We start from the raw sequence: 122706 nt of genomic DNA on the forward strand, positions 1-122706 counted from the left end.
TAGTAGTTAATATTTTATAGACACTTGTACGATATTAAGATAATAATTTATGTTAATTAATTATAAAAACATTTGTAATTTATTTATGTCGTAAACCATAACCGGCCAAAGACAATCATCAATGCATTAAACGAACGCGTCCATTCGGTTATTAAAAAATCGATTTTCAATAAACGTTGCCGATATTTATTTATTTTAAATTTTAATAGGCAATAAGAGCAAAGCCATCCGTTTTTATTACAAACTTTTTTAATGCACTGCGTACAGGTCGTATTAAATGTCTCTTTATATATTTTTTTCATTTGGATTGATTTGAATTCAAAACCAGTTATTTTAGTAACTGTATTTTTATTTGTAGACATTTATTACAGCAGTCATACCAAACTGTTAGCTTCTATTGTAAGTTATTGTTGTTCTTAGACTATTCATGCACAAGTACCTTAAGTTTGTGAGCCACTGTTAGGACGGTTTTCCACTCCCAAAATACAAGTACAAAAACATATTGTCGTCTCATACATTATCTATGAAAAAAAACAGAGATAGCTTGATATGGTTACTCTAGATCAACAAAACATATCGAGACACAAAAGTAATATCTCATCGTATTTTTTCCAAAGGCAATTTGTTATAGCAAATATAGAGCTATTGTGTGGCTTAAACGGAGGTCAGAGTCTCTCTCTTTCCTAACCCATAACTCGGATTTATATCCGACATTATTCATATCCCGTCCGCTTGTTTTCCCCTTATTAGAATCCATTCAGGCGTACCCCATTAAAACTCATCTAAATTAAAATTCGAATAACTTACTAACTAGATATATAAATCAAAAACGTACTGAAAGACAATAAAATATATTGTCCAGTCCGACAATCGGACGGGCTCCAATAATTAATACAACAATACGCTCACCGAATAATTAAAATAAACTAATTTCTAAATGCGAGCGAGCCGGCTTTATGAATGGATTGTCTGTTGTCTTTTTTTCGAGACTGGCAACATTTTTCATTCGCTGTCTCACGTACTGACAGTTCAGCGGATGATAGTTATAGGGTTGTCTAATGTTTATCGATATACTAATGGCTAGTGCACTTGAAAGTTTAAGACATTCTCGATATTTAAGAAAAATTAAGTCTTTATTCGTATATCAATCTCACCGAAGGTACTACGTACTAGGTATACTACGGTAGGTACAAGATCCAAGTGTCAAAGTTCAACTCATATCGTTGTACCTTTAAGTGTCGTAATGTCTCGACGTTTTAACAATTTCTACTTACTAATTTTTAATTTAGTCAGTCATCCTGATTACTTGTAGAGTAAGTTAATTTGAACTATCTTTTCCTTGGGAGAACATTAAATATTTCAATGTTTAGTTGACATAATTTCTTTTAAATTCACTTATAAATAAAACGTCTTAACAAACTGGTAGTAAGGTAAAGTATTACGAGTATTAAATGCATCGTTACAAAAAATTGGATGACATTTTAAGAATATTTAGTTTTATCTACGATCTAAAAGTTATTATTACTAATTTACAATTTTATCGCATTTTATTACCAAGTTATACAAATTATCGACATCAAATTAAAGATAATTTTAAACTGGCAACACTAATTTTTCGAAGTATTTTTCGAAGTGCGACCTCTCAGCGGGTCGCCGGCCGGCGGCGCATCCGTTGCGCGTTACTGCGTTAAAATATCTATCCTTTTTCATTTTTCACAGTCACTTTGATAATATAATAGTAATTCACTTTAATTATTTTATTACCTTAGTATTTCCAATACAAGATTGTGCAGAAAAAGTTTGTCACCATTCTTTAACTTCTTTGAAACTGTAGATTATCAAAATTTCTTGAAAGAAAATTGAAACTTATAGATTTTCAATTGTTTTTAGTTGTTCGCCGAATTGAAATTACGCGCAATTTCAATTCGTGTTACCCTCTTTTAGTTTTGTATAAAAATTAATGTTTTAAAAGTTAGAATGGATTATAATGCCTAGTTTACATTATTCCAGAGTAAAGTTGCATATTCCCAGTTCTAATCCAGCGGTATATTCGATCACTGAACTGGATAAATGTAAACTGGTGTGGTAGTGTGGCAGTGTTCTTTCTTTAATACATTTGATTATGGAGTAATATACCTAGGTGAGTAATTTTCTATTAATTGTATTAGAACATCGCAATTTAAAAATTATGTCAAATCTTGTTATGAAACGGTAAACACCATAATTTGTAACAATTTCTCACTCCGCGTACATCGTTGAGGAATTTAGAAATAGTCCTCTTCCCCGAAACTCCTCAATCTTTTCTCACGTGAAGAGGACGGATTCCGTCTCCCACGAATTATCTCCCGGCTAAAGGGTTTTTATTTGTGCAACATGGAATCGGACTGAGCAAATCGGCAACATAATAACAACCCTCTGGTTGTATTTGTGCGAGATTTGGACGACCGCCTCGTGCACGGTAGCGGCAACGTGCAATTTAAATGTTTCGAATTTCGAACTACCATTTTCGTTATTCTTTTGTTTTATTGTTTCTTTTTTTTTACGATTTGAATTGCGTGCACGAATGCTGCCAGTGTTATCTTGGTTGACAATGTCTTGGGAGTGAGCAATTTGTTGTAATTATTTTTACATACATAATTAAAATATTGAATACAGATACGTTCTCTGGCATCTTTTTACACGTTGTATTGAAGTAATAATCTTACTAATATTATAATTGCGACTGTTTAGAATTTAGATGGATGTATGGATGTTTGTTTGAAAGTATCTCCGGAACGGCTCAACGGATCTTGATGAAATTTGGCATAAATGTAGAGCATAGTCTGGAAGAACACATAGGCTACTAATTAAGATTTTATAAATCCGCGCAAACGGAGTCACGGATAACAGCTGGTATTTTATAATTATAAAACTTTGTCTGTACACAAAACAATCTCAGTATATCAGAACTCACTCCCTTCTTACGCATTATACCGGCCGCTTAAATTAATTATTTTTCACATAGTTTTACAAAAAGATTTTCTAACATTACGGCCTACATTGACCGTATCGTTAAAAAAATAATTACTTGAAACCCAAACTGGGCCGGGGCGGTTACCGCGTTACCGACGCGTAACGTAACCCAGTGGTCGGCTCGTGTCTGACCAAGTCACGACTGTAACCTGCGTACACCCGCTATGTTTACATCAACCAATTAAACAACACTCTATATTACATCTTAATATGGTTTGAATGATAAACAATTTATGAATATTTTGTGAGAAAAAAAAACAATTGTGAGAAATTAATTATAAACAAAATCCGACTGACTTAATTTTTGACGGTCAAAGAATATGAATGTACTCGTAAAAATCACGGAATCTTAATGTTATTTCTTAGGCCTATGTCTCCTTATCTTACTTCTTACTTATAATGTTATAAATGCGAATGTTTATATGAATGGATGGATTGTAGAACATAGTCTGGAAGAACACACATACTACTTATTTTGTTATTTTTAAATTCCGTGCGGACGGAGTCACAGGCGACAGCTAGTACAACATAATTCAGCAATCATGGGCGCTCGAAAATGTTAATAACGCAACCCTCTAAAATAATGAAACTGTAATTTGATGAACATATCGTTAGTTAATTAGCGAATGTTTAGAAAGTTAGGCCAACATTGATTTGATTAATTAAGTGTTACAATTAATAAAATATACTTTGCTATAATATGAAGGTAGATTTAAAATTCACTGTACATTTTGAATTCACAGTTTAGGATAATATTATTATGATATTTTTTAGAATAAAATACGCATCTCTAACAGAATCGTTTATCAGCAAGCGCCATCTAGGGACAAGTAGGATGATTACGTTTTGATGGGTTTCGCGGATGGAAAATACAATTTATACATTTACGGTTTTAAGGATAAATATTCTCATCCAAGCTCCCTTCATTAACAGCCAGTTAAAATCGTATTTATTTTCTAACGTTTTCCTTGCGCAAATGGATTGTACCTGCTTGGAAAAAAAATACAAACTTAACAATTAACCCTTTACACCTTACGACCTTGAGGTTAAAGTATATTTTAGCACGTCGCGTTAGCATTTATAAATTGGTGATTGTTTAATAGGGAGTCAAGCGTGGAATGACTGTACGACATTCAATCTTGCGCTCGCGTCGGCATCCATCATCCGACCACGCCCTCTAGCGGCGTGTTTCGACAACACAACTTGACCGTGCTCTTCGACCATTTCAAAGATGATTAAAATCTTGAAAACTATCTAAAACGCCTCAACAACATGCAACACCTTATAAACACTTATCTAGTTTTAAGGATATCTATAGCACGATTCAATCGTTAATTAATTGCTTACAAAAGTTATTTAGTAATTTGTAAACTTGCTTGGGGCCAAGACTTTACTAATATTGTATTTAAAATTGTGGCATTTTTGTTAACGTCTTTTTTCTAAGAAGTTCAATAGCTACACAAAAAATAATAGTATGTAATATGAAGTATGAAAGTAAAACATTTATAGGATTTTTCTTTTCGACACAATAAAGCAACTAAAGTTAATTTAAATAATATTAAAAGACTATTTTACATTTATATAAATAATTTTAATTTGAAGTCTGTCCATTAAACGAAATGTATGTTAAGACAGCCAGTACACTTTTAAATTTATTTCCTTTAATTTTGGGTTAATGATTAACGCCCATAATAACTAAAACTACTGGCACATAACAATGAAAAAATAAAAACAAATCGTAAGCAATTTAATACCGGCCGAAATTTAAAAAGAGAACAGGCGGGCTCCGAACAAGCTCGGAATGTTTTAACGGGCTACCAATTTCGGATACGCGTACCATAACTATACTTCGAATTTAAACATTATTTGTACGTTAACATAAAATACAATTTACATTGTTAGTGAAAATATCCGAACGCATTCTTTGTAATAAATAAAACAAGAAAATGACTTCCGTTTTTACATAAATTTAAAAAGATCACTAATTTAAAAACTCATCAAATGGTATGTTGGGTGAATTAATGTTGCTTTGATTTTTTCTTTTAGTAATTAACTTGTCTTTTTTTAACTCTTAACTTCTGTAAATGAAAAAGGATATGTGTATTAAAAATATTTGTTGTGGAAACATATAGTTTTTAAACAGAAAACTTTCAGTAAATGTATTAATTTTATTTTTAAAGGTATGCTAAAAATTACTTTCTTACATACCACTTCAAAATTATTAGAACGATTAACCGTGAGTTTCTGAGACCTAAATCTTCGTCTAAAACATATTGTCATCTCTGTTTTGTCAAAGAAAATGACAGGGATGACGATATGTTTTATGCAGAGATTCTGGTCTCAGAAACCCTCAGGTAATGACATTATTATGGTTTAATGAAATAATTTAAATGTTTCGAAAAATGGCGGGCAATCATTACATCGCTGTAACGCCCGCATTACAATGAGGCATAAAACTTGATGTCTGTGCCTAAACAATATTAAAAAGAAAAAAAAACAAAACCGAACAAAATGTTAAGTTGCAAACGACTCTATACCATTGAAGTAAAATTGATAATCCTTTAACATGTTTTTTTTTCGGTCAATAAAAACACTGGCCACGCAGAGATCGCCTCGGGCTTGGCACGGGCCGAGCTTTCTGCCTCTATAATGGAATGCCTAGAAATCTTTCTTGTAAAATGTATGCTTGCAAATTTTTTTATTGTTATCACTTGTAAATTATACGCATGTTTATTGGAAATTCTATGTAGTTTTAATGCACGTGTAAATATTTCAGTGTTATTTTAGGTTAGATTAGCCATTAAAAATTAAAAACAAAGGAAATATACCAATTCTATTCATAATGAAGTCAATAATGGAGTATAATTACATCTGTCCGTTGGTTTCTGAGACAAAAAAATCTGTACATATTGTCATTACGGTCATTATTTTTGAAAAAAACAGAAATAACAATATGTTTTAAACGGAGATTTTGTTCTCAGAAACCGTATTTAATTTCTTATAATCTTTTATGTACGATCTTAATATCATAAAGCCTTTACGATTTCTCTGTTCGAACGACATTAGTCGGAGAGAAATTTACCATCTCAGTATTGTCTGATCTAAAGATAAACAATCTTAAAACTCTAGAAAGCATTACGCTAAGTACTCATTCCCTGAATGACGGCAATCATCGTCATCAATTAGCCCGTCACTAGTAGGTCTATTAATCAATGCGTGTTACCGCGGCTCGAGGGTTAAGATGCGTTCACTACGGGGACTATATAATTATCGTCAATGCTCACGTATCGTTGACAACCGCACACTTATGATGATGGTATATTAATGTGTCCATTTTATATGTTATATCTCGGTTAAATACATTTTAGTAGTCATATAAAATGAACTTTTGCTCGACCATGAACGGACTCAGCTGAGAGTTTAAACAAATTGCATAAAATCGAATGGCAGCGCCATCTATCGAATTAAATTGTATGTGTCAAAAGAAGTAAAAATAAACAGCCATTGTAAAACCGCATTGTGGAATTTAAAAACAAAATATCAAAAATAAGATACATGTTTAAATAATATCTAAAAAGATCTTTATATATTAAAGAACACATTTTTCGAATTAATTTCAAGTTATAATTACTGTAATCTAATTTATTTTCTGTCATCTTTAACACAATTAGAAATTTATTATAATGTTTAAGATAAAAAAATTGTAGACCGAGGATGACATCAGATTAAATAAAAAACATTCATGTTGTCTATAAAAAGGGATTGGCGAAGATCCGGCATATTTCCGGTACTCATTGACCATGAGAACATTGACCTCTTTTGAATAGTTTTTATTTTGTATTACTTTATCTATACACCCACGCATAAATTAAGTATGGAGACTAATGCTACTTATAACTAAATAAATTAAAGTTAATATAGCGAACTTTTCCCAAAAAATATTGTTTTAAATTTTTTGGCTAATGTTTTTAGGGATTCTTTGCGAGTCAGTGCTATTTGTTATTTATTTTTATAAAACTGCAATTGAAGACTCCGATCACTAAGTATGTGTTTTGTTTTGTTCTAGGTAAGCTGTGAGAAGAAATTAAATGTTACAATTGTGTTAATAATTAACAATTTTATTAGTAAAAATGACATTTCGTTGTGTCCCAACATTTCAAACGGTCTCCAACGATAGCAACGCCGCCTGGGTGAGTTTTGCAAACATTTTTGCTACTGGATAACAGATGGCGCTGGAAAGCGTTTAACTTGTAGTTTTAAACATTTTTTATTTAGATTTAAATATAATTAAGGAAAGAATAATTCCGCATAAAATGACTGAAATAAACGGATTCAATATATTCATTTTTCTGAAAAGCGCCATCTACGAGAAAAGGCTACCATTATTTTTTAAGGTTGATTTTGTTTGTTCTATAACTCAACGCTAGATGGAGTAACTGCAGAGCTTTACTGCTTGAACTTTCAAAAAAAAAAAAACTAGGTTTCCTTAATGGCGAGGGTAGTATTTATCAGATATACCTTATATAATCAACTTACGTATTATTAAGACCGCATTCCTAAGTTAATACTTTCCCAAATCCTTGAAAATTTAATAAGAGTACTAAGTTACTCTTGCTATTGTTAACTCGCATATAAACCTTCTAGTTTGAGATAATTAAATTTGACTAAGTGATTTAATTTAAAGCTATAATATTACATTATATTAATTTAATATATAATATTAAAGTCGTAGGTGGTAAGTATCATATACAAAAGCACTCGTATTTAAGTCAATAGTTCATGTTCAGCCACTCGACATGTCAACGAAGTGACACTAACGCCCACTGGTGTCAATACAAAAAACTATTCGATGTCCGGGTTTTGGTTGTGTCATTACCTTATTCTATTCGTTGAACTTAAATTTTAGTTACTTAGTCATCGTTACTATCATAGAGATTTGTGTGAAAAAAGGTACCAAAAAGCATCATCAGGGCCTAATACGAAAATTTGCGAGAAAGTATTTGTAACGTTATTGTATAAATTAGTATTTATACTTGTAAAGCGGACATAAAGCTCAACAAAAAATGTTATACAAATTTCGGCCTATTTTGTCGATGACGTTAAGAAAACGCATATCGTATTAGACTTTAGGTATTAGTAGAGTAGGTTAATAAGGCACACATCTACAGAGTCATGCACTGTTGCTAACCACGAGCCGCTATAAAGTTTGAATCTTTTCTTCTCAGTCGTTCAGTCTCTACAGACTGGTCGTGGTCACCAAGTAAGCCATGAGCCGTTTCACTAGACGCCTCCACTCTTAGCGGACTACTGCTTTTTTCGCACATATTTGCAAGGGAACGTCTAGTTACCTACCTTATAGCGGATCTGCCTCATGTCCTGGTGCCTTCCATTTTTAATCTTTGAACCTTGTAATAGTTGCGTATAAAACCATGTTGTTCTCGTATTGACAGGCGAGCTTCAAATTTAAGGTATCACAGCTTGTTGACATGACCGTTGACCCCAACGCCCACAAACTTATTAAATGTTTTGACTGCTCACCGTTTAGTCGAGTCTTTTCTGAATCTATGAGTGTACTTAACATACTATTGACTACCTATACCCTTTAACGTATTTACGAGTATATTTAAACTACTTCGAAATACTTTGGTGCTTACAATCCGTACATAGATAGCTCAAAAACTTTGTCAGTTTTCCATTAATCTGTTGAAACATATGATTTTGCGAAGCATTCTTTTTGGGATTAAAAAAATCATTTGACCTGATGTGATCATTTCTGACGACGTCTATATTATTTTTATTTTATGAGTTTATAAGTTTTTTATTTACCATAAAAAGCTTTAAAGAGACCGCATACGTTGACAACTTATTTGCGAGGTTTTAACCGTGCTCGTTGAAATCTTTTGTTCTTGATAACTTAGACTACGAATAAATGTATACATTATAAATACCTACTTTGTTATTTATTTGTCAAGTTCACATTTCGGATTACTACGCATAATAACATTTGAAAAATTATAATTATAAAAGAATTGACATATGTTTAAGCTGAAATGTAAACATTATTTAAGATTTTTATCAAAAGGCCCAATTCAGAATTAAAATACTGATTAAAATACTCTTACTTCTTAATATTTTACGTATTCTGTATATTCTTTTTATAGCTATACGCATACTAGCTTTCGCCTGCCACTCTGTTCGCACGGAATTAAAAAAACTTAATAAGTAGCCTATGTGTTCTTCCAGACTATGATCTACATCTGTGCCAAATTTCATCATATTCCGTTCAGCTGTTACGGAGTTACCTTCAAACAAACATCCATCCATCCAAACATTCGCATTTATAACGTTAGTAAGATAGAACGACCCGGTGAGTATAAATCAAAATTTTGATAGGTCACTAGCGCCCTCTTGTCCATATAAAAAAATTGTCACAATATTTTCATCGTACTGTACATGTCTTGATATATTTTTTCATTTATATTATTTTCTATAACTTATGTTACTTTTACATATTTGTGACAGAACTAAACGCGATAAAAAAAAACTAAACGCGATAGCAGCGCCTCTCAGGTGAGCTGGTGCTCGAATAAGTATGTCCCACTATATGTACACGAGTCGAGTGACCAAACAATAGCCTTACGAAGATACCGTAAGATATTAATGAGCTTTCAAAAACATCAGACAATAGTTTTTAAGACTATTAACGTTGTAGATACTCGAATAGATGATGAAAATCGATTATAATAATTGAACATCACTCTTTAAACATGCCAGACGAAAATATTATTCGTGAGACTGGAATTAGAAGTTAAATAGTCTAAATTATATTGTAATTTTATTTTAGGTGTAGGATATAGTATTATGTTATCTTACTAATATTATAAACTAGCTTTTACCCGCGACTCCGTCCGCGCGGAATAAAAAAAAATAGAAAATGGGGTAAAGATTATCCTATGTCCTTTTCCTGGTCCTAAGCTACCTGCCCACCAATTTTCAGTCAAATCGATTCAGCCGTTCTTGAGTTATAAATGGCGTAACTAACACGACTTTCTTTTATATATTTAGATATAAATGCGAAAGTTTAGATGGATGGATGTTTGTTTGAAGGTATCACCGGAACGGCTCAACATATCTTGATGAAATTTATCACAGATGTAGAACATAGTCTGGAAGAACACATAGGCTACTTAGTAAGTTTTTTTTAATTCCACGCGGACGGATTCGTGGGCGACGGCTAGTATACTATAAATGTCCACTTTAATATAAAAAATATATTTAGTTTAGTAAACCTAAATTAAATTTAAAAATAGAACCTATTTTCTTTTTCTGTTTTGCGCATCTTTAAAATTGCAATTTTGAATATGTTAAATTGTACATTGCCTTGCTTGTACGATGTATTTAAATTTAAATTGGTGAAGAACTGAATCCTAAAAAAATGCTACCAACTTTTTTTTTAATCAGGCCTAATGTTAAAAAAAGCTAACAGGCGAAAAACTTATCTATAAAAAGCCAACTGTACATTACGCCGAAAACTTAATGACGAAATGTCGTAACAACCATAGGAATTGATTTTCGACCGTAAATTTTGGCCCTAATGACAACATGTACTCAAGTCAAAATATCAGCCGATAAATAATTACACACACACACACACGTATACAACCTTGATATAGTCAAGGACGTTTATTTCCTGCCCATTTTGAAAGAAATATCAATTGTCGCTTACAATACGATTAGGTTGAAAAATTTCATAGCAACATGCATACATGCTAAATTACAGCTCTTATGCTGACAATTTGATATGCGATATTTTATTGTAAGTGGGAATTGAATTTAATTCTTCCACTAGTCAAAATATGAGCGTATGATTTTACACACACTAATACAATCTCGTATACATATACCAGTAAACACATTTAAAGTCCACACTCAAACTGGTATATGAAAGAAACAATGTTATAGATTCGCGACGTGGTGCGAGAAGGAAGCTTTTTGTGTAGTACAACTGAAAAATTACGATAAAACTGTCGCTTTTTAAAATGTGGTTTCGTAATTTTTGTTTTTCTTTGCTTTGTTCTATAGTAAAAATTACGAAAATAGATTTTTATATGCGTCATTAAAAGCTAACGTTTTAATAGAGTAATTTTTTAATAAGAAAGAACATAAAAGATACCGTAAACTAATAAAGTACTAAAAGTTATTTACTTATTAGAACCACATATTATCAATTAATTAAAAAACTTTTACAATATGTCAAATGCAATATTTTATAAGCTGAAAGCTTTAAAAAGCTATTTCATGTTCAATCTGTGAGTGTACTGCACACTCCCCAACTTAATCGCGTCCCGCCAGCGCGGCTGCGCGCAGCCACTCCATGTGATAGCCTCGAGCGACGCGCGCTCACGTGTCCCACAACACCGGCGCGCGGGAATTACGAATTTGAATTTAGAACAACATAAGTTTTTAAAAATTTTGACAGTTTGTTTTTTTTGGAATTTCTTTTATTATGTGCCAGTTTGTTTTTTAATGTTACAAGTGCATTTTTAGTGTTTTAAATGTTACATTGTGAAGTGTATTTTGTTATTTTTTTTACTAATATTAGAAATAAGATATAGTGGTTTTTTTCGGATAAAAAAAGAAAGACGCAGGATTACGGGAGAAGACGAGGCGTAATTTTCTACATAAATAACGGGCAAGTAAACAATAACATTCTTAACTAGCAAGCGAGATGCAAACCTAGGTTAGAGGGAGAAAGAACAATAAATCTACGATCCAAAGAAAATAGAATTCTCATACAAAACGTAATGACGGCACAATAATCGTGTAAAAGTTCACGATTGCCCAACACTATAACAATAAACCGTCCGATGTAATAAGATCTTAAGCAATTTAGTTAATTTAGTCTTAAGCATTAGTTTCTGGTAGAAATTGGTTCTTTACTAAGGAGTCAAGTTATACTGGTCGTGCAAAGCGGTCATCGTAAGATAATAATCAGTCGATGATTTACGCCGCCTTAAACCGACAATGGTCACAGATAACCCCCAGCGGTTCCTTACAATGTGACCAATTACATTAACTAAGCCAAGATGACCAAAATGAACGGTAACAATATCCCAGATATAACGGACGAAGAAAATTTATCCGTAGACGAGATATTTAACGATAATTTAATTGTTAAAAGAAAGAAAAATAATTTCGACGATTACATCGAAAATATTAATACAGAATTAAATAAATTTAACAATAATAATAATTTGAAGTTAATTGATAAAACAAATGAAGCTACAAAAAGAAAAACAAAAGACAAAAGAATCGGAATAGATACAGATTATCCAAAAACCGTTAGACTTGAATTAAGAGAAGACAATTGTATAATTGAATATAAAATGAATGATGAATTGAATGATAAGAATGGAACGAATGAAATAAATGAAGTACTCTCTTTGGAAAATGGCCATTTACATGAATACAATTTAAAAAATAGTGAATTAAGATTGGATAATTCTAAAGATGCTAATAATGAAGTGCTGGAACAAGAAGATAGTGAATTCGTTAATGGACATCAAGAAGATAAGGTTAGTATGGTTTTCCTAAAAACTTAACACTTTCTGTGCCGACACGCCTGGCGAGATAATTTTCATACAGTTATAGTGCAATTGAAAGTGTTAAATGCATTTCAATTTATGAGTATTTCTAGTATTCGTTGTCAGATTTATAATATATCTAGTCCGATTATAAACTGAAAAAGTTCACAGTCGGTCCGTGACATATACATACCTTGACATCAAAAAAAGCTGAATACGAACTTTCTTATAACATTTAACTATAAAAATTATCGTCACATACGATACGATGTCGCAAACCGGTCGGCTTTTACGGGACAGTTTCGATTATGTAAGTCTTAATGCTTTTTTATATTTCGAATTGCAATTTTAAAAATGCACTCAGTCGGTACATCAATGGCCGAAAATATCATCGATAACTGACGTAACAGCATTCGCCAATATCGATTTTATGAGCCTACTCGCATTCATTTTATTAAGAAGGTATTCCACGTTAGGTCCGATGAGTGTGTGTACCAGAGGCCTATTTTTAAGCTCCGTTTCATTCCCACTCTTTTCTTATAAGTAAGGAATGAGAAGGGGATGTGGATTTGATGGTAGTTGCGACGCATAGGAAGTGCGTGTGCTGGTGCACTCTTTCTATGCGTTCCATCCTCTGACGATTAAAGATCGGGTGTTTATGGGCAGCGGTCACTACGCTATTTAGGCATATTCAAGTAGCAGCTTGCTCGTTTGCTTCCTTATGATAAAAAAAAATATTGATATGAAATAATTATTGACCGTTACAAGTTTTTACAAGTTTTTATTACAAATTTTTATTTCTGGTGTATTTTTAGAATTAATTTTTATATTATTTAGATATTATGTTTTATTTAATTTTAAAAAATTCCTCCCAAGTAGGGTTGGCGACAGGCAGGCGGCCGGCCGTAAAAACTTAAGCCAAAACTTTAAGGTTCATAAAACCTTGTGTGCCGACCCTACGTAAGTGGGATAAGGCCAGGGAGATGATGATGAAGATGAAATAATTATCGACCGAGTATAATGAAGTTAAGTTTAACTCTATTTAACCATTAGGTATTTTTCTACATATCATTGAAATTTCTTTCCGGGACTATGCGTTCATTCAGAAAGTGTACTAAATCAGTGCCAAATTACCACCCAGATCCGTAAAACCGTTTTGGATATCCGTTAAACCTTCTAATAAACATCCATCCAAACTTTTGCATATTGTCATTTATCGAATAACTAGCTGTCGCTCACGACTCCGAATTAAAAAAACGTAATTAGTAGCCTATGTGTTCTTCCAGATCAAGTTCTATATCTGTGCCAAGTTCCGTTGAGCCAGAGATACCTTCAAACAAATATCCATCCATCCATCCATCCATCTAAACATTCGCATTTATAATATTAGTAAGATACGACTGTCTTGGTTAAGCGATAAACAATTGAAAATCAAAGTTGGAAGTTGTACTCGTAGATGTTGCTAGGATGAAAACAGCAATCACCCAATTAGCGGTAGAATCAGGTCCGGGAATATACCATACGATTACTCATACTAGTGTCATGTATTCTTATCTAGCTTCTTCCCAATTCCAGGCAAAACAATTGTGTCATGCTCTCAATTACATTAGTAGTCCAATAAACTCATTGAAACGTTACTTACTTATATTGAGATAATATAAATATATTAAATTCGAACCAACGTTGACACAAGCTACGGTCACCGCAGTCCACAATCATAAGAGACATTTCATAACTTCGATACTGGCCACAATACTCGCGATCTGGCACAGATAAGGTACCCCAGTCTATTCATTGACCCCACGGATGTTTACAATGGACCCACAATGCGGAAGGATCGGCCGATTTCATTAGCAGTTCCGGGTTTGATTTAAGTAAAAGTCGCTGAAGATCAAACAGATAAAGTTCAAGAAAGAATTTACAACGGTTCTGTGGTACACTGATAAATCACGACGGTAGTTTTGGAGGTGGTCTTCGAGAGTTGGTATTTCAAATTCAATGACTAATTGCTTTCGAGTCGTTGAATGATTACTTAAACAGTATTAATGTAGATTTCTTTTACTTAATTTACACTAAGGATCACATAGTGATTACTTAAATGTTCTGAGTAAAGCAATGAAGAAAGAACAGTTTATATAAAACTAATTATTTTTGCAATAAATAATAAAAGATTTTTTTTTTGAAATAAACTAAAAATAAACAAAAAAACCTCAAAGAGATAAGAAAATTTCTTTGATATTAATTGGTATAGATTATAAACCGCTACGCACTAGTGTGGGCGACAGACATAAGACTTCAAGATGTCAGTTATTTAGAAAGTCGGGAAGGCCGGAAACGACGCGAACCGCGAATCGGACCATAATATAACCGTGAAATTCCACTGGCGTGACACTTGTATTGACATGTATTGTTGTCTCTCTTTTTTCAAAGTGATGGATAGAGATAACAATACGTGTTATTGTAAATGTTACGGCAGTCGATACCCAAAATAAGATTCAAACTTAATAGTGGCTAGTGGTTCTAACTCTCCACTGTGTCCTTTTACATCCCGTCGATACTTCCATTGTACCATTGAAATTCAGAGCCGCCATAAAGTTTGGATGGTAGTATACAACCGTTATCTCTGTTTTGTCAAAATAATGAGAGAGATGTCGATATGTTTAAAATGAGATTTAGGTCTCAGAAAAAAAAGTAGATAACTGACAAAGTAAATGACACCTTATTTCCTGTCATAGTTGAATGTAATTTATTACAAAATAGCGCTCGCTTGAGACTTGGTTAGTGCTAAATTTAAAAAAAAAGCTACTTTTCAGTGAAAACCCCGTCAAAATCGGTCCAGCTGCTTCAGAGATTACCCGGAACACACACGACTTGCGGACAAATATACAGTGAAAAGAATAAAAAAAAATGTTTTTTCGATATAGGTAAAGAAAATATATGTACATACACTTACTATAGCCGATTAGTATAAATAATATCATGGTTTTGATGATACGTAATCCCAAAAACTCGGTTCATACATAACATGTACGTGGCCCACATACAAGCAACCTTTGAGACATGCCGACGTATTTTAACGCTCAGTTGCGCTGACCAACAAATATCTTGTTTAAATTACACACACTCAAAAAAGAATTTCACTCGAGGGTTAAATGTCAATTAAAATAAATACAATGTTGTATTTTACATGTTTTTTTGTATCAATAGACGAAACATCACAAACAACTTTTTACTACTTGGAACAAAATCTAGTCAGGCATGTCCTGAAGGTGGAATAGAGAAAAAAAAAACTTTATTATTTTCTTCTATGGGCAGGAATGATATTTGTCTGCTTCTTACAATTATCATTAGCATTTGTAATAAGATTTTAAAAAAAATTGTACATTCTAATGATTTTAGATAATATAGTTAGAATTTAATATGCACACTTGAAAAATATATAAAACTTAATATCCTTATAAAACACTTATTACGAAGCTTTCTCTTTAAAAATAATAATTATCAATCAGAAAAAGTGAAACTAGTCATAATTAAGATCAATTAATTTGTTAATAATTAGGCTATCGTATTTTTTTTCCTCTTTGACTCAGCAGCCTATGATCGCATGACAGATAAAAAAGATCGCGACAAGTTGTTACTGTTCTAATTATAATCTATGACATATAACTCTTTGACTAACTGCGGGTTTCTAATACCAAAATCTCTGTCATTATCTTTGACAAAACAGAGATAATATGTTTTAAACGTCGATTTAGGTCTCAGAAACCTATGGTTACTTAATTATTAAAAGTTATTTAAAACTCAGTACTAATTTAAAACTGATGTAATTTATTTTCTAACTTCGTATGTTTTACTAAGTTTTATATACACTTTAAAAAAACATTTTTATGAAATTAAAAAATAATTTACAACCAATAAAAAAGCTTAAAGCTTTTTCATGCTCGTTAAAAATAGAAGCTTCTAAAAAAATATTTAATAACTCCAGCTTTAATAACTTAGGATAAATTTTAGTTTTAATATTGTACTGCTTATTTTTGACGTTGAGTATATAAATACTAGTTATATTATGTAAGGATGGACCAACAATAAAATTATTCGATCACTAGCTGTCGCCTGCGACTCCGTTCGCTCGAAATAAAAAAAATGTAATAATTAGCCTATGTGTTCTTCCAGACTATGTTCTACATCTATGCCAAATACCATCAAGATTTGTTCAGCGGTTCCGGAGATACCTTCAAACAAACATCCATCCATCTAAACATTCGTATTTAAAATATAAGTAAGATAATTAAGACAGACTCGATTCAATTTTGCAACAAGCAATGACATACTAGATTTCTTTAGTATCGAAACAAAAATCTATCGTAATACTTTGATGTACGATAATAACACTTATCACGTTGTGACAAGTGTGATAACCGTATGAAATTTTAAAATAGAGTTTGTAGATGTTTGTATCGTTTAGTTGTTCCAAAAGGTCGCTTACGTCGGTTACTGTAAGACGCCCACGTATGACTACGCCTCTACTGTGTATAGGTTTCACAATAAAATCCTTACTACTTGTTCTCGATTTAAAAAAAAAAATTACAAAGAACTATCTAGGACCATCTAAACGAATGTATTTTAATTCAACAATTAAGTATGAATTAGGTTGCATGTTCGATAGATAAATTTTATAAAAATGTTGGCATAGTTAGTAACCATTGTACTTTATACAGCGTATAAATACTGAGCGTATCCTGAGTATTATTATTATAATAAATCTGGTGATACTGTGATTTTTAAATTAATTGGTTACGTAATTTGACAAGTACAACATGACGAGAGTTTAGAATTACTATGTTAATGTGAAATTGGTATTTCATTAAGCGAGTTACATTCGAGAACACATAGTAAAATCGTTTTAATAGACCATTGGTCGAATAACAATAATATATGGCCGGTTCATTTCGTATACTTCCAGTCTATTGTATTTTTTACATACAGACCGACAAGTATTTGATAAATAGCGTAGCACTATTTCATCTAGTAGCTTTCCGATACAAAAGAATAAGCGAAGGCATTCACTAAACAAGAGATAGATTGGATACTATCTGTAAATATTGAAATATCTCTATCTCTCTATCATTAATACAAACTTCATAGCTTAGTGGTTAAAATTGACAGACAATAAGTGAATTTGATTCTCAAAGCAAAACAATTCTCTTGTAACAATGAAAAAAAAAAACTTGAGAGGTGTCAAGGGACACCCGGATGGAACGAAGTTCATTTCAATTAATTAGTGAAGGAACCAATGTTTATTCTATGAATAAAAAACTTAAGTCTTCACAAGAAGTACATTTTATTTCTATGGATTTTCATTATATATTGTCACGTCGTTGCCATGGTGAAGTAGCGCTCATTCGTCGTTAACATACTTACTATAGCAAAAAGTATCGTGACAACTTTTCGTAAGAATTTTTTCCATCTAGCCCCCTTTCACAACGCGCGATAAGGAACTTCGTTCCAATAAAAAAATATTTTTTCATCATTATCTGTTTGTACAGAACCAACCAGTGGATCGGTCACATCAAAAATATTTTAAATCTCATTAAAAAATTTAATGGTAACTAACATAATTGTCAATTTACTAACCTTTACAGTCATTTCCTTTTTTATAGCACTCAGAAATTTTAATAGTAAATACTATAATTGCCTAATTACTAACATTTACTTTAACATACCACTGTGCTAATGAATCGGAAATTAACTAATAACTAGCTGTCGCCCGCGACTCCGTCCGCGCGCAGTTAATAAGCTTATATGACACGTTCGTAGATTTACCATAGCAGCGCCATCTATTGATTACTTACTCAACCCAGTCGAAAGGTATCGACATCTGTTAGAATCATTTGGAGTTAACAGATAATTGTGACTGTCAAATAATTAGCAATAAATTAAAATTGCGACTATAATTTGAGATTTAAACTATCCTATCTCTCAAGTTGGATCGAACTGCACATGGTGTGCGAATTTTATTATAATCGGTTAAGTGGTTTAGGAGTCCATTGAGGACAAACATTGTGACACGAGATTTATATATATTAAGATAATAATAACTATCATAATTGCTAAAAACCAATCTTTAATTATATTCAGCACTCAGAAGGTTAAATACGGTACTCGTAGTAACTATCGTAAATACCCTTTTGCTAATTTTAACCGCAACATAATGCACTTATTATTGAACGTGATTGCTGCCAATCTGAATGTACGATTCAAGAGCAGGAATCTAATCGATGCATTAATCCTGCCGCAACCATTGTCAGGACCGGTCGTATCTCTTAATTGAAGTCGCAACTCTGGCGCAATTGCAAACTTAGATGCAATTTTCACTGCGGCTGTCTGAACGGCCGTTTTTGTATGGTGTCGCATGTCATTTCCACTGGCGCTGCCGTTGTTATTTAAAATTACAGCTTCGGCTGCAATCAAGGCTAATTGTTAAGTAGAAAAGTCACTTAAGCTACCATCTAAGACTTAATTCTTGACGTAGGAATGTACCTGCTTAATAGTATTGAATTCTTAATAATTATATTTTATTTTTGTTACTATCGCACTATAATTGTCCCATTTATAAAACAAATTAATAGATAAATAATTAACATAACATATTCAACATTTTCTAATTTATTAACCGGTAGCTTATTTAGTTAAATATTAATAGATTAAATTCAAAATGCGATCACCTCGTTGCCGTCGCCGCGACCCTGTACTTTGGGAGTCATTTCATTATGATCCGCTTTTGATTTACGACATGTTACATACAAATTTCGTCAGGCGTTGCGTATCCCAGAACTTGACATAGCTAGGGTGACCAGTTTTTTATTTAATCGGGGATTTAATCGTATAACGTAAATATCCCATAACTAAATATAATGATGAGGGCAAAATGTTTATAATTAACAAAAATATCAAGCGAAGTATGGGAAAAAAATATATTTAAAAACGTATGTATTTATCGAAACATTTTTGCTTATCCGCGGTATTTTTAATCCACTTGAATCAAATTTTCAAATTTGATTGAAATTAACGACCACAATAGCAATCGAGAAATATGATATGCTAGCTGTCACCCGCGACTCCGTGCGCGCATGATTAAAAAAAACGCACTAAGTAGCCTATGTGTTCTTCCAGACTATATTCTACTACTGTGCCAAATTTCAACATGATCGATTTAGCCGTATTGGAGATACCTTCAAACAAACATCCATCCATACAAACATTCGCATTTATAATATTAGTAAGATTGTTTAGAGGGCGAATTCCAAATATTACAAAGTCATAAAATTAACAGCACGTTAACGTAGTTTACATTGCTAATCTATATATATAAAAGAAAGTCGTGTTAGTTACACTATTTATAACTCAAGAACGGCTGAATCGATTTGACTGAAAATTGGTGGGCAGGTAGCTTAGAACCAGAAAAAGGACATAGGATAATTTTTATCCCGTTTTCTATTTTTTATTCCGCGCGGACGGAGTCGCGGGGAAAAGCTAGTAATATATAAAATAAAGTCGTGTTAGTTACACCATTTATAACTCAAGAACGGCTGAATCGATTTGACTGAAAATTGGCGGGCAGGTAGCTTAGAACCAGGAAACGGACATAGGATAATTTTTACCCAGTTTTTTATTTTTTATTCCGCGCGGACGGAGTCGCGGGTAAAAGCTAGTTTATCATAATCGCTCGTTTTCTTTATTTCGTTATAAAAGACAATCGATGTCTCATAAAAAAATTACAAAACGTGGTTACACTATAAACATACTTGCCCATACGTATAGAAAGTTGCTCCCAAATCAAACGGCTTGTCAACATTGCACAACTAAACAACGGATGTTGCCATCATAAAAATGTCCATCGGTACAAAACTAGTATCAAAATATCGGTTAATTGTATTTGAAATTAGTTTTCTGATGGCAAATCGTATTTTTGTAAAATATTGTAATAGTGATTGCGATTTTATATTGCATAGTTCTGGTTTATAAAACTTAAATAGACTTAAACAGATGAAAATATTTATTTTGTTAAACCACAGACAAACTAGAAATAATATTTGGAAGGACCATCTCAAAGGCCGGCAACGCATCTGCGATTCCTCTGGTATTGCAGATGTCCAAGGGCGTCGATGAATACATTGGTGTTCCCGCTGCTCGTTTGCCCCCTTCTCTTATAAAAAAAACAAAAAAAAAGCTATCATTTTTAGGAAATCGTTCTGAAGCCAGTAATGACATAGTTTACGTTCCAGCTATCTTTAGATTTTATATACTGACCAGGATAAAGTCGCGTGCATCTGTTAGTTTTAATATAAAAAAAATGTAAATAAAATGAGAGATATGTAGGTATATCTGCATCGTATGATAAACCCATATGACACACATTTGAACAACCTGTTCAAAAGACAAAGCGTTTTAGACATCGTGCCTCGAATAGATTGCTTGTAATAACTCATTAAATCAGCGCCGGCAATTTCCTCCAAATCAGCTGACCACATTGGGCGTTGCGGAATCAATCACTGCCTTCCGAGAACTTAACGGGCTGTGTACCAGCGCGGCTTTCTTTCTTGTTGCGTTCCTTTTTCGAAATAATGCAATTAAATTATCTTTTTTTTTTTCCTTTGGTAGTGGTAATCGTTTTTCAGTCAATATCTATGGTATTATAAGTTGCCAGTGTTATATGACATTAGGTTGGAATAAAAAAATCGATTTTAGTTGCGGGAACTGCCAGTTAGAAATTACCCGATAATGTATAACTTACTTTTTATTCATACTCTTATGAAATAAAAAAAAACATTTCAGCTACAGAAATTTAGTGTCCTAAAAATCTTATCAATTCAAAAACTTAATTCTTAAAGAGTTAAATTTTGATTACCGCAATATTTTGTATAAATAATACAAAGAGAGAAATTATCGTATTTTAACTAAATAACTTTATATTGATCTGTACTTATAAGTAAGAATGGGATACAATAGATGCGTGCGCACGACTATCCCAATGACCTATGGACCCCGAGCTACCTGGAGGCTATTCTATACCATTTATATAGAATATTATTCAATATTATTACATGCCGTGAATGGAAGCTTTACTTCTTAACACCCTGTATATCGCTCCTTTATGGCAGTAATTAGTCATAAAGTATAATATCTAAATTTTGCATCAAAGAAGAATATTTTGAAGCCCTATTAATTATACGTGATTTATATAAATAGTATGTCTTTTTTGTAGGAAATGTGATTTTTCCAAAATAATTATTTAATTAATTATTTTACAATTATTAAAAATACCTTTTATTAATAACTAATAAATATAATAGAGTAGCATATTAGCTAATCATGTAAAAATACTTATCGCAAGAGCAATAGCAATACAGAAAAAGTTTTTGAACGTCATTAGACAAATAGAATTCGCATTTCCGCGGGGCTGTCAACGTTCGGCACCCCGCCATTTTGCCCGAGGCGATACGACCAATCGGCGGGCGTTCTTTATTCAAAAAAGCGCCAGAGGCAATACTTTTTTATTTTTCTATTCATTTACTAGCACCATTGTATTTATTAATTGGTCAATACTCACTCAACTGAAGAGTGCGTTTGTTAAAATTACATAATTAACACCGATTTAAAAGTACTCTCTTCTTTAATAACTTTATACTTTTTAATAAATTTTGTGCAGATTGTACTTTATACATTTATTTAATTCCTGCTCAAAGTTTACGGACTGTATCAATATGAACATAAATATACATACATATATGCAAATCCTAGTCATAACACTATTGTATACACCAGAAAATATATGACTAGCTTTTACCCGCGACTCCGTCCGCGCGGAATAAAAAATAGAAAACGGGGTAAAAATTATCCTATGTCCGTTTCCTGGTACTAAGCTACCTACCCACAAATTTTCAGTCAAATCGATTCAGCCGTTCTTGAGTTATAAATAGTGTAACTAACACGACTTTCTTTTATATATATATAGATAGATATATAGAAGATAGATTACTATACAAAATCTATTTATTATCATTCATGCTATATCTTATATACTTTACATATACTCTTCCCCAATAACAGTGAAGGCGCAATTTAGAAATCCTCTAAAGGGTCGCTAAATAACGGATATTGTATAAAGTGACTAAATTACACTAGCAAGGGGGTACGAGGGGTAAATCTGGGTTGCCATAACACATCTAAATTCTACACAAACTTTTTTAATAAAAATAATAATATTAAATAATAATTGTTCCTAAGACCAAAATCCATGTATAATAAATATCACCATCTCTCTCGTTATCTTTGACAAAACAGGGATAACAATATGTTTTAACCAGGGATTTTGTTCTCAGAAATCAACGATAGGTCATTGAATTATTTTAATTTTTACTACAGAAAATGATAGACCAGTGCTTGGCAAAATTTTAAAGTTTACAAAATAAGATATTTTTCAATTTTAGCATTAAATAATTTACAGCATATCTATCTATGTATATAAAAGAAAGTCGTGTTAGTTACACTATTTATAACTCAAGAACGGCTGAATCGATTTAACTGAAAATTGGTGGGCAGGTAGCTTAGAACCAGGAAACGGACATAGGATAATTTTTACCCCGTTTTCTATTTTTTATTCCGCGCGGACGGAGTCGAGGGTAAAAGCTAGTTTGTTATAAAAATCAATATCACAAATTCATACGACTTTTAATATATAGATATGTAAAAAGAATTAATGAAAACCCATACGAAAATCCCATCAATAATTTTTCTATTTAATTTATTCAAACAAACAGATTTATCAAGGACTTTGTAGACACAAAAATGCAATCAAATCCGAAACTTTAGTTCATAGTTTATAGGTTCTAATAAAAGAATGGTTGAACTAACAATTACATTGGTAATCATTTATATAAGAAGAGCTCATCGAAGCATAACATTAGCTTGTGCTAACTCCTAACCCATACATAATGGCAATTGCAGTACAATTGAGTGATCGCCAATCATCGTACATCGTCTCTACATACTAATTAACGTTCACTAGGGGTGGGGTATACCACTACTATTTGTTATCGATATGAATTCGAATCGAGTTTATTTGTAGTGATTTTATTATTGCTTTCATTAAAGTAGAGGCCTAAAACTGACCAATAGGAAAAGGGCTGTCGAAATATTTAAATACAATTAACAAAATAACTACGACTAGGATAAAAAGATTACAATTGAATCGTTCAGGCCGTATAATTTCACGGTTAAAAATTAAACAACATTTTCTATATGTCGGGCAAAGTGATGTTGAAGGTAAAATATTATTACAACGGTCAAAGGTGTCGATAGATTTTCTCTTATCGTGAACACATTTTTGTTTCTTTTCTAAAAAGATTTAACAAAATCCGATAAGAAAATCGAGGACATTTAAAGATTTAAAAGTTTTTAAAATATCATAATTTATCAAACCACAGTGTAGTATGTTAGAATAAAAGACGTTTTAGATATAATTTAGTCGTAGGAAACTCTGCGTGTAATGAAAAAAAAAGTTTTGGTTGTACGTAATACAAGTTCCCCTACCATTTTTTTTAGATTTCATAAAAAAGTTTCTTTTTAAAATTCGCACTTTGAGTACGTGATTTAATATAGAGGGTCACGCGTTAGTGAATCTGAGAGCGAATGTCCCCGAGGGCGGTTGAACCGCCCTCCGGCAGTTTGCCGCGAGACGTCAACGCGCGCGTGCGTCGACACCGATCTGTCAAGTCACATCACTAGTTACGATCGCGAATCGTAAATTGACAGTCTATTACCGTAATTCGTGAATTCGTTTTATTGCTGATTTCTTTTTTTATTTTATTTCGTTTCATTGATTTTGGAGAAATTATTTGTGAAAAAATTATTAAAAAATTAAATTAATTATCAACAAATCAACAATTTTGCGGTATTTTGGTAAATGTTTCTTTATCATTTATTGTATTAGTTTATTGCACAATAAAAAAAATATTTAAATTATAACAAAAATTATCGGTAGTAAAATTTACATCTAGCGATAGTTCAATTATTTTTGAGCTTTCAAAGTAACCGTTTTCGTTAACCGTGAATAATCGATTATGTATCGTTATTTACATAATAATATAGCAGGTTAATTAACCAATACGCTATTAATTTAATAACATACTTTAATGAAGATATTAGCTTATGCCTATATTCCACGAAATAGAAATAGTAACAATTAAAAATATTAATTGAATTAGATAAAGATTAATAACACTTGTAAAACGTTATAATACAATCTGTTACAAAATAATTAATGGTAGGCTTTCGGAGTTTAAAGTAGCAATTTAAAAAGCAATCAGTAACCGAACGCGACGGGAGCCGTCCGCCTCTCAAGGGACCGGTAATTGTCCGATATTCCGAATTCGATTTACATATACGGTTTTTTTCAATTACTTTCACTTCACTAAAGTAACGTAGTGTCATCTAGTGTCATCGATATTTTTAATCGTTGTCACAATAATAATAAAAGAAATGTGTTAGAAAAAAAACATAGTGATTATTTGTAAAAGTTAGTGGTTATATTTTGTTTTGTGTGAACTGTGACCGAAAAACTGGCGGTGGCGTACGTGGATTTATCCAGTGTGATCGAGGTGCAGGTAATTAAATAACTACTTCTTTATTTGTATCTCGTAAAAAAATCAGTAGTTTAAAGTTTTCCGTTCTCTTTATTGGAAGTTGCAAATAAATTTAAAAGGCGATAAAAATGTATGGATGGATCTCTATGATAGATATAATTTGGCATAGATGTGGGACAGATTGGATTTTTTTTAATTAATATTATAAATTGAAATGTTTCTGTGGATAATTTTTCGTTTTGATCATCGTTTAAATCTCAAACTTTAATGTTACTCTAGAAGTTTAATGAGATACAAATTTATATCGAGAGCATAGAGCATTATAACGTGAATAAAACTCTATTCATAGTACAATCATGGTTTGATTGATGAAGCGATAGAATTTACCGTTGGAACAATATAAAGAATTTAACTTAACACGTTAAGTGCAACAAACTCGCTTGGTTCATTTCACATACGAAAAAGACGTAGTTACAATGACCCAATATTAGGGTCCATTAATAATACATTGGTCTAACACTGTCTATATTGTCACAAGAAGATCGGCCGTACGATGTTCTTCATCATCATCAGCACACTATACGTCCCCACCGAGGGGCACGGAGCCTATCCTAAGTTAGGGGTGACTAGGCCATAGTCAACCACACTGGCCAAGTGCGGGTTGGTTGACTTACACATATCTTTGAATTTATTCTCAGATATGTGCAGGTTACATCACGATGGTTTTATTCACTGTAATAACGTCGGATAAATTTAAATCGAGAATCGAAAAACATATTGGTATATGGTGGGATTCGAATCTGAACCATGACGCTCGGCGATCTTACGCTACCAAAATCCAAAATACCAAACAAGGTAAATAACAATGTAAATATCTTGACAAATGTTGGTGAAAGTTTATTTATATTGGTTAGATTAATACTGAGAAATGCGGATATTGTAAAGTGTCACTAAATGACAAATTAAGAAATTTTATGATAAGATAAAATTTACCAATAAGTACCAATAACTATGTTTCATTCTACATTCGTTCGACTGGCCACGTGTAATCATTCTAATATTATAAACTAGCTTTTACCCGCGACTTCGTCTACGCGGAATAAAAAAAATGCACACAAGATAAAAAAGTTCCTATGTCCATCTCCTAGTTCTAAGCTACCTCCCCATCAATTTTCAGCTAAATAAGTTCGACCGATCTTGAGTTATAAATAGTGTAACTAACACGACTTTCTTTTATATGTATAGAAGATACGAATGTTTAGATGGATGTTTGTTTGTAGTTATCTCCAGAATCGCTCAACGGATCTTGATAAGATTTGGCATAAATGTAGAACATAGTCTTGAAGAACACATAGGCTACTAATTAAGTTTTTTTCTATCCGCGCCGACGAAGTCGCGGACGACAGCTAGTAGGGTAATATTTTTCGAAGGTATGCGTGCATGTCTAAACTGATGGATCGATACTGACGAAATATCATTTGTTTCATATTTTCTAAATATGTCATAATCGTTATGGCCACTCCAGACGCTTGTTGTTTGCTACAAACAGCCACAATCACCAAACAACGAACACAAACAGGCATTCCCACGTTTGTCGAACTTCCCTTGATTTGTGTAGAAAACCGTAGTGACGCCGATCACAAGCACAAACTGCGAACACCAAACAAAAACAGGCAAACACCAATACACACGTTCATGTTTGTTGTTCGTCGTTGTTTGCCAAGCCTGTGTAGCAAGTTTTATAAGTTATCTATAATTAATTAGAAAGGAATGAATACATAAACCTTCGTAAAATCAGAACTCTTACGAAATCGCTAATTGCGTTTACTTATGTACATTTTTAGATATATTATAAATAACAAATTGCTAAACTAAATCTCGTCTTATATGTCAAGGGGCTATAAATAAGAATATATGTAACTAATTTCTAACAAAAAAAACATTTAAAATGTTACGTTACTTTAAGTCATAAAACGGTGTTACTTTCCGTTTGTTTCTGAGACCGAAATCCCTGTATAAAACTTATTGTTATCCCTCTTTTGTAAAAGATAATGAGAGAGATGACGATATGTTTACAGGGATCATAGTCTTAGAAACCAAATTTTAAACTGGTACCAAGTCAAATTATTTTTTTTCCTGAATGTAATAATTTATAATCTGCAATAAATTTATAATCAGCTTGTTAAGCTGTTTTATATATTTTATACTGCTGAATTAAACAAGCTCATCGGTAGTAACTACACCATCACTCACCTACATTAAATTATAGATTATAATTTTCACTCTAGCATCCGGTGTAAAAAACTCGATTATAATCGATTATTCGTTAACTCGGTAACTAGATATAATCGTTAGTTTGGCAATTGATCCACATTACAGCAGGTTCCATTCGATACAACGATTGGGGACAATCGATTAATTGATGTAACATGTACACATTAATTTCTATAAATTTATTACACAAATTAGAGTGACCGATCAACGAGTGATTAATTTTAACTAGACCACTTATAAACGTTTTGTAATCAGGGTGTGTCAATTTATGATTTGACAGAATATAAATTTCGACAACGAATTTACAACATAAATATAAGTATTCACGTCTTCAAAGTTTTCCGATCCTTGTTATTTTAACCTATACATATTTACTGGTAGTTATAAAAAATAAGGTACAATTTTATAAATTATGAAGCATAGTGATAATATCTCTCCTGCCATTTCTTGTAATCGTCAGTCACTAAGTTCGTAGAAGATTATAAATAATTTAATACTAGTTTTCGCCCGCAACTCCGTCAAGGCGGAATTTTAAAAATACCTTAATAGGTAGTCTAAAGTTCTTACAGGATATGTTCTATATCTGTGCTAAATTTCATCAAGATCCGTTCAGTCGTTCCGGAGATACCTTCAAACAAACATCCATCCATTCATCTGAACTTTCGTATTTAGGTATAATATTCACTAATATTGAAGAAGTAAGAACTTTGAATAGTATAACTATATTACTATAATATTATAAATGTGAATGTTTGGATGGATGGATGAATGTTTGTTTGAAGGTTTCTCCAGAACGGCTGAAAGAATCTCTATAAAATTTGGCATAGATGTAGATCATAGACGTCGATCATGGAAGAAGACATCAGCTACTTATTACTTTTTTTTTAATTCCGCGCGGACGAAGTCGCGGGCGACAGCTAGTCTCATATAAATGTGAACAACTCTGCATTGAGCTGAATCTTGTTAAACATTCCGAACTAATGTGAACTTTTAAAAGAAAACCAATCATAGAAAATGCATCTTATAAGTCGAATAGACGGAGAACAATCATTAAATTCCAACAGATTGACGGCTGAACAATTCTAACTAGGGCTGTATCTACGGATTTGACCAGAATTATTTGGGTTTGGATATCCAGGCTACGTATTTAACATCGATGATGGGCAGAATGGACTGTCTGAAACAAATCACCAGATGTCTTTTATTTTTCATCTTCTTTCACCAAGGAGTTACAACATTGTTGTTTTCTTTGTTTTATTGTCAGCCAGTTTTCGGATTTATTTCTTTTTATGTTGGCAACCCTAATTCTAACACGTGCCTAATTAGTCGATAGCAATGATCAACTCATTACAAAGTCAACGTCTCAGATAGTTATCCGATATAAAAAAGTCAATTTCCCCGTACAAATTACACTATTGTATTATAACAAATTAAGATACGGATAACGAGTATGTAATAAAAGAGAGCGTCGGCTCTGAGGTTAATTACCCTATGTAAATGCGAAATTGACTTACTGTAATGTTCTTCTATTATGGTGGATGGCACGCGAACTCCAAATTAGAATCTATGGTTATTTTAATTTGATTTCTTTTATTAGAAATTTTATTTGGTTTAATAGATTTTTTGTTCAAATTATAGTCACATGTCTTGAAATAACTAGGAAGTAGTACCACAAAATCGTTATTTTCGGTATACGTTTCTTGTTCGTAATGTTATTAACAACTTATTGGTCCTATAAATGTATAAAAATTTAAATACATTAAAACCCCTTACGATATCTTTATAACAATTGGAAATCTTGAGGTGGTTCTTCGACCCACAACCTCTGCTCGTAGTCGACGAAAATCGCCCGCATAGTGTAACTTAAACTTATAGCGACAGAACAAATTGTTCGAACTTATGTTGCAACTAGAATCCAACTAATCTAATTATGCTTTAATTTAATGTAATCTTGTTGCGACAGGAGAGGCTGGGCGGCGGCGGGCTGGGCCTGGGCGGCGGCGGGTTCCGCGGCGGCGCGCAGCCCTCCCTGGCTGACTTTCAGCCGCCATACTTCCCGCCACCCTTTGCGCCAGCCGCACACCCCGCGCACGCAGCACACCCTGCTCACCCCGCACACCCAGCCAGCCCGCACCACCAGCAACAGGTCAGTTTACATCTCTTGTCATCTTCTTTTTAAGGTTCTCTATTGACTATCAAAGATTACATGTTTGACTCTATCTCTTGCGACGCGATATTGAGACGGCACTACGCTAGTCTCTCATATTAAGTAGCTAAGATTTTTGGTTGAGTCACTAGTCTACATCAGTCAATACTAGAAGCACTTATGAACTTCAACATAATCTTTTCGTTTTATGGTACCATGGCATTCGATAAAGTAAGTCTTTGCAATTTGCTTTGGCATCTTACTAACTGATATATCGTTCACGATTTGTCTGTAACATGACCATCTAATCTAATCAATGTGAACTGCCTCTTTTGAAGTAATAAATTATACAGAGCCATGGCATGGATTACGGCGGTGGTGGTGGCGGGGAGTACGGGCAACACTACGCGCCGCAGCAACTGCTGCCGCGACACCACGCGCACCACGAGACTCATGCGCACCTCAGACACCACAGGGACCACCATGACATTCATTCGCATCACGTGAGTATACAACAAAAACAAAAACTGTTAAATTTTTATTATATGGTGGCAAACTAGCTAGTGGCCACCTCATTCGCCGAAATAGCGAAATGACCGCCACCCATAGAAACCCTCATAGACATCATAGAAAGAGAATTTTTTCTTTTGCTATGCGTCCCGTCCTTCCGTTTTCTGTGTAGTCATGGTATTTCACCAGGCGAGTTGATCTATTCATGCAACCGATGTTGTTGTTGCTGGCGTCTATTAAAGTTGAAAATATTTTAACAATTCATCCGATGTCGATAAATTTAATAACATAATTATTCGAATACGTTGCGAAGGATCTTTGGAAATATTCGAAGACCGTTGGGGCGCATTCTCTGGTCGAGGGGGACGGATAGTTGCAGAGTTTTGATTATAAATCACATCCTAGTACACACATATGCATAAATATTTTTATATTCAATTCAAACTAAATAACCATCATGGTTTAATATTTCTCAAATTATTCTATTTTTAATCTACCCATTAAACTTTTTTTTTTGCAAAGAAAGATCTAGATATTGACAGAAGCCTGAAAGAAAACTGAGAAAAAAAAAGATTTATTACTGGCCTATTTATTGGAATTTTAATTTTTAGTAATATGGACAATGTTTTTTTTTTTTTAAATAAAACATGAGTTAACTTATCACACCTTACATACATACTTTTTTATCTATAGCCAATTTATTTAGTAGTACTAATATAGTATTATATTATCTGTGGTAGTACTCGCAACTATCAATTCATTTACTAATAATATTTCCGACTTCTTTACGATTTGATATTTGACATTTAATAAAGCCAAATCAATAATCCACATAATAACAGGGAAACTATTGAAAAATATACGCTTATTCTTATATCAACAAAAGGTTATGAACGAAAAGACCACTTAGCTAGATTAGGTGCTCTTATCTTCGCAACGTTCCGGTTTCCGAACGGTATACAATGCGCTTTTGGCGGGAAACTGGATGTCATTTTGTGATTAATGTCAGATGAAAAATATCTTTCCGATTTTATTTTTTGTTATTTACGGTTTATTTTTTTACTTAAATAGTTAAATAAATTAGATGAATGCGTTACTTTAGTACAATAACAGTAAGATATGTATTTAATGGTCGCCAAGGGTCTCTTAGTTTAATGACAGTGTGGTAGTTGCCTGACTCGTCATAACCTATTTGCTGACCATTGACTACTACGTTTCTTTTATATCTCAAATCCCGCCAAATCCACCCTCTTTCTTCATCCATTTATAAAGAAAAGCAGAGATGGGAAGACTAAAATTTAGCCTGCACTCGCTGTGATTAGAAGAAAGGTGGTATTTCTGCGGTCAATCGTGATCATGAAGATTCCAGAAGCGGGCTCTACAACTTTTAAATGTTTTATGACTTATTTTCGTATTTGTTTAGTTATCGCACGGGGGCTTTGGCTACGGCGGTGGTGAACGGCGATCGGACTACGGAGCGCGGGAACAACATGAACTGGCCTTACATCATGCGTTACACTCCACAGACGAAACACAGGTAACCAATATGAATCCCATGTGAATTTGAAACTAGTTGATTTCAATATTAAAACAAACCTATCAAAATTATTTTACCGTTATAAGTCTGTAATTACAGACTCATTAAAAACAGATATATTTGTATCACTAATTTAAAGATTGACACGTTCCAAAATAAATCCGTAGACAATAAATGACATTTTTAGCTAGTGAAATGTGTAAATATAATTTCTCGTTTGCATGGACTTAAGTCAGAACTTAATCAGTCAATCAGAAAAGAAAAGAGAAAAAGGAATAGGAATACGTCCATCGACATACTTATTTTAAAATGTGATGTCGTCTCTATTTTCTTGCGATATTCAACTATTTTACCACTAGAAAAATGCTAGATGCTCTACTGCACCCCCATATTTAAATAAACTTAACTTAGGGGAGGACAACATGGGTCATCTGCAATTTCAAATTATATTGTTCGTTGTTTCTTGTGTATGGGAATATTTAAGATTATTTAAGACATTTTGTAGACAATATGAACGAAATATTTCTGTTACCCTCGACGGAATTTAATAAGCTATGTAAATTAAAATGGCCGATCGAACGCGTCTCAATATCTGTGCGTTGCTTTTATATTCTCCATTTATTAATGTTAATAAAAATATCATATTAATTATGATAAAGTACCCATGTTTGGGATGGTATTTAATTTGTTTTTTTTTTTCAGAACGCCGGCATGGATGATACGACGGGATTCATGACGGATTTACCATTATTAAAAAGTTAGTATGTCCTTACTAATATTATAAACTAGCTGTCTCCCGCGACTCCGTCTGTAAGGAATTAAAAAAAACTTAATAGTCTATGTGTTCTTCCAGATTATGTTCTACATCTATGCCAAATTTCTTTAAGATCCGTTGAGCCGTTCCGGTGATATCTTCAAACAAACATTCCCATTTATATATTAGTAAGATGACATTGTTTGGACGAATGGATGTTTGTTCGAAGGTATCTCCAGAACGGCTCAACTCAACGGATCATCAAACGGATGACGATATGTTTTATACAGAGATGTTGGTTTAAGAAATCCTTGGTAAATATTTCGTACATTAAATTTGCAACACTCATGTTTTTATTAACGTTACTACCAAAAAATTAACTAAGTTTTATATCACTTAATAGTAGATTTCTTACAAAGATACGACAAAGCTTTGATCAGTTGAATCTAGTCTTATTAAAAAATCTTTCATTAGAAGCTTACAGTAAATAAATAATGATTTTTAAACGGAAACCCGGCGCGGTGTCTGCAAAGAGATCATCTACAGATTTTCTGTCGACTCATACAAAATGCTAGCTTAATGTACGGATAGCAAAAAAGTTATTAAGTCATGTATATTCTTATATTCTTACCTTAAGTAATCCACAGCTGAATCTTAAATTAATCTAAATCTTAAAATAATCTAAAATTATTCCGTATGGAAAAAACTTTTATTGTACAATAAAATATAACCTAAATGATATCTAGTATTCTTTTGAACAACGATTTTGTTCTTAAACCACACCATATCTTCAAAAACCTGATAAATTATCAGCTTCAAAAACCTGATGGTTTTAAGAGTTTTACGTACTAAAAGAATTTTTAATAACTGCAGATGTAAACATTGTTTCTGTCTTCGCCCATGTCTTTGTCTAGAGCAGAATACGACCGTTAAGTTTGTATTGTCGTATTTGTATTTAATATTGTCAACCCTTTCATACTCTTTGAAAACAACAAAAACTACAACATTAAAGCAAGTGTCACAGCAGTATATTTTGTTATGTTTGTTTGCTGACCGTACGCGATGTTCCAAATTCAAACCGCACGAACACTCCGATAAGTACATGTTATTAACTTATCAAATATTTTTATTGTTAGTCCCATATCGATGACCCGGCGTAGATAAGCCCAGTAATTAGGCCCCGAATCGAACTTATCTCATAGGTGTATCGATTATTCTAAGTAGATTGTAAAGGCCCATCTCATTCAACGGCCGAATGAATCGATATCGAACGAATAAAACGAACGATCAATCATTCTAAATTCAAATTGCGTATTCGAATTTGGAAATGAGATTCGTTAGGCCATTTTTGCTAGTCAGTAGCATAAATTTGTTTTGAAATCGTACGTAATAACTAATTTTTTTAGGTATTTGGCACAATCTTGGAAAACTCTCTTTAAAAGAAATGTCGGTTTTCATATTCGTTAGATTTAAAAAAATCTAACGAAATGTTATGGCAATGATTTTACATTTTATTCCAAATTCAAATTATAATTGGCCGCTAATATTTTTTTTATAACAGCTACACATAGTGTGAAATAAGCATGGTGCCGTGCTAATGACACGGTAATGTTTATTGTATTAGGGTTGCCATATAGAAATATTACAATTTGAATAGAGATCACGCTGAGCGCATGTTTGGGGCGTGGCGGTGATTGTTAGTGTTGCCATTGTTGATATTTGAAGCCGGCTATTTTGTAATCACACGCATACCGAACGAATATAGATTGACTTGACTTTTTGTTATTAAAAAAAAAAAGTAGAATAGAAAAATATACTGTCGACGTACACGAACAGTAACGGTTCGCAAAAAAAAAACAATTTCGTCAAAATTATTTTTACTCTTGTATATTTAAGGTTATTGTATTTATAGATATAACAATGTCTATCAGTATTTTTTGAGCTAATTAAGTAAGAAATGAAGTTAATTCAAAACCAAATTATTTTCAATGCTCTAAATAAAAGCCATAAGTTTGCACTCAAAGAAGCATCACTCATATTTACTAGCCGTTAATTTTCTTTCGTCGTAAAACTGTAATTTCTTACAAATTATTTCGTATAACGTGAAAAAAAAATCGTCTACATAAAAGCGTCTTAATAATTTTGTTTCTTAAATATACTACGCTTTATTAGTTACTATAATAACAAAACACATTAGTTTTTAATCACTGACCTCTATGGACAGGCTATAAGCCGTGATGTTTTGTGCCTATTTGATTTTCGTCATTTTAGCTTTGGTGGTGATGATGAGGATTCGAGCTAACTATAGAGATAAAACTACCAGTAACATCAACAGGCGTGAGATCAGTATTTTAAACAATTTCACTTTGTTTTAGCAATGAAAGGTCGCGACGGTCTCGGCGGTAGTGGTTCGTGCGCGCCTAACGACGTGTTCTGTTCAGTTCCGGGTCGACTGTCGCTCCTCTCTTCTACCAGCAAGTATAAGGTGACGGTAGCTGAAGTACAGAGGCGACTATCACCGCCCGAATGTCTCAACGCGTCTTTATTAGGTGGAGTACTGAGGCGGTAAGTATTTTAATTAAGGTTAATAGGTTGATATATAATAGATTAACGTATCGTTGTTTTTATTTTATCCGCTTTTTTTAATTAATTAAAATTAAACAGCATTAATGTTCTTTGTTATAGGTAAGGGAAATAAAACATCAATTTCATTCTTTTGTGTACTATTCTAACAGTGGTAGACGCCAATAACAACTTCTGACTCACGAATGAGCGGAATCGACCGGTAAAATACCACGACCACACAGAAGATAGGCATCAAGTGGAAGTAATTCCGCGTTACGTCTGATGAGTGTGCGTGTAGGATGCCTAATATCTAAATCCTATTATCATAAATGTTATAGATAAAGGGATTGGAAGGGGAAGTGGATTTGGCGATTTGACACATAGAGAGGGAAAATATTTTCATTCTGTGCGTCCTCTCCACCATGATGCTATTGAATGCTTAAAAATGAGCTTGTTTCGGCTTTATGCTCGTTTTCCACCTTATAATAAGAAAAAACGTAACTAACATAACTTATAGAGTTAAGATTCGTGGGAATTTTTCTACAAATCATAAATCTTTGATTCCAAATTCAAAAAATAAACAACGGTACCTCATAACCATCGATGCGAATCAAACATCGAATAATCGAAATCGAATAGCAATACGAATCGAGTATTCGATATCTCGCTCATTAGTTCTTAGCAATGTGTCGATTCATTCGATTTAGTTTTCCATTGATTCTAAATTTATCATTGTCTGTCTCGTTAGTTGAGAATCGGGTTTCTATTATTATTGGTTAAGCGGACGTGTGAAAATAATCGGCACAGATTAAATAAAATATTTGTGTATTTTTAATCTGTGAATATATACAATAGCGGATTACAATGATTGATATCTTAAAAATTTAACATAATAGTACCGTATTTTGTTCTCAAAACATAGGTAAATTCATTGTCTACAGACTATACGAATATTAGAAAGAGTGAAGATTTGTAGGTTTTGCACCAATAGAAAAAACCAATGGAAAAAAAAAAAAAAATAATTAGTAGCATATATGTACGTCACGACTATATTCTACATCTATGTCAATTCTACGTCGGAGATCTTTATAACAAACATCCATCCATCCATCTAAACTTTCGTGGTATTAGGATTTAAAAAGTTGCTTTTGTCTTACCCGTTTAAAAAGAACATAGATGACGAACGTAAATAGGTTGGCAATTGAAATGAAAGTTACATTCATAAGCAAATTTCGTAAGTAAAATTTAATTTCCAACTTCATAAGAGATTCCAATCTTTTTTTTTTTGCTTTTATTAATTCAATCAATCAACGTAACCGACATCCTTCACTCTATAGAGAAAACTCATCGTCAAACGAAAGAAATTTATTGAAAACAATTTCGTTAACGAGCCTTCATTTACTTCGGTTAATACTGGTAGCCTGTTTCGGAGCCAACCCTGTTATTACCAACTTATTTTTAGGCATTTATTATTTAAATCCATTACAAATTTAACTTTATTACAATGTGTTAAAGGTAATAATCCAATTTTCGATTGCATTTCAATTTGTTTTCTGACAACTTTCTATGCGTCAATCATGAATTACTCTTTTGACGGTAATCGATAGGTTATCTGTGGCTCGATCTAGCGGTCGGTAGCAGTACTACCGCTTACCGACATGCGACCTGTCAGAATACTGAGCCATCATTTTTTTTTGTCTATATCAAAGTATGAAGCAATGGTTCATTGAAAAAGTATAGGTATGATTTCCAAGAAGCCTGTCGACGTGTTAGTTTTATTTCTTATCAAGGTGAAAAAAATATTGAATTACATTACGTCATAAGTATCAAATTACAGAGTGAAATGGTTAATAAAGAATCAATGGAATTTTTTCCTAAACTATGTACGAAAATACATATTTTTTTTGTTTCCAAAGTCTGGAAATTCATCAGAATATTATAAAAACGTTAAATTTCTATAGTAAAATCTTCTTTTTCTTCTCTTCTATTTTACTAATATAAATGCGAATGTTTAGATGGATGAACGGATGGATGGATGTTTGTTTGAAGGTACATATCTCCAGAACGGCACAACGGATCTTAATGAAATTTGGCAACTTTGTAAAATATAGTCTGGAAGAACAGGCTACTTATAAAGTTTTTTAATGCCGCGCGAACGAAGTCGCGGGCGACATATAGTGTACAATAGCTGCGTTTATTTAATTATAGAATCTTATTATTCGAGTTACAAAAAAAATGTCTGTCAAAATATTGTCAACCGTCGCGCGGCAATTTAATGTTAAATTTTCAAATGTATTCTACGGCCAAGTTGCTTGTCGAGTGAATTAAATGATGGATCCAAATTAGATTCATTGTTGTGATATTTTTTATATCCATTCTATTTTTGATTGAGAGTATTTTTAAGTACAATATAAATAATGATGTGACGTATAACGTTATTACAATAACGGCATTTATAGGTTATGTTTATTATGTCACTCATGACAGGTAATAACTGTATTTTAGATGATTCAATCTTTACTATTTATTATCTTGTACAGAGATTATTTAAAAAAACTGTTTTTTTTACCTTAATTTAATTTTTTGTTGTCAGGGCGAAAAGTAAAAATGGCGGCAGATTACTTCGTGAGAAACTAGAAAAGATTGGCCTCAACTTACCAGCTGGGAGACGGAAAGCTGCCAACGTTACCTTACTAACGTCACTAGTTGAAGGTAAATAACATATATAGATCCTTGATAGAAATAAATAAATAAATAAATAAATAAAAAATGCTTTGTTATCCGCCATTGTACACTCCCCCCATCCCCCTTCCGGATCTTCCATGGACTGTAGAAAGTCCAGATGTATGGATATTAAGCGTAATGATTGGACCAAATGGATCACATTAACAGTAGGTTTTATATATCAGGCGCTTCTGATCGTCGTGTAGAAGATTACTGGGAAAAATTAACAGTGATCCCACAACAACAATATTTGTTGGGTGCACGAATTGGCCTCGCTCAGTGAAATACTACGACCACACAGAATACAGACGTCAAGTGGAAGTAATTCCAAGTACAGTCTGATGAGTGTAGTGCCACAGAGGCCGAAGTTTAGTCCTGTTTCCTATTAAGAACAGGATGGGAAGGGGAAGTGGATTTGGCGGAAGAGGGGACGCATAGGAAGGAGAAATATCCTCTTTCTGTGCGTCCTCTTCTCCGTTAATTAAAGGTAGGCAACGCATCTGCATTTGCGGATGTCTATGTGCAACGGTCGCCTCGCTATTGCGGCGTATCCAGGTGGCCGTTTGCTCGTTTGCCACCTTATGACGTAAAAAAAAATTACCGGGATCTATAAGTTCGTTCCAATTTAGCCATATATAGCCGTCAATGGTGTTTCGATGTATTTTTTCAGTAAAATCAATCAATCTTGTTAGTTTTTAATTGATTTTATAATGATATATGTCCAGCGGAGGCGGTACATTTAGCTCGGGACTTTGGCTACGTGTGCGAGACAGAGTTCCCGGCGCGTGCGCTCGCTGAGTACCTCGCGCGGCAGTACGCAGAGCACGACGCCAGGAGACGACGGGATTTGTTGCAAGCTACTAAACAGGTATACTACGATATATCTATAATAATAATAATATTTATAGACTACTTATTACATTTTTTTACTCCGTGCGAACGGAGTCGCGGGCTGCAGCTAGTTGAAGATATTTCTAAATCTTTTAGACAATATTAATCTGCTCACTTTGTCCTAACTATCCCAACTTACGTAATATTACGGTTATCTGCCTTGTTCCGCAGGTGACCAAGGAGCTGATGGACCTGCTGAACCAGGACCGGTCTCCGCTCTGCAACACGCGGCCGCCGCACCTGCTGGAGCCGGCAGTACAGCGACATCTCACACACTTCTCTCTCATCTCACACGGCTTCGGAGGACCCGCCATTGTCGCCGCCCTCACAGCTATACAGGTACAATCTAAATTCTAAACCAGGGATCCCCAAACTATTTTGGACAAGTGACCCCCTTTTCCAAAATGAACCGTTACCAGACCCCCCATGGACAAATTATCTACTTTTAAGATCAATTATTATTTATTATTATTCATTTTAACTTAGGTCAATAGAAGAAGACAGAGTGAGAATTAGCAATGCTTTAAGTTCAATATCCCTTTGGGAATCCCTGATCTAAACCATTATAACAAGAACACCAGAGATAACCATTTTTTTTTCTCTTAGACCACTAAAAAATGTGAACCGTCATGGGACGCCTTGGAGATGTGCAACATCGTGTGTGTACAAGTGATATGCATAAAAGATAATATTATTAAAACAAAAATGTTGCCATATATATATATACCTCAGTATAGCGTGGTGACCCGTCGCCACGGCAAGCGTCGCCACGCCAACAATTCGATTTACAAGTGAGCCTATAGATGTTTCACATCAAAAATGGAATAATACTTTTCATTTTGTTACAGAACTTTTTAAATGAATCACTGAAGCACTTAGACAAATTATACCCTCAAAGTGGCATGGTGACATCATCTATGGACAAAACTAAAATGGATCCCGACATAAAAAAGTAACATAAGAACAAAAATGGCGTACTCAGTGTGTCACACGAACGCGCCTTTCAAATGAATATGGACTTCCGTTCGAAAATGTTGCCAGTGTATAAATTTATTTTTGACAGGTTAAAATAAATTTAATAAAAACGAAGTAATGATAATGACGACAGTTTAAAAATAGACATTTAATACAAAAATTATACTATAATAATAAAAAACAGACAATATTGGTCAATAATTAAAATATCAAATAAAGTATAATACTTAACAAATGTCACCAAATTAATATTCGGTACTTTTTTAAATTTAAAATAATCATTCAAATTATTCAAAATTGAAAATACTTTTCATTATAACGTGGGAAAATTACGTTTATAATATTATAAAACTAAAGCCAATTTTCTTTTTAAATTCACGAAAGAAACAATATTAGGTAACATTTAAACTAGCTGAGCTCGCGACTTCGTCCGCGTGAAATAATATCTTCTGGTAGCATTTGGATTATTTAGGCCAATTATTTTACTGAAACTTATAAAACATATTAAACTTGCAAGACATTCAAGTAAACCTTACAAACTTTCATCCCTTATTTTCTATTGTTCTATTACACCCTTCAGGATAAAAATTTTACAAACTTTGAACTTTTCTTATACTTTTTTTTATATCAAATTAACAGCCTAAAAATAAATTTCAATCTTCTGACTATAAAAATGACAATATAACTTACTATAAATGACATTAAAAGTAGCCTATGTTCTTTCTCAGGCTCTTTACAGTGATTATCAAACTTATTTCTTCGAAAATCAATTATTTTTCAGCGCCCCCCATTTTTATTCACCCTTAAAACTTAAAAACCACAATTTCATTACTTTAATTAATTTCAACTCCTCCCATTTTTTTGGACCCCTTAACGCCCCCCTCTAGGTTTCAAACGCCACCAAGGGGGCGTTATCGCCCACTTTGAGAAACACTGCTCTATACTATCTGTGTACCAAATTTCATTTAAATCCGTACAGTAGTTTTGACTTGAAAGTGCGACAGAGTTACTTTCGCATTTATAATATTACTAGTAAGGATTAAATTAATACACTTCTTTTGTTCTTATCTGTGACGTCACATTCCCATGTTATAACCGTGGGCTTTCATTGTCGAGACACTTCCAAGAAAAAATATCTCTAGTTTATTAAAGAAAATGAAAGTGTTTTAATAGTGAAAACCTACTGCAAAATATGAAAAGATCATTTATTTTATCATGAACAATAAATTAATAAGTACTTACCAATTTTGATATAAAACTGCCATAAATCTACATCTTATGATATACGAACATGCGTATATTTACTTTTATGATGGCGAGCCTATTTCTTTGTGTTTCCATTGTCTTAAACACTTGTAAAAAACATATAATCAGCTCTCTCATTATCTTTGAAAAAAAAAACAACAATATGTTTTAATACGTGTTAAGGCAATGGAATTTCAGGGATCCAAAAAGTGCAATTATAATACTCAAGATTGTGAAAATATTGTACATATAGACTTACGAGCAACCATAGTATTATATAAGCATTTATTTACTATTTTAATGTGTAACAGTCAAGGATTTCAAAAAATGGAGGACCATAGACAAGATAATGAGATGTCAAAATAAGTCATAGATATTTTGTTTATTTAAATCACTAACCAAGGAGAAAATTAAAATAAAATTAAAAGTGCGTTTGCACACTAGTTGTACAACTTTATACTTACAACGAAAGGTAAAAAATAAATCTTTTAATCTGACTCGGTATATTTATATGTCGAACCGTCCATCTATAAAAATCTAACGGAAAAAAATTGCTTTTTTATATAAATACCCTTAGCTATGGTCCTTCGTTTATTATAAAGCAATAGTATCTGGTGACTAGCAAGAAACATATCAAATATCGTGTAAATATTAAATTAATAATTAATTTTTTTCAACTTCATTATGCGAATTTAAGTATATGATAAATGTTTCGAACCTCTTTAGTTTATAATTATTAGGTTATATTTATGCTAGTGAATGTGACAGTGTGCCAATTAGTTTATATATAAAAAGCATCGTTGAAAGATTCTTAAGTATTTAATATTTATTCTTAATACGGCCTGTGTATATAAAAAAATTAAAAATTACATTCCGATTATGATTATTAATATAATAACTTATGTCCTTTTTTTTTCAATTACTCTTTAGATTAGACAGTGATGGAGTAATGGATCTTTTCGTATTGTGACGCATTACTTCTCGAAAATCAATTTAAAAAAATATTTTTATAACCCTAATCATATCAGCATATTGTCTTAATGAAAAACAACGATTGTTAAAAATTACTAAAGGAATGTAAATGAGTGTATGATTTGTAACTTGTAATAATTAAATGATGATAAACTAATTTATCATTTAATTTTGTTTTGAGGAGTAAATGAATAATGTTATAAAGAGCTGGAAATTAATTTATTTGTACCTATCCCAAGTTTGTGTTGTATTATTAGTTTTTACCTTCGACAAGCCCTCAATGGGCTTTCATATGTCGCCTATAAAATAAAATATCAATATTAATATCATTAGCAAATGATATAACCTTTACAGTTTTCTAATTCTTACACAACTCTTTAATTTACCCTTTGGTCTTAGCAAACAAATCTTAACTTTTAAACCATAAACTATGTTTTTACTCTGTGCATAGCGTAGAAAAATTGTCTCTGGTAAAACAACATCTGTCATTGTCAAATGTCAAAACAAAAAAAAAACTAAAAATGTTACCGCGCGCTTTGATGTCGAATTTCAAGTGTTTTAAAAGCAATTTGTGTCTGGGACCTCTAAATATCAATTACCATGCTTCCAGTACGACGTTTATTCTGTGGAATAATTACGAAATATACATATACGAAAATTTAAAATTTGAAAGTGCGTCGAAAATAATATTGCCTGAATTTCAAATATTTCATCTAATATCATCAAACAATTTCATAGTCGGCTTGGATTTCGAAGGAAACATACACACAACGTCTATGAAATTTAAACAATCTGCACCAAAACGATTAAAAACTAACTTTTTACATAAAGAAAAATATGTACTGAGTTGTACACTTTACACATCACAAAAATTGTTAAGTTTGAAATTGGAATGCAACACTTATTATCTGTGCATAAACAATTTAAATTCGGAATTCGATTTAGAAAAGAAAATTAAGTTGATTTTGCCTAATGAAAACAGCCAGCCATCACAAAGGGAGTTAAAATTATATATTTTAAAGTCTTACAAATTATATGAACAATATGATAATTTAATGAGTGTTTTCAATTTAGATAGAGATGTATCTAAGGATTATAATTTAATTATTATTAGTTTTGACAGAAGAGTTTTATATGGATGTATGTATTCACTAGAAATGCAAGTAAATGAAATTTTACTACAGAATCTATTTAGTGCTCCTACAAGAATTAGTGATGTAAAAGTGACCGAAGAAAATCATGGGCACATATTAGTAAGTTTAGAATCGGGTACAATTTTAAGATTATCACTTGCTGATTTTAATAAAAGTTCTGATATTGTTCATTTAAATACTGCAATTTCAAAATGTGAACTAAACAATGAATCTATAATATATACAGATGGTATAACAATGTGGAAATCAAATAATACTTTTACAAAAGATATAAATTTCCAACAATTCCATATAAAACAAGTTAAAGATTTTATATGTTTCGGTGATCAAATCCTTTGTACAACATTTACGAATTTAATATATTTATTTACCGTTGATAATGATATATTTATAAAACCATCATCTGAATATTGCGAAGCGAAAAAAGTACTTAATGATACAGGATGTGTTTATAAAATATTAGAAGAAGTTGAGAGAAATTATAAATTAGAAGAGAAAATTAAAGAAGAGTGTGACTTTATTACATCTTTATCAATATCTAATCGTCCTGATATATTAGATAATGTTATTTTATATTCTATTGTACTTTATAATAGTTATGAAGATGTTTTAAAAGAATCTATAGATATGACATTAACGGAAAATGTTGAAAATTTTTTAACAACCAATATATTTTGCTTATTATTAAAAATAACACTTACATTTGAAAAACATAAAATTAATGCTTTAATACAAGTATTAAGAGATTTACAAATACATATAACATTATTATCATCAAATAAAGTGATAAAAACCACATCAGTGAGGGTAGTTGAAGAATTAAAAAATATAAACTTGCTTATTCCGTTGCATAGGAAAAATGACAAATCAGTTACTGTTGATATTAAAATATTAAAAAGAATACCAGGAATGCAGAATAATGAAGAAATGTGGACAATAATGCATAAAAAAGAAATAATCTTGAACGCTGAGCATTTTATAAAATCTGATATTTTAAAGAAAAATATAACTCAATTAAAGGAGACTGAAAATTCTATTGAAGGAATAGTAAATCAAATTGCTTATAACTTTAATAAACATTTATTTAATTTCACTAATATTGATAACAAAACACAATCAGATGAGTGTTCATTTTATTTTAAATTGCTAATTAATTTTAAAGAAGCATTTAAAAATGAAAGTTACTATAAAAATATATTTAGTACAGAAAAAGCATTAAACATACTGAAGGAAAACACATCAGATGATTTTTTAAAAGGGAAAAATTATAAAATCTTTGAAATTGGAAACAGTAAAGTTAAAGTTGAAATTATTAATGATGAATTTACTAACAACTCATTGAGAGTTTCATGTGATGATATGAAAATAGGCTTTGATGTAAGGAATTTTTACTGCAACTTGGCCTATGAAAATTTCACTAAATGTGAACCTGGCAAAGAATTTGTCAGATATACTTTATATGCTAAAATTGAGGTCAGTACTTTCTTTTTATACATTTAAGTATATTTGCATTTTCTGTTGTTGACTGCTAAGGACCTAAGACAAAATTGTTGCATTAGTTTCAATTCCACAGCTCGTCTGGTGCAATACCATGACCACACAGACGACAGTTTCACATACAGTCTGAGGAACACTCCTCACCGCGTGCTGGAGGCATAATTTTAATGCTCTTTCCCTACCCACCCTTTTACTTTAGAAAAGATGGGGAGAATTGGCTTTGATGAAGGAGTGGATGCAATTAGAGAGGGAAATATTCTTTGCATTCCCTCCTATGTCAATTAAAAGAAGGCATTATCAGCTCATTATTCATCCCCACTGAAGGGCTTGGAAGCTACCCTTAGTTAGGTCTAGGCCATAGTCAACCATGCTGGCCTAGTGCGCGTTGGTTTGACTTCACACATATCTTTAAATTTCTTTTCAGATATGTGCATGCATCACGATGTTTTCCTTCACCGTAAGAACGTCGGATAAATGTACATATATAAATCGAAACACATTGGTACATGGCGGGATTCATACCCAGGACATGCAAATTTCAAGCCAAGTTCTTAACCCCTCAGCCATAGACACTCTCTTAAGCATTACGCATTTACAATTACGGATGTCAGTTTATTAATTCGACGAATTCGGGTGGCCTTACCGGTGACCTTAATTTTTGACTCATTCTGTTTAAAAAAAAACATGTAATTGTATGTGTTAAAGCGGTGTATACTCAGTGTTACTTTTTTTTTCAGAATATTCAAAAAGGTATAAGACGGTGCATCTCGGATGGTACTGAAGATGATCTCAAGTCTTTATTAGAACAGCTTCAAAGCCATGTATATGCAGCAATTCCATTATAAAATAAACTTGGATACCAAGAAAGTACACTTAACATAAATTTGTAAAAACTGTGATCCCACCATTCTCTTTATTAACAAAGTCTTTTGTCAGTTGTCAGAAACTTATGGTAATTATCTATGGAAAGAAAAATAAAAGATACGAATATAATTAAACTCTATTTATTATTAGACCATTCTTCTAAGGAGGTCGTTAATCTTGTCCTCGCGGTTGCCGAAGTCCCCGCCGTCGACGTAATGGATGGTCTTCTTGCGCCAGCCTCCGGTCGGGTTGTTCAACTTGAATGGCCAGAGGAAGTTGCTTGCGTACTAAAAACAAGAAATAATATAATGAATATCTTACATATAAAATTCTCGTGTCACAATATTCGTTCCCGTACTCCTCCGAAACCCGATTCTCATGAAATTTTGTGAGCATATTGTAGGTCTGAGAATCGACCAACATCTATTTTTTAGCCGACTTCAAAAAGAAGGAGGTTATCAATTCGACTGTATTTTTTTTTATGTGTGTTACCGCGAAACTCCGCCCCTGGTTGTCCGATTTTGATAAAAATATTTTAATCGAAAGGAAGTGCTTGCAGATGGGTCCCATTTTTTTTTTTTTAATAACTAGAAGACTAGTAGATTTTCAGTTACGCTAACCCTTATTAAGTTTTTTTAATTGCGCGCGGACGGAGTCGCGGGCGACAGCTAGTAATATATAAAATAATTTAGACACATAACATGTCGAGTGAGACATGATGAATTAGTCCAGAGTTAACTGACAGACAGAGAGCCAAGAAATTTCACTTTCAGGGATAATAAATTAAAATGTAAATATCATTTTGAAAGAATAAAGTATACGATTACAAGTCATTAAAAAGTAAATTTAAAATTATGCATCATATTTGTCCTAAATTTCAATTAAATTATGGACAATATGAAAATTTTGTAAGATACACAACATTTTCTTAAAACTTTTACAACATTATCATATTTGGTTACATCAAATTAACCACAAAAATAATAAGTATAATTTTGTATACACAAACTTACCTTGAATTTCTCTCCGACAGTGAAGATTTCATGGATCAAGTCCTCAATACAGATGATGTTGCTCTTGCCCAGTTTATCCTCAATGATCTTGTTGGAGGTGATGGGCATGCGCTGACCTTTCACCTTTGCGAAACCACGTTTGTAGATCAACTGCAACAATATTTATTAAATATTAATCATTATTAGATAACATATTGATTTTAGAACATGTTACCAAGTACTATGTATATCAGAGGAAGTTTGAAAGTAGCGCCAGTTATCAAGAAATTGAAGAGCAGAAGGTTAGCACTGTTTGTACATGTTATGCTGAGGGATGATGTTCATATAAACAAAAAAGTTATGAGATTGAATGTGGATGGCTATAAAGGTAGAGGAAGACCAAAGAAAGTATGGATGGATTGTGTGAAAGAGGATATGCGTAAGAAGGGGGTAAATTCAGATATGACGGCTGATAGAGATGTATAGAGGAGTAGTACATACTGTGCCGACCCTCCATAGGGATAAGCTTTTTTTTTTTGCTTTAAAATAATAATTAGATTTTACAATAAACTAAATATTTCTTTTAGGCATTCAAACTAAGCTTAAAATTTTACTTTTATATAATAATTATGTTTAAGTGCTAGGAAAGTTGATCCAGCATTCAGCTGGTCACCATAGGGGCACATAATTTGCTCTACGCTCATTGAGTCCACACAAACATTGAGTTTGCTAGATTCGTGCAGAGCGAAAACCAGAAAAAAGATAAAATAGTAAAAAACCAACCTCAAGCTAAGTTAATGATTAATTATGACTATAAATAATAGATCTATAAATACTTTTCTGGACTATGAAACTAGTTTTCCTTAACCTTTAAACTTGAAAAACAGATAACTTCCAATGCATAAAAGCGGTATCTTCCCATTATAAAATCATAGTAAAGTTTGTTTACTCACCTCCCGCACACTCTTGAGATTGGGGTATCCCCAGGTAATGTAGGGCTCCGCGATACGCATCATATTGACGGTGGCCTTGTTCAGACGGACAAACACACCATTGTTTATCTGACGCAATCTGAACAGCTGCAGCACTTTGCGGACCTGAATAAATACAATAATAATTGTATAAACAATGCTATTCAAATAAGATTATGTATGGACCAAAGCGATATCATGACATCAAAGACAAAGACAAAAAAATTAAGGTAGAATTAACTAAAATTTGTCGCGTTCTTTTGAAATCAAGATGCTAGACATACACAATTTTATTTGAAAAGCGTAGAAAACTCGCAAATCAACCAAAAAAGATATAATGTTTTGTCAGAGTGCTAGGAAAGTTGATCCAGCATTCAGCTGGTCACCATAGGGGCACACAGTTTGCTCTGCGCTCTTTGAGTCCACACAGACATTGGTACTGAGAGATTCGTGCAGAGCGCAACACTACCATAACATAATCATATCAATAATTTAAAAAAACTTGAGAGGTGTCAAGGGACACCCGGATGGAACGAAGTTCCTTTCGATTAATTAGTGAGGGAACCAATGTTTATTCTATGAATAAAAAACTTAAGTCTTCACAAGAAATACATTTTATTTTTATGAATTTTCGTTATATATTGTCACGTCGTTGCCATGGTGAAGTAGCGCTCATTCGTCGTTAACAGACTTACTATAGCAAAAAGTGTCGTGACAACTTTTCGTAAGAATTTTTTCCGTCTAGCCCGCTTTCACAACGCGCGATAAAATAGAACTCTATATGGCATTAATCTATAAAGAGGAAAGATTTGATTGTTTGCCTTTGACATAAATTATATTTATTAGATTTTTTAAATTCCGAGCAGACAAAGTCAGAGACAACTGATATTTTCACTCAACATAATATTTATAAACTATAAAAATAACAATATTTCATCTTACCTTGGGTGAAACCTGGTTGATACCACGGATACGGATGACAAAGGCAAGCTTGGCCTCTCCGGGAACATAATAGTTACCACGGTTGCGAGCCTGTAGAAAAAAATCTAAGATGAAACAAGTGTTACAAGGATTAATCATTTAAACCTACTTTTATTTAATAAAAGCAGGGTATTTTGATATTTTACTAATATTATAAATGTGAATGTTTAGATGGATGGATGTTTATTTGAAGGTTTCTCCAGAATGGCTCAAAGGATCTTGATGAAATTTGTCACAGATGTAAAACATAGTCTGGAAGAACACATAGGCTAGTTATTGCGTTTTTTTTTAATTCCGCGAGGACAGAGTCGCAGACAACAGCTAGTTTTCAAATAATATTATGAGATAGTGAAAGCTTTCCAAAAAGGATAACGAAAAGATTGTACACCTTCTAGTAGTGACTTAACTACTCCAACATATAATTTTAAGCTTTACCAACCCAAGTCTGCTACATTTTTAAACATCAATTGCACATTTTATGCTATACAAATAAGTAAACAAAAATTACGTTAATATCAATGTTTACTTAACTTTATCATGGTGGCTCATAACTTCGCACTAAGTTACTGCAACTTTATATGTAAAGAGACATAGTGGTATACACACCCTGCGCAGCACGCACATCAATATATTTGAGATGCCAAGATATTTGAAAAGAATTATACTTTTTTTTTTCTATTGAAAAAGTTAGCGCTTAACCACAATCTCAATATGTAACAAAGTAAACTTACTTGTCTGGCTAGCCTGATCTCATCACGTTCCCTGATGCGGTACTCCTTTACGTACTGCTCAGCTCTCTTGAAGATCTCCTGCTTCTTCTTGATGGCCGCTGAACGCCTCTTTAGTGTGACCTAAGAATTACCAATGAAGTTAAGTATCAAGTAATTAAACTATTTGATGCTAAATATGTTAGTAATTATCAGATATTTTTAGTAACAGCATTCTAATCAGATGAACTATGCCTTTAAAATGTTGTATCATCATAAAATTATTAAACTTAGTTTTATAGTAGTAGAATAAAATGACCAAGGCCATCTGAACTCGCTAAAATAATGACATTAAAAAAAATATACCAGTAACAGCTTTGAAGCAAATTGAGTTTCATTAAATATTGATCTTATTTCAGTTGTCAGTGATAAAAACTTACTGCAATACGGCGTGTGCGGAGTGCATCCCTCCTTTTCCGGTGTTTCAATACAGACTCAGGTACGGCGGGGAGCTTTTTGCTGCCCTCCTTGCCTTTTACAGGCTCCTTTTCAGTCTTCTTCTTTTCTGTTACCGCAACCATTGTGCTGAAAAATTATGTTAGCATTATAGAGGGCTGTAGTTTTCGTAATTATAGCGCTAACACATATGTCTTGGGTTAAGGATAAAGTAAAAGGAAAGAAAAGATGGAATTGTGGATGGACACAAACGATTTGTTATTTGTTTCCTTTTACCCAATATTGACATTTTCCAGTAATAATTTAAGTATTATCGACAGTAAAGTGCACGGGGAATAAAATGTTAATTTTGGTTTTTTAGGTTATGATTGAGACAAATACAAATACAATAATTTTACATTAATTTATGTTCCAAATTGGCGAATTAATTAAGCTACAAATAAACCACAGGAAATCGAATAAGTAATTAAAATGGAATTTGAACATGAGAAAAATGACAAAACAGAAAACCGTGAGCGCCATTCTTCCAATAGACACAATATTTTTAGGTTATAGTAACCATACCTTAAAAGTATAAAATGTTTTGATTCGTAGTTAAATTATTAAAAAAATATAAGTTTGAAGAAATCTATTTTCTATAAACCTAATTTGTTATAAACAGACATCTAACACGCTAAAAATTTACAATACAGCAGCACGCCGTGCACTTTATTTCGATCACAATTTAGATACATTTCACAGGTACACATATACAATACAGTGTTCTGATCACTTATTTTGTTTTCCTTTTAATATTAGTATTTATTTAGCACTTAAAAGTAATAAATTTATTAATTTTTAACAACCTGCGAGGCAAAACTCCACGCGGCACGTGTGTCAAATTATCAAAAGAACGACAAAGGACATAGACTTCCGCTATTCGCCATTTTTAAATATTTCCCTCTAGCAACACCCCTTTTAAAATTTACGTTTTTGCCTTAATAAATTAAAAAAAAAATTACGTTTTTATACAATTTCAACTTAAAGCTGTGATGATCCTGTAAGAATTTTTAAATCATAAATAAGTGGGGAATTTTAATTTTTAAATATAAATATTTGCCGTTTTTAACAAAAGCCAGCAAAAACGCTTTTAACAGTCGTTATAGTAACGAATTTTGTTATTAAAAAAATAAAATCATAGCACTTCATATGATATTTTTTCATTCTTTCGATTCTTCAGTAAGGTTTATTGATTTTTGAAATGGCTGAAAACGCTCAGCTAAGTGCTTTGGAGGTCGGCGAATTGGATTTATTTGTAGACAGCATGGAACCTTCCGAAATCGAAAATATTGGAAATTCGGCGTAATATTTTTTTTTAACTCAATTTAAGTAGATAGATAGTTCCCAATATATAATCATAGATAGTACCCAATATCCTTTTTATTGTTGCAGCTGGATTGACTGGCATACAAGGTTGCAGAAATTAAACCAGCAAGCTGTATTGGAAGCGTCATCTATGATGGAAGAAGCTACGAAAGAGACACTAATTTCCCATGGCAAGGTAACTAAAAATATGACATAGACATGAACCAGAAAGTCTGTAATAAATACCACCTACTACTATACCTTTAAGCCTTTAACCATGTATTACTTAGTTACCTGTACTTGTTCACGAGGCCATTTGTATCCAAGTTTGGCGGTTAAAGATATACCCACAAATGATGAAACTGGAACCAGCACCAGCTAGTACATTCGGAATATACATGGTGGTGAGTTAAACTTAAATTATAATGACTGTTATTGGCACAATCAAGACTTAAAAATATTAGTTCTTGTTCGTTGTTATATTTAAATTTCAATGGAGTAGTGGTTTTTTACTACTAATAAAATTGGCTCTCAGTTGTATCACGAGGCAGCAGCAGTTGGCCTTTTGGAGACCGTCCTATTTCACGAAGACGGAGTCCAATGTATCAGCGATGTTATTATTGATCTACTTCAGTACGCTACAGAACAACTTACTTCATTAATAGCACTTCTCAAGTAAGTGTCTTTCATTCATAGGTTTTTAAGCCCACCATAACGTAAAGAAGTATTTACATCAAATTATTCTTTTTCTTAGCGACGGTTACTTAAAGCCATTGTCGGGTCAGGAAATGGACAGTGAAACTGTGATAGAAGAGCTTGAGAGGCAGAAAAGAGATCTGCAGTTCGATATAAGTATGCGATGCATCTCTATTGTTAGGTAAGATAAGATTTTCCGCCAAATTTCGTTGTAAATTTTGTCACGGTATTATGTGTGTTGCTGAGATTTTTTTTTTATTAAATCCGTATTATAATTTAGTATTATATTATTAAATATTATTATTAAGTATTATGTATTATAATTAACTAAGTATATTACACTTTTGGTTAACTGCTACTTAAAAAAACATCTTCGTAAATCGGATTATAGGTATCTGGCGGAGCATATGGAGGCAGCAGGCTCGGGTGTGTCCATTGCAACCAATCTGTACAAAACCAACGACGTACCTTCAATTCTATGTCATTTACTACAACTGGAACCCTGGAAGAAGGTCAACGACAAAGGCGATCTGCAAATATTTAATTGTGAGAAGTTTTTATGTTTAGTATTCGAAAGAAGTCACCGGAATTTTCTTTCAGAAGTTTGTTAGCAGCTAGCAGCGTTACGATTCGAACAACTTAGGAATATAAGTATGGCATTATAATCATAAGGGACCCCTTAATCCTAATTATTTTTATTTAGATGGGCGTTGGTCGAAGCCAAGTGTTGATGACTTATCTCAAATGCATCGAAGCGAAGCACAGCTCTGGCTGTGCCTGCGACAACTACTTCTGGAACCTCGACTACGACATTTCTACGTCATCGATGAGGTCCGACGCACGGCATTTTGTCGCGTATGTATACAGTATCAAATTTTCACTGTTAACAGTTTAATATAACTAAAGTCTTAAAGCTGTATAAGAAATTGAACGATTACCCTGTAAATTAGCATGAAATAATATTAACAGGATATTTGTTTTCGAAACAGTTGCAAGGTAAAATGACGGAAGAAAAGATAGATCAAATACCACCATTAGGGGAACTGAAAACATTCCTTTGCCAAATGGCAATGGGTGACTATTCCAGCTTGCATAATCGCGGGAACGGTGTAAAAGCTCCTGGCTGTACGGTCATCGAAGTTGTGCCACAGGTAAAAAAAAAACAAAGTGAAAGAAACTTTTGTATCCAACTTACTCGTTATTCAAATATAAATTATCAACTGTTATTTAACAGACAACTGAGCCACTATTACACAACATTGACTACGAAATTTATTTATTTATTAAAATTTTACCCAATATCCAAATAGATACAGTAGTAATATTACATTTAAGATAAAAAATGCTTACCTACGTCAAGTGCACAAGAGGAAGAAGACGCTTGCGGCCAATCAATTGAAAAACTGTTTTGTCGATGGTTCTGATGAATCGCGTCGTATGGCCAAAAAACTATTGGAATCTTACACCAGCGATGCGGCTCTAGCGCTGGACAGTGGCGGCGCAAAGTGCGCTAAATGCGGAGATAAAGCTAACAAGAAATGTTCACGATGCAAGTCTGAATGGTATTGTGGAAGGTAAATACTTAAATTTTTATTCTATCAACACTAATGTTGCCAGGATCAGGAAATGTACTAGAAAATTACACAGACATAAATTATTAAAAACGTTTTTACTATCAGAATTTAGTCTTTAAAGGACGCGGTGTTTTTTTATAAGCTAAACCAGTACTTTCTTTTTCAGAGAATGCCAAGTGCAGCAATGGGCGAAACATAAGGATATTTGCGATCAGTTTGCCAAACTTCATGTATCTGTTTAATTTTTTTTTTTAATAAATAAGCTTGACACGAGATTTGGTTTAACGTTAATAAGAAAAAAGACTCAAAATATTCTTATAATTTCAGTTTTTAACAATTAGGTATTTTAATTCTAGAATTTTCCTTTAATAAAGTAGGATTGTTAAACCTTTTTCGTATTTACAAACTAATTAGTTTTAACTTAATAGTTTTAATGGTATAATAAAACATAGAGAATATTTTTTTTGTTTTTTATTAAGATACTGTAACACCTAAAGATTAGCTTGAAGACTTGAGGTAGTCTTTAAGCACATCCAGCGCTGGCGTCTCCTCACCAAAATCCTATGAAAAAAAATAAATCAAATTAATCATACTAATATAATAAATGCGAATTTAGATGGATGGATGGATGTTTGAAGGTATCTCTAGAACGGCTCAACGGATCTCAATGAAATTTGAATTACATATAGAATATAGTCTGAAAGAACACACTAATTACGTATTTTTTTATTTCGAGCGGACGGAGTCGCGGGCGACAGCTAGTATTGAATTAGCTTGAAATAAACATGATTTTGTGGGCAAGGGTCATAAGAGACAAAAAATAAATAAAAAAACTGGGTAAACAAAATGTTTTGTTTTTTTTTTTCGAAGAGTGGATCGGATGACTATGATTTATCTATGTTTTATTAATAGAAATCCATAGTATGAGAAATAGCACAAAACTGAACAAAATTAAAAATAATAAGGTTTAATTTTTTTTTTAACATAGAGCAATTGTTTGAGTGATAGGAAAGTTGCTCACACAAGTTGTGTAGCACCATAGGGTCACACATTTTATATAGCGCTGAATTAATGTACACATACAAACTAATGAGTAGTTGTTAGTGTTCGTGCTGAGCGCAAGTACTATGCAATCACAATAACATGAGGCTTACGACTGCATTAGAATAACAAGCAACAAACTTAGTTAATTGCAATTTATAATTTCAGAAAATATGTTTTCATTATGATTTTAATGCTTTGATAACAATCACCAACTTTTTGATATGTACAGTCAAATCTGGATAAGCGTCTAAGGGACTGCAATTTATTTTCAAGTATAGAGGTTTCTCAATTATGGAGGTAGTCCTTCTGGACAGGACAATAACACTTGCTTATCCAGCTTTGACTGTAAGTTACATTTCCACGCCCCCATCAAATAATCCTGTAATGCACTCTTACAGGATTCTTGCTTTTCCATCGAATTCGGCATCTAAAGGTCCCATTACATGTTGTGATTTTTTTATTTTTCTTAATGTTAATTATGGAGATAAATAGTCATTATTAAAACAGATTTTTTTTATTTCCGGTATTATTATTTTTCCTTCATAGCACAGAATACGCCCGGAATATATGAATGAAAATTAAATACAATGAAGCTATAAAAATTATCTTTGTTTTGGTATATAAAAGATTCTTGTACAATAATTATTGATGAAGTTATTAAAGAAATACGGTTTTTTGCTTCTCCTGAAAAATTTTATTTTTCCTATTACGGGGTTATTTGGTGGGGGCGTCGATTTACAGCCAAACTCAGAAACATTTAATGGTCACATTACAAGTTTGGATTTAACATTATCCAAAGGACATTCTTGATATTAACTGTAGAATCCAATTTATTTCAGACATCTAAATTGTGTGTTATTCTCTATGAACTTATATGGAAAAGACACAAAAAAAAAACAAATACAAAATGATTTCAAACAATTATAGAATCTAGTTAACTTACTTTGATGACAACACATGAGCAGCCGACAATCTTTCTCGCTTTGCCGTCCTTATCAATTTTGCATAAACCAGCCCATTCACCAAGCTTTTTGTTGTTGTCAACCTGAGCAAAGTTTTATTACAATAAATCAGTGCCAAAAAAAATAGACATAAAAACACGTCATGGTATGAGTCATTATATCTAGTATGGCTAAAATAGAAATTTTAAAAATAATGTTTACATTAGAGTAATTTATGTCCGAGTGCTAGGAAAGTAGATCCAGCATTGAGCTGGTGACCATAGGGGCACACAGTTTGCTCTGCGCTCTTTGAGTCCACACAGACATTGGTACTGAGAGATTCGTGCAGAGCGCAATATCATTTAAAAAGTTACAACTTAAAAACATTAGACAATAGGTCATACACTATTTATAACTCAAGATAGGTCAAACTGATTCTAGCTGAAAATTGATGGGGAGGTAGCTTAGAACTAGGAGACGGACATAGGAACTTTTTTATCTTATGTGCATTTTTTTTATTCCGCGCAGACGGAGTCAGGGGAAAAGCTAGTTCTATATAAAAACAAACAACTTTGAAGATCATTATTTTCAGGCCATGAAACATTTTCTCTAAATATTACATGGTTATTTGCTCATTTACGTTTAAGTTTCCACAATAAAATATAAATTTTTCTTGCAAAAACTATAATATTGTAGAGGTTTTTCCAAAATAAAACCTTTTTGTGCAGTGACATTAGTTGATAAATAAACCATAACCTGTTGGCTTTACCTTGACTAGTGGAATCTGGTGCTCATTGCAGAGTGCCTGGACAAGCTTCTTGTATGCCGCCTCATCACAGTTCTCAGCCATCACGCAAAGGACAGCTTGCCTCCTGGTGTGTGGAAGACATTGAGTTAATAAATTGAAAAACAAATATTTACCCTTACTGTAGATTCACATTGCCTAAAGACAAAAGGGTAATCACTCGTCTTTTCCTTTCAACCCTTTTGTTATAAAGATAGGAAGGGATTAGGTGTAGGAGGGGCCCGCGTAGTAAAGGGATATATCTTCTTTCTGTGCATTCCTGTGAATTAAAGGCAGGCAACTATAGATGTCTATGGGCAGTGGTTGCTTTGCTTTTTAGGCATATTCAGAAGGCTTCTTACTTGTTATCATTATGATGTAATAAAAAACTAAAAATAATGAAGTTTATATCCAGCTTTACATGAATCTTGCTAAAATCTATATATATAAAAGAAAGTCATGTTAGTTACACAATTTATAACTCGAGAACGGCTGAATCGATTTGACTGAAAATTAGTGGGCAGGTAGCTTAGAACCAGGAAACGGACATAGGATAATTTTTACCCCGTTTTCTATTTTTTATTCCGCGCGGACGGAGTCGCGGGTAAAAGCTAGTATTTTATAATGGTAACTGTAGCATACTTGGGAGGCCACAAGTTTGTAGGATCAAACACTGTGGTACTATGTATATGCATTAATTTAGGCAATAGATTTGATCCAACATAGTGACAAATATATTTGATATTTCCACATGGCATGAGACTAGAACAGCCACACATCATGTGAATATTGTGTTAGCTCTATTGCCATTATTTATTTTTATTTGTCAAATTATTTGTTTGTTAAAACTTTCTTTACCCTATAATACTTCAGATTATTTTACAACTTTTATAACAAAAAAAATAAATAGCATGTCTACCACATATTTAATTTGATGTTCTTTTGGTTAAATTAATTTCAAATTTATTGAAACCAAGATAGAGCCAACATGATAATAACTAATACCTTAATATTTGGTTTGCATTTAATTACTTCAGTATAATAAAATTTTGTTAGTAACAAAAAATATACGTAAAACATACTTGTCGAGGGCTTTAGCAGCCTCATGAAGACCATGTACAAGACCGCCGTGGATGAGGGCTGTCTTCAGAACTTCTTGAAGAGCTGTGTTTACATCCATAGCTCCCCCACTGAGGACTGGGTTCACTGGTACTTCGCTGTAAGGAAATTACATTAAATTTATAGTTGATATCACTTATAACGTTACAGTTAGAAGGTGGAGAGAGAATTAATACAAAGATACATTTAAGACAAGGCGTATAGGTTATGTTGTCAATATTTATTGTCAACTTACATCCAATAAAAGTTAATATGGCATATTACGATTAACTGAAACTGTACATTTACTTAATTTGAATGATATTACAACTTTTTAATTCAAATTTATAAAGAAAAACAACAACACTTACACTTCAACTTCAGCCATGATTATTTATTACGTTTGGTCCTGAAATATGAAACAAAACGAATTGAGCAATATGTCGATTTCCCATTTTAAGAAGTATTAATTATTTATCTTTAAAGATCACTGAAATAAAACGAGATTTTGAAAATAACTTTACAAACACTTTGACACTTTACCTTGCGTACCGGAAAAAGACTAAAACCAGAGAGTGTAGAGGTTTGGCACTGTCATCTGTCAGGTCAAAATTATTCGGATGATCATAAAGAAAAGAAAACAATCGATTTCTATTAATTCAATTTTTTTACACACTACCCACCATGTTAAAAGCTTTATCATAGCTATTTATCGGAAAAATTACTATGTTATCTATTATTCAATGAAAACAAGAGAAATCACGTCAAAGTCAATTTTGAAAGCTTTCAAAATTATTTTCTAATTTTTATTTTGATTTACTTTTGTGTGATTAAATCGTAGTGTAATTTGTTGCATAATTAATTACGTAATATTAATTATGTGTTTACCCTTAAGACCGTAGGAAACATTCAATCATGTCACAACACACCGATATATTGTATATGTCGGAATATATCAAAAATACATTATATTTCGCAATTACAAGGCCTGGTAAAGTTTTTAAGAACACGTCGGAAACATATTTCTTATGTATAGATAATGAGCTAGTTTACGAAAACTATTTCTCAGACTTTGGACCATTGAATCTAGGTTGCATTTACAAATATTGCAAATTATTGAATGAGAAACTTGAAAAATGTAGGGATAGTCAATTCGTTGTTCATTATACATCTTGTGATCCTAAGAAGAGTACTAATGCTGCATTTTTAATGGGTTGTTTCGGAGTTGTGTATTTGAATTTACGACCTAAAGAGGCGTTGAAACCCTTATTACTCCAAGGCTATAATTATCGGTGAGTTGATTGGCTGTTATAAATTTGAATGTTTGTGAAGTTTTTAAACTCTATTGCATCGAGAAAAAAAAATCAATTCTTTTTTTTTATAAATATATTTATTTAGATGAAAAGTTACGACTAAATTCATTCGTATACGTATTCGTATTGATAATGAAAACGAGCTTCTGTTTCTAAATATTTTCTAAATTATTTTACCAGACCATTTCAAGATGCAACTCCTGGCGATTCAGCTTATACCATATCTATTTTGGATTGTCTCAAAGCGATGGATAAAGCACGAGAGTTAGGATTTTACGATTTCCGAGATTTCAATTACGAGGACTATGTTGCATTGGATAAAATAGAAGGAGGGGACCTCAACTGGATTGTACCTGGTTAGTATTTTTATTTAAATTCAGTTGATTAAAAAAACATTTCTTTACCTGATAAATTTATTCTTGAATCACTTTCAGGCAAATTTCTCGCTTTCATAGGCCCTGTTGACACTAAGGCTCCTATATACCACCGTCCCGAAGAATACATAAGTTATTTTAAAGAAAATAACGTTAATGTGGTTATTAGACTGAATAAAAAAATGTATGATGGAAATATGTGAGTATTTTCATAGCACAATGTGTTACACAAGCAAGCGGACACTTGATTTCGCTAGAAAGAGAAGTGATGGTTGCCCATTAAAATCAGCAATAAGTTAGAAGGTAGCAGATACGCTGCCTACCTTTTAATCATAGATGGGAATATACAGAATGATGTTATTTTCCATCCTTTACTTTGTATTCGTTGATCCATGTCATATCTATATATATGTAAAAGAAAGTCGTGTTAGTTATACTTTTTATAACTCAAGATCGGTCGAACTGATTTAGCTGAAAATTGATGGGGAGGTAGCTTAGAACTAGGAGACGGACATAGGAACTTTTTTTATCTTGTGTGCATTTTTTTTTATTACGCGCGGACAGAGTCGCGGGTAAAAGCTAGTATTTTATATTTTCAGATTCATTAGTGCTGGAATACTTCATTATGATTTATTTTTTCTCGATGGTTCTTGCCCACCAAAGAATATATGTTTAAAATTTCTCCGAATTAGCGAGAGTAGTGTTGGTGCTATTGCTGTTCATTGCAAGGTTAAGAATTTAAATAACTTTTAGTTGAGCTTCTTACGATAAATGTTAATAGGATATTTATAAAGTGAAATGCGATTTCCTTGTTCTATTTTATATAGTAAACCAACAAGCGTAACCTCTACCTACTTGGTGAAAAGTGCGTTAGTGCATTGGTGATCTGTAACATAAATATTAGTGTATTATTGAATATTTGTAATCATGAAGAAATTGTTCAGGCAGGTTTAGGGCGCACTGGCTCTTTGATCGGTTGTTACTTGATCAAGCATTATCGTATGACCTCTCATGAGGCTATTGGTTGGATGAGAATATGTAGACCAGGATCAGTAATTGGACAACAGCAGGTTAATAAGTAAATTTTTTCTATTTTTGACTATTTCTTAATATGAAGGTAGTCTCCGTTTGGGTCGTTAAAAGATGAAGAAAGAATGATAGCTAAGAACAATTTATGATGTGATCGTAATTGGCAGTGTTTAATTTTATAATTGCGGAATTCCAAGTTTTTGTTAATAAAAACTAAAATTACATCCTTTGTAAAAAGAATAATTTTCAGGTTTGAAGTTATTTTAATTTTTAAAATTGAACGTAAAAATTGGGTAATTTCGCTTTCATATTAGCTAGATTTTATATGGTTTAAAATTGTTATTGAAACAGGAGTGGTTGGAAAAACTTGAGCCGTGGCTGATAAAACAAGGGAACTTGTATAGGTAAGGATTTGCTTACACTTGTTGCAATTTATTTTTATCCACCAAAAAGTACTAAACCATAAAAAAGTTTAACGAAAAGGTTGTAATATTGTCTATGGGCGTCTGTAAATTGAAATGCCCCGTTGTAGTGATACCACATCACAGTAAACTACTTGAATAGGACTGCATTCATGTTTATGAGTATCGTAAATATGAATATCTGTATATATAAAAGAAAGTCGTGTTAGTTACACTATTTATAACTCAAGAACGGCTGAATCGATTTGACTGAAAATTGGTGGGCAGGTAGCTTAGAACCAGGAAACGGACATAGGATAATTTTTACCCCGTTTTCTATTTTTTATTCCGCGCGGACGGAGTCGCGGGTAAAAGCTAGTTGTTAATAAAAAAATTAGTAACATTCATTTTTCGCTTTAATTTATATGGTATGTTCAAGTAAAGGAAAAAAATTACATTATTTATTAAAAATATATTTTGATACACGTAGTAGTATAATAACATTAACAAAGTTTGCATCAGGAAAAGGGTTCACGGAGATTTTGACAAGCTTCCAGAGCACAAATGTGGCTTGTATTCTATTACTGAAAAGGCTGCCAAGTGCCGGCCAGTTTTGTTTCATAAGTCACCGTCCCCCCCGCCCCCAGTGCAAAGGCAAAACCGACTTGATGGAGCCTCACATTCTAGACCCCAAGCTTCAAAGATAATAAGAAGAGGAAATAATGCAGGTACATAACTTAAAGCCTACAAATGACTTTTTTTTATTATTTAATACGTTTTATTTCACAACCGTAACGCACTGCCAGTTGCTATTTTTTTCAAGTAAACAGTGTTATTTTGAATTGTTTTCATCTTATTAAATATGCTGAATCTTTACCAATTTTTTTCTTTTATTATTCAGACGTGTTCGAAACTGAAACCGAGGAGAAATTCCTAGCCTCTTGTGATTTAACTCTTTCGGGCAATGAGCCATTGTGCCGTAGGAAAGGATGTATTATTAAAAATAGCACTGTTTTCGACCAAAGTGAGGAATTAGAGCAACAGCCGGAAACATTCAATAGGCCGAAATGGAAGAAAGTCCTGTCTTGTTGTTCGTGGCCAGATATTTGTAATGAAATACGATGGAAATTGACAGTGCGTTGCGTGAAATTGACACCAAAATTCTGTGACGGTACAAATAAATGGTGTATTCTTTTAGATAAGGTTGGTAAATTGTGTAAGATAAAATTATCTACACATAAGTGGAATAGTTTAGTTTTTAACATAATTATAAAGTAGAAACATTTTTGTCACAGTTACTGTTGCGCCTGTCGAAAAGGACCAATATATTTGGCGAGTAAGATCACCCTATAAGAATTATGGTCAAAGGAACACAAATACAGAGTACGTAATACGTAGTTTACTAAAAGTAGACACATATTTAAGTTATTATGATACGTATATGTTTATAAACTTTTTCTATTTTTTTTTTTTGTTGACACTACTAGAGATCAGAGTGAAACTAAGTCTCGTCGTACTTCTGGTTCCGGAGAATCTAGACCCCGTTTGATGTCACAAGATTGTACAATGTCTCCATTCATCAAAAGGGCAGTTCCTACCAGTGAAGTATGAATTTTAATTTTACATAATATAACATACACTGTATGCAAAAGAGATTTAATTTAATATAATTTCAGGATTATAATAAAATGACAAGTGGATTTACAACTATACCCACATTTTGTACCACTCAGGGTCCTATTGTTAAAACGATTACCGAAGCTAAGGTAATTCTTTAAATAAATTTAATTCACAACTCAACGTAATAACAGTTTCAATAAACAATATGTCGAAATAAAAACGAATGTTACAAAGTAGTTGATTACAGTATCATATCAGAAAATAATTATTCGTATATAAAATGTAAGACGTCGCATTGTTGAATTATGTCGTTTTGTAAATCTTCAAGTAAAAAATATTTTAAACCCGAGGTCTTCATTTTTAGGAGTTTCTTATGAGGTCTAGTGCATGTCGAGAAAATTGTGGATTCATTCCTAGTCATGAGCCATCAAAGGATCCTTATAAAAAAAGAAATGATCAATACCTTGCTTATAGGAATCCTGGTCGGAATATACCAACATCATATACTAGCACAGGTTTTCTTTATTTTTATTAGAGTTTCGTGATGGATGTGTGACGTGAGGATGGGTGAATAATTAAGGTAGTAATGTAATTATTATTTTTCTTTAAGTTGGAGGGGATTTGCAATCGCGCTACCGTCGTCGTCTCGGCCGGAGTCCTAGTCCAATTCCACCTCGGTTAGCACTAGAACAGTCTCGTGCCACTAATACATTGTCAGTGAAAGAAGTAGCAGTTAAAAAGGTGTCTTCAAAGATAGCAATTCGTGACGCGTTGTCAAGACTGAAATGTAAGTTATTTGTATGTATACTTCTTTATATTCTTAAAAAAAGATTTCGACATTGCTTTTTGTCATTGATTTAAACGTTCAAGAAAAACACGATACGAATTATTGTATTTTGAAGATAAAACATTGCGTACTTCTTTCGATTTCCATATGCCTTCATTAGCCGAAATCCAAGCACTAGAGCTCACCAGCTATTCCAATATTCCGCCGCAATGCTATAATTATTCAACAAAAGTAATATATAAAAACCCAATTATTTTGTCAGCTTTTTCGGACCATAAAGTACTTTTATGTTTATAATCCTGGCAATAAGATTAAAGTTTCAAATTTGGAAAAAACAAATGTCATTGTCATATGTCAACTGTCACATGAAACTTTTGATAAAACCTAACCTAACAATGGTTTGAAAATATACACTTATAATTAATAAAATAGTTATGTGTTTCGTATTTACTTAAATTGTTTAAACCTAAAATATTCGACTAACGCCGCCCGAGATGGGTGCTTTAGTAACAAAAGCGTTACGACCTATAAAAACATTTAATGTCGAGAATCGTGCTCATAGAGTTATTTCGAAAGAAAAACCGATACCGGCGCCGCATTATCCGTCTACAAAGGAAGATTTAAAACGTACTTTAGCAGCGGTACCCGACATAGATGAAAAACTAGATAAAAAGGACACAGCGCTTGATGACAGATTGAAATCCGTTTATGTAACATCTTACGGCCGTCCCGAGGATGACATTACTAGAGAAAAAATCCAGCAAAATCCAAACCGACCGCTACCGAAGGACAGATCTCAAGTTCCAGAGTTCGAAACGGGATGGAATGAACCGGAAGTAGTGCCATATGGACGTACGACTTTACGAAGAGCCTTAGAGTTTATTGAATCGCATCAGATGAATCCCACAGAGGTCACAGCGTCGAAGATAGCTTTAGAATATAAACTGAAAGACGATGATGTCGAAGCAATTTTAAAATACTTCAAGGCATATGAAATTTATATTCCAGAAACAAAGAAATCTGCAGCAACATTTGCTGGTCCCACTAATTATAGAAGGAAGCAGCTCCAAGAAGCCAAAACTAAAGAATTAGCTGGTAAAAGTGAAATTGTTAAGGAACAAGATATTCCAGCGAAAGATCAAGCAAAAAATAACTAGTAAATTAATAAAAAATCATAGATGGGGTGAAATGATACCAAGGGATAATTAATTTCTTATTTCTACTATATGTATTAATTTATGCATAGAATTAACTATGTGCATACAAGTTTTTATGTCTAATTAATAAAATGACAACACTGAGGGAATTTATCCCAACAAAAGGTATCCTACAGCCATAAAATGTATGGTGGATGCATATAACTAGTGAATTTAGCTTATTTTGAAGTGAATCATAAGCAATGTATTAAATAACATGTTATGTTTATTTCTTAATTTAGTTACAATAAGATATAGAGGTAATTTAGGGAATGAACATCTGTGATGTTAATATAAATTCTTAAACTAATAGTCTTTCACTGTAGTAACACTTACATAAAAACATATTGGCATCTCTTATCTTATTTGCAAAACATATAAGTTGATTATAATCAAATTCAATGGATTTGAGAATGATATTTGCATTTTACTACATGATAATGATAATGTGTACAAATCCAGTCTGTATGAAAATCTATTGACATCCTTAAAAAGGTAATTTAATTTATGTTTGTTATAATTTCTCATTTCCATTGAATTCCACTATATAGATGTTTTGGCGGAAATTCAAATATTATAATAAACACATACATGAATAAGCCTTTTCCAAGGCCGAAAGGGATTAAACAAAAAACATGATTTCCAATATTTGTTTAAGAACTTATTCTATAATTCATAAACAGTAAAAATTTCGAAATTCAGTGAAAATATATATGTCCAAAAATGGGTTGTTGTTAATAGCTTAATTTTATGTAGTTTATATTTAGTTACCAAGGAAGTAGTAAGGAAGATTTTAAATTGAAATAAACGATTTTGTTGTAGACATTCTTTTATTTGTATTGTTTTTTACATGCTGCTGACAAGGAGTAGTATGTTTAGAAAGTAGGTGAAATACGACTTATAACACTTACCAAATTCTTAAATCTTAGAATAAACACATAAACAAGCCATTATTTTCAAGACTATCCAATTTAAAATGTAAACAAAAAAGTTTTAAAGAATTTGACGTATCAATATTTTTGGCGGTAACAGTGACAGCTCCGCGCTATGGTTCGACGGGCGCCGGGTCTGTGGGCGCGGCGTCGCTTGGCGCGCGGCGTGTCGCACCTTCCGGCAAGCGCGCGCCCAGCACGCGGTCCGATGAACGTAATACGGCAACACAAGGCGACGTCCTCAACAGTATTAAGGTTGAATTTTGGATTTAATTTTAAACATAATTATTTCCAAAGGCTACATTTTACTACAAAAATAATTACTATAAATATATTTAAATTGCATGTAGCTAATAAAATATTTATTTTAATGTTTAGAATAACGGTATATTGTAATATTTATACTTTATTCCTTTTCCAGTATCAAAGAAACCAGTTTCAGTATCCGTCACGAGAAAATCAAGACAGGTATTAATTATACCTTATCAAAAAATTTATACATTTTCGTTCTTCGTTTTATTTCAATGCTTGAAAAAAGTTGTTTTTTTACTTTTGCACACAGATTAAAAGAGAAGAACGCAAGTATTGGACCGATGAGAATCTTCAATAGACCAAGCTCTACGAAAGGCAGACACAATGTGCATACACCGTTCTATTAAATGTTGTGACTAATGTAGTGAAAATTACAAGTGAAGTTAAATACGAAATGAATAGACTTGAATTTTTTTGTTATTATACTTTATTTACAATATATAACTTGTAACAGATATTTTTACGTACATAAATGTCATTTTATTTTGTAAAGAGTTTTTTTTTTAATTCTTGATAAATAATTTAGCCTGTTTTATTTCAGAAACTATTAATATTTACAATAGTTTTGCAAAAGGGTTGCCTTTACAGGATTTGTAAAAAAAAACGAAAAATCCTAACCTCAAAATACAAATATTATATCTAACTTTTTAGATATAAAAGAAAACCGACAGACTATTTACTTAAAAACTAACTATTACTACTTAAATATATAATCAGTCCATGTTATTTCTCAAACAAATCACTTAATTCAATACTTTAGGCACTTTCATACAAGTTCATACACTAAGTGGGTCAGCAGGTGGGGCCATACAGTTGCCGTCGGGGTAACGTTTTTTAAACGCCGCTATGAGATCAGGTTCCACTAATCTTACACCATCCACTTGGTTACCTAATGTAATCCTGTTGAATTATACGAATATTGTTCTCAATTACGAATAATAACTCTAATACACTAAATATTGGATTATTATTTTATCTAAGTATATATATAAAAGAAAGTGGTGTTAGTTACACTATTTATAACTCAAGATCGGTCGAACTGATTTAGCTGAAAATTGATGGGGAGGTAGCTTAGAACTAGGAGACGGACATAGGAACTTTTTTATCTTGTGTGCATTTTTTTTATTCCGCGCGGACGGAGTCGCGGGTAAAAGCTAGTTTATGATAAATTGCATTAATTTCCAACAACATTTAATGAATAAAGAACGGAAAAAAAGCTAATTAAAGTTTAAATTTGAAGAATGTAACATGTTTAGGTCACATTTCGTTACACGAGAGAGAAAAGACATATAATAATGAGGGAATAAGAAAGAGAGGAATGCTTTTCAATTTGTAAAAGCGAGATCTATACAAAAGTTTGTATGTTATGACATTGCTAACTTCATTGTTCAAAGCTGTAATTTTCTCTTCTATATATATAAAAATAAATTGCTGTCCGTTAGTCACACTAAAACTCGAGAACGGATGAACGGATTTATCTTATCTTAGTCTTGAAATGTTCGTGGAGGTGTAGGGAAGGTTTAAAAGGCGAGAAAAAATTCATACCGCTATTAAGTTTTTTTTTCCTGCGCGCGGACGGAGTCGCCGGCGACAGCTAGTAGATAGATTATAAATGATTTAATTGAATTCTTATATATATTTTACTTACCAATTAGGTTGAACATTGTGTGGTCGACCGAATAATTCTATTTTTCTTGTGCCTGGACTTAATCTTTCTGTAAAGATTATAAAAACCATAAATTATAATTATGTCAGAAGAGAAAGGGATTAACAGATGACGTTTCAATTACATTTTATTATACACTACAAGAAACGCTGGCGATTTCAAAACTAAAAAAATAGCCTATAACATGCCCGCGTTCATTAGCTACTTTCCCGTCAAAGTTTCATCAAAATCGGCCCAGCCGTTTCGGAGATTAATCAGAACACAAAAACACAAAAAAAGTTACAAGATTTTCGTTATCAGAAATACGATTTTTTATTATATAGACATTCCAGTTTTATTAATATATATGTATAGATTATAACGTTTGCTGATTCACTAAGTTACTGCTTACCAATAATGCCGTATATTTCGTCAGGTTTGTGTGAAGTTGCCCTTACTTCGGCGACGATGACGTCACAATCCAGACCTCGGTTCAAATTCTCAGGGTTGCCTTTCATACCAACCTATAGATTATTTTTTTATTTATTATAATAATTTTATTACACAAATATACTTCATTTTATGTCTCAATTTTCCTAAAATAATTTAAAAAAAAAGTGAAAAAAAAATCTTAATTGCCGCTATGTTTAGAATTTGAAGTGATTCTAGTTAATTTAGAGTTTGAATAGTGGAAGGTGTTACCAGACAGTGCTCCTTGCCGTGGTTGAGCCAGTGTCCGGTGCGGCCAGTGCGGATGATGCGCTGCAGCTGGTTGGTCTTCACCCAGATCAGCTCGTCCACGCGCTCGTAGCCCCACAGCTTGAGGCACTCGCGGCCGAGCTCCATTGCTCTGTACATCTAGCTGGTTATAACGTGCATTTACACTGACGTAACACTCATCCTACTTATTGTCATTGAGAATACAGAGACATAATATGTTTTTTTTATTTTAATCTGAATCTGTAAGTTAAAAAAAAATTGTCAATATCTGTGCTAACGATTTTGACAGTTCAAGGTCATTGACAAATTTTCTTATAAGAGATGGATGAAAAAGGGAAGAGCTACCGGTCACTTGTCAAAGCACACTGGAAATCGTATTTCTGGACTGCCAATAGCTATTGCAGTTTTTTTTTTTTATAACCTTTCATTGTCAATTATCTTCAACCTTGACATTGGCAAAATCATCGAAATTTCGATGGAGTCCAGTACTAATTAAAAGAAGAAGAAGAAAAAGGGAAGAGGAAGTTAAATTGACAAGGGAAAGACGTATAAGGCGATGTCATTTTTATATGTGTTTCATATGTTGTGTCTGAGCTATTAAGTTAAAAAAAGTTGTAGACCTGCCGGTGACCCAGAGGAAGATGAGGCCGCTGTCCTGCAACTGAGGCACACCGAGACATCTCATCTCATCATCCGACATGGTGCCGTAAGGCAGCTCCATGTGGATGTCCCACGGCGGGTCCGCCATTATCACTGCGAACTTACCTGCCAATAATAAATCTAAATATACTAGCTGTCGCCCGCGACTCTGTCCGCACGGCATTTAAAAAAAAACTTGATAAGTATATGTGTTCTGCCAGACTATGTTCTACATCTTTCCAAATTCAATCAAGATCCATTGAGTCGTTATGAAGATACCTTCAAACATCCATCCATCCATCCAAAAATTCGTATCATCTATATATATAAAAGAAAGTTGTGTTAGTTACACCATTTATAACTCAAGAACGGCTGAATCGATTTGACTGAAAATTGGTGGGCAGGTAGCTTAGAACCAGGAAACAGACATAGGATATTTTTTACCCCGTTTTCAATTTTTCTTTATTGCGCGCGGACGGAGTCGCGGGAAAAAGCTAGTCTACATATATAAAAAAAAGTCGTGTTAGTTACACTATTTATAACTCAAGAACGGCTGAAGCGATTTGACTGAAAATTGGTGGGCAGGTAGCTTAGAACCAGGAAAGGGACATAGGATAATTTTTACCCTGTTTTCTATTTTTATTCCGCGCGGACGAAGTCGCGGGTAGAAGCTAGTTTATAATATTAGTAACAAGTAAGATGTAATTTGGATTGTAAAAACACTTTAAACTTACCTAAAAATGTCATATCTAAATATCTCAAATCACATTGTATCCATTGCGGAGGAGTTAATGTCAACACTCCATCCGGCTTCGGAACTATCGTTGCACCTAAAATACAAATAACAATAGTATTTCACTGCACTAGCATTTGTATTACATATTGCCGTTTCTTGCATTTTCTTTTACAAAAAAAGAGACAACAATATGTATACAAATCACGGCAGTCGATAACAGAGAAATTCGAGTTAGAGAGAAATCTCTATAAGTGAGAAATTCGGGTTAGAGAGAAGCCTCTATAAGTGAGAAATTCGGATTAGAGAGGAACCTGTATAAGTGAGAAATTCGGGTTAGAGAGAAGCCTCTATAAGTGAGAAATTTGGGTTAAAGAGAAACCTCTATAAGCGAGAAACTCGGGTTAGAGAGAAATCTCTATTAGCGAGAAAAATGTTGCTGTTCCTTTAAACTCTCGCATATCCAGTTTCGAATAAAAATTTTTTTTTTTAAATTTTATTTATCTTAAAAAATATTCTACTGCTGAAAAAGGCATAGAGAAACATAGTGTTATCTTTTAATTTTAAAAGAAAATTTAAGGGATGACAATACTAACGGTTTCATCTAATATTGAAAGCGCAAAAAAGAGCTCACCATTATGTGAATTTTTGGTAGCAGGTTCGTTTGTTGTTTTGCTCGTGATATTCGGGTCAGCATTATCCACCTCGTAATGAACATATCTGGAAAGATATTGTGTAAATATTATCAATATGAAGCTTTGTTTGACGCGAAAAAAACATAACGTTATCCCGCTCATTATCTTTGAAGAAACAGAGATCACATTGTGTTTTATACAGATATTTTGGTGTCAGAAACCAAAGAATAGTCTTATACAAGTTTTATTACTTAAATGGGTATTTATATATAGAGCGTCGGTGGCTCAGGGGTTAAGCACTTGACTTGCAATCTGCAGGTCCTGGGTTCGAATCCCGCCATGTACCAATGTGTTTTTCGATTTTCGATTTACATATGTACATTTATCCGATGTTCTTACGGTGAAGGAAAACATCTGAGAAGAAATTCAAATATATGTGTGAAGTCAACCAACCCGCACTGGGCCAGCGTGGTTGACTATGGCCTAGTCACCCCTAACTTAGTGAAGGCTCCACTGCGCAGTATTCAACTGTAGGTATAGGGGGTAAAAGGATGCAGGGGAGGGGACTGTGCAGATGATCTTGAAACCTAGGAGATTGAAGATTACAAAATATTTTTTTTTTCAATACTTACTTGCAACTGTCCATATGGAAGCAAGTATTTAAAAAGGAGCAATCTCCTAACGACTCATCCGTATGGCTCTGTATGATCTTTTTAAAGTGCAGCTTCTTGCACTCGTACTGCTTCCCGGGCTTGTCTGTCTTCGCGTTGCGTACGCACTCCGCACGTGTCCCGTGTGGACAGAATTCCATAACCTGAGCCCCTACCAATAAAAGCAAAATATTTGACACAGTATTGAAAAAAAAAATATTTGATTATGAATGACCAATGAGAAATATTAAATTTTGATATTTAGTAATAGCTGTCACCCGCGACTTCGATCACGCAGATTAAAAAAAAATTAAAAAGTCTATGTGTTCTTCTAGATTATGTTCCACATCTGTGCCAAATTTCATCTGCATATAAAATTTGGCGTAATATGATGTAGAACATAGTCTAGAACAGGGATTCCCAAAGTGGTCGATTTAGAACTTAAAGCATTGCTAATTCTCACTCTGTCTTCTTCTATTGACCTAAGTCAGAATTAATAATTAATAATAATAATAATAGTTGATCTTAAAAGTAGGTAATTTGACCATGGGGGATCTGTGGTAACGGTTCATTTTGGAAAACTCACTTGTCCAAAATAGTTTGAGGGTCCCTGGTCTAGAACACATAGGCTACTTATTAAGTTTTTTTTAATTCCGCGCGTACGGAATCGCGGGCGACAGCTAATTATTTTAATATAATTACCTCCTTGACTTTTGAACTTATCCGCCAATGATTTTTCCTTTGCAGTAGGTTTACTGAGGAGGTCCATTATCTCCTCACCAACTCTTTTTACCGCCTTCTCTCTGCTCGACGGCATTGCTAATAGTGACTGAAAAGATACAATAAATTACAATTATACTACACGAAATTTTAGTTATTAGACAGGGGAGGGGATTTACAGGAAAGGGATATTTCCTCTACACATCTTTACTCTTTTATACTTACTTTTACAGACTCTAACGTCTAACTTACCATAATATCGGTGTCACTCTTAGCTGTCTTTTTGTCATCAGTTACGTTTTTGGCAACTTTGGGATTTGTACTTTCGTCTGTTGCGCTGTCACCTGTGTGAACAATTTAAATAAAAAACAAATTAATTTTCATGGATTCCATCACTTCCAAAACTATTGGAAAAAATTGTAAACTTAACGAAAATTTCTATTTTTTTTGTTTTTACTAACATTAGTTTTAACTAAAATAGAAAATGGCTAAAACACTCACATTTGTCCGGTGTCGGTACCGATTAGTTTCGAACCCATCGGCGGCCCTTCATCAGCGACGACGGGCTTCAGTGAGCGAAGGGTCGCGTCCGCCAACCAGTCCAACTCACGCTGATGAATGGCCCCCAATGGGCTCCAAACTAGTCGGTGCCGACACCGGACATATGTACATGAGTGTTTTAACCATTTTCTATATTAGTTAATGATAATATCTCACGAAAGTATTAATAATTTAACATTAGTTTTTTAAGCTTTGCCTAGCCAACTAACACTAGAATAAAAATATGAATCTTTGTAATCTGAGTCAATTAAACTTTACTAGTATTATCTATTATGAAAGTTTTTTTTTTAAAGTTCCCTGTGTAGAAACAAATTAGTTATTTATAAAACCTTTTCTTTTAGCCGGAGCAGATTGTTCTTCTATTAGGGCAGTCAGTACTGCAGCCAATCTAACAGATTCTGCACTCACAACTTCAATTTCTGCATCCATTGCACCTTCTAAGCGTTCTTTGATGCTGTTATAATAGAAAAAAAGGTGTAATAGACAGGGTAGGGGACATGACAGGAAAGGGAATTATCCTTCTTTATTATTGTTACCGCAATCAATTCCAAATTTTGGTGAAATTTGGTAGTTTACACTTTTGTAACTTTTACGCTAAAAAAAATTGAAGTGGCAACTTTCAAGAGTAAACATGCCTAGCCTAAATGCTCATCTTTTGACCGTTGTGGTCTTCTTAATCTTCTATCTATAATATCTATATTTTTAATTTATTTTTGGTTAAAGCATCATTGATAATATAATAATGCTATTTAAAAAAAACATGAGAGGTGTCAAGGGACACCCAGATGGAACGAAGTTCCTTTCGATTAATTAGTGAAGGAACCAATGTTTATTCTATGAATAAAAAACTTAAGTCTTCACAAGAAGTACATTTTATTTCTATGAATTTTCGTTATATATTGTCACGTCGTTGCCATGGTGAAGTAGCGCTCATTCGTCGTTAACATACTTACTATAGCAAAAAGTGTCGTGACAACTTTTCGTAAGAATTTTTTCCGTCTAGCCCCCTTTCACAACGCGCGATAAGGAACTTCGTTCCAAAAAAAAAAATCTTGCATTTTATTTTGAAATTTAAAGAAACTTACGTGATTAACTTCTGTGTTGCAAACTTCTGTAGTAAGCTTGCAACAATTCCAGTATCAACATCACCTAGGCCTGGTATCAATGCACTGGCTGTCGCAGGTAATTGCAGCTGCATGTCGGACAGGACTTGTAATAGACGCACTTCTAAAGATGCTACGGGAACTGGCAGCTTTGGTTTCTCAGGAACTGTTACAGTAACAGAACTATGAAATTGATTAAATATAAATAAAAATAATTACAGTAAGAAATGTGGTAAGCAATAAAGGACAGCATAGTAGTAATTTGAAACAATTTAACTCACATATGATCATCCGATGATGACACCGACATATTAATTAAAAAATTAATATAAAAATCATGAAAGTTTAAAAAATTTAATCAGAATAAAACTAATAAAACCAACTGACTTTTCTTTTTTTAAACTAAAAAAAAGTCAACTGAGGAAATTTAAAGAACTCTTGATCTAGTATAAAGCTTTTGTTTTAATATCATGCTTTTATTCTTTTTTTGTGTTTGTGTGGAGAGTTAACAGGCTTTGACATACAATTGCTCCTTAAAGAGTATTTGGCCAGCCTATTTATTCACTCACTTTTCTGAGGAGCTGGACTGGAAACAGATTTTTCTTTGCTACATGTTGAACCTTCTCCTTTATCATTCACGAGAGTTGCGCCTAATATGTTTTGCCGTTCCTTTTTACGCTTCTCAAGCTTCTCTCTAAGACTATTTCTTTTGCTCTTCACAGCTTGAATTTCTTCCCAGGCGTCAGACATGATTAAAATAAAAACAACTACTGACCGGTTAGGAAAGCAAAAGGCATAAGTTCCGTATTACGAATGGGGTAAAGTTGTTAAAACGTATACTTATAACAATAATTTGAACAATATTGTTATGTTGTGAATTCTATTTCCATATTATTTACTAGTATTATTTACTCCATAACTTTGAAACGGTAAACTCACAAAAACATAACCCCAATGACAGTGACGTTTACAACAATTTTTTTTTTCGCCGATGGCTCAGGCTATACATGGTCTTTCGACCATTCCGCCTAGTCTTTCGTAGCATTTTTCCTTTAATTATATATTAAGTTCATTTATGTCTTTCGTAAAACAGTAAAGTAATTACAACTTTTAAAACTTTAAATCTAATGTTGCCAAGTCCTATCAATCTTATCTAACAAAGGGTACATAACTTTTTTGTTTGTATTTTACAGGGTTCATTTATATTTCGAATTATTGTGACATTTGATTTATGTCTTAATATTACAGTTTTCAATTCAAAACTTCAAAAATCTAATTTATTTTAACCTACTTTTCTTTAACTATGAATTTTGCTCCAGAGTTAATAAACCATTCTCAAAAAGTCTGTGCACTGTACAAAACGGCACTGAGAATGATAGAGTCCTATTATTATCCTAGGTGAGAACATTTATTTTACACCTATAAAGTAAAAAGTTATAGTTGTAAAAAATAGTATTATTGAATCTTGGCGTCCATCGATACAAAGATCTTAGGATACAAAGTTTTCGCTTCACTTATTTATATCATGATAATCTTACAGATATGTCGTACGTTATCACCAAATTCTTATGAGAAAGCGATTTGATGATAATAAATGCGTTTGCGATCCTAAGGAGCAACGTCGTCTTTTATGGGTAGGGGAGCATGAAGCTTTCATGAAGAAAAACCCTATATTTCTTGGACGTTGTAAGCTCAGTTTTATTGTTTTTTAAACTTGTTTTTGTTTAAATGTAATGTATTTACCTTCCCTAATAAGTTAAAAAGGCAACCACAGTTCAATATTTCTTTTCTTTGTAGTTTCAAAATCATTTGGACGTGCAGGAGGTGTAGCTTTTGAACGAGTAGTTGAACCACCGGACTGGGTTATGGATTATTGGCATCCATTAGAAAAAGCTCAGTATCCAGAATATTTTGCTAAGCGGGAGTGCCGGAAAAACGAGTTCATCAAAAAATGGGAAGCTGGTATTTTGTAATGAGATTCAATAATGTGTCTTGTCTCTTTCACAAAATATAGAACACTTTTTAAACCTGAGTTTTTCTGTTAATAACTTCATATTTCTTTTGAATAAAGGAAAATGGAAAATGTCAATAGTGTTTTATAAATATGAAGTGAAAAATAGCGGATACATGTTAATTTTTTTAACGATAAGTTGACTATTTTCAAGATTGAGGTTTGAGGTTGAATGAAAAATAATCTTTTCACACACCGAAAAAGACTAAAGCGTCATGTTGACAGATTGCAATATGACTTTGACAAACGTCATATTGAAATTGATAAGAAACAGTAGACCGAACCACATGCTGATGTTTTGATTTTCTTTTACTAAATTTTCTTCTTAAAGTTTAGAGAAATTTTAATTGCAAATGGCGGAGAATTCTGAAACAGATACGAAAAAGCCTATGTCTGATACGGAGCGGTTGGAATTGTGTCAGAAATTAGATCAAGAGCTTGATGATTTTATTAACAGTTTGGAAAGGAAAAGGTACACAGAAGGATGGCCGGAGGACCGATGGGAGGTATGATAAATTTTCCTGAATATAATTATACTCCAAAGGTGAGATTAAGAGTCGTATATATAGTATAACTACACTTTCGATAAAAATAAAGGCTTTTTATCGAAAGCTTGTTGTGGCTAACGTAACTGGATTTAACGTCATAATATCTGCTTTTGATTACCTTGTAAGGTATGAATTAACATCTTCTCATTTTTATAAGACGTTCAGAAATTATACATAGTGTAGACATACATACATGGAAAAGAAGATGCTTGAAGTATAGAGGTATCACTTCATATTTTTGTTTTAGGAAGAAATGGATAAACATCCATTCTTTATGAAGAGTAACCCTGATGGTGATGAAATGTCTCCACTAGCAGAAGGATTGGCAAAAATTAAATATGATCCCGAGGAGAATACACCATTGGAATTGGCAAATAATTATAAAGAAGATGGTAATTTTAATTTCAAACACAAAAATTATCGTTTAGCTATTTTAGGGTGAGTCAAAGTTTATTTTTCAAAGATCAGACCTTTTATTCCTGAAAATATAAAAATAATAGTATTGAATTTTACTAGTGATTTTACTTTATTTTAAATGTTTATTTTTGGGCCCATATTTGAAGCAGAATATGCATAAATTCCCAAAAAAAAAACAAATGGTCTAGCTTTGTGGGGTAATAATAACATTGTTTACAGATACACAGAAGGTATTAAAGTAAAGTGTGATGATCCTGAAATAAACGCAAGTCTGTATAACAACCGTGCTGCTTCACACTGGCATCTTAAAAACTATAGATCCGCGTTATATGATAGTGAAAAAGCCTTATCATTTAATCCAGAACACACAAAAGCGAGACTACGAGCAGCCAAGTCCGCATGCCAAATAGCCAAATACGATGTTTGTATACAACACTGTGAGAAATTATTATCACAAAGTAATGATAAAGAAGTTGTAGAATTATTAAGCATTGCGAAAAAGAAGAAGTTAATACAAGAACGAGATGAAAGGAAAGAGAAAAGAAGAACAAATAAGAAGGAGGAAGAAAGAGATGTGATTGTTAAAATGATTATTGAACGTGGAATTAGAGTATCCAATTGTGATGATGAAGATGATATAGATTTGTCAAAATTAGAACCGTGTTTGCCAGATTCACAAGACTGTATGGTGCATATAGAAAATGGCGTATTGAAATGGCCAGTACTTTTAATGTATCCGGAATATCAAATGACAGATGTTGTTAAAGCATGTCCGGAAAATGTTCCATTGTTAAATCAGTTGGAACAATTATTCCCTGCTCCTTGGGACACAAATAATAAGTACAATATAAGTACTGTTAATATATATTTTGAAGGTTATGATAAAATGCCGCATGTGATTGATCCAAAGAAGAATTTGGGTGATTTATTGGTAATGAAATATTTTGAGCTAAAAGCGGGCACTCCAGCTTTTTTTATTTTGCCACGCGGAAGTGTTATTGAAAGTAGATTTTTGGAAAGTTATTTATAGAATAAGATGAAATATAAATTTTATAATGACGGACAGTTTCAGTTTTTTTTTAAATACCGAATTTAAATAAAACCCAAAATAAAATATATTGCACACATAATAGTGATCGAAGAGCGTCGGTGGCTCAGGAGTTAAGCACGCAAGCAGTTGAATTGCAATCTGCAAGTCCTGGGTTCGAATTCCGCCATGTACCAATGTGTTTTTCGATTCTCGATTTACATATGTACATTTATCCGACGTTCTTACGGTGAAGGATAACATCGTGATGCTACACATGTCTGAGAAGAAATTCAATTATATGTGTGAAGTCAACCCGCACTTGGCCAGCGTGGTTGACTATGGCCTAGTCACCCCTAACTTGGGGTAGGCTCTGAGCCCCTTAGTGGGGACGTATAGTGAGCTGATGATGATGATGATAAAAGTGATATAAAAAAAATGTCTATATCAATTTTAATAATATCTTTAATAAATAATTATGTATCAGTATCCGCGTCTTCGGTATCGTATGTTTGATGAGGGTAGTACGGTCCCGCTGACTCGAACGGACTCTTGGAGTCAAGCAGTGACGGGTACGGATGATGAGGAAGTGTGCCCATCCATTGCGGATACCAGTATAGACCCTGAACATAGGAAAATATAACCTCAATCACAAACACTACGTGAAAACGAATAGAATTATGATGCGTCTGCCTGTTTTGCAGAAGCACAGTAGATTTCGTAACTAGAAGTATCTTATATATAAAATTCTCGTGTCACGGGGTTCGAACTTGAATTCCTCCGAAACGGCTTGACCGATTCTCATGAAATTTTGTGAGCATATTAAGTAGGTCTGAGAGTCGGCCAACATCTATTTTTCATAACCCCCTCCCCATTTAGTTTTTTTTTAACTGCGTGCGGACGGAGTCGCGGGCGACAGCTAGTATTACAATAAAATTTCTTTAACCACCTGTATTTTACGTTTATAAATTGTGGTCGAATTTCAATCCCTTGTAACAAAATATGTTAAATCACGTTTAATTCTTTGCATGTACTCATGTTTATTTAATACTAAAATTACCTTATTGCCAGCTGCGTTACAAGTAAATCTATCGTCGTGTAGGTCTACCACGTCTAGGTAACTTTTACCAGCGATAGAACCGTAGTTTGGGGGATACATAAAAAGACAGCCGTCCAAGTTATCTGAAAAGAAAGTTTCTATTGTTTAGATGAGGTGACATTGGCAGACATTTTTTGTAATGTTACGAAAGTTCTCCCCAAAAATCTTGAATCATCATTTCATCTGCAACACGTTCACTGCCACTAAGATTTTTACGTACAGTGGCCTCGCAGGCCAATCTGATGATTATAAATTTGTCAAGAGGCCTGCCAACACTTCCTGAGATGTTCAATTTCAGACTTAAATCTTTTGTGTGATTATTAACTACATAAAATTTATTTTTTAATGCTACTTACATGGTACCGTTATGTTTTCATCCTCGTCGACAATATCTGGAGTGGGTGTTGGCTCAATGTATGGTGGTATTGGATCAATACCGGTCCCAGGGTCACCGGGTATTAAAAATGGACCTAATACGAAATTATTAGAGCTTAAATTGCAATAAAAAATTGCATCGGTTGCATTTGAAAATATAATTAAATTTTACCGCCGTAATGGTTGGTGTAGTTCCACTCGCAAACATGGTGGTCACACACGAGGGGCGTGTGATGTTCCTTAGTGTAATATGTGTGGCCGTTTGGTGTAGTCTAAAAAATTAAAATGTGAAAAAAAGTCAACTTTCCGATTTTCATCATTGTTTTTTGACCAATTTTAGTGGCACCTTCTCTTCTGGCGAGTTAATTTTCACAACAAAAGGTTGATCGACAGATAGAGAATGTCTTTGAGCATAAAGCTACTTATTAGTAATTATAAATGATTATATAAACAACGTACCAATAAATAATCATAATGTCGGTATCGAAGACCCTGTATATTGAAGTCCAGTATGAAAGAACCAGATGCGATGATGCAAGCTGTAGCCGTGAGCGGCGGTAATTTGTACATGATAAGACCGCACTTAACAATCGCCTTGGGCAACGTCACCACATCTCTCTCGTTTTGTACCAACTTCTTGAATGGAAATCTAATTGCCAAACAAAAGAAAATTACTATTTGATTTAGAAGGCACTTCAGCCTCTCAGATTTGCAAAGATTGGTAGTTAGCTGATTTCATTGCCAAGTCCGACAGCTAATAAAGCTGAACAGTTGTTTTTATTATCTCAGAAACAACTAATATGATTATTGAAAATTGAATTATTGACTTCGTATTAAACAATGCAAATACTAAGGAAATTTACAAGCTAGTCAGTAATAAAAAATAACCTGTAAGTAATAAATTACCTGAATATACAAATGCCGATGTGACACTCCAAGCCATGTAGGTAGTTGTCGGTAGGGAATGACACGCTGGGGTCGTCTAACAAGTAGTACTTCTGCTCATCATGGAAGTGTAGAAAGCCAAGGAAGATGAAAGAGCGATCCTTGCAGTACGGCGCAAGACCCCGTCCCATGTTGTAGATGTCGCTGTAGAGCTCCGATATGAACAAGTACACGTTCTTCCCGCAATAGAATTCTATAAGTAAAAATCAATTGAATATCTTTTAAAGTTGTAACTTTTAAGGATACCCTTCTATGTACGTTTTTACTAATAAATTTTGTCACGGCCAGGCTTTCAATGCCACCTTTACTCTACAGTAAAATCCTTTAAAATGTCGCAATGGTCTGAGGTAGGAACAAAAATATTTAATATTTAACTGTTGGAAACAACAAGAAGGGTTATGATTTCGTGCCCAAATTTTATACATGATGAATTGATATCTTCTTTTCCTTACTTCTTCCTTATGCAAGGTGAACAAAGCTTCGTTCACCAGAGGAAATGCAACGTTATACCATTTTTTATTAAGTTGCTTTTTGTTCGTTACAACTTCTATGCGACTGCTATGGCACTGTGACTTTTCGTATTAAAGTAAACTCGCTAGGTGAGTCAGTGGTACTAAAACAGTTTCAGTTACCTTGGCTGATGTAAAACTCCATCGGCACCGGTCCTCCGGTATATGTGGCCTTCCTCTCTGCGGCGATTGAGTTATGGTTCTCGTACATCGTCAGCATGTTGTCGATCACGTCGTCGAGGGTAATTAAGAGCACCTATGAATATCATTTTGAATTTTTCATTTGAAAAGTACTTGTGCTGTATTAAGTTTAGCAATATGGATGACATTTTTAATTTGATCGTATACAGAAATTGTCGTCTCCATTGACTTCATTTTTGACTAAGCTTTTTATATGGTAATATATATTTTAGATACCTTTAATTCTTGAATATGAAGCCGAATGAATCTTCCAAGATGATCAGTAGCTATGTGTATTCGCTCATTAATTATGTACTGCAAAAGAACACATACTTTATTTATAAAGTAAAAAATTAACCATAGGTTGGTTTAAAATGGAACGTAGAACTTTAGACAAATACCTGGTCTTCAGCGGTTTTGATACGCATCATCTCATTCTGGTATAGCCATAGGTTGTCTAGCTTGTCTGTGGGGTCGTGACCGTAGATTTCGAATGCGTCGATGATCATTGCTAGAGTGATATTTTCGTTGACTCCGATACAGCAGGGATGACGACGGATATCGTAGGGTATCTGTAGTTATTTCTAATATTAAAGTTATGATAAATCTTTTATAAATATATGCATCAAAATATAAATAAATATAATTGAATCGAGTATTTTATGTTACATAAATTCGTCCCTTTAATCCAGTAAAGTTAAATAAATTTTAAATTTACCCTCATTTTTATATATAGACATATTTAACTATTTTATATAAAATATGGGCGTAAATTAGCAGCAGGAACAACAAAAAGATGAGTTATTTAAATTTTTTTTAATATATTTAAATATACAAACCGTTAACTGAATCCAGGCCACACATAATACAAGTAGCACGCAAGCGCGAGTAAAGGCGTCCATTTTGTCAGCATGGCGACCAGGTAAAGCACTAAAACATTTTACCGCCAATTACGTTATCAAATTTAACTTTTATTGTATCGTTAACATTGGCAACCTCGCATTGCGATAGTAATTGAAGTCGTTAAATACATCTATTGAGTACCGACCTTTCATCTATATATATAAAAGAAAGTCGTGTTAGTTACACTATTTATAACTCAAGAACGACTGAATCGGATTGACTGAAAATTGGTGGGCAGGTAGCTTAGAACCAGGAAAGGGACATAGGATAATTTTTACCCCGTTTTCTATTTTTTATTCCGCGCGGACGGAGTCGCGGGTAAAAGCTAGTTGGTTTATAGATGACAAATTATTGAGATCTATATATATATAAAAACTTGAGAGGTGTCAAGGGACACCCGGATGGAACGAAGTTCCTTTCGATTAATTAGTGAGGGAACCAATGTTTATTCTATGAATAAAAAACTTAAGTCTTCACAAGAAGTACATTTTATTTCTATGAATTTTCGTTATATATTGTCACGTCGTTGCCATGGTGAAGTAGCGCTCATTCGTCGATAGCAAAAAGTGTCGTGACAACCTTTCGTAAGAATGTTTCCCGTCAAGCCCCCTTTCACAACGCGCGATAAGGAAATTCGTTCCAAAAGAAAGTCGTGTTAGTTACTATCTATGGGGACGGACATAGGAACTTTTTTCTTGTGTGCATTTTTTTATTCCGCGCGGGCGAAGTCGCTGGTAAAAGCTAGTTTAAAATAAGTAAGAACAACGTATTTTAGTGTTTTATTACCACGCTCAGAGTTAAAGATTTCTAAAGCAAATCCATATGGCAATTAGTAGATTCTCATGTGGCAATTAGTTGTAGGTTAGGAGGTTATAGATTATTTGTCAATAAAACAACAAATTTGGAATAACATTTTGTATTAATTTAAATACACATTTAGAACTCCTTTTGACGATACACGAATATTGTGTACGTTGAACATTATTGCGTTTATACACTAAAATACTTTTCTCAAATACAAGCACTACTTAACACTTTCAATGCCACTAAGATTTTAATCTTTAATACATGGTTTAATAACTGAACTTGCAGGACAAGTCGGCGGCAGTGAAAATGTTACCAAAACATTAAGACCTATATTGGAAGCACAATTATTATTTCTTAACCCTTTCGTAACATGAAATGATTTAGTTTTTTTTAAATGATTACATAGGTTTATAAACCAACACAAGTTTATAGATGTTGAGTGTTCAATCGGCCCAATGTTAATATTTTTTTGATTCTATGGAATGGATCGGTCTAATTCGAAAACATTTACAGAATCAGACAAAGATATTTGATAACTTTTTTGTGCTATCATTGCAACGATAAAATTTATAGCAGTGAAACAAAATCCTATTATTTAGAAACTTAATGTAGGTTTCCGAGACCAAAATCTCAGTTTAAAACACATTATTATCATCTCTGTTTTGTCAAAGATAATGACAGGGATGACGATATGTTTTCTACAGATATTATGGTCTCAGAAACCAACGTTAAGACAGATTGTAGATTTTAGATATGGCAATTATGAATATATAAATTGTAACATATTTTTATTATTTTTATGTCCCATTTGCACACCTAACGCACTATAGGGAACAATGTAATTTACGTTAATTTTTTTTTTATGTCAATAGAGAGTAACGTATAATTTAGACTATTTAACACTATGATATGATCAACAACAATATAATAATACACATGGAAGACTTTTTTTTTTGTAATCTTAAAATTTAAGTAAAGAAAATTAATTCTATAAATATGTACGGAAATTAATTTTAATTAATACACGTTTATAAATTATCATAAAAGACAATATAAAAAGCTTAAATTACAAAATAAATTTAATTTTTTTTCACAGTTGCCTATTATTTTCACCAGTAATAAATAACAACTTTTTCAAAAATACATAATATGCATTATAAATCTTTTGTTAATTTTTAATCTGTTTAAAATATAGATGATTATCATTGCTTCAGATTATTAAAGAATATATTTATTCTTGCGTTATTTTCTAAATGCTTCAATAAAGAAATACATATATTTTAACTCTTGTGTAGTAATTCTAAGCAATATAATGCTAGTTCAAATTCAAAAAGTCCATTGAATTTTAAGATCTTTAACTTTTTTTTAAATTATAAATTAATAAATGTTTAGCATCCGGTATTTGATAAATGTAATTGTAAATATTTTTATTTGTAAAGTAAAATTTATAATAATAAAAAATTTAAATATTAGATTCCAAATAACCTTAAAATCCGAAATTAAAATAAAATCTATAAATCTTATGAAATGTATTATACAACTTTATTATATTTTAAATGCAACGCGAATATTTCATAGTTCTAATATATGCAATGCAATTGCAATCCATTAAATATATCATATTTTTTTCAACTGGAAGACTTCGTTGTCAAAGGATAATAAATGTTTATTTCCATTAAACGACTTGCCGCGCGATTACGATTTGCGCGCGGCCGCTTTTTTATTGGTAATCGCTCCCGCGCCATTGAAAATAGGAAACTGTAGCAGTCGCAGCCAAAGTCGCGCGGGTCAGTCGCTAGTGGAAATTAAAAGTAACACTGACTTTTGGAAGACGTTGGATTATTCATAATTATAGTGTATAATTTTAATTCTAATTTTATAAATTTATAGGTAGATACGTAAATCTATAAATTGGAAGACATGTTTCAAATATCAAGTATTACAACAGTTAATATTATTGTCATATATCTTATAAATCTAAGCTAAGATATAAACATTAAATCACATTCGACTAGACAATATCAACTTTAAACGACAATGTTGCTTGGAAAAAAATGCGGCGTCTATTAATAGTTCAACAACCTAAAACTATTTGATATACGAACTCTTTTGAAATTAGAAGGGCAAACCTATTTTGAATGCTTTCACGAGAGCAGAGCCGGAATCGTACATGCCAATTATACCAAAGAGAACACCTAGACAGATTATAAAATAATCATAAGCGATAGTAGTACTTTCGAGTTGATTGCCCTTCAATTTAATATGGAAATATGCAGGCCATATGAAACTCAACATGGTACCCGTAAAGCTGCCGATGAAACCCATCAATATCGCGAAGTGGGGAATAAAAATCGCCATCAGAACTGTAAATATTATCACTCCTAATCGCCAAGCTAGACCCCAAACTTTCAACTCACCGTCCAAAGCGTAAATCGTAGGAAAAAGTGTTTTAGGTTTGCCCCGGAACAGAGCTCGTTCAAGCAAATCACACGCAGCATAATAAGGTAAAGGGTAACTAAGCACGGCTTTTATAACAAGAAAAAAGTTCACGAGTCCTTTAAATCCAGCCGAACGAAGATTGTTGGTTATCACTTGCTGGGTATCATTTTGGAACGTCAAAAAACATAAATATCCGAAGATCGATTTGAAAGCGGCAGCTGCGATATGCGACCAATTTAACATCCATTCGAATTTAGAACGATCCTCCAAATTACCTTCTAAAGTGGGTAAGAATATTTGAGAAGTATACGAGAAAACGATTACACCCAAACTGATTGGGAAATTCTCGAAATCCAAATTCCATTTTACCTTCGACCAGCCCCAGTCGCCGATGTTAAGGATGCAGTATCCAATTACGATCGCGTTAATAATCAAATGGCTCATGGTGCACCAGAACGACAGCATACTGACGCTTTTCAAAGATTTCAAAAAGGCGAGTGGAAGAAGAAATATACCTATCAACATCATCCAAGAACGTGTATCTATAGAACCGTCGGGGAACGTTCCAATCATCAAATCACCGCAGACAACGACATAAAGAATACATGTCATGAGAAGTTCGATGATTTGAGCTATATTAACTATTCTCGCACCGTATTTTCTACCGAAACACTCTTTAGCAATCGATACGTAGGAATCCCGGACTCTAACGCGTTGGCCTGATACAGGATCGTCTTCATAGAGGCATTCGACTAAGATTTTCCCGGTGTAGCAGCAGATGTGTGCGATGCCGATCATTGCAGCGATGGCCCAGTAGCCTCCTTGGAGTACCGCGAAAGGCAGTGACACCACAAACATTCCCTGGGCGAAAACAAACACAATAATATTAAGGCGCATTCGGACCGACATAAAGACACTAAGTAGGACAAAGATGTCTGTAAGATTTTATGTAGGGTAACTTACTTGGATAGCATTAGTGACATTCCAGGCAGCTTGATACTCGTTGATCTTAGCACCCGGCTTGCCACCACCCTCTTCAAAACCCCCCTCTTCGGACGAAGCATAGAAATCCACACTCTGCATGCTTTGAGTCCTGGAAAATAAAGCAGTAAAGAATAGTAGTGTGTAGTAAAAGTGTATTCCCATATTGCAGTCAACTCTGTTACTTTGAAATTTCGGACTGAAACAAATAAATTAATGAGTGAAGAAAAGTCTAAGTTTCCTTTCACTTGTTTCAAGAGAATTAAAACTATGTGTTGGTGTTATTAAAATAGATGAAGTCAGAAAAATTGCATTAAGTCCTGATTTACTATTTCAAGTAATCAGAATTTTTTTACGATTTTTATTACATAAAACAAGAAAACTTTTAAAAGATTAGCAGTTTTTATTTTTTAAACTGCTAAAATATAAACCATTGTAAGTAAAACTACTGGAAAGTTCTGGAATGGCGGCCACGGGCAGGTCGACGCAGCGTGGGCAGGCCTGCCGCAAGATGGATCGATGATTTGCTCATGGTTGCGGGAGTATCCTGGATTCGGGTTGCACAGGACCGATTATCGTGGCGATGTTTGGGGGAGGCCTATGCCCAGCAGTGGGCGTTACGTGGCCGAGAAGAAGAAGAAGAAGTAAAACTTACCTTGGTGCGCCATCTTGTTGTGGGTAAGTGTTCTGATAGCTGGTAAAGGAGTCTTCAGCCTGCAGTTCACCGCTGAGAAACGGATTAGTGGGGTTCGTCGACTGGTAAGTAGGTGAAGTGGTTTCGTTCATAGTCGATAGCTCGCAGCTTTCACCCATGTCTGTGTCTGTAAGGAATCATTCATTCATCAATAGTCTAAATAGTTGTCGGCATAAGAGAAGTTGATCTGTTCTTCTTTCAGTTTGATGACGTTGAAAGTGACATAAGGTACAAAACTAGCTCCAGAAAAAATTTATTGAAGACCTAATGTTTCAAAAATTACATGAAATAATGTAATTATGAGGTAAAGAATTGGGGTTACGCAATGACAAGTTAAAATAATTAAAAAATATAAATTTTTGGCAACTATACGTTGTTAGAGTTTTTGAATATTTTAAGTTTAATTACGTTACGGTCTTTTAAAGAATTTTTCTTTTCCTTTATAGTAGTTGTGCTAAAATACATGGTCTTTAAGTTTTGAGATAAGAAGCCTTTAAAGAAATCTACTACATATAATGTACGTTTTACATACCAAGGTTTGCGAATCTGACATTTTGAGGGGGCCGTGAAGATTGTCCTGGCTTATCGGGAATCTGCTGTCTTACTGTCTGCATTGCCACGTCCAGAACATTTTTCAATGGAGGCATCTTAATACGGCCTAGGTTCATCATCTTTGCGAATTTTACAACCGCGATTTACTTTAAATATATATTTTAAAAATAATGTATAAAAATTCACTGAATTTTCTTATTATATTTTATAAATTGACTTATTTTGGAAGACGTCGTTTTATAACACTTTATCGCTTACATTAACTATAACAATAATTTAAATCTAATTTGGAAGACTTCTTTTCACTATCACCATTAAAATTGGTGTTACATTTTAAATTGGCTTTTCTTTGACAGCCATTTTGGTTTTTATATTATTCCCCGATTCTCGGATCCTTATTTTGTTGCACTGATGTCACTTTTTGGCGTTTTTTGAAAAGTATTATTGGATTTTAGCCATTTTAAAATGATTTTTTCTTATAAGAGATGCTCTCTGTGAGGTGTATCGGTTTTGTGGGAGGACCCCTAAGGTCTGCAGCGCGGAAAAGCTGCGCGGAGAATGGATCGATAGGGCGGAACGAATTCTCTTTCTTGGCACAATAACTCGACCCGTAATAGCAGAATATAGGTTATTTGTTATTACGGTGTCAATTTTACGCTACGATTTACAATTGAACAAGTTCAACGTTGATTCTGCTTTTTTGGTTCGATATATGAATGGGTTTTGTCGATTAAATGATACATTAGCATGCTTCAGTTTTTAATTTATATTTAGTACATCTATATATATAAAAGAAAGTCGTGTTAGTTACACTATTTATAACTCAAGAACGGCTGAATCGATTTGACTGAAAATTGGTGGGCAGGTAGCTTAGAACCAGGAAACGGACATAGGATAATTTTTACCCCGTTTTCACTTTTTTTTTATTCCGCGCGGACGGCGTCGCGGGTAAAAGCTAGTTTATTATAGTTCTCTAATTTGTGTAGATCTGTATTATCGCTTTTAATTTTAACTAGCTATGGTCCGCGACTCCGTCCGCGCGGAATAAAAAAAATTAATAAGCCTATGTGTTCTTCCAGACTATGTTCTACATCTATGCCAAATTTCATCAAGATCCGTTAAGCGGTTCCGGAGATACCTTCAAACAAACATCCATCTATCTAAACATTCGTATTTATAATATTACTAAGAAGTAAGATAACAGTTATAAGCCTTTAGAAATGTACTGTTATAGCAATATAGAGTTGACAGTGTCTTAAAAAATGCTCGCTATCCTATATTTCACGTATATATACAACAATGATCATCAAATGTCCTTTCTATTCGGGATATTTGTATCTTTCATAAGATTTGTAGACGATAATTTGATTTTCATTACTTTAGCTTTGTTCTCTTAGATTCAATTAACGTATTTCAATTAAAATAAATTGATCGTTAACAGTTTCGTTGTTTTTTTATATGATTTTTATGTATTTCTTATGTGTTGCTGACCATGGTTGTGAGTAACGGCGTTTGGATATTAAGTTTTTTATTTATACATGTCTTTTATAAATCGGTAAGATTTCTTTTTTGGTATACGAAGGATTAATGAGACAGGAAAATAGTTGTGGATAGAACCGTTTCTATATTCTTATTTAAGTTAACATTAAACATTTTTCTTATGTATTAAACGTAGTTACGCATATAAGAAATAAATTTTATTTTACACACATTATGCACTCTTAAAAGCGTTATATGCATACTTTGAAGAATTTTCATTTATTAGTATTTATAAAAATTACAAAACTAACTGATATAAATTACTGACAATTGCTCTTTTTAACTTCATACTAACATTTAAAGGGTACCATCGAATGTTAATTATTTTTAGTACGCATACAATGTAAGAAATCATCCATGTTGTCAAGAGCCAAGTGAGAACCTCACTCTGGGCATGATCATTGATGCTTACGAGATCTACGGCCATGATCCAACAGATAAGCTGGACTTCCTCGTTCACTATCAGATAGAGATGATGAAGATTAAACGCGCTCGTGATCAGGTCAGTTGTAGCCAGAAATTCCCAAAAATTCAGACTTGTTTAAAAAAAAATGTGAGCCGTCATGGGACGCCTGGCAGATGTGAAACATCGTGTATGTACAAGTAATGTGCATAAAATATTAAATATTATAATTAAATAAATAAATAATAACAATAATGATTATAATGATAATATATGTATATCTCAGTATAGCGTGGCGACCCGTCGCCACGGCAAGCGTCGCCACGCCAACAATTAGGTTTACAAGTGATCATATATATGTTTCACATCAAAAATTACTGGTGTGGGTAAGCTCCGTGGTGATTGATATTTTCTTCAAATATTCATAAGTTTAGTTTTTTCTACCCTGAGTAAACCCCTACAGGCCCCTAGACCCCAGGGGTTTCTGGACTAATTTGGACATTACTTGTCAAAACTCGAGGGTCGACACATGTAGTACTGTTCATATCAGCATACATCATACATCACTATCAGCCGTCATATCTGAATTTACTCCGTTTTTGACCGACTTCAAAAAGAAGGAGGTTATTACGCATATTATCTTTCACACTATCTTTTAGGTTAGATCCAGTCTAAGCTATATTATTTCTGAATACCTACATGTCATGTAATTTGTTTTATTTTCTACAGTATTTAATCAATGAATACATTCACATCGCTACTGATCATTTGGGCAGGTTTATAACTCTGCATATTAAAGAACTAAAGGTAAGAAGTCATCACAGACCTCACCAGTTTCTATGTAACTTTCTATTTACTTAATGGTGGAATTGTTATGTTTTATATTGAATAATCGTAGGCTAAGGATTTGTATTGTGCTGTTGGTTGTAGGTATTACTAATAGCACTTGAGGATGCAATAGACAATATGTTGACTATGTATGATAACCATAATGCAATTAAATCGGAGAGGGTGGCCACATATAACACCGGATCCGGCGGCGCGGTGCCTACCGAGTTTTATTTGAGTCAAGGTAATATAGAATTAGTTCACTAACTACCTTACAAGAGTCGTCAAATAGTTATTAAAGTCTTTTATTACACTAAATCTACAGCTTTATTTACCATTGGTACCAATTCACTATTTAAGTAACTCTTAACAAATTGAGTGTGGTAGAAGACCATAGTCTTTTGATATAATGATTTTTTTTTAGCTAACAACGTATGTGGTACCTTTTTCAGAGTTTTATTGCGGTAAAAACGTTTATTTATTCGTATCGGAGTTGTACAGTGATATTTATAATATGGGCCGAGGTCCTGCGCCGTATTGTAAGAGCAGGGGCTTCCATTTCCTTGGCTTCGTGCACTATATGGATGAAAATAGATATTTCTTAGAAGAAGACCCGAATATTGTGTTCCAAATGGACAATTACATTCATGGTTTGGAATGTCACTTGGGTATGTGTATTTTTAGGTGAGTGCGGTTGCCTTTTTTGGACTCGAATAACTTAATCTTTCGTATCATTACTAACAATAATATAACTAGTAATATGTACACATTTGATTACGAATTGACTAAGAATACTAATCGATAGAAGCCCTTTGAAATCGGTCTCACACTAGATCACAATGAAACGAGCAATTATCATATTTATGACTTTATAGAAGACCGAGTTAATAAGTCGTTCTAAGGATGCTGATAAGCTGATAAGTTATGTATGCACCTTAGGTAATTACGGTCACTAAAAAGCTAAATTCACTTTCTTCAAATACAAAACAAAACAAAGCATTCGTAGAATAATAATATTTAATAATATACAACTACCCTCTACAGATTTCCTTTTAAAAAGAACCTGCAGCACGTGAGAGACGTGTCGACGCTACCAAAGGCGATAGTGAAGTGCGGCACGGACATGTACAAGCTGCCGCCCCTCACCGCCGCATCGTGCATCATCACGTCCGGTTCCTTTATACTTGACTTCAATATACAGGGAATACGGTTCCGGCACTACGATTATTTATTGGTATTTCAATATATTTATATTTCATATATACTGATATTATATAAAGAGAAAAGATTTTTTGTTTGTTTGCTTGCATTGATAGGTTCCGAAACTAATGAACCGATTTGAATAATTCTTCCACTGGGAAGCTACACTACTTTCAAGTGACATAGGCTATATTTATTACGATTTTTTTAGTTCCGCGCGACCCGAGTCGCGGTAAATTGTTAGTAATACACAAGTTTAGCATCACATCACGCTTTCAGCTTTTTAGATTACAGGTGGTCACAATGGAATAAATGTATAAATACTTGCATTCGGTACTATCCTCTATTTACTACAATTTTGTTATCTCTATTTATCAAAGATAATGACAATAGTGTTTGATATTCTCATCTTATTTTGACTCTGTTGAGCGCAGAATTAGACATTCTGCCAAAGAAGTGGCACCGTAACCACCAAAACCTTTGTCTTTTTATGTTAGAAAAAGATAGACGAAAAATGTAAAAGAGGATAGCGCGGGAGTTACTCGCACACTTATTCGCGAATTGAGTGTGGAATTATAAATATGTGTATCGTTTTTGAATAAGTGAATTTAACAACGAATAAAAGCACTTTCTGCTGCCGAGCTGCTTATTTAAAATTATACAGACTTTAACTACAATATATTAATTTCAGATAATGCCCAACGGACATACTTATTACACCAAAGAGAAGTTCTCTCCATTAGTTTGTGACCATCATGTCTGCGAATGGAACAATACTAACTTTTATGGAGGTAAGAATTTCAAAATGAGATAAATCGGTAAAAATATATATTTTTTATTCAAGCTATCGTAGTAACTCGAGGCAAACATAAATAGACGTATGTTTAATAATATAAATACGAAGTAGTCATAAAAGCTGTAAATTTCTTATTTAACTGACATCACAATTTAACAAATTACTATTAACGTCTGGTTTACATTACGCCAGTACAGTAGGTTAGTAGCCAAGTCCTAGCATGGACAATGTCATTCATGTCATTGGAGCCAGTTAGTGTTTACATTATGCCAGCGCTGATTTTAAGCGTTATTGTCCTACTGTACTGGCATATTGTAAACCAGATATAACAGATAGGCGCTATTAGTGATTTAGAACCCAGAAATAATTGAATTTTACTGAAATTTACCCTTTTTTAAAATTCCAGGCCCATTCATAATTCCCGGTGACCCAGGCACCGGCCTGTCCCCAATTCCGCCTTTCATCGAGCAAACGACAGAATACTTTCAACAGACCACCACAACCCCTAATGAATTCAATCCAAATATCACTTGTAAGTTATTCATACTTTCAATATTTTACAGTGTTACATCGAGTTTCCTCTATGTAAAAACTTGAATAAAAACATGCTCACGATCCTATCAGCGGCAAAGTTTTAAGCAGAAGTATTTTTTTTTTTTCATATCATGAATTCGCCCAAATAGTGAAGCGCCCGCTATCTATAGATGTTCGCAAATCCAGACGCGTTGCCTACCTTTAATCGACAGAGGCGGAAACGTACAGAAAGAGTATGTCTCCTCTTCCTACGTGTTCCTTCCTCCATAGAAACCACTTCCCATTCTTTATCTTAAATAAGAAAAAGGTGAGAAGGGAATGGGAACTAAAACTAGGCCTCCAGCGCGCACACTCATCAGACTGTATGCGGAATTGCTTCCACTTGACGCCTGTCTTCTGTGTGGTCGTGGTATTTTATCGGGAGAGCCGACCAATTCGTGTAACAGATGTTGTTGCTGGCGTCTACCACTGTTACATATTTCAGACACATTGGACGGTTGTTGGTTCATGTTTCCACCTAACTATGGCTCGATTGGCGGCATCAGTTACCTCGACCCGCTATCAATAAATGAGTACCGCTACACGTGTCAAGGTGTTGGGAATAACAAGGTAAGAATTAAACCCCCTTTTAGGAGTCTTTACCCCCCTTCGAATTATATTTCAGCAACGTTATATCTTAAAGCCATATTACCATTAGTCTTTAAAACAGCATTTCCCTTATTTTAATTATTAATACGTTCATGCGAATTTATTATAACCTAAAAAAAAAGGCTACACCCAAGTTTAGTTGATCCGGTGACGATACAGACTAGTTTCAGGCCTAACTATATCTAACTCCAAGTCTATGGGACTAACTATATCAGGGATGGTGAACTAATGGCACGCGACATAACATTTTGGGCCCGTGACAAAATTAATTATGTACTACCAAAAATATGTGAAGTCGGGTACTTCATATGAGGAGCTAAGACAAGTGATCCTTACGCTACAAAATTCAGAATATCACAAACTAAAATGATTCGGTCTATAACCTCATTATATATTTCTTTAAAAAAAATGACATAGCTCTAAAAGGTGTCGCACCCCTGAACCCATACTTTTGTGTGAAAATTTTTAATTTATCCTAACTTATCTCGTTACTATTTTAATTCAGTATTTGTTAAGTAATAATTTTTGATGATTTAAGGGGGAAATAGGGTGGAAGGACTAAAATGACTTTTCTGGGACCTGATTATGTTTTTTGAATATAATTTTCCAGGGTCTGTACTGGTATCCGCAATGGATGGGTGCGCCTCCTCACCATCCTTACCCACAATCAGACGACGCGCCCGCAGACATACCGCAAGGTATCGCTGGCTCCTACTACCCGCATTTGGAGCATGTACCACCAAATATACCTGTCTAATAAAGCTATTTGGAAAACTGTCTACAGTATTTTAAAGGTTAACTCTAAAAGGCAGGCATTCGTAAACATCTTCGTAATATGCTTTTCCTATTAATGTTTAGGTTAAGATTTAGAAAGATATATATTGGGATTTAGGCCCACTTGTGAAGTGATAAATATATATCAATGTGTTCCTTATCTCTATATTACAGAGATAATATAATTTAATGATTTCTAAAACGACAAATCTTAGAATTAAATAAATTAATCTTAAATTTTGAGGTTATCAGCCATATTGAAGTGCAATTTAATCAATAAATCGTCTATTTAATATTTCACGATTGCATTTACTTTACAACTAGAATATGACTGCAATAATATTAAATTCTACTTTTTTGTTAATATTTAACTAGCTGCCGCCTGCGACTCCGTTCGCGCGGAATAAACTTAATTAACCATGCCAATAACCAACATCCAAGCAACCATTTTGGAGATACCTTCAAACAAACATCCATCCATCTAAACATTCGCTTTTATAATATTAGTAAGATAATTATGCTTCACCTTCTGTGTGGGTCCAAAAATGCTTTCCTTTGTTTGAAAAATAGGGATTAAAGGTTTAAAAAGCCAAATATACAATTTTTATTAACTTTTAATTCATATTCTTAATAAACAAAATTTACACAAAAAAAAAAGAAAACAACAAAATCGATGTCAATTCAATACACCCGAATTGAAAAGTGTAAAACAAAATAATTTTATAAAGAGAAAAAAATAATTGTACAATCGTGTACAAAAGTGTCTTAAATACGAAAAATTTATTAAAAGAAAATAAAAAAACGAAAAAAGTACGCATCTTAAGTGACTTATCACTAAATTAATCACCAAAAATTCTTATTGCACAGTACTAATAATTTTAAATACAAAAAAAATTGCATTATAAAGCGAAAATTTTTCGATTTCCTATAAATTTAATATTAAATCTGTAGCTCAAGCCAACTGTAACTGTTTCTAAATGTTACTTAAATATATATCTTAATATTTACTGAACAAACTTTATATAATAGTCTATCACACTTTTATAATGGTACTACCCGTGCACAATAACATGGTACTTGAATGAATGACGTCATAGCAATGTATAGTCTTTAAAAAGCCTTACATCTTGAAGCAAATTGTAATTTTAAATGTAAATAAACTATTTCGCTCACTTTACTATATACTAGATACTCTGCTTTTGCAGTTACATTCGGTTCAGAGATATTAAACCCTTGAATTACCATAAAATTCTGTATGTGAAAGTGAACCTCATGTTATTGTCCACGGGTAGTATGTATTTTTATGTTACAACGTATAGAATTACCAAATTAAAGAAAAATATACACAAACAAACGGAAAAAATTTTAAAATCAGATTTTTTTTTGTCCAAAACTTATAAATATGTAAAATTATAAGTAATTTTTAATACGTAACAAATTTTAGATCTAAAGAATGTTTCAATTAAAAATAAACAGGTTGAAATAAAAAACAATTACAAAAATTTTGTAACACGTTCTAGAAAATATGTTTTAATTTTAAATATATTTTGAAAAAAAAACAAAAAGGTACAGCGTGATTTTTCTTATAATTATTGGAAAGTAAATAAATGCAATATAGAGAAAGGAAATAGTATTAACAAAGTGATGATGTATGACTGAGATTTTTTTTGTACAAAATTTTTTTTTTACAAATTTTTCAGTTTTAATTTTCCTCCTGAATTATTAAAAATAAACTAGTATATTTAACTAGTTTACTATTTTTTAATTTGTCATTTAATTTTTCTGAATACAATGAAATATTTTGATACATAAAAAAAAAATAGGAAACATCTAGATTTTTTCGAACTTGATATTTTCTACACAACTGTATTTCCAATACAGATATGACTTTAAACAAATATTAGATTTAAGTGTGCCACAAATGAAATTAAAAAAATATATTTTCAAATAATGTAAGGTGACCAAACTTTTTGTCTCTGGCAACATATTATTTGGGCGGAACGTTAGCTACACCTTTTTTAAATACATAATAAGGTATAAAAAATATGATTTTATTGGAACAGGTACTGGCTTAATTAATAACATAGTCGAATATACCTTTATAATTACATTTAGGCACATATGTTATATATTTGCTAGGGAAAAGTTAAAAAAATTAACATTCACATGCTCTATATGGCCATTATGACCATATAGGAATTTAAAAAAATAGTACGTACTGTAGCTTTAATTATTAATATGTATTTACTTGAACTTTACTCATATATATATATATATATATATATATATATATATATATATATATATATATATATATATATATATATATATATATATATATATATATATATATATAAATATACAAATATATAAAATATATATGAGTAAAGTTCAAGTTATATATATATCGAGGGGTGAAAGGCTATTTGTTTTAAGCGACATTTTTTGCGATATTGACATATATATATTCAGAATCAGGGATTTTTTCTGATTCTGAATATATATATATGAGTGAAGTTCTTAGTTGTATGTCTTAGATATATATTATATATATATATTATATTTCATTAGTAAATAAATAAGAGATCAAGATATAAATGGTGTTACGGATATCAAGTAATATATTGTTACGAACGTACAAAGTCACGTGAAACCCTTTACTCAACACTAGATGGCGTTAGAGGTACTGTTGTGAAATTATAAAACTGGAAGTATCTCGAAAACCGCGGCGCGCGAGCGTGAGAAATGAGTCATCTTTCCGGAAGCGTCCAAATCGGTCGATGACGTTCGCGCCTTTTGGAAACGTTCCAGAAAGGAACTTTCTGGAATGGTCTCGGACTCGACTCGGCCTATATAAATAGCCGCAGGGAGGCGAGCGAGTTCAGTTCAGTTTGAGCTACCTTCGAGGCGACTTCGAAGCGACAACCAGCGATACAAGGGAAACCTTCTACTTGGCTACGACCTAGGACATCGTTAGTGCTTAGTGATTGGACCTAGTGCTTTGTGTTGGACCTAGTGTTAGTTCAATAAAGTCTTCAAAGAGTCAGCAGGTTTTTCTCTCCAAATTCCTCGAACCCTAGCACGTAACAATTGGTGTCGGAAGTGAGATTTGGAGATGCCATTGACTCCGAGAGAGGACTTCAAGGAAGGCGTCAGGACAAGGGCTCAACGTGCTGCGGTGGCCACACCCATTGGGGACCAAGCTCCGCCCACCGTGGACCAAGCCCCACCCACTGGCCCCACCTACCAGGCCCCGCCCACTGACCACACCCCCCAGACTCCGCCCACTCAGGTGCAGGCCACGCCCACTTTGGCTCAAGCTCCGCCCACTTTGGCTCAAAACCCGCCCACTGACTCCGCCCACCTGGCCACGCCCACCAGCGGCATCGTAGCTTCTTCAGTGGCTCTTCAATTAGAAAGCTTAATTGAATTAATGGAGCTGCAAAGGGCTGAAATTCGGGAAATGAAGGAGTCACAAGAATGCAAATTCGGTGCTTTACAAGAGTCACAAGAACGCAAGCTGACTACGATTCAAGAGTTCCAAAAAGCTGAAATCCGAGCGGTTCGAGAATCACAAGAGCAACAAAGAGAACTTCAAGAAAAAGCGCTTGGGGCTATTAATAATCTTAGTAACACGGTGGGCAAACTTCGAAAAGATGTCGACGTAGTGGAAGAACGAGTTACCGGGTTAGGATTGGATGTCGAGAATGTGAAAACCGGCCTCTCTGAACTTCAAAAGAAAGTAGTGCGCCTTGAAACCGTGGGAGTTGCGTTGTCTAGTGGAACTACCGGAGTGGCGCAAGGACCAAGAGTGAAAGTGCCGCCATACGATGGCACTACTCCTTGGAACGCTTATCGTCAGCAATTCCAGACTGTTGCTACTGCCAACGGATGGACGGAAGAGCAATGCCTGACCGCTCTCACTGTTGCGCTCAGAGGGCAAGCTTTGACGGTCCTGGAAGCGCTGCCCCACACAGGAAATGGGTTCAAAGACCTGATGGAGGCACTTGAAGCCAGATACGGGGAGCGACATCTAGAGCACGTGTTCCGTGCCCAACTGCGTGACAGAGTCCAACGCTCAGGAGAAGGACTACAACAATGGGCGTTGGAAATTGAAAAACTGGTCAGGAAGGCGCACCCAGGAGCCGACGTCAAGATGGTAGAAACGAATATCGTTCAAGCTTTTGTCGACGGAATCAAAGACTTGGAGGTCAGAGCTGCAGTGAGGCTTCGTCACCATACCTCTCTAAAGGAAGCATTGGCGCATGCTTTGGAGGTCGAGGCTGTTCGCTATGACATACGGCAGACCCATAAGATCCGCGAGGTCACTGACGAAGTCAAGGAGGTTAAGGCTCCCACGAAGAAAAGTTTTGGAGCCAAATGTTACAAGTGCGGCGAAAGGGGCCATCTTCAGCTCAGCTGCACGCAGAAGGAGACCCAGATGGCAAGGATGAAAAGGATTGAGGAACTCGTAGAGGAGCTGAAGAAGCAAGTGGCTTCGTCCCCTGCTCGGGATCAGGGAAACGAATAAAAGCCAGGACTACGGGGCGAGTACTGGCTGACGCGGAGGAAGCCCCGCTTACTGTTATCTCCCAGGCATGCAGTGGGAATAGTCTTGCGATTCAGGGGACCATTAACGGGACAGATTGCAAAATGACTCTAGACACAGGAGCCTCTAGAACAATAGTGAATCCAAATCTGGTTAAAGCTGCAAGGGAACACAAGAGGAGAATTAACTGTCGGCTTCTTACTGCCTCCGGTCAACCAATACCCGTCCTGGGAGAAATGTTAGTTACGATGTATGTAGGGGGGTCTCCATACACTCATGACGTTATCGTGGCTGAGATTATGGATGATTGCATCTTGGGTTTGGATTTCATGAAGAAACACGACTGCCGAATTAATGTCGCAGACGGAGTTTTTAAGTGTGGTGAAGAAGAAATCTTCATTCTTGGAGGTGCCTGTGGGAAAGTCCAATGTGTAAAGAAAGTCATTATTCCTGGACGAGCGGAAGCTCGGGTGCTGGTGAAACTGCCGCCAGCTGAAAAGAAAAAGTCAAACAGATGCGTGTTGATCGAAGACACACCTACCAAGACATCGGCGCAAAAACTGATGACGGCGAGAACCCTTGTTTGTGGAAGCAGTAACGCTGTGGTCAACGTTTTGAATCTTGGTGATCGCGAGATCTGCTTGAACAAAGGTGACGTCATTGGAAAGTGCGAGGAAGTTGTCTGGATGAAACGGTGTAGTTCGATTACAGGCCCAGATTCACCAAACATCAACAACTACGGATTAGTGACTGAACTACTCGACGGCTGCAAGAGTAATCTGACTTATTCGCAGAGCATGAAAGCTAAGAAGTTTTTACAGCGCTACGCGAATATCTTCTCCAGTCAGGAAGGCGACCTTGGAAGAACGTCGATGGTTCAGCACAGGATAGATACCGGAAGCGAGAGACCAATTCGTCAACGAGCAAGACGGATACCAATTGCAAAGGAAAAAGAAGTTGAAGGCCTTTTAGAGGACATGAAAAGGAATAAAATTATTGAACCATCTTCAAGTCCGTGGTGCTCACCTGTTGTATTAGTGAAGAAGAAAGATGGTAGCACGAGATTTTGTGTGGACTATAGGCGTCTCAATGATGTCACTAAGAAGGACAGTTACCCGTTACCTCGAATCGACGACACTTTGGATACCTTGAGTGGCATGAAATGGTTCTCGACCCTAGACCTGAAATCTGGATACTGGCAAGTAGAAATTCACCCAAAAGACAAGGAGAAGACAGCTTTCTCGACTGGTAAAGGTTTATGGCAATTCAACGTCATGCCCTTCGGATTGTGCAACGCACCTGCCACATTTGAGCGACTCATGGAGTGTGTACTGGCAGGCTTAGTTGGAGAGGCTTGCTTAGTCTATTTAGACGACGTCATCATTGTCGGCCGTGACTTCGAGGACCATTTGCGAAACTTGGAGCGTGTTTTCGTCAAAATAGAGGGAGCTAAATTAAAGTTGAACCCGAAAAAGTGTCGTTTATTCAGGAATAAGGTCAATTATCTCGGCCATGTAATCTCTAGTGACGGAATTCAGACAGACCCGGAAAAACTGGAAGCAGTTCAAAAATGGCCTACCCCTAAGGATAAAACCGAAGTACGGGCATTCCTCGGCCTATGTTCATACTACAGGCGTTTTGTTAAGGGATTCTCAGAGATAGCCAAGCCATTACATCGGCTGACAGAAGATAAACGACAATTTAGTTGGGATGAAACTTGTGAAGATTCTTTTCAGAAACTGAAGAAACATCTGTGTGAAACACCAATCCTGGGGTATCCACAAAGTGAAGGTCAGTTTATAGTTGACACGGATGCAAGTAACACGGCCATTGGAGGGGTGTTATCACAAAAACAGGGTGAGAGAGAAGTTGTTATAGCATATTTCAGCAAATCTTTATCCAAGCCAGAAAGAAACTACTGTGTAACAAGAAGAGAACTCTTGGCTGTTGTAAAGACGCTGCAACATTTCAACAAATATCTCATCGGCAGACAGTTTTTGCTGCGAACTGATCACGCAGCCTTGAAGTGGCTACTGCAATTTAAGAATCCAGAAGGTCAAGTAGCTAGATGGATTGAACAGCTCCAGGAGTATGACTTCAAGACGGAACACCGCAGCGGAAAGACACATGGGAATGCCGATGCACTCTCACGAAGGCCGTGTCCGGAAGACTGCAAACATTGTGTTAAGCAAGAATCTAATGAAGTCACATTGAAGCTAACGAGAACAAGTCCTTTGGGTCTCTGGGAGAGTGATTCTATGAGGGACGCTCAAGAAAAAGATGACGATATTCGGCACATCATCGCATGGAAGAAACGGGGTGACGTAAAACCAACCTGGAGTGAGGTTGCACCCACTGGCGCTGTCACTAAGGCGTACTGGGCGCAATGGGACAGTCTGATACTTCAAAATGGAATACTCTACCGGAAATGGGAGAAGACTAACGGCAGAGAGTTCCATCTTCAGATAATTGTCCCGAGAACGAGAGTACCAGATGTTCTCCGTGAAATACATGATGGCGTATCAGGAGGTCATCTAGGTGTCAAGAGGACGTTAACAAAAGTGCGAGAACGGTTCTACTGGTTACATTGTCGAGATGATGTACAGGATTGGTGCCGCAAGTGTACTACTTGCGCTGCTGTAAAAGGACCACAGACCAGGAGCCGTGGGAACCTGCGATTGTATAACGTCGGTGCACCGTGGGAACGAATTGCAGTGGACGTCGCTGGGCCATTTCCTGTAACGGATTCGGGAAACAAGTACTTTATGGTCGTCATTGACTACTTCACCAAATGGCCAGAAGTGTTCGCCATACCTAACCAAGAAGCTACAACAGTCGCTTCTAAGTTAGTCGAAGAAGTGATATGTCGTTTTGGTGTGCCTCTAGAAATCCATTCTGATCAGGGCAGGAACTTCGAATCGCAAGTTTTCCAGGAAGTGTGCAGGATTTTGGGCATGCATAAGACGAGGACCACCGCGTATCATCCACAGTCTGATGGAATGGTTGAGAGATTTAACCAGACCCTTGAGAGGCATTTGGCGAAATTAGTCGACGACAATCAAAAGGATTGGGACAAGTATATACCACTCTTCCTTCTGTCGTACCGAACCGCCGAGCATGAGAGCATAAAAGCTACCCCGGCGTATGTCAATTTCGGTAGAGAACTACGAATACCAGTAGATCTATTGACAGGGGGGTCACCGGAAGAACCAGAGACCGTACAAGACTACGTCTGCAATTTAAGGGACAAAATGCGTTATATACACGCCTTGGTTCGGGAAAATGGGTTACAGTCAAGTGAGAACATGAAAACTAGATACGACCGGAAATCGAACACGAGCGGCCTTGAGGAAGGGTCACTGGTGTGGCTGCATAACCCAACTCGCCGGAAAGGAAAATCTCCAAAGTTGCAGACCCAGTGGGACGGACCATACAAAGTGGTTACCCGAATGAACGATGTGACTTATAGGATTCAGAAGCAACCAAGAGGGACATTCAAAGTAGTGCACATAGACCGTCTGGCGCGATACCATGGTAGTAACAACGATGCTCGGGACGAGCATCTTTAAGAGGGGAGTAGTGTTACGAACGTACAAAGTCACGTGAAACCCTCTACTCAACACTAGATGGCGTTAGAGGTACTGTTGTGAAATTATAAAACTGGAAGTATCTCGAAAACCGCGGCGCGCGAGCGTGAGAAATGAGTCATCTTTCCGGAAGCGTCCAAATCGGTCGATGACGTTCGCGCCTTTTGGAAACGTTCCAGAAAGGAACTTTCTGGAATGGTCTCGGACTCGACTCGGCCTATATAAATAGCCGCAGGGAGGCGAGCGAGTTCAGTTCAGTTTGAGCTACCTTCGAGGCGACTTCGAAGCGACAACCAGCGATACAAGGGAAACCTTCTACTTGGCTACGACCTAGGACATCGTTAGTGCTTAGTGATTGGACCTAGTGCTTTGTGTTGGACCTAGTGTTAGTTCAATAAAGTCTTCAAAGAGTCAGCAGGTTTTTCTCTCCAAATTCCTCGAACCCTAGCACGTAACAATATATAAAATTTTATATGTAAAAAAATTACTTTTATGCTGACCTTACTATAATTTCTATAACTAATTCATTTATAACAATGAAATATATTTAAACTTGTCAAATTTAATACAAACTTAATTATTAAATTAGAATAAAATAAAAGTTTTTTTAGTTTACGGTATAACTGTTTATATTATTACTCTGTTTTTTTTAAAAAAGAACTTAAAGGATGGCGATAAATTTTGGTACAGGGGAAAACCACGGTTGTATTTGAGATTTTTTAAGTATTTAAAGATTTTTTTTTGCAAAAAACTTAGTATATATTGTTTTGCATGAAAATGTATTTTTTTAATTTGATTAGGTTAACCAAGCCTTTGAATTTATATAGGACATAGTCTTGTATATTATGTGAATATATTTTTTTTTTACTATAACATGGCCGGATTTTGCAGTCAGGCTTTCTGTCCTAAAGGTTCGTCCATTTCAAATTCTTTTTCCCAACTTTCATCTGAATTCGCGCTCGCGTCATCTTTCACTTCTTTATCTCCGAAATAATCTTCTACCAAATTGTTACCACATTCGTCTGATTTTGCTTGTCTTTTAGGTGAACGGCCATTTTTGTTTTTCTTCTCTATTGTATTGTTCAATTCGTCTTTGAGTGTTTGTGGTTTATCAGCATTATTATTGATTAAATCTTTTGATGATGAGCGTCTGTTTATCTTCTTCTGTGTGATTTCTTTTTCATATTCTTCTAGAAGTAGGATCTGTTGTTCTTCTGTGAGTTCAACGTCATGTGGGAATTCTTCTGTAATAGACGATACTACTTAATTTAGTATACTTTAGTAGACGATTCTACGCAGATTATTGGATAAATTAAAAAAAAAGTGCAAGAGCTAATATTTTTTAAATTTACGCTTTATTTATCAATTTTAACTTATTTATCATTAACTTTATTGATCAATTTTATTAACTTTAATTATCAATTTTCTTTTGTCGGCCATAGATAACTTAACACGTTGCATGCTACCATGTTTTTTTTTCTTATAGAATAGCGGGTGTTTCCCGTTGGGTCGTCCGGACTATCGATCAATCGCCCTATTGGCATTTTTTTCAAATGGGCCGATTAAATAGCAATAAACTCCCATTGGTTCCGATTGATTTTTTTATCAATCAGCACAATGAAGAAAAATTGTCCAATTAAATACATCCATTAGGTCAATCGTTCCAAACAACACACACCCAGACTTTCCTACCTAGTAACTTTTAACAGTAGGTACAAAATATTGACTATTTGTGTAAAGTGCCACTGTGGTTACACTTGTATAAATACGTTTTATCGTCCCTTCTATTCTCTTGAAAAAAAAAAAACCAACAATATATATTACTACAAGTATCACTGCAGTGGAAACCAACGGTTATAACTCACCTTCTTCCCATTGTACAATCTCCTCTTCTTTTTCATACGTTTCCTCAAGACCAGAGAGAACTTTCTTCGGACTTCTGCAAAGAAAAATTAAATAATATTTAATTTCTCTTCAAGTCCTACATCGAAACACTGTCTTTTTAAAGTTTAAATTGTCTACATTTTTGGTATACAATATACAGAACCGCTTAGTACGACATACCGGTTATAGTGACCAAAATCATATACGCGGCTAAACGCTATATGACTACTTTTTATGCAATGTCGAATGTTACGACTATTATTACCTTTTTATGTTGTTATAACTGGTTTTGATTGTAGATTTAATATAATATTAAATAAAATAAGTCTATTTAGCTTGTAAATGGCTAATTAAAAAATGTGATTTGATTGTGAAGTAGAGGAGGAATAGAAAATAGGATTTACGCATTTGGGCATTATGACCATAACTTAATATAGGCCAAAAAGATTCTTATATGGCAATTTTATTAGATATATTTTATGTTTAATGTGTAAAGTATTTTATATTTTATTATCAAAATAATAAGGTTTTAATTTTCATTTAATTTTGGGATAGGAATAGGTAGAGGAATAGAGTAATAAACATTTTCCTAACTAAATAAAACTTTATGAGATAAAAAATGGTATATTTAATAAAAAAAAAGACATTACAAAAATATTTATATGTGATAAATGAATTAAAACTATAGAAGATACAAATTGTCTCAATTTAAAAATAATAAAAATGGACAATTTTTTTTCTGTAATTTTTATTTAGTACTTTAAATGTATTGAAACAAGTAATCGATGACTTTTTTTATTGTTTTTTTTTCTGTCAGAATATATGATCTACTTGATTATGATATTTCAGAGCTAAGATATAAAAAGCAAAACAAACACAAAAAGCAGAAGTAAAAATAACGACATATGACGCCCTCATCGAATAACCCCGTAACAGAAAAAATCAAATTGTTCAGGAGAAGTAACAAACCGTATTTCTTTAATAACTTCATCAATAATTATTGTACAAGAATCTTTTATATACCAAAACAAAGATAATTTTTATAACTTCATTGTATTTCATTTTCATTCATATATTCCGGACGTATTCTGTGCTGTGGAGGAAAAATTATAATACCGGAACTAAAAAAAATCTGTTTCAATAATGACTTTTTATCTCCGTAATTAACATTAAGGAAAATATAAAAAAAAATCACAACGTGTAATAGGACCTTTAGATGCTGAATACTACGGAAAAGCAAAAACCCAGTAAGAGTGCATTATGGGATTATTCGTTGGGGGCGTCGATACAATGCTTTTAAAAGTTAATGATTTAACACATTCAGTGATACTAAAATACTGTTTTATTTTTTATTTTAATGAGTATAAAAAAATCTATGTGGCATTTAAGGTGTTGATTTTTTCACAGAATATTTATACCGTTTTTTGTACGGTACACTACTTACTGTTGTATTGGCGTTTGTAGAGGTAAATTGGCCAAAACGGGGTCGGCAGTGACAGACTCTACAGGTTGTTTGCGAGACGCAGCAGCCAAACGGTCTTGCAGTAACGCCACACGGAATAGATACCTATTAAGAAAAGAAAAAAAGAAAGTTAAATGGATGATATTTATAAGTTTGGTTTACACTGCGGTAACGTTTATAAAATATTGTTATCAGTGTCAATCTTTATGAAAAACTAAAATGGCAAAATTTTTTGTATTAACAAATTTGTCGCACGCAAAATCATTGTATCATCATCATCATCATCAGCTCACTATACATCCCCACTGAGGGGCTGGGAGCCTACACTAAGTTAGGGGTGATTAGGCCATAGTCAACCACTGGCTAAGTGCGGGTTGACTTCACACATATCATTGAATTTCTTCTCAGATATGTGCAGCATCACGATGTTTTCCATCACCGTAAGAACGTCGGATAAATGTACATATGTAAATTGAAACACACTGGTACATGGCGGGATTCGAACCCAGGACCTTCGGATTGCAAGTCAAGTGCTCAACCCCTGAGCTACCGACGCTCTTAAATCATTGTATGGAACGAGTTAATTCAGCCGTAAAAACCTTATGTTACTTAATACTCCTGAACTCTAATAAAAATGGAAATTTAGATCAGCTGACTGCAATGGAAAGATACAAATCAAATGAAAAAATCGTCAAAATCTTATTTACGCTTCATAATGTTATCTAACAAAAATGTTCCCTCACATAAAAGATAAAAAAAACATGTTCCCTACCTTTCCCAAAACTCATTAAAAGATACAGCATCCGGTACCAACTTCACATACTGTTCTTTCAGTATCGGATTAGCTTCTAACCGCTTGACTGCCGTATGAGGCAAGATCAGACCTGGCGTATCATTCTCTGTACTCTCACGCCACGCTTCAAACTCAGCGCTATCCACTGGCACAATATATGTCGCATCCACACGCTGCAGTGCTTCTAGTTCTTTCTAAAATGTATAAATAGAACTTATGAAAATATCACGTGTGTATACAAAATAGAAAAATGTATATACACATCTTGATGACCTTGAAATGGATAACATAATTTAAAACATATAATTTTTTTCAATCTGGACATCTTTATATAGGTGAAAATTTAATGTACCCGATGTACATCTATATATATAAAAGATAATCGTGTTAGTTACACTATTTATAACTCAAGAACGGCTGAATCGATTTGACTGAAAATTGGTGGGCAGGTAGCTTAGAACCAGGAAACGGACATAGGATAATTTTTACCCCGTTTTCTATTTTTTATTCCGCGCGGACGGTGTCGCGGATAAAAGCTAGTTTATAATGTACCCGACGTGCAAATTTTAAAGTCGGGAACAAAAGTGTGTATAATATTAACCTTTATGAAAAATATAGCCAAAATGCGGCTAGCGTCAGAGGTATGTTTATAAAAGAGTGGAGGTCAAAGTGTTAAGCTAACCTTGTATGTAGACAGCATTGTTGTATCACCTGATGACAGTATCACCTCGGTATCATCTTCATCATCCGGCTCCGGATTTAGAACTATATTAAATTGCTCTGGAAATATAATTTGTATGTCCCTCTTTTTTTTATACATATCTATATACTAGCTTACGTCCTTAAAATACGTACGATCTATTTCAAAATGTAATAACTATTCTAATTTATTGCATCAGATTGCATAAATGTTTTTGTTTTATATCGGCGACTGATACGTGTGTATTGCACACTGTGCAAATCAGCTCTGTACCGATACACAAATTCAGGTCACATAGATTGAACCGTTGAGCTGCGGCTCAACAATTAAATTGACAGCTTATCGCGACCAGCTATAACTATGTGAGTCGTAACTCACAGTTCGCAGCTCGAAACGAAAATCTTAACTCTATGCATGTACAACTTGAGTTAAACTGCGAGTAGATTCTGATCTGCATCACAAATGAACCGTGAGCTGATCTGCAGGTCATCAATTTTAGTTGAGATACACATGACTACGGCAACTAAGAATGACTCATTCGAAGGTCACAGTTGCAATAAATGTTGCCCGCTATCTTGCGCAGTGGTATATCGGTTTGTTGAATCGAAAATTTCATATTCGGTTCACGATTAGATTTAATATAAAAGATTTAAAATATTTGTAAATTAATGTATAAGGGGCGCCAATACCCTAATAATAGAAGTCGAGGGTTCGAATTTCGCCATTCGACTATATTCGTAAACCATAATCTAGCACAAGCCTAGAGCTTAGTTGAATTTATACAAAAAAATATTAGTAAATTAGCTTCTGACAGCCATATTAACCGTGCTGAATTAAGAAAACCTTAATTTTACATTAAAAAAAATACGATTCAACAAACCGATATCGTAGGTACAACACTGAACAAAAGAGCTGGCAACATTATTCACAATTTTGACCTTGAATTTGACAATTTAGTTTGAGCTAGAAAAAGACTATAGTTACAGAATATTATTTAGACAAGTTTAGTCGATTTTATTTTAGAATTTGTCAACACACATTTTGATAACAAGATATTTTTATATTAATAGCAAAATCCTGTTTACTTTGCAATGCTAAAGTCAACACGATATGAAAACTTTCTTTAAAATTTTTTATTTTATTTTAAGGCAACAACTTTCAGGCACCTTTAGAACAACCTACTAAAGTATCATCAGAATCCATCTAGTTGTTAAGAAACACAATTGGGACAAACATTGATTTTTATTAATATATAGTTACGTACTATTAGTTAGAAAAAAAAAACGTTTTTTAATACTTAATAGTTTTTTCTTATAATGTTTACACTTATTATATTCACGCATGTATTTATATGTGATAAAGACAGCATTACATTCGACTTCTTTGGTTTTATGATAAAATTACAATATTAAAATAACTCACCAATAAATGTGCTGAAACTTTTCTTCACAGCATTTGCTGTGGATTCTGGCTCATCAAACTGTGGGAGATAAAATAAAGCCTTTTAAAATACATCTCAAAGACAATACAGACTACATTATATATGACATAGAGAAAGTCATCATAATGTTAAAGGGAGATTTGTCTATCTCAAATCAAGCTAAACTTAATTCTAGTTTTTTTATAGTAGAAGTTGGGAAATGAGCAAACGGTCACCTGATATCACTTAAATAGCAACTGCTTGCTGTCTACATGTGCATTATGTGAAAAGGGTACAGAAGCATTCATCATTATGAGCCTACTATAAGCCCTCACTGCGAGGCTTGTAGCCTACCCTAAGTCATAGGTTACTAAGCTGAAGTCAGACACGCTGGCCTAGTGCGAGTTGGTTAACTTCTCATATATGTTATCAATTTCTTCACAGATCTGTGCAGGTTGTAACACAATGTTTTCATTCACCATAAGAATTTCAGATAACAAATGTAAATCGAAAAACACATTGGTACATGGCGGGATTCGAATTCACAATCCGCAGATTAAGTCAAGTGCTTAATCCCTGAGCCACCAATGCTCTATAGCAGATGCATTGCATGTTTTATGCAAACATGATCTACTTCTGACTTATGAATGTGACTATGCTATAGTCAACTATGTTGACCTAAAGCTGAGTAATTGACCACATATATCTATTGGAATGTGGAAGGTATTGGAGAAGAACTATGTCCAGCAGTGGGCAAAGGCTGATAATGATGTCGATATGTTTTGATTTCATCACAGCTTCCTCAATGTTTTCCTTCACCATTAGTGATTTATTAACATACCTTGAAAGTCTTGCCCAGGGCATTAGAGGTGGAACTGAAGACATGGCTCGCCTCACATTTTACTGCTGTTCCAATCTCATCTAAATCTTTCTTCACCATAGAGTACACCTCGGCTGACTAGAATATAAAAAAAATAAACCTATAAAGTGACAGACTACTAAGTTGACTAGTCATACTTTTATTGTCATTACTGAAATTATCTTTGGATAGACAGAGTCACCAATGTGTCAATACAAGTGTGACAACAATCAAAACTCACATTAAACAAATGAGAACTTAGCTCATTCAGTGATACTTCTCAGGCAAGTAAACTTACATAGAATAAATTATTGAAGTAGCAATGAATGTGTTAACAGAGAATAATTTCCTTGTACGTTTTTTAATAAACCTACAACTTTGTTATTTATTCACATAAAATAGACCCGTGAACTTTCAACAAATGTTATGCAGGCCAGTGTCTAAATACGTAAAACCCAGTAAAAATAAAAATTAAGACCGACCGAGAAATTAATGCTGTAAAATTAACAAAAAATACACAACTTTACATTAGGAAATAATTATGTACAAACAAATGTATGTATAAATATGTATTAAAATAATTAAAAAATATGCATAAAAATCATAATTATGAAAAGGGTTGAGATTAGAAGGAGAGCCGAAGAAGACAGAGGTTGGATTAATGGGGGTCTACTGTATATAGTTACTTGACAGCTTTTTTCTGTTGAAAGTTTAGATGTTACAGAACTCTTTAGAAGTTAAGCTTACCTGTACATGCATTGCTTTTCTCTGTATGTAATTCTTAGTTTATTACCAATTGAAATGAATAAACTAGACCTTTATTAATAATTTAGTTTTTCTATACCTTTGTTTTGGCAGATGACAGCCATGTATCCCACCAGTTGCCAGAAGGCTTGTCATCTTGTTTTGGTGTACTTGTTGACTCTTCAGGACTGGTTTCTGTTCTAAATAAAGCACTTAAAACTTTACAAACATGAATCTTACTACTACTACAACAATTACAACAATTTAAATAACTTACTATTGTTACAAATGCGAAAGTTCAGATGGATGAATGGATGTTTGTTTGCAGGTTGCATCTTCAGAACGGCTCAATGGATCTTGATGAAATTAGGCACAGATGTAGAATATAGTCTGGGAGAACACATAGGCTACTTATAAAGTTATTTTTTTAATTCCGCATGGACGGAGTTGTGGGCAATAAACAGGTAAATAAGTTCAGTGCCACAAACATTTGAAAAAACTATAATAAATTGTGGCATGGAAGGTTAATTGGGATGTAATACAATATAATTTTTCGCTAAGAACAATACTCCAATTGTTGAGAATTTGTTATCAATATGCATATGTTTAATTTAAATGATATCGTAAAATATTTTCATAAAGTAATTTAATTTACCTTGAAAAGTATATTAGGTATGCTACCTTGGATTGGATTTTTGTAAAATTTAATTTAATCATAATCTAAGCCATTTCTATAAGATATAATATGAAATTGTCACCTTTAAAATGTTATTTTAATATTCAAAACCTTCCTAATCTCTTAAATATCGAAATGTACAATGACAAACATAAATAGCTTTGATAGGACTTTTAAGTTTCTAGACCTTCAACTAGCAGTACTAAGACTAATATACTACGATACAAATAATAACTGGTTTCTAATCAGTTAGACGATTAATTATCAAGTATTATTATTTATTTATGTAACTGTACATTTCATGGTATATTAACATCAACATGTATAAAACAAAGATTAAAGATAACAACTTACTTTTCAGCCATTACTTTAGTGTCTCCCTCGTCAAATTAATAGAAATAGAAAATGGATTTTTGCACATAAAGAATTACGTGAATATTTTTGTTATTACACGAGATTTACAATTAATTTCGACTTGACATGATTTAGTTTTGTTTGCGTTGACATAAGGTTTATTCTCATTTGCATTTATATTCACAGATAATTAAATGTCTGTTCTTTTGGACAAGCCTTTAGTGCAACTTTAGTGTTTATTATTTTAAGGCTTAATCCATTAATCTTTTAAAAAACTACTTTTTCTGTACTAAATATTTTTATTCTCAATATCTAAATAATAAAATACTTTTAAATTTTACAAGTCTGTAATAAGACTGCTAAGTAATTGTCATATGCGTATAACGTAACGGTGGCATTATCACAAGCTTGTTTTTAAAAATGATAAAGGTTCTTGTTCTCGATTTCTTAGTTAATCTACACTAAAATTATTACGAGGTGTAACCGTAATTAATATCCCCGACATAGTAACGAAAAATGAGATTTACTGATATTTTTATAGTGTGTTCATTCGAATATTGGAAATTTAAGTTATGTGGTTTAAGATAGTATCATCGTAATAAATAAGAATATCAACTGTTTTAATAAATATCATCTACAAATTATATACCTATGCTACTATTACTTTCTAGAAACGAGATTAGATGATTATTAACATACTTATAAAAAAACCTAAATGCTTAGATACCCTCTCTAGCAAACCTGATAAGAAAACCATTCACGCAGTCATTTTTTTTAATCATAAATAAGTTGTTTACTATCTTATTTCAAATAAAGTAATCTGACATTTCTTAATAATTATTTTTTGTCTATTTTCAAACGAAACATTTGTATACTATTTGAAAAAAGGAACGTTGTAATTGTGGCTTGAGGTGGGTAGGACATTTTTATTTTAAGTCGTAAAATTTCAAATGCCGGAAGTGCGTAGTAACCGCAAATAAATAAATTTTGGAAAGCGCGTCAAAGTTTTTGTGTTTTTAATAACTTGAGTTATTATTTTAAGAAGTGTAGTTAATGTGGAAATAATTTAAAAAGACTAATAGTTAAGTTTTTCTGTCAGCAATTAATCCAATGTTTTGGAGTCGACCTTTATTTTTCTAGTAATTTCGTTTCCAAACAGTTTCGATTAATTGACTACATAAAATTTAGATTAGTTTCAAACAAGTATATTTTCTATTTGCTATTAAAACAGGAAATCGTTTATAATGTGGAGTAACGACTAAGATGTTATCAGATGGAAAACGTCGACTCCAAAAATATTCAACAGCATTTGGAAGGTAAGAAATTTTCATTTAATTTTTAAACATCAATTACCAGCAACGTAAGTTATTTAAATATAAAAACAATACTCCTATTTAAAACGGAATTACACGATATTTCATTTGTCGATCAAATGGCGAATGATAATAGAAAATATATGTAATCGAAGAGCCAAAATCTTAATGACCGGACACCCGATCACGTGGTCGAGGGCTCGAATCCTATCGACTGTTGTAAAACGTTAGGTTAGTATTGTTAACCAAACAAAAAAAAGCCAAACTTAGTTACGGTTTATGCTAGACCTGGGCGATTTCTACGACGCCATGTTTTTTACCATGCCTCTGGTTTTAACAGGGTTGTGTGAGTAATTCGGCGGCTTATCAGAATTATTGCCCTACGCCCTGGGCGGTCGTAATCACGCCCAACCCTAACGCCGGCCCTGATTAAACAATGTCAATTCTCTTTGGCGAAATTTCTCTAAAAAGGAGAACAAAGTTTCGCTTCATTATTAATATTAACGTTTTGAACAATATTATCTTTCTTGAATATCACGTACACATGTGTAGAAAAGCGTAAACCAAAAGAACAACTAGGTAATTATTTTAATATATGCATTTTATTAATATGCGTTGGCGGTAGGCGGTGATCTTGTAATTTTTGCTTGTGTAATTATTCAATAAAGTATTGAAGAGGTTATTTTTGCAAATAAATCGTGTAGCTAAGCTCAGGTTCAAAGATGTTTGTGCTGAGATATGTTATAGGTATAGGAATACAGTGTTTGTTTTAAATGTATACCCGGCGAATTGGGTGCGGTTGTTTTTAAGCGCGGCATTTTAATATTTTACATAAAATTCCAATAATTTTTATGATGAACTGTGTGAAATGTATACGTTGATTAAAAAAATACGAATTGCGAAATCAGATTGCGTTTATTGCAAAAGAAAACGATACGATTCTTTTAAATTTATACACAGAAAACAGGAAAGTCTTTAATTATTTCACGTTAAAGCATTTTTTAACTATTAGTGAAATGTTAATATTTTTAATCACGGTAAATCCTACCATTTTAAATTAGATAAAGTAAAATTAAAGCATTTTAAGGAACATTTATGTGTTGGTTAACCTTACACGTATATCGTAATCTGTGTGGAGGGTTGTACAGGAATCCGAGCACTCCCATAATGTTAGTTTTTGATCAGATTTGACGTGCCTTTCTTCATGTTATTAATAAGAGTTCGCGAGGCATGCTTGAACGGCATTGGTGAGTACAGGCTGATGGGAAATTAATACTGTATTAAATTACAATAATTTAACTTAAATTTTCTTTTGTCTTTTCGAAATATTCGCATGACAGGATGATGAGATTACAGTTACCTTACGAATAATCGTCAATATAATTGAATATAAAATGTGAAAACGGAATGTGAATGGTTAATTTTCATTGGGAAGCGACAGTCGAACCGAACTGAAGATTAATTCTTATAAATTAAAGACGAAAGATTAAGACCTTTTTTAAGAAATATTTCCTGATTTGAATTTAACACTTGTGACTTATGATTGTATAATAGATAATTAATTATATTAATTAAATGAAAAACATACCGTATACTAAAATTTGAATGGATAATCCTTGGTGCATAAATAATAATACGGCAAGTGATCGACGCGGGCCTTCAAAGTTCATCGCTCAATCAGCGAGCGCCCGCGGCTGTGACGTCACGCGCGTGACGCGTCCCGCCCGCCACGAGATGGCGCTGGACGATGTTTACCAAAGCGATGTGTGTGGTAAAGATTGATAAATTAATTTCAATTGTTTATTCTCTACGTATTAATATATCGTTTAGTTCCGTTAAAATAGGATTTACAGTGATTTATGTGATATTTATTATGTACTTTACAAGTTTGCTTGAACCTTGTTTTCAAAGACATCGTAATTAGTCACGAAGGCAGTGTCTTAGTCATTATACGACTGACTTTTACATGACCATTATAAGTAACTTAATTTTGTTTGATTTTCTTAATTTATTATAACATTAAATGACGCCAATTTGTATTGGTTTTTAATTTGCGTATGTAATAAAATAGAATAGTTAACTAAATATTGTATGTAAAATCAGCTAGGAGGGATCTGCTGTTGCGAAATGTAGTGCTCAGTATTTATTGTATAGAAATATTGAACAGACATGATTGTTTCAATGCCTGATCGTTTTATCGATTGGTAGGAAAAATCGTGCTTACGAGAGTAAAGGGAGTATATTTAAAATTATTCTAGGATAAATATTCACCATTTTTTTTAAATAAAACTTCTATAAATTTTGTAGGTAGTTTATGTAAAGGTTTTTTACCTTGTCTTTAACAGTCGCTACGAATTTGCATTAATAAATATTTTGTGCAATAGATGGCGCTAGTAGACATCTTACTCTAGCGTAATGACTATTGTACTATGAATGTGTGATGTAACTAAAAGGGATAAAGTTAAGAATTTGTGTATTAGAGACAGTTTGAATTCATAGATGGACATTTCACGCTAAGAGATGATGATCAAATAAAGAAACTGATGAGTTTGAATGTGGATGGCTATAAAGGTTGAAGATCGAAGACAGTATGGATGGAATGTGCGAAAGTAGATATGCGTAAGTAGGGATTGAATTCAGATATGACGGATATAGACATGCATGGAAGAACAGTACCGACCACGTACGGATAAAAGGCAGGTTGATGATGACCCAACTGACTCGGGAAGGTAATTTTTTTCTCGATTTTGTAAGTTAGTTACATCGAGACCGCATGTAGTCTAAAAGTCTTTTTAAAAATTGAGGTATGTTTGGACAAGTATTAGTCTAGTTGTTTTTTGTCTCGCTATTCTAGAAAGTATGGTGAGCGTAGCGCACGTGGGCGCAACGTGGGTGCGTTCTCTCATCTCCGTTGTGCACATTAAATTTGATTGTGCCCACAACCTGCGCATTCCCATACATTTAGTAATAAATAATTTCTTACTCGCTAATTCTGTTAGCATTTTAGATTTATCTTTTTATCTTAAATGTTAACGATGTTACGTCACTATTGGATTTTGCAATTACGAGGTTTTGAGGTTGGGTTAGTAGGCAGAGGAGCCTAAATATGAAGTATTCATACATATATCATAATTAGTTTCATAATAGCAAAGTCATTGGTTACTAAACTAATGACTTCGCTTATTTCTACATAGGTGATTTTTAATTAGCTTCCAAAAATAATTTTGTCTTTAATTTTCTCCTTTGTCAAAGGTCCAGTGTCAAAAATTCTAGTCATTCAATTGTATTTTGTCAGCAACTTTTACAACGTTGCGATGTTGTTTCTACTCCCACTTCCTAAATAATGGCCCATTTTTTAATACGGATCCATAAAATTGGTAAGTCTTGGTTGTCATCTGCTTGTACCAGGATCGTAAAGGCTCGGCGGCGGCGCGGTGGCAAAGAATGTCCGCCGAGGATTTATGTGTGCGCGTGCATTCAGTGACAAGTGCACAACTGTGCCACTACCTCTCTACGCGCTATGTTGTCCTGGTACTTTGCAATGGTTGACAATATATATTTTTTACTAAATACATTTAGACCTATTAAAAAAAAAACAAAAAACAAAACAATTGACACGCGTACAAAGAAAAAAAAAGAAACATTGTCTTTAGCGACTTTAGAATAAAGACAAAAATAAATTCGCACAAAATCCTGATCAATCTTGTGTTTTCACTACTTTTATAGTTAAAAACCATTTGTAATGATTTAAACTATTAATGTATTTAACTATTGAGTATTTTAGAGTTGGTTTATTTGTTTCTGGGGTTAAAAAGTTCACAATTCATAACGTAAGTCTTTCAATGTCATTAAACCTACTTCTTCCTGTAGAAAAGTAGTCTTTCTAGACTTTGTGTCCTTTGTGCCGGCGGCTACCGTAGTATTTATGCTAAAAGGCCTCGCGGCGTGGGCCCTTAATAAACAAATGACGCGAGACCCGATTTAAGGCCCCACGTCGCAATTATTTCACTATTTTCGACGCGGCCCCTGCTCGAGTAAAAGCAGCTTTTTAGCTTTATTTGAATTTTAAGTAGCAATACACTGACGGTAATAGCTTGGATGTTTTAAATACGAGCCTCAGTTTATTTTAAGATGATATATGGGCACGTTACAATGGTGGCTCTTTCAGTTTTTACTTTTTTTTTTGGTTTTAAACTTCAAACACAGGTGTTCTGTAATAATTATCTTGGGTTTCTGAACCAACATTTCCGTTACTGTTATCTCTGTTTTGTCAACAGGGATGATGATATGTTTTATACAGAGAATTCGGTCTCAGAAACGTACGGTTAGTTATTTAATGAAGTAGTAATAATTCAGAGATTTGACTGCATATGAATAGTTAAGAATGAATTTATATTTATTAAAAGTTATCAAGCAAGTTGGTAGCAGAGAGCGTGACGAGTGGAATTTCGCCGCAATTTCAATAAGGCACCGGGCACCGGGTACCGGGCACCGGCTACCGGATTTAATCTCACAATGATAAATCGCCTGCTCCATCACGCACCGACTCGTCAAAATGAACTTATTTGTCAAAGCACAGATGACAGCGCACAGATAACGAAAACAGGAAATTGAAATCTGTATCACTGGACGAAAATCTGGCGCGCCCGACGCCATCTTGGATGCTAATCGTTGTCGGTTACGATTTGAATATGGAACTCTTTATTCGTAAATGGTGGTTTGGTTTTTTTCAATCTTACCGGACAGTTGATGGATAGATTGTTTGGCAGGAAATGTAAATGGATTTGTCTAAATAAGTTTATTTTTAATACGAATGTTTTTTTCGAGGACAAAGTAAGCATAATTGCATTTTAACCTGATATATTTCAATAATAGCTGGGAAATCTTATAATATGTTGAAGGAATTACTGTTTTTTCTTTCTTTAAAAGAAATTATGCCTTAGCTTATAACACCGCTCAAGTCGAAAATTGGCGGTTTTCACATTTTAATGCCATTAGATGGAGCTGCTCATTTCGCGTCTAACCATTGGTCACGATAATTGAAAGGTAAAGAAATATAGTAAAAATGTTAAAATAGAGTAAATCGACAAAAACTAAAGAAATAATAATTTCTTAACCGCTAAATACGTATTAATTAAGAAATTACTAAAAAAATCCACAGTTTTTTTCGTCTCCTGTAAAAGTTAGCTGTTATCTAAGGAACGAAATGCAACCAGGAAAAGCTTTTTAAATATTCATTAAAGGACTTTTTTGAACTAATTTATAGAATTTGTCAGTTACATAAATAAATACTTAGGTAACTGAAAGAATTTTTATGAAAATATTTTTGATTAAATATCTTAATTTCAAATAGGTATTAAAATTCAAACTCAAGAAGCGTGTAAACGGTCTAAAAAGACATCGGAAAGACGTAAAATAAATTTGTTTTACAAAAAAAACATCCCAAGTTTGCAACTGTGAACAATAATTGACAAGGCCTGTTTAAAATTCAGTATTTATTTTGTGGAACCTTCTCGAAGTATAAATAGCATGTTTTAATCGCGGAATTAAATCAGCTGTACGGATATTAATGGCATTTTTATGGGATTTTGTGAAGCCGTGAGCGTACTTGCAACCAAGAACATTTTCTTTTTAAAGTAGTTAGTAAGTTTAGTAAAGAATTTTTTATATTTTTGAAAATATTGATATATTTACTACTTTATATAACTTAGGGGAATAATAATGTTATTGAATACACATTTCATATTCGGATGGTTTATTTGAATTGGTTTATAATATACTAAACTAAGTAATTTAATTGTAAACTTCTATAGCAATAAACGTGAAGTACGCTGCTTCGTTCTGCATTACCGCCGCATTCGTAGAAGGCACGGTAATACCAACTAAAACAAAAGCTTTACTAAACGTTACAACAAGAATATACGAAGTTTAATCTAATTTTCTCCATAAAAATAAAATAAAATAAACTCTAAACTAGTAAATGTAAACACGTAATGTAAAGAAGCTAATTGGCTAGATTTGAAATTTAATTGAGGACTTTAGATAACCATTCAACCAGCAATTATAATGTAATCGATTGGATTAGGCTATCTCAAATATTTCTCAGTTATTCCGTGAATAATGTTTTCTGGGTATGTAATTAATTGATGTAGTACAAGTTTGACTATTTTTAATTAAAATAAATTATAGTTAACCTCTGGTTAGTACATGGTGGGACCAGTCTCCGATTTAGTGAGCTTTAATTAGTGCTATCTAATTATTTAAGTCGCTCACGACCTGGAGCTGGTTAGTCCATTGATTTATACCCTGCAATGGTACGGACGTCTTTTGACCTCTACCTATATTTGGTCATATTCGAATCGCCAAGTACTTGTGTGGTATGGTATTCAACAATTCTTAAGACAATTGTCTTTTAATGGCTAATAGTTAGAATCTAATTTTGCTATTCTAGAAACTGTTTCTTCTGGAATAAAGAAAAAGGCTATGTATATGTCAAGAAAGTGTCACGAGATTCTTCTTTTACTGTAGCTGACTTGACATATCTTTCCTTACTGTCATTGCTCTTCGTCTATATATGTTTTATATATCTCCTAATAGAACCAACCACGATAGTAGCGCCTCTCTTACCAGCAAAGTTTAGCTTGTCACATTATTAGACCCAGAGTACACTAGGCGACGTAAATGGTAGATATGAATATTGTATGGTTGCGTCGCGAAGATTGAATCGTCGACGCAAGTGGTCTATTCGGTAATTACAGGCACAGCGACTATATGTCAACTGTAAAGTTTTACTCCGCCATCTTGGAAATTGCTGCAAACAGGTTGCTAACTCTCTTTGGCGATGACAGATTGAAAGGTCGGCAACGCGTTGTGTACAAACCTTCATGATATTGCATTGCTAAGTGGCGTAGCGACTTAAGTCACCGAGTTTCGAAGATTTACGTTGCCTTGTGTACGGAGGGCTTTAGTTTGTCTAATGCCCACCGGGTCAGATTACTTTATACTATGCATATGTTTTGACAGTGGAAATGAATGGTGATTTTTTTAAATAAAGGAGTATTTATTTATTTAGTTTTAAAACGTGAGAATATTTTATTTTGAACCTATAAGATGTTAATCTAAGTAAACATGTGCTTATATTAAATGCTTAAGATTTTTATTCACAATTTCTTCTCATATGTCTAAATAAAAGGTACAAATTATAAATTAAACCTTATTTGTTACACTGTAAGGTTGATTTTGTTTTATCTAAAAGTCAATGTTCTTTTTAAAAAAGCTTACAAATTAAGGACTAAGCTGTATTTACAAAAAATGTTTAATTGGTCACTAAAGAATAATGTGGATATGAATAAATTGCATAAAGATAAATTCAATGCAATTGATTACTTTATTATTAAAAAAAAATTACATATCTAACATACAACTTCTTTGACTTCAACATAAATATACGATAAATTTTGGTTAACATTTCAAAGTTTCATCACTACCTGCTAGAGCATGCACTAAAAAAAAGTGATACCACTTTCGAGCCTCATAAGATAAATGGATAATCCCTTGTTATTATTTAATATTACGTAGTCATATCCATACTTTGCAAATGTCCCCCCTCAGTTGAGGTCGCGATCAACGTTGAGATCTTTCAGGAAGGGAGAGAGCAAACAAAAAGGTCCGGTATCGGATCTAAGCACTCGATACTTATTTGTAATTAGTTCCAGGACCCGCCGCTGAGAAAAGAAATTAAAGAAAACGTGCTTTTGTACAATCAGCGTATGTATATACGCCCACATTAAGTAGAACTTTAAAGTTTTTAAAAGTTTAATGTTTTGGTTTTAACAAAATATTTTATTAATTTTTTCATATGCCGATAAGTGAGATTAAAATCGCCTTTTTTAATAATTAATTTCCAGTGTAGCTAATAAAAAATAGCGAAACCAAAATGTTTTAAACTAGAGAGGCTTTAAAACTGTAAACCGTCTCGTCTGTTGTGAAAACTAGAAATAAATCTCGAAAAGCCCAAGAACAATTAGAAGCCCGTGGTAAGAATTCCATTTGTTTCTAACTACGTAAGTTTCATTATCTCATAGGTCGTAGGTTTCATTAAGATCTGGATCTAAATGAATTTTGAAGACAATTTTCAAGTGCCTACTTTAAATGCGTCGATGACGTCACATACCACGTTTCCATTTCGAGTTATATTCGCGAAACTCCTATAATACTTGGCTGTAGCTATGGTTACGCCAAAGTGGTCGTGGTATCGGCGCGACAGGCGTGTGCTACCGGTCGCCGGTACTAAATAACACTGTCACACTAGCCTTTGCCAACACCGCCGGGATGGTGTTATGCGTAGCTGCAATAACTTCAAGCATTCTGTGTAAGGCCTAGCCTAAATCTCCTAGGTTCTAAAAGAAGTCATTGCACTAATTTCTTATATTTTTGATAGTAATAGTGTGTTAGAAATCCACAGAAAATTGTTAAATAAGCTCTGAGAATTTAAAGTTGACTTCTAGAAGTCGATTTATTGTAACGTATCGTAAAACTAATATTGTTTGGTTGCGTCTCAAGAATCGAGTAGCGCGTTGAATCGTTGACTAGAGTCGTTTATTCGGTTAGTACCGGCATATGAACTACATGTAAAGTGTGATATATTTGCTCCGCCATCTTAAAAATTGCAGCGACTTTTTTCACGACATCTTGACAAACATTACGAGCGACTGGTGATAGCGAATAAAATATCGCCGACGCGTCGTGTACGAACCTCTATGACATTGTATTGCGTAAAGGGCGTTAGCGACTAAAATCGCCTTGTTTCGAAAATTTACGTAACCTTGTGTACGATGGGCGTAATAGTCAGAATTATGACAGCTTTGACAGATGTCTTTGGGATACAAACTGTGATTCGGATCTTCATTAAGAGGTAAAATTTTGGTAATATCTTTAGGATAGCTTTATGCGATAAAGAATAATTTTAGATTAGAATGTAGTGTTGTTGTTTTTTTATATATTTATAAATCTAACAAAATTATCTTTCAAATGATACGAGATATTTCTCGTATACCATAATTTATTGCAAAGAAGTTGAGGGGATTAATCTTTAACAACGTACAATGAATTGTTTTCAGTTTATTGGCTCTGAGTGTAAGTAAATATCGATAAACAATTTGGATTTTATTGTTTAACGAAAGATTTGAATGTCAACTGGCAACCTAAAAGAATTCTATTGTTATTTAAAAATTAAACGTAACACAAATAAAATTAGTTTTATTGCATACCGTCGTCCCGCGCCTGCGCACCTTTTTGTACGATCCCTTGCCGTATTTCGGCTGCGCGCGCGCCCATTTATCTCGGCTATCATCTGAGATACGGGGGCTATCCGCATCTTTATGCGCTTGTATCAGATAGCGGGAGATACTCGCCAAAGCCCGCTGATTAGCCGATACCATTTGATAGACGCTTTTCCATTCATATTTTATAATGATCTACTTTTGGCGCGTTGCCCGCGGGCTATATACCAATAATATTGCCCGTATTTGTAAGATACGTACGTACAAAGAATTAAGATTATATGAATCAAAGAATGAATTACGGTAAAGTGAGAACATTTTTGCGACACGAGAAATACCATCTTCTCCAACTCATTATGATGGGCAAAATAGCAGGAAAGAGACGCGTTGGACGTAGGAAGAAGTCGTGGCTGAGGAACATCAGGGAGTGGACCAACATTGCCAGCGTTGAAGACCTGTTTCGCTTGGCGCAAGATAAGAAGAATTTCGCTAAGCTGACGGCCAACCTCCAATAGTGGAGAGGCACAAGAAGAAGAAGAAGAAGAGAACATAAAAAAACATATTCATTGGCTTTCTTTTTCCAATAAATCACATATTAGATTGTCATCTCTTTTCCTTTCTTCAATCGATGAAAGTAGTTATTTCTTTCACATTAAAAGCTTGACAGAAGATCTTCAGAAGGACAAGGACATAGGTCTGAAATACTTCAAAAGTTTTTTCCACGTACGAATGACGAAAGACGCTTGCGAATTAGTTCAGCACATTATGGTCAATACTATTTTTAAAACTGTGTATTTATAAATGAACACAAATAAATCTGAAAAAAAATGTCAATCTTCATCGAAAGCCTGTGTGGTCTACATAAGTTGACAAACACCACTAAACACAGACAGTCGGTAAACGGGACCACTTTAAAAACGCTTATCCCTCTCGATCTACAGGTTAATACGCTCTCAATCTCATCTTGAGTCGATATCAATTGAGTCTGGATTGACGGGGACAATCAAAGTACAATTAATTAGGCGGAACGCACAATGCCCGGTTACTACTACACGGCTACTTTAGGGATTAAGATAGCGCGTGTTCTAATAATGTTTATTGTAAGTAACCTTGATATACAGGATGTTATTAGTTTGTTTTGATTTAAAAAAGCGTCGTCGGTAAATTTTAAAAATTCAACTTCGAGTTATATAAATGGTTTTATTTGGCGTTGTACGTTTTTGTAACAAGGAAATCTACTGTTGTACTTATCTTTGATTTCTGAGACCAAAATCTCTGTATAAAACATATCGTCATCCCTGTAATTAATTACCTTTGATAAAACAGATATAACATTATGATTCAAACGGGGATTTTGGTCTCAAAAACCCACGATTACACGAATTAAAATATTATAAGATTATAACAAATATTTATTTTAAATCTTATCTTCTGTTTGTATGTTTATCAATATTTGACATAGTTGTAACAACAATTTTCAACTTACACTTACCGAAATTCATTGCGATTAAATTATCATAATTTGAACATAAATTCGGTGGCCATAATTCAAGATTGAATCAGTCAGTACGAAGCTTGTGATGTCAGGACATCGGCTATATATTGCGGTGGCCGGTGGCCTGTCGCGACATCGCTTTGTGGCCACACCGCACCGCCATGGCCATATGTATGCCCGCCAATTATATGCTTAAACTATATTTTACGCTTTAAGTTTATTGTTGGATAGTGATAAGGTTAGTGTTTTGTTTTTTTAAATTACTAGTATTAGTTATATTACTTTGATCAAAATGCTTTTTAGCGTCCACGCAAATTCTTTATTTCATTTATAGTGGACTATCTGTCGCCCCCCGACTCTGTCCGCGCGGAATAAAAAAAAAACATAAAAAGTAGTCTATATGTTCTTCCAGAGTATGTTCTACATCTGTGCCAAATTTCGTTAAGATTCGTTGAGCCGTTCTGGAGATACCTTCAAACAAACATCCATACATCTAAACATTCGCATCTTCTATATATATAAAAGAAAGTCGTGTTAGTTACACTATTTATAACTCAAGATCGGTCGAACTGATTTAGCTGAAAATTGATGGGGAGGTGGCTTAGAACTAGGAGACGGACATAGGAACTTTTATATCTAGTGTGCATTTTTTTTATTCCGCGCGGACGGAGTCGCGGGTAAAAGCTAGTTTATAATATAAGTAAGATTACCCTTGATTACCTCAATTCAATTATTTATAGCTCTCCCTTTGTCTTAAATAAAATTTTCCTTGTTAAACACAATGGGAATTTACTAATTTTTTTTTTTAGAAAGACACGCTACAATTTAGTGAAAATCTGCAAAATATTTGTACTTCTAGATGATGCTAACCGAACCTCTTACCGTCACATCCACTATCTATTGTCATGTGGATGCGCAAACGCATCCGTTGTAGTACACGGCGTCTAGCCGCCGGAAGTAATTATGCAATAAATCGCCGGCGCGCGCGCAACCGCCGTGCATTTGCATACGTTTAGTCTTGCATCCCCGCCGACTCTACTGACGGACATTACTTATTGTACGGTAGCATTATGG

The 122706-nt window shown here is 33.7% G+C and overlaps 14 protein-coding genes across 14 annotated transcripts; 8 read left to right on the top strand and 6 right to left on the bottom strand.

The window, feature by feature from the left end:
• The first annotated feature begins 12398 nt into the window (after positions 1–12398).
• On the top strand, positions 12399–39741 carry LOC106718662 (transcription factor AP-2-epsilon-like). Its single transcript, XM_045684354.1, has 10 exons — positions 12399–12587; positions 29478–29660; positions 30014–30163; positions 31594–31707; positions 32410–32464; positions 34837–35026; positions 37620–37738; positions 38476–38618; positions 38813–38980; positions 39490–39741. The coding sequence occupies exons 1-10, from the start codon at positions 12399–12401 to the stop codon at positions 39595–39597; spliced, it is 1419 nt and encodes a 472-aa protein (XP_045540310.1). The 3' UTR covers positions 39598–39741.
• Positions 39742–42356: 2615 nt separating this feature from the next.
• On the top strand, positions 42357–45381 carry LOC106718661. The gene is made up of 2 exons (XM_045684424.1): positions 42357–44460; positions 45222–45381. Exons 1-2 carry the CDS (start codon positions 42373–42375, stop codon positions 45327–45329), a joined length of 2196 nt encoding a protein of 731 aa, XP_045540380.1. The 5' UTR covers positions 42357–42372; the 3' UTR covers positions 45330–45381.
• A 91-nt stretch (positions 45382–45472) lies between these two features.
• Positions 45473–50395, bottom strand: LOC106718686 (60S ribosomal protein L7). Its single transcript, XM_045684425.1, has 7 exons — positions 50301–50395; positions 49440–49584; positions 49024–49143; positions 48254–48343; positions 47294–47437; positions 46362–46511; positions 45473–45635 (listed from the first exon to the last, which is right to left on the bottom strand). Exons 2-7 carry the CDS (start codon positions 49578–49580, stop codon positions 45495–45497), a joined length of 786 nt encoding a protein of 261 aa, XP_045540381.1. The 5' UTR covers positions 49581–49584; positions 50301–50395; the 3' UTR covers positions 45473–45494.
• Positions 50396–50695: 300 nt separating this feature from the next.
• Positions 50696–53355, top strand: LOC106718660 (zinc finger MYND domain-containing protein 10). Its single transcript, XM_014512811.2, has 10 exons — positions 50696–50796; positions 50887–50995; positions 51090–51203; positions 51335–51474; positions 51554–51676; positions 51887–52041; positions 52199–52350; positions 52485–52646; positions 52831–53069; positions 53236–53355. Exons 1-10 carry the CDS (start codon positions 50696–50698, stop codon positions 53309–53311), a joined length of 1371 nt encoding a protein of 456 aa, XP_014368297.2. The 3' UTR covers positions 53312–53355.
• A 170-nt stretch (positions 53356–53525) lies between these two features.
• Positions 53526–57404, bottom strand: LOC106718714 (40S ribosomal protein S12). Its single transcript, XM_014512873.2, has 5 exons — positions 57308–57404; positions 56921–57055; positions 55824–55926; positions 55057–55158; positions 53526–53630 (listed from the first exon to the last, which is right to left on the bottom strand). Exons 1-5 carry the CDS (start codon positions 57322–57324, stop codon positions 53568–53570), a joined length of 420 nt encoding a protein of 139 aa, XP_014368359.2. The 5' UTR covers positions 57325–57404; the 3' UTR covers positions 53526–53567.
• Positions 57405–57733: 329 nt separating this feature from the next.
• On the top strand, positions 57734–65368 carry LOC106718694 (tyrosine-protein phosphatase CDC14 homolog). Its single transcript, XM_014512850.2, has 15 exons — positions 57734–58228; positions 58430–58605; positions 58684–58822; positions 59223–59352; positions 59568–59693; positions 60004–60056; positions 60576–60781; positions 61349–61436; positions 61541–61658; positions 61730–61819; positions 62038–62188; positions 62284–62460; positions 64689–64843; positions 65010–65056; positions 65151–65368. Exons 1-15 carry the CDS (start codon positions 57852–57854, stop codon positions 65245–65247), a joined length of 2130 nt encoding a protein of 709 aa, XP_014368336.2. The 5' UTR covers positions 57734–57851; the 3' UTR covers positions 65248–65368.
• On the top strand, positions 62861–63943 carry LOC106718693 (protein NDUFAF4 homolog). Its single transcript, XM_014512848.2, has one exon. It carries the CDS (start codon positions 62955–62957, stop codon positions 63615–63617), a length of 663 nt encoding a protein of 220 aa, XP_014368334.2. The 5' UTR covers positions 62861–62954; the 3' UTR covers positions 63618–63943.
• A 235-nt stretch (positions 65369–65603) lies between the features above and the next one.
• On the bottom strand, positions 65604–73245 carry LOC106718659 (N6-adenosine-methyltransferase catalytic subunit). Its single transcript, XM_045684487.1, has 13 exons — positions 72872–73245; positions 72289–72474; positions 71533–71657; positions 70895–70986; positions 70625–70751; positions 69905–70094; positions 69272–69357; positions 68639–68734; positions 67886–68030; positions 67248–67395; positions 66958–67069; positions 66549–66615; positions 65604–65800 (listed from the first exon to the last, which is right to left on the bottom strand). The coding sequence occupies exons 1-13, from the start codon at positions 73054–73056 to the stop codon at positions 65677–65679; spliced, it is 1683 nt and encodes a 560-aa protein (XP_045540443.1). The 5' UTR covers positions 73057–73245; the 3' UTR covers positions 65604–65676.
• Positions 73246–73599: 354 nt separating this feature from the next.
• Positions 73600–74279, top strand: LOC106718658 (NADH dehydrogenase [ubiquinone] 1 beta subcomplex subunit 9). Its single transcript, XM_014512809.2, has 3 exons — positions 73600–73704; positions 73847–73992; positions 74104–74279. Exons 1-3 carry the CDS (start codon positions 73610–73612, stop codon positions 74277–74279), a joined length of 417 nt encoding a protein of 138 aa, XP_014368295.2. The 5' UTR covers positions 73600–73609.
• A 304-nt stretch (positions 74280–74583) lies between these two features.
• Positions 74584–76340, top strand: LOC106718729 (DNA polymerase interacting tetratricopeptide repeat-containing, protein of 47 kDa). Its single transcript, XM_045684545.1, has 3 exons — positions 74584–74823; positions 75113–75303; positions 75502–76340. The coding sequence occupies exons 1-3, from the start codon at positions 74671–74673 to the stop codon at positions 76310–76312; spliced, it is 1155 nt and encodes a 384-aa protein (XP_045540501.1). The 5' UTR covers positions 74584–74670; the 3' UTR covers positions 76313–76340.
• Positions 76341–76779: 439 nt separating this feature from the next.
• LOC106718740 lies at positions 76780–80423 on the bottom strand. The gene is made up of 10 exons (XM_014512903.2): positions 80257–80423; positions 79819–79989; positions 79655–79732; positions 79361–79493; positions 78690–78921; positions 78243–78432; positions 77956–78055; positions 77765–77878; positions 77370–77491; positions 76780–76932 (listed from the first exon to the last, which is right to left on the bottom strand). The coding sequence occupies exons 1-10, from the start codon at positions 80317–80319 to the stop codon at positions 76786–76788; spliced, it is 1350 nt and encodes a 449-aa protein (XP_014368389.2). The 5' UTR covers positions 80320–80423; the 3' UTR covers positions 76780–76785.
• A 2748-nt stretch (positions 80424–83171) lies between these two features.
• LOC106718738 (vesicular inhibitory amino acid transporter) lies at positions 83172–85919 on the bottom strand. The gene is made up of 4 exons (XM_014512902.2): positions 85774–85919; positions 85203–85368; positions 84530–84659; positions 83172–84427 (listed from the first exon to the last, which is right to left on the bottom strand). The coding sequence occupies exons 1-4, from the start codon at positions 85910–85912 to the stop codon at positions 83243–83245; spliced, it is 1620 nt and encodes a 539-aa protein (XP_014368388.2). The 5' UTR covers positions 85913–85919; the 3' UTR covers positions 83172–83242.
• A 1364-nt stretch (positions 85920–87283) lies between these two features.
• LOC106718657 lies at positions 87284–92617 on the top strand. The gene is made up of 10 exons (XM_045684584.1): positions 87284–87348; positions 87664–87834; positions 88465–88542; positions 88666–88807; positions 89016–89247; positions 89608–89797; positions 90455–90554; positions 90966–91091; positions 91578–91702; positions 92352–92617. Exons 1-10 carry the CDS (start codon positions 87286–87288, stop codon positions 92496–92498), a joined length of 1374 nt encoding a protein of 457 aa, XP_045540540.1. The 5' UTR covers positions 87284–87285; the 3' UTR covers positions 92499–92617.
• An 8807-nt stretch (positions 92618–101424) lies between these two features.
• LOC106718656 (BSD domain-containing protein 1) lies at positions 101425–109710 on the bottom strand. Its single transcript, XM_045684498.1, has 9 exons — positions 109544–109710; positions 108614–108713; positions 107752–107868; positions 106913–106970; positions 105473–105570; positions 104770–104984; positions 103980–104102; positions 102517–102590; positions 101425–101895 (listed from the first exon to the last, which is right to left on the bottom strand). Exons 1-9 carry the CDS (start codon positions 109552–109554, stop codon positions 101543–101545), a joined length of 1149 nt encoding a protein of 382 aa, XP_045540454.1. The 5' UTR covers positions 109555–109710; the 3' UTR covers positions 101425–101542.
• Between the last annotated feature and the right edge of the window lie 12996 nt (positions 109711–122706).

The sequence above is a fragment of the Papilio machaon genome, chromosome 26 (genome assembly GCF_912999745.1).
Source record: "Papilio machaon chromosome 26, ilPapMach1.1, whole genome shotgun sequence".
In the NCBI taxonomy this organism is placed as follows: Eukaryota; Metazoa; Arthropoda; class Insecta; order Lepidoptera; family Papilionidae; genus Papilio; species Papilio machaon.

Excerpts from the sequence above, each read along its gene's own strand:
- LOC106718662 (XM_045684354.1), top strand. The coding sequence starts at position 12,399 with ATGAATGATGAATTGAATGATAAGAATGGAACGAATGAAATAAATGAA. Across the intron at positions 31,708-32,409 it reads ACTCCACAGACGAAACACAG|AACGCCGGCATGGATGATAC; the intron begins GTAACCAATATG and ends TTTTTTTTTCAG. Across the intron at positions 35,027-37,619 it reads TTAGGTGGAGTACTGAGGCG|GGCGAAAAGTAAAAATGGCG; the intron begins GTAAGTATTTTA and ends TTTTGTTGTCAG.
- LOC106718661 (XM_045684424.1), top strand. The coding sequence starts at position 42,373 with ATGTCGAATTTCAAGTGTTTTAAAAGCAATTTGTGTCTGGGACCTCTA. Across the intron at positions 44,461-45,221 it reads CTTTATATGCTAAAATTGAG|AATATTCAAAAAGGTATAAG; the intron begins GTCAGTACTTTC and ends TTTTTTTTTCAG.
- LOC106718686 (XM_045684425.1), bottom strand. The coding sequence starts at position 49,580 with ATGGTTGCGGTAACAGAAAAGAAGAAGACTGAAAAGGAGCCTGTAAAA. Across the intron at positions 48,344-49,023 it reads AGATCAGGCTAGCCAGACAA|GCTCGCAACCGTGGTAACTA; the intron begins GTAAGTTTACTT and ends TTTTTTCTACAG. Across the intron at positions 45,636-46,361 it reads CTGTCGGAGAGAAATTCAAG|TACGCAAGCAACTTCCTCTG; the intron begins GTAAGTTTGTGT and ends TCTTGTTTTTAG.
- LOC106718660 (XM_014512811.2), top strand. The coding sequence starts at position 50,696 with ATGGCTGAAAACGCTCAGCTAAGTGCTTTGGAGGTCGGCGAATTGGAT. Across the intron at positions 51,475-51,553 it reads TCATTAATAGCACTTCTCAA|CGACGGTTACTTAAAGCCAT; the intron begins GTAAGTGTCTTT and ends TCTTTTTCTTAG. Across the intron at positions 52,647-52,830 it reads TCATCGAAGTTGTGCCACAG|ATAAAAAATGCTTACCTACG; the intron begins GTAAAAAAAAAA and ends ATTACATTTAAG.
- LOC106718714 (XM_014512873.2), bottom strand. Across the intron at positions 55,159-55,823 it reads ACCAGATTCCACTAGTCAAG|GTTGACAACAACAAAAAGCT; the intron begins GTAAAGCCAACA and ends AACTTTGCTCAG. Across the intron at positions 53,631-55,056 it reads GCTCATGTGTTGTCATCAAA|GATTTTGGTGAGGAGACGCC; the intron begins GTAAGTTAACTA and ends TTTTTTTCATAG.
- LOC106718694 (XM_014512850.2), top strand. The coding sequence starts at position 57,852 with ATGTCACAACACACCGATATATTGTATATGTCGGAATATATCAAAAAT. Across the intron at positions 61,820-62,037 it reads AAACGATTACCGAAGCTAAG|GAGTTTCTTATGAGGTCTAG; the intron begins GTAATTCTTTAA and ends CTTCATTTTTAG. Across the intron at positions 65,057-65,150 it reads TCACGAGAAAATCAAGACAG|ATTAAAAGAGAAGAACGCAA; the intron begins GTATTAATTATA and ends TTTTGCACACAG.
- LOC106718693 (XM_014512848.2), top strand. The coding sequence starts at position 62,955 with ATGGGTGCTTTAGTAACAAAAGCGTTACGACCTATAAAAACATTTAAT.
- LOC106718659 (XM_045684487.1), bottom strand. The coding sequence starts at position 73,056 with ATGTCTGACGCCTGGGAAGAAATTCAAGCTGTGAAGAGCAAAAGAAAT. Across the intron at positions 71,658-72,288 it reads GCAACACAGAAGTTAATCAC|CATCAAAGAACGCTTAGAAG; the intron begins GTAAGTTTCTTT and ends CTATTATAACAG. Across the intron at positions 67,396-67,885 it reads TTCCTCTGGGTCACCGGCAG|AGCAATGGAGCTCGGCCGCG; the intron begins GTCTACAACTTT and ends CTAGATGTACAG.
- LOC106718658 (XM_014512809.2), top strand. The coding sequence starts at position 73,610 with ATGAATTTTGCTCCAGAGTTAATAAACCATTCTCAAAAAGTCTGTGCA. Across the intron at positions 73,705-73,846 it reads GAGTCCTATTATTATCCTAG|ATATGTCGTACGTTATCACC; the intron begins GTGAGAACATTT and ends ATAATCTTACAG. Across the intron at positions 73,993-74,103 it reads CCCTATATTTCTTGGACGTT|TTTCAAAATCATTTGGACGT; the intron begins GTAAGCTCAGTT and ends TTTTCTTTGTAG.
- LOC106718729 (XM_045684545.1), top strand. The coding sequence starts at position 74,671 with ATGGCGGAGAATTCTGAAACAGATACGAAAAAGCCTATGTCTGATACG. Across the intron at positions 74,824-75,112 it reads GGCCGGAGGACCGATGGGAG|GAAGAAATGGATAAACATCC; the intron begins GTATGATAAATT and ends TTTTTGTTTTAG. Across the intron at positions 75,304-75,501 it reads TATCGTTTAGCTATTTTAGG|ATACACAGAAGGTATTAAAG; the intron begins GTGAGTCAAAGT and ends CATTGTTTACAG.
- LOC106718740 (XM_014512903.2), bottom strand. The coding sequence starts at position 80,319 with ATGGACGCCTTTACTCGCGCTTGCGTGCTACTTGTATTATGTGTGGCC. Across the intron at positions 79,990-80,256 it reads TGGCCTGGATTCAGTTAACG|ATACCCTACGATATCCGTCG; the intron begins GTTTGTATATTT and ends AAATAACTACAG. Across the intron at positions 78,056-78,242 it reads GACATTATGATTATTTATTG|ACTACACCAAACGGCCACAC; the intron begins GTACGTTGTTTA and ends TTAATTTTTTAG.
- LOC106718738 (XM_014512902.2), bottom strand. The coding sequence starts at position 85,912 with ATGATGAACCTAGGCCGTATTAAGATGCCTCCATTGAAAAATGTTCTG. Across the intron at positions 84,660-85,202 it reads CAACAAGATGGCGCACCAAG|GACTCAAAGCATGCAGAGTG; the intron begins GTAAGTTTTACT and ends TTTATTTTCCAG. Across the intron at positions 84,428-84,529 it reads ATGTCACTAATGCTATCCAA|GGAATGTTTGTGGTGTCACT; the intron begins GTAAGTTACCCT and ends GTTTTCGCCCAG.
- LOC106718657 (XM_045684584.1), top strand. The coding sequence starts at position 87,286 with ATGGTTGTGAGTAACGGCGTTTGGATATTAAGTTTTTTATTTATACAT. Across the intron at positions 88,543-88,665 it reads TGCATATTAAAGAACTAAAG|GTATTACTAATAGCACTTGA; the intron begins GTAAGAAGTCAT and ends TGTTGGTTGTAG. Across the intron at positions 91,092-91,577 it reads ATTCAATCCAAATATCACTT|ACACATTGGACGGTTGTTGG; the intron begins GTAAGTTATTCA and ends TACATATTTCAG.
- LOC106718656 (XM_045684498.1), bottom strand. Across the intron at positions 104,985-105,472 it reads CAATGCTGTCTACATACAAG|AAAGAACTAGAAGCACTGCA; the intron begins GTTAGCTTAACA and ends TATACATTTTAG. Across the intron at positions 102,591-103,979 it reads CTACAAACGCCAATACAACA|AAGTCCGAAGAAAGTTCTCT; the intron begins GTAAGTAGTGTA and ends TTTTCTTTGCAG.